Source organism: Kogia breviceps, chromosome 4 (genome assembly GCF_026419965.1).
Source record: "Kogia breviceps isolate mKogBre1 chromosome 4, mKogBre1 haplotype 1, whole genome shotgun sequence".
NCBI classification, from domain to species: Eukaryota; Metazoa; Chordata; class Mammalia; order Artiodactyla; family Physeteridae; genus Kogia; species Kogia breviceps.
In genome coordinates, this window is record NC_081313.1 from 167,952,117 (window position 1) to 168,096,295 (window position 144,179).

Genomic DNA, 144,179 nt, shown 5'->3' on the forward strand with positions numbered 1-144,179 from the left:
AGAGTGGAGCGTGCAGACCATTTCCTCACAACGTACTTTTTAAGGAGGCAGATTCCTGCTGATTCTGACTTTGGGGGGATGCAGCCCAGGAATGTCCGCTTTGGCAAGCTCCCTGACTGAATCTTCTGGTCACTGAAACTTGAGAACCAATGATTGGGAGGCATGGGTTGCCAGATGGTGAGGAGGCACACCTGGACCGGACAGACATGGACTAGAGAAGGAGTGGACATTAAACACTCTGGACTGGGAGAAGAGTGGCCCCTTGATGTGAGTTTTGGACCCCCATATTCACTATGACCCCTCAGAGAAGAGTGTTTGCAGGTGTGAGCGGGCACGTGCTTGGTGTGGCATTCCTGGAACAGGATAGCAGTGGTGGGTGTACCAGTTCCAAGTCAGAACTGAAGGAAGGTGGTGGACAAGAAACCCCAGAGACACAAAGTCAGGTTGATTCCTGACCGCGGTCCAGTTCCCATCCCATCCCACGAGGCTCAGGGGCCCCTGCATGCCTGCCCCGGGAAGCCCATGCCATGGTCATTACCAGATGTATTCTTGAGACTAAGCACTCCTGGTTTAGGAGATTTGGGACAAAACGCTCCCGGGGTGTGTGGGGTACGGGTGGTGGTGTTAAACCACATAATGACTTTCCTTTCTTATGGGAACAGAGCTTAATATATGAAGGAAGATTATTCCTAAGTAAGGTGCACCAGAAGATCATTGCTTTAAACTGTTTCTTCCCATGTGGGATGAATAGTCTTTAAATCTTCCCCTTTGAACTTCTTCTGTGCTGGGACTCTGCTGGTTCTATTCTTCTCTTCCTAGGAAGGTGGGGTGGTGGTGTCCTTTTGGATTCACCTGGGACCAAGGAGGCTCCACACCGGTGGTTGGTTTTGCCTTGGTGCTGCCTTTGGGAAAGTAATAAAACATCAGGCAATGTTCTCCATCTCCAGCGAGCAGGTGGCTTGGGCAGTCCCTGTGGCCCAAACGTGGCTGCACCCTCCTACTTCCCTGCCCATCAGGCAATGCCAGCGAGAGGTTCAAACTCCCTGGACATGTAAAGTTTTCCACCTTTAGGCGCAGAGCCGAGATGTGGGAGATACCCAGTGAATACAAGGAAGCTTTGTCTTGGTTTCTGGACATTGTAATTAAAAGAATCAAAGTACACTAGGGCCCAGAGAGAGGAGTCATCCCTATTTCTGAGCAATGCCCAAACCTAGCTCACACAGGCTTCTGTTTTTTGATCCCCCAATCCAGGCCAAGATGCCAGGTCACAAAGCTACTCACCCTTTCTTCAGCCAAATAAAATCCATAGACACATCTTCACAATGAAGCTTGAAACCAGTCAAGCACTTTTTTTTATTAAAAAAAAAAAAAGAAAAGAAAAAGTCTAATGGTAAAGTATATAGTCTATACATGCTACAGCTAATTCATTGTTCATCACCCCTCCCCCCTCACATTATATATCCTCATGTATTTTGTGTGTGTGTGTCAAAAGGAAACAAAGACACCATGGGAATGTGTCAGCTTGCCAAGGGTATGAGGAGTGCTGAGATGTCCAGAGATCTCCAGCATCAGCCTGTGAGCAGACACGATGTGGTCAGAACCCACTGCTCCTGGAGGGATGCAAGAAGTGGCCTAGTTAACTTGGTGGCTCCCTGAAGCAGGAAATGTGGGTTGTAGCCAAGGTGACCAGTTTGTTATCACCCCGTGAGTGAAAGGGGTGTTGCTATTAACAATTACATGGGTACAATGTGACAGACGGGCGTACACTGGGGTAAAATACGGACATCTTAGTTGTGTTAGGACTCCTTATTGCCATCATAAGCCTGGTGGGTGCACCTCCTCTTGTATGTTTATAGAAGACCTGAAAGTGAAGGCTACTGGCTGTGGCACTGGGTTTGGCCTCTTCAAGGACAACAGAAGTTGAGTCTCTTCTTCCTGATTGGAGCCAAGAAGGCCTATTTGGGAGTAGACGATAAAAACGAGAAAGGTGGAATGTTGAAACACAATGGGTGGCTTGAAAACTCCACAAGGTAGCACCAGAAAGCAGACGTTACCCCATGGGGCTGGATGGTCAAGTCTGTGAGAAGGGTCCTCAGCAGATGGTCCATCAGCAGACAAAGACTTTGGAGCCTCCTGGTTTTAACTCTGCAACTCCACAGCTCTGTCTGTGACCTCCACGGGCTAAGGTCCATCTAGACATTAGAAGCTTAGCCAAGTTAGGAGCAATTCCTCCAGACTAAGGGAGGGCTTGACGCACCCTCAGGCCTCAACGCAAGCCAGTTTCCTACTCATTCAGGCCTCACGGTTTGACAATAGGGAATCTTCGGTCTATGGTCTGGTACGGTTGTTTGCAAGACAAGACTGCCACGCGTGACTCAGGCCGTTATGTATACATTGTCACAAACCAAAGTGAAGGGCAAGACCTCACCCAACACTTAAAAACTCAGAAACAATGAAAGGATGGAAGCCAAGCCGAGCCACGAATGTTCTCGTTCTTGCTGTTGAGTTGCCAGCTACCTGAGGCCAGGAGCGATTTCTACTTCATTCCACTCAGTGCTGTGTACTCGGTACAGACTAAATAAATACTAGACTGTCCATCCCTCAGCCTAAGAGTAGGGTCTTCCAACCTTGGGGAGATTTGGCATCTGTCCTTTAATGTGGCAAGTTTGTTTTCCTACATTCTACCTGGTAAGGAAATCCCCTGTGGGCCCAGAAATGTTTTAAGGCCAAGAACTTTGTCTAAGAAATCAATCATGTTGAGGGGCTTTGTGGAGGATGTGTAACATGACTACTGGAAGCCTGGTGAGGCTCTAGCAATTTCCCGGCAGGGCAGGGCATTAAAAATGGTTTGAGCTGCAGCCCAGCTCCCCAAGTCTCATCCTGGGACAAGGACATATACCCATCAAATGGCAAAGAAATTCTGAGTAAAAAACTTGAGTAAAGGCCTATTTTATCAAGTGGCAGTCCTAAAATGCAGATTTTCCAAAGATTTGGCGCTATAACTACAAGCTGTAGTTTTGCCCTAGGGTGTAAGATAAAATAGCCATCCCAAGAAAGTATGCAGGGGTGAGGAAAGGAATAAAACCCATCCTTGCCTGCCTTTCTGGGCTGGCATTTGGCCTGTGACCTACTGACATGTATGATCATGGGGTCAGGAGAGGAAAAACCTAAACTAAAGGGAGGGTCACCTGCTTCCCTGGAAGCACCATGAACATTTCATTGTTGATGGCAGAGGAAATGTCACGGGCACTGGGGAGAAAAAACTGGATTCAAGTCTCAGCTTGGTCAATACTTGGATGACGCTGACTTCATCCTCTGAACCTCAGTGCTCTCATGACAGATTGGGGCTAACCCTAGGCACCTCACAGGGTTGAAGTGAGGATGAAATTAAAGGAGGGAGCGTGCATAGGCACCGGTAACCTGCCCGGAGCCTGGCACAAAAGTTATTCCTATGGCCCTGGACATTTGCCACAGTGGTGACTCCAGGGGGTTTTGCATCTGCTCTATCAAATGCGCACAGAATGGTGGCTAGTCCTGGATGGTATCAACCTAAGCCCCCAGGTGAGGACAGCTAGGGAGAGCCACTGGCCATCAAGACCGTCCTTTGCGGCTGCCTGGGGAAGTGCCCTCACCGTGGTAGGAGGAGCTGGAGAGAGGAGTCCTCAGGACACATCTGTGTCCTGAGGAAAGAACAGTGAACAGAGAGAAATGTGGCTTTAGTACCTTCAGTTCACGCCAGAATAATAATAATAAAAAGGCTAATTACTTTTTCATGTGCAGGGAAAATTTTCTATCCAGAAAAAGGCGGAATTAACCCATTTCCACTCAGCTGAACCCTGGGAGGAGGAAATGAAGCCAAAGACAAACGCCTTCGGTGGAATCTGCACACAAAAATCAAAGCTCTTCACAGCCAGGCACGGAGCCATCCACAGCCTGGTCTACACCCAGCGCCTACTACATAGTAGGCACTCACGAAATACTAGAAAAGGTCAATGAAAGCTGAGAGATAATCAGAAAAAAAAAATTTAGAGTTTTGTCTTTTGAAATGTAGTCAAATCCTGCATAACAGCTTCACAAATGGTGTTTAAACCAAAATGGGTCAAAAACTCAGGAAAACGTGCTGTGGGGCTTCCTCCTGAGTGAGGGGACCTTGGAGGGTGGATGGCCCTCTCCCATTCTCTCTTCTGCCCCTGGCTGCCATCTTCCCCCCAAGGTTCTGGGAACAGGGCTGGGGGCAAGTGGGCACGGCAGGGCACCGCAGGACCCTGTCCCAAGACTCTCGGGGTGTGGGATTTACGGGCCTACTGAAGGAAGGCATAAAGATGCGATTGTGGATCAGGGGAGAAGCATCCAGAGCCCCTATGGCAGTGAGGAGGGGTGGGGAGGGGAGGGTAGGGGAGCGGAGAGGGGAAGAGAGCTGTTTGCACATAAATTCTGGCACTACGGGTGGACGGTGAGCATCCCTGGGAAAGCTGCCCTTGTGGTCCCCAAACAATGGCAGCAGATGACTACTCTGCATCAGAGATCTCTGGGGGCAGGGCCAGAGGGCCACTTCCTCTTGCCCTGCAGAGTAGGGTGGGATGAGGAAGGGTGCTGTATTCGTACCCCCGCAAGGCAGCCTGGACCCCAGGCAAGAGCTCTGGGCTGGAAGCCAGAAAGCCTGGGTCCTGATTCTCGTTCTGCAGTGTAGCTGCGTCTGTACGTGACTCAGTGAACCACATCAGTCAAAACGGGTGCGAGGGCTGCCCTGGGTTCCTTCCAGTGAGACCACAGAGAGAGAGAGTGCATGGAAAAAAAAAAAAAAAAAAACTACTGTTTGAGTGCCAGAGAGGAGCAGGAAACAGCAGTAGAGAGAGACAGGAGGTTCTGCCTGGCCCTCGGGTCCCCATCTCCTTATGGGACTACTGCCTACTTTGCCCAGTTTGCTGGAGACTCAGCTGCTGGCCCTTGAGCCACCAGGGTCCCTCAAGGCTGGCATGTGAGACCACCTTGGCTCCCTTTGCTCCACAAGTTGTATCCCCTGGGGTGGGCACCATCACAGGAGCAGGAAACAGGGCTCTGTGGCAGCACCGGGACCCTGGGCAGCCGCCGTGTGGAGCAACCATATGGGGACCAGGGCAGCCTTCAGTAGATGCTACAATGGGTTGGAGGGGTGTTGGGTGTGGGAGCAGCCACCCGGCCCCCACATGCATACCCCAGGGCAGCCAGTTGGCATCTCCCTCTCCCCGCCTGGTTTGCCTCTTACAGGGGAAGGGCACAGGCATGGAAGTCAGGCCAGCCTGGATGCAAATCCCCTTTCCTCCTCTTCCCAGCTAGTGTGCCCTTGGGCCCATTGAACCCGAGTTTCCTCATCTATAAAACAGGTATAATAGTATCAGAGAGGGCTGCTGTGAGGGTTCAGCAGTGCCAAGTACAGCGTTTGGCACTGTACTTGGGGTTTGGCCACGCCCCTAGGTTTCCCAAGGGGCGTGGCTTGTGAATGGTCCCCTTATTCAAACAAACCTTGAGATTCTTGCTCTAGGTAGGCAGAAGTGAAAGGCCCCCCCCCAAAAGCGGGCTGGGGATTCTTGTTTAAAAGCCCTGGGTTGGACCACAGCCTGCAGCAGGAAAGTGGAGCATGCTTGGAGCTGGAAGCACTCCTTTAGAACTGATCAAGGTCCCAGCACAGAAGAGAGGCAGGGTGGCTGCATGGGCCCACTCCTGGGGCAGCTGCATCTGCTTGAACCTGAGAGGCCCATGGACCTGAGGCCTCGGGGAAGACACCACCTCCCTGGAACTGGCAACGGAGCTGACTTCTACAGGATGAAGTTCTTCCCGGGACCAGGCATTTTGGAAACTGAGTGAATCAAGTTGCTTGACATGAATGAACTGGGTGGGGTGCTGAGTCGGGGCGGGGGGCTCCCCATACTCTGCCTGATTCGAGCAACAAGAGACCCTTTCTGTAGTTTCTCCAGATGATGGATTCCCGTCCTAGAGGCCTCAGAGAGTCATGGTCCAGCTGTTGGGTGGGCAGGGAGGCTGGGTGGCAATGCCACTGGCCTTAAGGCGGGGATGCTGAGTAGAGAGAAAGGGGTGTGGCCTCTGAGCCTCCAGGGGATGCTGTGATGGGAGGGATCCCTCTCCACCCAGAGAAGGGAAGAAACCACAGTATTCCAGTCTTCCTTCCTTTGAAGTTGCATGGAGGATGATAAATTAAGAGGCATATTAAATATTTAGGTAAAGCCGGCAGCGTCGTGCAGGACTTCCAGGCAGGAAGGGAGCAGGCTAGGGCTTCTTTCTGAGATAGTTGGAAGGAATCCACCCTTCCCAGGAGGGGGCCCCACTTTGGACCTGGCAGAACCACCAGCCGCTGCTGTTCTTTTCCCGGACCTCGAACACCGTCCCCTCCTGGAAGCTGCTGGTACCTTCGTCTCCTTCAAAGTTGGCCACGGCCACATACAAGTCCTTGGGGCCGTCTGCACTGGGGAAGGGGGCTGCAGCCACTTTCTCCTTGTTTTCTCCCATCTTGCCCATCATCCGTGGCCCCAGCCCACCTTTGCCTCGCATGTCATCCTGCCCCGCTGAGGAGTTGGAGAGAAAAGGTTTGGCTTTTGGGGGGACAAGCAGGGCCCGGCCTGGGACAGGAGCTGCCTTGCCTTCGTTGGGCTCCCGCTGCGGCCCTCTGACCTCTGGAAGGGGCCTGGACGACGAGGAGGTTTTCTTGGGAGGTGGTGGTCTCCGAGGAGGAACCACAGGTCTCTGCTGGGAAGCCTCTTGGAGAGGGACTGGCACATTCTTAGGCACAGGATCTGCGGTCTTGGCCGGCCTTGGAGGGGCTCTGCAGGACGTCTCCTTTGGGCTGAGCCCATCCTGTTTGCTCGTCCTGTCCTGGGCGCGGCTAGGCCCCTCCCCTGGGAGGAAGCCACGGCTGATGGCCACGTCCTGGCCTCCCCCAGCCTGAGGGCTGCTCTCTCCGTCCAACGAGGGTTTCTCTTGGGACTTGGCAGGCCTGAGCTTGCTCCTGAGGTTACAGATGTCCACTTGGTCTTCGCCCTGAGATGGCTCTGTCCTGGGGGAAGGAGCTGGTTTTGGCCTAACCTGAGGTTTGGACTTTAAGAAGGGATTCTGGGGAACAGCTTCCGGCTTCTCCTCCGGTGGATCAGCTTTGGATTTGGAGACAGGTCGGAGGTTGGGCTTCTTCACTTCCTTAGCCAATACTTTGTGGCCACACTCCAGCCCCATCTCATTTTTCAGCTGGAACAACTTGCTTTTGTCAGGTTTGGGCTCTGGTCTCCTGCTGTCCCGGGCTGGAGGCGTGTGTTTGGTTGGGATCATTGGCAAGATCATGCCAGGAGGCTTGGGCGAAGAACCTCTGAGCTGCTCCATCCTCTGTCGCTCCTGCAGCTCCCCTTCGGACTTGATGATGGATTCTTTCCGCGGAGGGAGGCTGGGCTTCTCCTCCGGGTCGGGGTCCGAGATCTCCTCGTAGCCTGCGCACGAGGATGTGTCTGAAGATGCCTTCCTTGGGACCTCCTTACCACCCTTCCAGTCTTTGGACCATGGCATGGCGGAGTCCACAGCCCCATGTGGTGCATCGGGTAGGGGCCGGGACGGGCCAACGGCTTCACTGCCCGTGCAGTTCTCCATTGCTGCTGCATCTCCCAACCGGAGCTGCGTCACCTCACTGGGCAAGGGAGCCAGAAAGTTGGGTCTTGAGGCGTTGCTGGTTTTCTTATACTTATCGATGAAAGTCGCTGGGGCCCATCCTTCCTTATCTTCAATCTGAATGTACCACCAGCCGCTCAAGTTCTTCTCAATCACCTGGAAGGGAGGGCAGAGGAAAGCACTGAGTAGGTATGGTGTCAGGGCCAGTGGGCCAGGATGGTTTGGGAGAACCCACATGCAGCTGGGGTTCTGGAATCAGGGATTTTACATTTGTCAGATTCCCAGACAATATCTCTGGGGGACCATCTGTGAGACTGCTGTGTATCAGAAACATCTTACATGGGGGTAGGTGCTCATGTAATTTTGGATTTCCTCAAAATCAGTCCTTGAGACATGAACTTGGGTGTAGGTAGTTAATTTGAGAGATGATTCCAGGAAGCCCAAGTGAGGAACTGAGGAAAGGGAGAGCCAGTTAGGAGCAGGTTAATGCTCTTGGGCCAGTGGGGCTTAATTTAACAGGGATCCTCTGAGAGACTGTGCAAAATCAGACATTGGGGGTGGGGACACTTATCTCCTGACTCCTAGCCCCTCCCCCTCCCCAAGACATTAACTCTCCCCCTTTCTGGGTGATGCCCTTAGGCGGGCATAGGAGGTGGGAAGCAGTCGTGGGGTTGGGATACAGGGCAGGCCACCAGCGGTGTCTGTTAAACTTCTGAAGAAGTTCAAGGCAAACCCCCGATACAGCCCAAACTAGCCTTGATCGCTGCTGCTTTGGTTGAGCACCAGACAAAGCAGTTGGCTGGTGTTTATATGCCATACCGTATGCAAAATGTACCTCCTTAAATGTGGGGATCACACCTAGCTCATGTTGGGAACTGACGCTGATGGAGGTACAACACACTTTCATCTCATCTCCCTCTCCCTCTGGGATACACACCCATTGACTGGAACGGTGGGTGGAATCACTCATATTATTTAATGTCTTATGTTTCCTGTCTCCTTTTCGTTTAGTACCATGTGGCTGAATTCACATGGGTGAAAGGTGCACACACTGCATGTTATGGGCTGAATTGAGTCCCCCCCAGACTTACATGCTGAAGCCCTAACCTCCGTACCTTAGATTGTGACTGCGTTCGAAGACAGAGCCTTTTCAGAGGTAATTAGGTTAAAATGGGGTCATTAGGGTGGGCCCTAGTCCAATATGACTGTTGTCCTTATAAGGAGATGAGGACACACAGAACGTCCAGAATGAGGGACGACCACGTGTGAACACAGAGAGAAGGTGGCCAGCTGTGAGCCAAGGAGAAAGGCCTCAGGAAAAGCCAAACCTGCTGACACCTTGATCTTGGACATCCAGCCTACAGAACATGAGAAAATACATCTCTGTTGTTTAAACCACCCAGTCTTTTGGCAGCCTGAGCAAACTAAGAAACAGCGATACTGCAGCAGGCTCTGTGCACAGGAGAGCTGATTAAAGATGACAACCACCTGATGAGATGGGGACTGGCATCCCATTGCACAGATGTAGAACCAAGCCTCAGGAGAGCTAAGGAACTCGCAGAGGGTCACACAGAAAGTCAGTGGTGGAGGCGGGAGTCAAAGGCAGCCTGGTGGGCTCCAGAGCCTGAGCCTTTACTACCCAGCCCTGCCCTGGAAAGTAGACCCTGCCTGGGGGGGGGGGGGGGAGCCGTGCCTGAGGTGAGAAAGCGCTAGGGGCCGAGGGCTGTGGGTATGATTCTGCTGTTGCACTCTGCCACCCAGATCAGAGAGAAAGGCAGCCGTAGACCCAGTGCAGGAGCAGAGGCTGGCCTCTGGGGCTGCAGTGCGGGGTTCTGGTTCTGGCTACCTCAACAGCCTTGGGTAAGCCACAGGCCTGAGATGCCACATGACAAAACAGAGAGGATGGTAAGAACAGTAATGCCTACTTGTAGGGTTTCCATGATGACCACATAAGCTAATGTGTGCAAAGAAAATGTTACCTATTAGTATTAAATTACAGGGGAGAGCACTGAGAACGCAGCAGGCATGTGGCAGGCATATACTTAACACGTCCCACTGGAGTCTCTCCATGAAAGAGTACTGATAAATGGAAGCCCTTTTTGTGCTGGGGACCAGCATCTTATCAACACTTGGTAGCTCTGGTAATGACTGAAGGTGATTCTGGGCATACAAGTCATTGTCGGCACATCCGTGAATTCGACAACTCTAAGACTAAGTATGTATGTGAGCAAATGAAAATAGAACAATAATCAAAATGAAATCTATCAATGAGGATTTGCTAAGCTTACACTCTACTATGTACTATGGCAGAAGCTCTCAACATTTGTGTTCACTTTTTTTTTTTTTTTTTGCAGTACGTGGGCCTGTCACTGTTGTGGCCTTTCCGGTTGAGGAGCACAGGCTCCGGACGTGCAGGCTCAGTGGCCATGGCTCACGGGCCCAGCCGCTCCATGGCATGTGGGATCTTCCCAGACCGGGGCACGAACCTGCGTCCCCTGCATTGGCAGGCGGACTCTCAACCACTGCACCACCAGGGAAGCCCCTATTTGTGTTCTTAATTGTGATGTATGGGAGTTTTCATTTACTAGAGAGAAGCTAAGAGCTATTACGAATACAGTCAGTCATACCTCATTTAAATTTTTTTAAAAAATTAATTAATTAACTTCTGGCTGCATTGGGTCTTCGTTGCTGCACGAGGGCTTTCTCTAGCTGCAGCGAGCGGGGGCTACCCTTCGTCGTGATGCATGGGCTTCTTATTGAGGTGGCTTCTCTTGTTGTGGAGCACGGGCTCTAGGTATGTGGGCTTCAGTGGTTGTGGCACATGGGCTCAGTAGTTGTGGCGCACAGGCTCAGTTGCTCTGCGGCATGTGGGATCTTCCTGGACCAGGGCTCGAAACTGTGTCCCCTGCATTGGCAGGTGGATTCTCAACCACTGCACCACCAGGGAAGTCCCCAGTCAAACCTCATTTTATTGTGCTTCACTTTATTGCGCTTTGCAGATACTGCATTGTATTTTTTAAAAATTGCTCATTTTCACAATATTTCAAACTTTTTCATTGTTATTATATGTGTAATGGTGATCTGTTGTCAGTGATCTTTGATGCTACTATTGCAAAAAAATTACGACTTGCTGAAGGCTCAGATGATGGTTTGCATTTTTTAGCAATTAAGTATTTTTTAATTAAGGTCTGCACTTTAAAAAAAAATAAATTTATTTATTTTATGTGTTTATCTTTGGCTATGTTGGGTTTTTGTTGCTGTGCGCGGGCTTTCTCTAGTTGCGGCTTTCTCTAGTTTCTCTACTGTTCAGTGAGATGCTCAGGCTTCTCATTGTGGTGGCTTCTCCCGTGGCGGAGCACAGGCTCCAGGCACGCGAACTTCAGTAGTTGTGGCACACGGGCTGTGCCACAGCGAAGCCCGGTCTGCACATTTTTTTAGACATAACGCTATTGCACACTTAATAGATTATAGTATAATGTAAACACAACTTTTATATGCACTGGGAAACCAAAACATTCATGTAACTTGCTTTATAGTGATACTGGCTTTATAGTGGTGGTCTGGAACTGAACCTGCAATATCTCCAAGGTTTGGCCTGTAAACGCAAATGCAAAAATCACAAGAATGGAGAAAGAAAATAGCCTGGGCTTTAAAACCAGAGAGATTTGGGATCAAATCCCAGCTCCACCACTTACCAGCTATGTAACCTTGGACATTTACCTAACCTCTCTTTGTCTCAGATACATCTGTAAAATGGGCTGGGGACTTCCCTGGTGGTGCAGTGGTTGAGAATCCACCTGCTAATGCAGGGGACATGGGTTTGAGCCCTGGTCCGGGAAGATCCCACATGCCGCTGAGCCACAGATCCACTAAGCCCGTGTGCCACAACTACTGAGCCCGCGTGCCTAGAGCCCGTGCTCCACGACGAGAAGTCACCACAATGAGAAGCCTGCGCACCACAATGAAGAGGAGCCCCTGCTCGCCGCAACTAAAGAAAGCCCGCGCACAGCAACAAAGACCCAACGCAGCCAAAAATAAATAAATAAATAAATTTTAAAAAATAAAAATAAAATGGGCTGAATGTATCAACCTCTTGGGACTTCTGTGAAGATCAGTTATGAAGGATGTAAGGTACTTGGCACAGATAAGTGTCTGTATCAACATTAAAAAAAAAATAAAATGGGCTCAATGTATTGACCTCTTGGGACTTGTTTGAAGATTAGTTATGAAGGACGTGAGGTACTCGGCACAGATAAGTGTCTGTATCATCATTATCATCATATCATCATTAGTAAAGCATGTTTTGAAGATACACAGACCAAGCAAGGAACTAAGGTATTCCTTGTAGCTCCACTGCTAGAATACTGTGGTTCCATTAATGAATTCTGAACACTAAGATGATGTTGAATTGAACCAGGAAGCAAAACTGGAGAAGAAAACAAAGGATACAGCGTTTATCATAAGAACTCTTGGTTAAACCAAAAACTGTAGGGTCAACTATTTCTCACTCAAGTCCTTCAAGTCATCATTAGCAGAACCTATGCTTACATCACAGAACAATTATAAAGCAGAGAAGTTTCAAGGATGGGTTACATCTGTGCTTCCTGGAAAAGAATGCTGGGTATGTGAGCTATTTATTGGCTCAGCTTTAGCAAAAACAGACAGAATAAAAGCCAGAAAGGACACAGGGGAATGGTTCTGGTTGAAGTGCGGGGGCTGCCTTGGAGGGAGACTCCCCAGCGCCTCCAGAAGACCCCAGGGATCCATTTACTCCCTACTGCACACAGAGTCAGCCCTCAGCTTCAGTGCATTGTCCAGAACACCTTGAGCTGCCCTAGGTGGATTTCGGAATGCTCTGAGCCAGGGAGTGCTGGTGTGTATCGGCAAATGCCCTGTTTGCCAGCACGCTCAAACAATGGTGTGTGTTTGTACAAAATGCTGGAAACTCATTGTTTTAAAGGAGAAGGTTTAATCATGTTTTTCAGTGCTCTTGGGAAAAAACAAACAAAGAAAAAAACTTCTATAATACACAAGCCAGACTTCTGGTTTCAAGATGGGGGATGGAATGAACAGCGGTTTCCCCTTAATGCAATAAAGCCAGGAAACAAATGAATATCAATACAAAGCCAAGTGCAGAAAGAGTAAGGGGAACAGTTAGTGGACCAGGAATTGTGAGGAATCACTGATGGTCAGAAGCTGCAAAGGGAGGCTGTGGCCCAGGACTGATGCAGGGGGTTTTGTTACAAAAGGTAGTAGCAGTGTGAGGCCTGCCAGACTTTGAGGGGGTAGAATCTGAGACTAGGAAGGCCCAGGGGCAAGTGACAGGGGATTAACTGGGATACCACGGCAGAAGCAACAAGGCTGGTTGACCCCTCTATGCCTTTTATTCCATTCCTGTAGGGTAGGTGGTATGAAGGAGGTGATTGCTCACGAGTGGAACAGTGAAAGAATGAGCTTGGGTCAGAGACAAGACACTGCTCACTGGCTGGCTCAGAAGTCCCCGATCTGGCACTGAAGCCAGTGGAAGTCAACCAGCCCCTCGCGTACACTCCCCAACTGGGCTGTCTGACTGCTGCCTCTTCTTGTACTGCCCAAGACAAGTCCTTACACCATGAAAAGAACTGAAATAAATACCAACAGCACTGCAAAGGATTTACAACCGAGGAGAGAGATCATGAACAATAACATATTTAATATCCTTAGACAGATATAGAAGGGCATTGACATCATGAAAGAACAGGCTATTATGAAACAAGAACACATAACTATTAAAAAGAATCAATAAGTCCTCTTGGAAATAAAAATGATAGTTGTTGAAATAAAATAAGAAACAGACTGAATTGTTAAAGCGCAAATTAATGGACTAAAAGATGAAGCAGAATGCTCTAGGAATGCAGTACAAAGGGATGAAGGTGGAAAATATGAAAGAAACGTTAAGAGACATGGGAAATAAGGGCAGAAGCTCCCATACTGTTTCATAACCATTCCAAAAGGAAAGAATAAAAAGAGTGAAGACAGTCATTATTTAAAGAAGTAAAAGTGATGGACTTCCCTGGAGGTCCAGTGGTTAAGACTCCATGCTTCCACTGCACAGGGCAAGGGTTTGATCCCTGATTGGGGAACTAAGATCCTGCATGCCATGCGGCGGGGCTCCCCTACCCTCCCCTCAAAAAAAAAAAAAAAAAAGAAGTAAAAGTGGGAAAATTTCTAGGAAGATCTCCTGAGTCCTTAGATTGAAAAGACCCACCACATGCTGAGCAGGATATAAAAATAAAGAAACATACCTAGACATGCTTTAGTGAAACGTCGGCATTTTAAAGACAGTGAGGAGCTCCTGAGAAAATCAGAGAAATGACGGCGAATGAAAAAGAGAACAAGGACCAGGTGGATAGTAGCTGCTTCCTAGCAACACTAGACACAGGAAGAGAATGGGACAATCTATTCAAAGTGCCAAAGGAAGATGACTGGAATTCAAAACTCCATCACTGAAGAACGAGGGGAGAATAATAGTCATTTTTCATAACATCAAGAAAGCATTATGTACACAAATGAGGGCCTGCCCTTAGTTAAGGATTGAGATGTATGGTCCCATAGAAGCTAACGGAAGGGTAGGGAAGGGACACCAGTGTGAACCCAGGGAGGCTTCCCAGAGGAGGCAGGGATTTGAAGAATGAGGTGGATTTTGATACGCCAAGTTCAGTTCTAAGAATGGCCTTGAGAGCCTTCTATAAGAAAGCAGGTAGTGGACTAGGAGCTGGGTTAAAGGAAGGTTAAAGGCAGAGAGAGCAAGAGAGGTGGGGAAGGGCCAGCTGAACCAGTGGGGTTCAGAGGAAAGCAGTGAAAATAAGGCTGAACAGCCATGGGAGGAAGAACAGCCCTTGATGTGGAAAGATGTTAAGAGACAGGCGTATGCTTCAAGTTAGAATAACATACATGTTTTAAACAGCAAAATGGGGGAACTGGGCACAGAATTATCTTGAAGCACAAGCGAGATGCCTTGTGAGTTCTCTGTGGATTTGAAGTTAGTAAGAACAGATCGGGAGGAAAAAAATAAAGGAGCAGATAAAAAGCCTTTTAGAGCCTTGGAGGTATTTCCACCATCCCCTCAGTTTCTCTGTGAGGATTGGGATTTGCATTTTAAAAAATTAGTTTGACAGGATTCAACCCAGGTTCTTTAAACACCCCTGCAGACAGCCCTCCTGCTGTCTGCATGAATTAAAGGACACTTGGCTTGAGGAGAACTTTCTAGAGAGGCTTGGGCAGAATCAGTGGTGGTGAGACTGAGGATGCACCTTAGGGAAGTCACCTCCTCCTGGGCTCACTGGGCAGCTGCCCTGCGACTCGAGGGGGAGAGCAGGGGCAGGAGGTGTCAGAGCGGGAGGGAAAATGGCGGGGTTCTTTGGAGGCCTAGAGAAGTGACTAAAGACCCTTAGGACACGTGCCACACTTATGCATTGGCTCAGTAATCATTTGTTCACTCTTTATTTCCTTCGTTCATTCAAACATTCATTCATAAAGGAATGGCTCTCTGAGCACCTACTGTGGACCAGCCCCAAGGCCAGGGTTAGGGACGAGAATGAAGAAGAAAACACTCCCTGGTTGTCTGGGTGTTAGCAGGAGGCTAGTGGGGAGATGGATTTTCATTGATTCAACAACTTTTATTGCAAATCTATGACGTGCCAGGCACTGTGCTAGCTGTGGGGATACAGAAGTAAAAAACAGATATGGTATCCATCCTCCTGAGATCCCTCAATACTGGGCAGATAAACAGCAGGCTGTCAATAGCCCTAGTTCTAATCTGGAGACAGACATGGGTTCAAATCCTGACTCTGCCACCTTTTCGCTGTGTGACCTTGGACAGCACCTTTTATCTGAGCCACAGCTTCCTCCTCTGAAAAATGGGGATTGTAATAGTCCTGCCTCACAAGAGTAAATGATGATATGATTAGGCGAGATATGGCATGTCAGGTGCTTAGTGCAGTGGCCGGCACCTAACTGCTATCCCATTACTTACGGGCTTTCCTGGAAACATGGGAAACACCTTCAAGCTCTAACCCCATGAGAAAGAAAAGAGAAATGGGAGGGGAGAAAGGATTTATGATGGCCTTTACGCAGGGAATGGAGTAGACAAGCAAAGAAGTGGGAAGTAAAGGGGAGAGGAGAGGCAATCAAGGAAGGAGGAGGTGATAAAAAGAGGCAAATCTATAGACACAGGAAATAGATCAGTGGTTGCCTAGGGCTGGGGCAGGGGCACTGAGAGGGATTGGGGGGACGTGGGGAGGGATTGCTAATGTGTACAGGGTTTCTTATTTGGGTGATGAAATGTTCTAGCGTTGATGGTGGTGATGGTTGCACAACTCTGTAATTAAACTAAAAACAACTGAATTTTATACCTTAAATCACTGAATCGTATGGTATGTGAATTATCTCTCAATAAAGATGCTACTAAAAAAAAAAAGAATACAGAAATAGGAGATGGTGCCTAGAATCAAAAATCACAAGTAGTACAAGCTTTTGTACAGCAAAGGGAACCACAAACGAAAAGACAACCAATGGACTGAAAAAAAATTATTTGCAAATGATATGACCAACATGGGCTTAATTTCCAAAATATACAAACAGCTCATATAAGTCAACAACAAAAAACCAAACAACCCAATTGAAAAATGGGCAGAAGATGTAAACAGACATTTCTCCAAAGAAGACGTACAGATGGCCAACAGGCACATGAAAAGATGCTCAACATCGCTAATTATTAGAGAAATGCAAATCAAAATTACAATGGGGTATCACCTCACATGGTCAGAATGGTCGTCATTAAAAAATCTACAAATAGGGCTTCCCTGGTGGCGCAGTGGTTGGGAGTCTGCCTGCCGATGCAGGGGTCACGGGTTCGTGCCCCGGTCCGGGAGGATCCCACGTGCTGCGGAGCGGCTGGGCCCGTGAGCCATGGCCGCTGAGCCTGCGCGTCCGGAGCCTGTGCTCCGCAACGGGAATGGCCACAGCAGTGAGAGGCCCGCGTACAGCAAAAAAAAAAAAAAAAAAAAAAAAAAAAAATCTACAAATAAATGCTGGAGAGGGTGTGGAGAAAAGGGAACCCTCCTACACTGTTGGTAGGAATGTGAGTTGGTGCAGCCACTATGGAGCATGGTATGGAGGTTCCTCAAAAGACTAAAAATAGAGTTGCCATATGAGAATGGCATATATCCGGGCAGAACTCTAATTCAAAAAGATACATGCACCCCAATGTTCACTGCAGCACTATTTACAATAGCCAAGACATGGAAACAACCTAAGTGTCCACTGACAGATGAATGGATAAAAGTGTGGTGTGTACACACACACACTGGAATACTAGTCAGCCAGAAAAAAGAATGAAATAATGCCATTTGCAGCAACATGAATGGACCCAGAGATTATCATCCTAAATGAAGTAAGTCGGAAAGAGAAAGATAAACATCATATGATATCACTTATATGTGGAATCTAAAATATGACACAAATGAACTTATCTATGAAACAGAAACAGACTCATAGATAGACAGAATAGACTTGTGGTTGCCAAGGGGGAAGTAGGTGGGGAGGGACAGACTAGGAATTTGGGATTAGAAGATGCAAACTATTATATATAGGATGGATAAACAACAACGTCCTACTGTATAGTACAGGCAAAGATATTCAATATCCTGGGATAAACCATGATGGAAAAGAATATGAAAAAGAATGCATATATATGTATAACTGAATCACTTTGCTGTAGAGCGGAAATTAACACAACACTGTAAATCAACTATACTTCAAACAAATAAATTTAAAAAAAAAATAAAAAAAGAATCACAGGTAGGCAAAGGGAGACCACGTCCACTCACCTCGACCTTCAGGCCTGCCTGGAAGCTGATGCCATCAGGAATGGTGGTCTGGAATTCAGCAATGGTGTAATATTCTTCCTCCACTTGGGGTGGGATGGGAGGCTTGGGCAGACCTCGAGGCTGGTACAATGAAACACAGTGTTAAATCCACTATAAATCCATTCCCATGGCGCTGAATGGGAGGCGCTAAGGGATTGGGGCACACAATCACCCTCAAGGGGGCGCTGGCGGACCCTTTTGGATTCTAGGACAAAACAAAGGGGACCACTCAGATCGTCTTCCAGATAGGTCACTGGTCTTTCAGCTTTAGGGCAATTAGGAAAAACATGGGATATTTGCCTATAATCATGAAAATTTGGGGCAAGACAATATTCTCTGAACTTAAGAGGCAACAAGGGTTGTGAAATGAACACAGGTTTGCAAGTCAGACCCATTGGTGTGACTTTGGGCAAATCCCTTCCCCTCCTGGAGGCCTCAGTTTTATCTCCTGTAGAATGTGGGTAATAACAGGATCTACCTGGTGGGGTCACGGAGAGCATTCAATGAGTTCATGCAGTGAAACACTGGCATACTGCCTGGCACCCAAAAGGTGCTCAATACATGGCAGACATTAAAAAAAGAAAGCCCACTTTCAAAGTATCGCTTACAGAGTTAAAAATGGAGTATGAAAGTAAAATATCAGAACGGCACCACAAGCAAAACGTGTGCCATTTTGGTCTCAAGTTACGTTATTCAAGAAGACTTATCTAAGATAAAGCGGAGTGGGTTCAGGAAGCAGAAAGTACATCCTGAGACCTAACTGTCACAAAGCCATGGGCGAACTGTTTGATCTCCCTAGACCTCAGTCCTTCTACATGTCAGTGGGATTAGCTTCACAAGGCTGCTGTGTGGGCAGGAAAGAATGCATCCTTGAAGAAGGCGAGGTGAGTGTCGGGGGGCTAGTCTCAGGTCAGGGTCTGGCTCCCCAGTTGCAAGGGTCCACTTACTATGGTCATATCTCGGCGAGGAGGGGGTCTCTGTCTCATCTTGGGTGATCCTATAAAAAGACAACAGATAAAATTCCTGAGGTGGACACCACGAGAGATCTATTCTCTCCTGCAGGAGATTAGGCCTCACATTCAGCACAGGCATCAGTGAGCGACTGCGACGCTTCCTGTGGGAGAGCCCAACTAGAAAGCGGACACTCAGACTGGGTTCAGGACTCTCCATCAACCAGGGGATGGTGCCCAGTCCTGGAGCGATGGAAAGCTTTCCAGCAAAGGCAACAAGTGCAGGCTTCAGAGTAATGCAGAGGTGGGAGGCTACAAGTTATGTGACTTTGAGCCGCATGGTCCTCTTCTGGAGAGTGGGTGATAATGCCTCCTGGAAGCAGTGGTGGAGATGAAAGTTAACAATACAGGTGAGGCTTTTGGCATGTGGCAAGCACGCATTAATGGACTGCCCCTGGCTTTGTGCTCTGGAACAAACCCAAATTAAACAATGCATAAACAGAGCCAAACAAACTTGGACTGAGGACTTCAGGGGTTTTTACTCTGGAGTTGGGCTGCCCCTGCTCTGGGTCTCAGGGTCAAGAAGAGGATGACTCAGCAGTGGTCCAAGGCTCCTGGTTAAGGGCAGAACATTGAGGAAGGCACCCCACATGCTGTCAGAGCTGGTTTAGCATGGGTCTACACAGAGGTGTAGTTCAGTAGTTGGCGTGTAGAGAAGACTGCTAAACTCTTAAATACCCATTTTTCTTGTCTTCTATTAGAAAAAAATCACAACAGAGTTTTAGCCAGACACTTCACTGCCTACATAAAGACTACATTTCCCAGACTCCCTTGCAGCTAGGTACTGCCATGTGACTAAGTTCTGGCCGATGGGATGTGAGAGAGTAACAAGTCTGTAGCTTCTGAGTCCAGTCTTCCACTTCTCCCTGCCTCATTTTCCTTGGCTGGACTGGTGGTGAGCCCTCCTGGACCAGGAGGATGAGGGCAACACAAGACAGATACAGCATAACAAGACTCGTGACTGGATAGAGTTGCCATAGCAGCTCTGGACATATACCTGACTGCTCGATGAGAAAGAAATAAACATCTAAATTACTTGAGCCACTGTTATCGGGTGTATGTGTGTGATAGTAGTGCTCCGGGAGTCTCTGCTTGAGCATCTAAACGTATATATCCTAACAGAGACACAGGCTTTCAGATTTTCACCTGCTCCTCTAGTGTTAATGGGAATCCTCCTATGCTCTTGGCCATGATAGGTTCCTGCCATGGCATGTCAGTGTTTTCTCAGAGTGGCTGAGAACAATTGAGAGACTCAAGAAGTTCACTGACCATAAGAGTCACTTTAAACAGCTGGAGAAGACCAGCGAGGGGCAAGTGACTGTATCCTTGTGGCTAGTTTTTAGTCCTTTCCCAGCAGACAGATTCGTTCTGCCCTGTACAGGGTCACATGCTTGAGGCTGGCATCCTGGGTATGCAGCAGACAATAATGAACCTACTCTCAGGTGTGCTGGGAACATTAAATGGTAAAATAGATACAAGGAAGCTTTGAAAAGCAAGATGAGTAAAGAGCTATCTTTGGAATAAACCCAACACAGGGTCCACTTTTTCTTCCCCTGGCTCAGAAATGAGGCCCTGCAGAGAGACCACTGGCACTTGAGTCAGAGGGACTTGGGTTCAAGTCCTGGCTCCACTGTTCAGTAGCTGGGTGGCCTTGGACAAACCCCTTCATCTCTGTTTCCTAACCTGTAAAATAAAAGGAGTAGGTCCTTCAAAGGCTGTTACAAGGAGTCAGTGAGACTGATTATAAAATTCCTGGCACCTAGTAGGGGCTTGAGAAACAGGAGCTCTGGCGATATGAGACAGTGGAAAAAACATGGTTTGAGTAGGAAAGCCACATCTCTCCACTCAGGTTCTGCAACTTGCTGGCTGAATGATCTGGAACAAGTGACCTGGGGTTTGTGAGCCTGTTTTCTTATCTACAGGATGGTGGGCAGCAGGGCTGCCGTGAGGATGAGGGACACCATGTGAGGACCTCTGGGCACAGAGCCTGGCACGTAGTAGGTGCCCAGCTGCCAGGAGCTCAGGTGGGCGTCACTTACTCTGCTTGACGTCACTGTCGGGCGCCGGGCGGCCTTCAAACCGGCCATCCCTCTGGTTGTTGAGCAGCTCCTTCTCCCGGCCCACCGAGTTCTGCTGCCGGGAGACGCCGTCCAGCTCGAGGACGCCCGCATGGGCTGGTGAGCCAGGGCCCAACTTTGGGGGTAAAGGCTCCCCGCTGCTCTTCTTTAGGTAGGAGGCTGGGGCCCAGCCCTCTTTGCCCTGGTACCTAGGAGGAGGGGGAAGGATACCCGTCAGGCTGCTCTGCCAGGCCCATGGGAAGAAGTTGCACTCCTACTGTGAATACCACTTCGGGTCCCAGATGGCAGGAACGATGGACCACGACCTCCCCAGGGCCAGAGGCTGGCACTCCGCTTGCTGCCTCCTGATGAAGCCTAAGCCCTCAGCTGGGCCTCCACAATCTGGCCTCTCCTTACCTCCCCAGCCTCGGCTCTCTCCTGGCAACCCCCATGTCCCGTCCACACCACATAGCTTGAGCTCTACCAAAAGTTCCACCATGTCCTGCCCACACCACATAGCTTGAGCTCTACCAAAAGTTCCACCATCTCTCACCACCCTGCCCCTGCCCTTAGAGACCCTCTGCCTGGAAAGCCCATTCTCTTTTGTGCTCCTCTTTCCCAGCTCTGCTTAATACCACATGCCCCCTCTCAAGCCTTTCCCGAGCCTCCCTCCACGGTGCCCCCACTGTCTCCTGCACACCCCACAATCCCAGCACCTATAACACACAGTGACACTTGGCTGTTGATGGTCCTGTCTCCCCACTTAGAACTCGAGCTCCTGGGGGCGAAGATCATGGATGATTCATCTCTGTGTGTGAGGGCCCTCGCTCCCAGTGAGTTGAGTGAAGAAAAAAGGGGACAAGTGGACAGAATGCCAGTGGACCTGGCAAGGGTGAGCAGCCACAAAGCTCTGCTACAGTCATTGTCCCCGTAGAGTCAATCACTACTGGGACAATGATGATAACGATAAGTGACACTTAGTGACACTCCATGTCACTCCTGTTCCAAGCACTTTATAGCTATTGCTATAGTTCATCCATCCAACCTGGGGGGTTGGCAAAAATGGATTCAGACCTAGAAAGCTGGCACCAGAGTCTGTGCTGCTTTGCTGCTTCTTCCCAGAAGCCCCAGCTCCCAGCACAAAGCCTGGCATAGGCAGGGTGGGCCTCCAGTCATACTGCTTAACAAGTAGATTAAACATGCGTTCAGATGAGAACGAAGCAGGTCGGGGGTTGGTTCCAGGGTTACCACAGGTCACTGAGCTTTGGAGTGACTGAGACCCTGAGAGACCAGCTCACTGAATTCCAAAGGGAATTGAACGAATGTAACAATCATTTAATTCTCTGCACTATGGAACTCAGTTGAACAGCATGACCAGAGGGGTTGATTGGGACCAGAGGTATGCTGCAGTCAGCTCACACCACTTGTGAGAGCCAGCTGTTCATATCTCTTCCCAACTCAGCATTTAGCGCCATCACAGTGGGAGCTTAAAATCTGCCACGGTGGGAGTATTTACACCACGGAAATTGGCAAACACCACAACTCAGGAGCATTTTCCCCTGGAGAGCTGGCTGTTAAAACTGCCAGCACCCCACTGGTCTGAACCACAAAACAGGTGCCCACACCTTTGGGGATGACATCTAACAGACTGGAGATGATATATGGCAGGGTCACATCTCTTGTCAAGAATCACCTTAAGAACTAAATAGCACTGCATTTCAATAATTTAAAAAAAAAGTCCTTTATAACTAGAAGCAAACTTAAAAGGAGGCAGAAATCTGCAGTTTGGTTTCTGTCAATCTTAAGATATCCTCTGAGAAGGACTAAATCTTGTGCTAATTGGAAGACGTCAGACTACACACAATCCAGGCAACAACTATGAGATAGTTCATCACTCGGGGGCACAAAGCCATAAGCAGAGAGGCAACACATGCAATGCTGAGTGGGCTTTGGAGTAGAAAGGTATGGGTTCAAAACCTGGCTTGGTCACTTTCTAGCTTCAGTCAAACCTTCTGATGACTGTGGCAACAGCCACTGCAACCTCATGAGGGACCCTGAGCCCAGTCGAGCCACCTGAATTCCAGAGCCACTAAGTTTTGGGATAATTTGTTACACAGCAAGGTAACACATACACTCCAGATATATGAGTTATTGTTGTCATTACTCTGGCTTCAAACCTCAGTTCTGAGGAAGTCTTCCTGACTCTCGGGCTGAGGAGCCCTCTTCTGTGCTCCAAAGTCCCGTGCAGCCCTCCTACACCCCACTCGCCTCCCTGCCCTGTACTTGTGTCCGAGTCTGTCTTCTATGCCTGTGGGTGTGAACTACTGTCTCTTTCTCACTGTTGACTCACCAGCTTTCAGTAAAGAGCTTGGCCCAAAATAGATTTTGGTGTAGGTTTGCTGAATGAATGAAGGGTCACACACTCAGCCCCACGTGAGTGGTCCCAATGTCCTGCCTCATGTCCGGCCTCACATCAAGGCACAGACACCAGGTGGCAGGGACCTCAGGCTTCTTCTCTTGCCCTAATTTCCTGAGGTTGCACCCTGCCTGCCCAGGTAACCAAGGAGGGAGTTCCCAGGACTTTCATAACTAAAACTGGGAAAGTCCCAGGCAGAACAGGACCACCTTACCTACCTATCAGCTTTCAATTCCATCACATAGGTGAAAGAGCTGTGACAAAGTGTTTGGAAAGCCGGTCTCCACTGGACTCTGAGAGATGACAGCAAATGATCAGCTTTAGGACGGGCTACTGTCCATGTGGTGTTTAGCATCCTGTTGCTCTCAGAGCGGGGCTGGAGTGGGAAATCACTCACACAGGGCAGCTTCAGCCTCGCCTTACTCATTACGAGACACATCTGGAGGTGGAGACCAGTCTTGCTCAGTTGGGTTACTGCTATGCGTGGTTCAGTGTGTTTAGAGACGGTTTTGCTTATTATGGATTTTTAGAGAAGGATATGGGTAGGGCAGGAAGCCAAACAGCACAGAGGAGAAGCGTCCTTTTATAGCTCAGGCTGAAACCTCACCTCCTCTGCAACTGCTTACAGATATCTGTGCAGCTGGAACCTATAGGACCTGAAACCCACCCAGCTGCAGAGGGTACCTGATCTTCCACCAGCCTTCCAGGTTTTTCTGGATGACCTCCACCACAGCTCCTCTCTCCAGGTTCATTTCATCTTGGTCACGAGCTGTGTATGGGTAGATGACTATGTACTTCTCCTCTGTGGGGACAAACAGATGTTGGGGTAAGTCAAGGACACAATAAGCCCTGGGACGTTGATGGCCAAGGCTGTGATCTGAGAGATGCCCTCATAAGGAGGGATTTCCTCCAAAGACTTCTGTGCACCATCTCTGCCCCCCACCCCACCCCAGCCCCTGGCCCCCAATAAGCGACCCTCACTGAGCCCTGGATGACCCTGTGCAAGCAGCAACAGGACACAGGACAAACGGCAGGTCAGTTCCTCTGAAATCCTCCAGCATCATACATCTGCACTCACCTTCCTCAAATCTGTGCCTCAAGGTCACCTTCCTTGACCTTGCCTTATGTAATACCCAGACCCATGGCACCCTCATCCCCCTTACCCGGGTTTATTTTCCCCCCTTACCAGGAATTACCTTCTAACATACCAGATAATTTACTTATATTATGCTCCATGTCTGTTTCCCCTGCTAGAGTAAGAGCTCCAGGAAGGCAGGGGTTTGAGTCTGTCTTGTTCATTCCTCTATCTCTAGCACTGGGCACGGTACTGGGAATATTGAGGAACTATTTAGTAAAATAGTCAATGTTTAGTAAATGAACAAGTCCCAAAGGGCCTGGTGGGAGTCACCTTGCTCATGCTGCAGCAGGGGCAGGGTGGATATTAAACCCTCTGTGGCTCCTCTGCAGTTCTTAGTGGTCGAGGGTCAGGGACAAGCTGGATCTGACAGCATATGGTTTGGGGTGGAATCACTACCAGGGAGGAGACAGCTAGCAATGCTCATTACCTAGCTGGTAGCTGATCTCCATTTTTCATTGTTTTTAAGCCCCTGGATCCAACCACGCCTGAAGCTTCAATTTTATTTTTTAAAATTATTTTTTTTTAATTGAGATATAATCGACTTATTGGTGTACCACATAGTGATTTGAGATCTATATCATGAAATGATTGCCTGCTTCTGTTTTCATTAACACCACTGGGGTGCCTTCCATCCCACTCTCAGTGGTTCCCTGCTCCTACCCCCAAAGCCAAGAGAGCTGCCTCGGGCTGTGTCCCTCCCTCAGCAGGACCGTACCTCCCGACCCCCTGCAGGGCCCCGCTGGCAGGGTTGCTGACTGCCACACTCAGGCAGGGCCCTCCAGAGAGCAAGAGCATAGCTCCCATTCCCAACACTGCCAGCAGTGACTGCTGAGACAGATAACAGATGAGTGTCCCAGGGGAGCCCGTGAGGATAGGAGCGGGCTTTCCTGTTTGGGTTACATTGCAGCCCGCAGGGAGGGCCTGAGCCAGTTGTGGGCTGACGTTGATGGTTAGTGTGTCCAGGCTGCCTCTCTCTCTCTCACTCTCGCTGGGAAAACACCACAGGCTGTCTGTGGCCTTCCCAGCTGGTGCAGAGGGAGGCAGAAAACACACAGGGCGTTTATTTATTGATTGATCTAGCCCCCTGACCTGCTCTGTGGGGGCTGAGCTGACTCAAGCTGCACACATCCTGTATACAGTGCAGTCAGCTGTTCTCCTCACTCACAGATGCAGGCTGGGGTGTCGGTGCTGTAAAGGGTGCTGGGGGCAACTCAACCCCGTGGATGCACAGAAGTTTTGTCTGGCCAGGTGAGAAGCGGGCACTGCCTGGGTCCCGGACTAGGTACTGTCAGTACTACAGGCCCTGGACTCCTGGGGATTCTCTAGCAACCGGAGGCCCTCTCTGGGCTCCGTAGGATGCTCAGGGTTCCCTAACAAAGGGGAGTGGGAGACCTTGTAGACTACGTGGTGGGTAGCACTGCCTGCTTACCATCCATCTGGTAGCACTGCCAGCCTCCAGCCACATGTTTGGGTGAGGCTGACCTCGCCACCACCCAGAGGAATGGGGAGGGTGCATCACGCTGGCCTGGCCAAAGCGACTGGCCACCGTGATTAGTTCAGGGATGGCATATGACCCAATTGGGTCAGTTGGAACCAACTGATTGTGTTGAAGGAGAAGCATTTTCTTTGGTGGGTGCCCCTGAAGGGTGCCTGGAACTACTGTCACCATGAGACAATGGTTCCAGCAAGGTGGAGAATGGGAGCTGAAGGTGGCGAGAATAAGCCTCAGGGGCCAAGGACAGGTAGAAAGGGAATGTTGCCTGCCAAGCCAGCAAACAAAGAATGCTGCCTGCCATCAAGCCATGAGCCACTGCAGTCACCCCCAACAGTGCACCCTGAGGGGAATTTGGGATGGATAAAAACAGGAAGCATTCTATGCTCTGGATACTGGCCTTAGATAGTTAAGATGCATATCTAAGGAATAATTTCAATGAGACCAGATTCTTGCATCTTTCCATTCATAGAAAAGCACTAAAATCATTAACTTAAGATATCTGGGGCTTCCCTGGTGGCGCAGTGGCTAAGAATCCGCCTGCCAATGCAGGGGACACGGGTTCAAGCCCTGGTCCGGGAAGATTCCACAAGCCACGGAGCAACTAAGCCCGTGCACCACAACTACTGAGCCTGTGCTCTAGAGCCCACGAGCCACAAGTACTGAAGCCCGCATGCCTAGAGCCTGTGCTCTGCAACAAGAGAAGCCACTGCAACGAGAAGCCCATGCACTGCAACGAACAGTAGCCCCAGCTCGCTGCAACTAGAGAAAGCCCGTGCGCAGCAACGAAGGCCCAATGCAGCCAAAAATAAAAACAAATAAAATAAATAAATTTATATTAAAAAAAAAGATATCTGTTTTTTTGTGATTAGCAGTAATCTTTTGATGTTAGACTACATGTTTTGTTTTGTTTTGTTTTTCCAGCCAAAAACTCCTACGTATCCTGGTTCCTCCCTTACCTCTTTGGAGCAGTTCCTCAGAGCTATCTGAGAGGCTGTCTCCCAGGCTAGAGTCCTCAGTGAGGTGCCTGTATAAAAGTTAACTCACAACTTCTAGGATGGGCATTTTTCTTCAGTTGGCAGACATTTTCAAGCTCCTGGATCCAGCCATGCTCGAAGCTGACCCTACCCTAGGGTTTTCAGTGACACGAGTCAATACACTTCCCTTTTGCTTAAGCTCGTTTGACGTGGGTTTCTTTTCCCTGGCCACGCAAATGCACCTGATGAAGGGAACAGGTCACCGGCTCAGCATTACAGGGGCCCCCAGGCATCATTTTCTACCCTGGGAAACTTTAGGGGCCCAGGCTGACAAACACCCTAATCTCCCTCCTCCCAAACCTACATGCCAACACACACGGTACAGACCAGATCACCGTTTCTCACATGCAACAGGCACGGGCAGTCCAGAGCATGCAGATGCAGGGACCCAGTTCCAAATACCAAGCGGGGAGGAAAACTCTGAGGTAGGCACCTTGACGCCAGCTGATGGCATACAGGTCCCCCAGAGTCCGGCGGCGGCCCATGGGCTGGGGCAGAGACCAGTATCTCCATGAGACTGGATGGGCAGCATGTGGAGGCGAAGGGCACAAGGCAGAGGTAAGAAGAAAGCAGTTCCAGTGTCTTGAGGCAAAGGCGGCACCAAGCACGTGCTCCCACTTAGGAGCAATTATTTCTGTGTCTATGCCACGCCCCAGGTGTCTCAGAAGGACCAAATTCCTGAGTACTAACCTTGAACTTGAATGAAGAGCCACCCAATAGACACAATGCTGTTCCTAGCATGATTATAAAGAGGCATTAAGAGAAGCCCTCATGGCAGGGGGAAGAAATGTACAAACCCTTAGGAAAATGTGGTCTCTCTCCCATCTTCTAGCTGTGTGACCCCGGGCAAGTGTCTCTACTTTCTGAGCTTCTTTTCTCATCTGTAAAATGGGGACAATAATCAGTCCCTTACAGAGACATGCCCCGTGGTAGGCATCATTAACTGTCTAAGGGAGCGATAGTTTCCACGCAGCACATGACTACCCCTTAATCTGAGTTGATTTTTGCACTTTCTCCTCATTAGCGCCGCCCCTAGACCCTGGTGGGCCCCACAAACGCAGAGCAAAACATAAGGCATTTTACTCTGCGGGTGCTGGCTGCGATACAACTAAATGCAAACCACATATGCATTTTTTTTTTTTTTTTTTTTGCTAACCTTTGAGCATAGAAATATCCCTTCTCCTTACCCTCTTTTCTGTTAAATACATACTCAAGTGGTTTTGTGTTTTCTAAACAGTCAACTAAAAGCCCCAAATATTCAACCCTAGGTAAGGCATAGCTCTATGATAATAACTGTTCCTAGTTATTCATTGTTTTAGGTTCTTTGCCAAGTGTTTTGCATGTGGGATCTCATTTAATTAAAAAAAAAAAAATCCCATGACGTAGATACCATCATTTCCATTTTTAGAGGAGGTGGCTGAAGCATAGAAAGGTTAAGTTGCTGGCCCAAGACCACTCAGCCAGTAAGTGGTACAAATTCAAATTCGGTGGTGAGAGTCAAATTCAGGTCTGACTCCAAAACCCTCCTGTTTATTAGCTAAAGTGAACTCATACTCTAGATTTAGGAATGCTCCTGGGGGGAAAAGGGAGTTGGCTGGGCCTTAAGATTTCTGACACAGCGGGAACCACTCTTTAGGATACCTGTAGGGAAAGTTCTCTGGGAAACAGAAGTGTGTGTGGGTGATTGGAGAGGGTCAGCTCTGATCCTGACACCCAGTCAGGGCCATTAAACCAACACAGAAAGCAGACAAAGCAGAGGTCTTTTTGAATGGCTTCGGATGTCTTGTAAATGAGCTTGGAGCAGCCCCAGAACCTTGGCCATCAGAATAATTCAAGGGAGGAAGAGTGAGCTGTTGACAGTAATCTGGCTGGGCCCCACTGAGGTCCCATGGAGGTATCAGGGCCCCAGCTCCAGCCAGGCTCACCTGGGTTGGCTCCCCAAGGCCCGAGAAAGGGCGGGTTTGCTCTGCTCCAACCCCAGGGCCTGGCTTCATGTCCACAGGCTCTAGGGCTTGAGCTTGTGAGCCACTGAGGCTGGGAGGCAGAGGCTGAAGGGAAGGGATTGGGTGCCACTGGCCCTCACGGTCTCCCCAGTGAGCCCAAGGCTCCAGCTGCTTCCTACCTTCTTCAGGCTGTAGGGAAAACTCATCCTGCACACCATCCTGTCCTTCGAGGCAGGTTGCAGGGACCCAGCCTTGCTCTTCAGCGGTGCTGACGAACCACCAACCTGGGAAATGAAAGTGCAGACTGATATTAGCTGGGTCAGGTGTGAGGGCCGGGCATCAGAATGTAATATTAGATTCAGCTGCTACAGGAGCCAACGCTCAGCGTAAGGCTCAAAAGTCACCATTTTATTAGTAGAACACAACTACCCATGTTAGCTGACTGCTAACTGCTAGAGACAAGCTAACAGGAAACCTGCTCTTGAGCCTGGGACGGGGCTGTGGAGGGGAGTCGGGGATGGGGGTGGGGAGAAAGGTTGTCCTAAAGGATGAAAGTAAAGAACGTAGCTCCCTTCGCTAAGGTGTGCAAGGCACTAATCATTTTACTTGCATTATCTTATATCATCTTCACATTATCGTCCCTACTGCACAGACGAGGAAACTGAGGCTCCAAGAGGCAAGACTCGTGCAAGTTCACACGGCTTACGGCCGAGCTGCGATTTGCACCCAGGGCTCTCTGATACTGAAACTACTGCCCTAATAACTTATCTGAGACACTGATTTTGCATCTATTCATGTCAAGGTAAATCTGGATGCAGATATAACAGTTTGAGAGGCTGTTCACTGAGACTCAGGCCCTCCCATTTTATTTTATTTTATTTTTTTGTGGTGCACAGGCCTCTCACTGCTGTGGCCTCTCCCGTTGCAGAGCACAGGCTCCGGACACACAGGCTCAGGGGCCGTGGCTCACGGGCCCAGCCGCTCCGCGGCATGTGGGATCTTCCCGGACCGGGGCACGAACCCGTGTCCCCTGCATCGGCAGGCGGACTCTCAACCACTGCGCCACCAGGGAAGCCCGCCCTCCCATTTTAGAGAAAGGGCTCTCATGGAGCCTGTGGTAGGCAGAATAACAATGCACACGGCAAAGAGGTCGAATTAAGGTCGCAGATGGGATTAAGGTTGCTAATCAGCTGAACTCCCAAATAGGAGGTTATGCTGGCTTATCTGGGTGGGCCCAGTTTAATCACAAGGCAGGCAGAAGAAGGGTCAGGGGGAGATGTGGCTAAGGAAGAAAGGTACAGAGAGGGGCAACACTGCTGGCTCTGAAGGTGGAGAAAGGGGTCACGAGCCAAGGGATGTGGCTGGCCTCTAGAGAATGGAAAAGGCAAAGAAGCAGATGCTACCCAGGCCTGCAGAAGGGAGCACAGCCCCAGCAGTGCCTTTATTTTCATCCACTGGGGCCCATTTTGGGCTTCTAACCTCTAGAACCATATGATGATAAATTTGTGCTGGTGTAAGTCACTGAATTTGTGGTAATTCGTTATAGCAGCCACAGGAAGTTAATACAGGGCCCAGCTGGCTCTGCACAGCATAAATGGAAAAATAGGATCTGCTCCCCAAGATCACAAACCTCCAGGCTCCGGAGACCCCAAAGGAGAAGAGAAGGAAGGGTCAGACTCTGGATTAGCTTCCCGGTCTTACAGGGAGGCCTTTGCTTTTGAGCTCCCTGAGGTAGAAGCCACCTTCTGCTTTACTCGACTGGGTGCACCTTTTAAAATACACGTTTTGGTGGCTGGGAAGTGTGTGTGTGTGTGTGTGTGTGTGTGTGTGTGTGTGTGTGTGTGAATGAATGGGATTGATAAACCTGTGGAAAACCAGAAATCAGAAATATGCCATATATGCCTTCCTAAGGACTCCTGTTTGTAGGTATCCGTGCGGAGTTAAGTAACATGTCACAACAGCAATGACAGCAAAGATTGCCAGACTGTCTCAGTGCTTCACATCTACTACTGACTGGCTGAGTCCTCACAGCAGCCTGTGAGCTGCATTCTATTACTGCCCCATTTTACAGATGGAGAAGTCAAGCTCAGAGAGGGGCAGTGACTTGACCAAGGTCACAACGTATCTAACCTAAAGAAACACTCACCAATGTGGACACAGATATACTGTTCATACTAAAGGAAGATATAGCTTATAGTATGCCATATTTTCAAATAGCATGCAAATGTTAAAAGAACAAGAGCTAAATGTTGACTTAAGAAAAAGCATGTTGCAGGTCAAAATGTATAGAATGATACACCACTGGGCTTAAAAACACCTACAAAATTATATATAGACGCGTGAAATATGATGCGTATGTATGTGTGTACATACAGTTATATATATGTATGCATGTGCACATATATGTATACACACGTGTACAAATGTGTACAGTGTGTACATACATATATACCTGTATAGAGTTTTTTTATAAAAATAAATTTATTTCTTTATTTATTTATGGATGCGCTGGGTCTTCATTGCCGCGCACAGGCTTCCTCTAGTTGCGATGAGTGGGGTCTACTCTTTGTTGCGGTGTGCGGGCTTCTCATTGCGGTGGCTTCTCTTGTTGCAGAGCACGGGCTCTAGGTGTGTGGGCTTCAGTAGTTGCAGCATGCAGGCTCAGTAGTTGTGGCACAAGGGCTTAGTTGCTCCGCAGCATGTGGGATCTTCCCAGACCAGGGTTCGAACCCGTGTCCCCTGCATTGGCAGGCGGATTCTTAACCACTGTGCCACCAGGGAAGTCCTATCCCTGTACACATATTTATACACATGTGTGTATACAGTTATCAAGAAGCATAAACCCCAAACTGAAAGGGCAATCTGTGTTTGGAAAGGGGACTAGGCCTGAAGCTAGCAGAAAAAAATAGATTTTAACTTTATCATTAATGTTTCAAGAAGAACATATCCATATATTACTTGGTTAAGTAAAAGTTAATTGAAAACAAATGTTGAGTTTGTTGGCCACTTGAAGATCTGGACATATGCCTTTTCCCTGCTGTCCTCTGGACACACCAGGCTTGGCCCCCACCCCATCCTGCCTCCTCCCCTTCTCCCAGCAACGTGTTCTTCCTAACGATGCTCAAGTGTGCAAAGCAAAGCAGGGTGGGGGTGGGTGGGTGCTCCCTTCTTCCATCCCCACGAAGCATCCCAGTCATACCCACAGACTGCCTGTACTCATTTCTAGGAATTAGAACGTCACATGGCCTTGGGGCCAGCTGGAATTGGTTAGGAACTCCAGCTCGGCAACCTGTCACAAGATCTGGGGTGAGTGACTGAGTCACTTGGAGTCTTGGTGTCTTCAGCTGTGAAGCAGGGATAACAACTGCTGTACTGTGTAATCAGGAAGTTTTGGTTGGCCAATGCTCATCTCCTGACTAATGGGAACATGCTCCAGAGGCTGCTGGAAACAGTCTTTCCCTGTTTGTTGGACCTTAACTAGCCACTGGGATATCACAGAGATTGGCCCACTAATATTGTTAGTCAATGTCACATTTTAGTTACAACAAAGCCAGTGGGGGTTTAATGCCACTTTTTCCTGGAGAGGATCCACTCATCCCCTGCTCCTTGCTCTCTGTCTTCAATGGTACCAATGCCCTATTGTGGCTAAAGGCAAAAGGGAAGGAAACACATTTTTAAGTACCTATGTGCCAAACACAGGCTTAGGCACTCTCTGTGTACTGCCTCATTTAATCCTTGAAGCAGCCTCCTCAACGAAGTGACCTGGATGGCTGTGAAATGCGGAGTTCAGGTGGAAACCCAGGCTAAGTGTCTCAGTCACATCACATTCTGTCCCGGCCAGTGTACAGGCAGACCTCGTTTTACTGTGCTTTGCTTTACTGCACTTCATGGATAATGTGTTTTTTACAGATTGGAGGTTTGCAGCAACCCTGCATCAATCAAGTCTATTGGTGTCACTTTTCCTACAGCATTTGCTCACTTCGTGTCTCTGTGTCACATTTCGGTAATTCTCCCGTATTTCAAACTTTTTCATTCTTATTGTATTTGTTATGCTGATCTGTGATCAGTGATCTTTGATGTTACTATTGCAAAAAGATTACGACTCGCTGGTGGCTCAGATGACGGTCAGCATTTTTTAGCAATAAAGTATTTTTAAATTAAGGTATGTACATTGTTTTTTTGACATAAGACTACTGCACACTGAATAGGCTACAGTAGTATACGTGTAACTTTTTTTTGCACTGGGAAACCAAAAAGTTCATGTGACTCGCTTTATTGCAGTGGTCTAGAACCAAACCCACAATATCTCTGAGGTCTGCCTGTATGTGACCAGTGGTCCCTGTGACGGCAGGTGGGCTGAGGCAGTGTGTCCAACCCACCAGAGCCCACAGCTGACAGAACCTTCATGCGGACTCCCATGGTAGCCAAAGGCAAATCAACAGAGCAAATTTCCAGTGGAGTGCTGGATTCCGCATCTCCAAGTACTCTGCAACCAGAAGGAATGTTCAGAAAATGTGAACCTCAGGACAAGTCGATAACCTCTGACCCAACAGAATGCTGGTGAGCTGTGACCAAGTAGAGTACTCAAGCACTGTGATCAAACAAGGCCAGCTTTCTAGGTCATCAACCAGATCCGTGGAAACTGACCAGCCTGGATTGGCCATTGCAGCTTTTGCACTCCCAAGCGTTTCCTGTCCCAGAGACTTGGTGACAGTGTAGGGTGGAAGGGAGGTGGTCTAGGTCTCCTACCTGACTCGTTCTTCTCGATGATGTCTACCACTTGCCCCACGCTGAGGCTGATCTCCGAGCTCTCCTGCTTCTGGTAGTCTGCCACCACTACATACTGCTCCAGGACCATGGGATCCACCGAGGTCAGGTCGCCCCCTGGGGATACAAAATGCCATCACACAACCCATGTGTGAGGGAACAGGAGCCAGGGGGTAGGGTGGGTCAGGAGGACATTCCAAATAGAGAAAGAAGCTGTGACAGGACTTGTCTCAGGGTCACCTCATCCATTTATTCTTTCATTCATTTGCTCACTCAACCACCAAAATTTACCAAGTGCCTGTCCTTGTGCAGGCACTGTGCTATAGGCACTAAGGGTTCAGAGCTGATGTGGTACTTGCCCTGAAGAAGCTGACAGCGTAGTGGGAAAGTTCATTCATTCATATCTATCCATCCATTTATCCATCTGCCATTATTCACCCATCATGGCCCACCCAACTAAACATCCATTCATCATTCATCCAACCAAACATCCGTCTAGCTATCAATTGCCATCCATCCATCCAAAATCACTCATCTATCAATTCATGAAGTCACCAGTGATGTTCCAAACACTCTATTAGATGCTGGGCATACTAAAGTGAATGAAACAGACATGACTCCTAGCCTCAAGTAGCTCAGTCTAGTTGGGGAGAGAGACATGTACACAAGTATATACGATCGCTAAGTATACAGGATAATACTAGTTTTTGATTGATGCATTGCTGGAAACAACCAGGATGCCAGACAAAGAATGAGTGGGAAAAGGATGCTACATTAAATGGAGCGGTCAGCAAGACCCCTCTAGGGAGGTGACATAAAGCAAAGACCTCTGAGGCAAGGAGGCATGAGGAGAATGGGGACAGAGTGGTGCAGGCACACTGTGGGATGGGAAAGGGCCTGGAGCCTTCTAGGAACTGGCAGGAGAGGTGGCTGAAGTCCAGGAGTGAGCAGAGGGTGGTCCTGTATGAGATCACCCCGGCAGGCATGGGCCAGAGCAGGCAGGGCATGCTGGGCCAAGGCAAGAAGTTCGGATTTTTTGAAACCCTGAACTAGAAAGCCACTGAAGGGATTTAAGAAGGGAATGACAAGATTTACATCTTTAAAAAGACAGTTCTGGCTGCCACATGGAGACTGGATTACAGCCTGGCAAGAAAAAAAAGCAGGAGACCAGATGGAGGACATGGTGTTTGCAGACAAGAGATGATGGTAGCTTTGGACCAGGGCAGGGGCAGCTGGGGAGAGGAGCCCCTGGGGAGGCCATTTCCACAGGATGTAGTGCTGTGTGGCGGTGGTTAAATACTAAGACATATCTGATAAGTAAATGAAATGATATCACAGAATATGGATGATGTACAGGGACATCTGAGTTCAGACACTCCAGAGAGGGCAGCACTTTTAGAGCAGCAGCCTGAATGGGATGGGAAGGCAGTCTGGCTTTTGTGGGCTCTGGATTTCTGAAAGTCCTGATTCAAAGGATTCCCTTCTATTGTTTCCACAAACCACTGAAATATCCATTTAAACATTTCTGTGTCCAAATACACCCATAATGAGCCAATTTTGTGCATCTGTTCCCAACTCCGTTGGGTAGTATCTTATTGAAATTGGTCATGGTGGGAGTATTTACACCATGGAAAATGGCAAATGCCACAGAGCAGGGCTTCCCATCAGAGAGCTGGTTGTGAAGCATTTACCAGCACGCCATTGCACCCCAGCCTCTGGCATCTAGAAGCAGCACAAAAGCCCTCTGTTAGAACCATGCGTTCTCCATTTCTGATGCGGAAAATCAGAGCAGGGCGTTGCAGCCGGGTGAAGAAGGGTCACCGCTTCTTGGCCCTGTGACCATGTTCTGGCCATTCACCCTCCCAGGCTGAGGGTAACAGAGGGAAATGGGAGGGCCCTAGGGCAACCTTGCCACTTGTACCCTGGGTGGAGAAAGCATGAGAATAGAGAAAGAGAGGAGAAAAAAGAGACGGAAGATGTGGGATGAAGGTGCAGAAGTAGATTGGGAGGGAAGTAGCCCCACATGAATGCCTATCACAGGCTACACGCTGTACATAAACTACCTAGACACAACTGCCCTGGAAGGTGGGTATTACTACCCCCATTTTATAGACAAGAAAACAGAGGCTCCGACATATCAGGTGACTTGCTTTAGATCTCACCGCTACCTGGTGACAAAGCCAGATCTGAACCAGGTCCACCTGGTGGCAGTAGGTGAGGAAAGAAAAGATGATAGGAAGGAAGGGTAGTCTGAGATCTTGCTCTCCTACCCCACAGGTCCCCATGACCGCCCCCCAAGTCTTATGTCTTTGCAGCTCTCAGGGCTAGCTTCACTACTGCCAGGCTTCTCCTCCTCTGTCACCTCCCACCCAGGTCAGGCGGCAGAGCTGATCCAGCCTCAAGCATGACAGACCGCCCAAGACAGCCCTGCTACTTCAGCGGTTACATCTTTCAGTGGCCCCAGAGCAGGCTGGTCACTGCCCCCTTTCTGCTGTACCTCTAGACAGTGATCTCTTGACTGTCTCCTTAACCCCCCGGCACTGTGCTTCTAAGAGGTACTCTTATGTGAATGAGTGAAGGCAGACGCTGGCTTGCTGGAGGCTCCTGGCTACTTGTCCTGGTCATAGTGAGCTGGGGACACATTCTCCAGTGAATGCAATAGGTAGAGACTGGGGTCCACAGTTTTTATCCCAGAATATAATCTGCCTCAGGGCTCAGAACCCCAGGAATGCACCTGCCCTTCTGTTTTAACCTCACGTGGGCTGCGTCCAGGTAGCCATGCTTCCCTGTGCCTCAGCTGGAGACAAAGAACTGGAGAGAGGAGAAAAGCACCCACTTCACAGTCAGGCTGGAAGCTGAGCCTGCTGCCCGGGTTAGTGGACAGAGACAGCCCAGGTCTCCCAGGCAGGCGGGCAGTGGGCTGGAGGGGCCAGGAGGTGTCTGTGTTCACGCGTGGGGATTCTCTGCTGCCCCTGTGGCAGCCGTCAGGATTCCCTCCTGCAGAGCCATGGGTCTGATGTGGGAGGACCTTCTTGCTAGCACTCCATTCCCTCACTTCACCCACATCCTCACTACGCCACATCCTTTTCTCTGAGAAAGGCTTCTTGTGGCCAGGGGTGTGAAGGCGGGACACCCCGTGATGGGTCTCCATCCTGCCCCTCCAGTCCGTCCTTCATAACTGCAGCCAGAGAGCTTGTTCAGAAGTCACAAAAATGGTCCATTTTTGTGCAAGGGGAGCTAAGAATGTGTTTTTATACTTTTAAAGATTTGTAAAGAATAAGAAGGAGAATGAAAGGAAGAGGAAACAAAAAATTATTATTAGTGACAGAGTCTGCAAGGGGCTTGCAAAGCCTAAAATAGTTACTATCTGGACCTTTAGAGAAAAAAACATTTGTCAACCCCTGGACTAGAACATGAATGGCATCCACAAAGTCTCAATAAATATTTGAATGAAAGAATGAATATTTTAAAACAGCTTTAAATGACTTCCAACTTCAGGGAGACATTCAAATGCCTTCTCTCACAGCACTTACAGCATTTAATTTTGTTTACGTATCTGTCTTTTCTACCAGACTGTGAGGTTACTTCAAACATGGTGTTCTCATGGTGGGAACACCTTTTGCATTTCCCGGGGACCTAGAACACTGTCAGGCACACAGTAGGTGCTTAATAAACACTGAATGGATAACTGTGTCTGTCTTGTTCACTCAGCACAGAGGCTCAGTGAACATTTGTGGCGTGAATGAACAAAGGATGAATAGAGACATCTAGAAACCCTTCCTCTCCTACACGGCTCAGGCCTCCTCCTGCGAACACACAGTGCTGAGTTACTGGCAGGCACCTGTCTATCTTATGAGCAACCAAAGACTACTTCTTGCTTGTAAGAAGGGATAGAGACTTTGGATAAGTCAAGATCCAGTTAAGCCAGGTGACTCTGTCCAAAAAGTTCAATTGTTGCTACCCGGTTTTAACAACTGATGGTGGCCCAGTTGTACCACATACAATTTCCAGGACCCTGATCAATGGGCTGATCTATTCATTTCTGCACCAGCTCTCCTAACCAGGCTGCCAACTGATTTGGGTTAACTGTGAGCAGGGACAGGATCAGGGAATTGGGGGACTCACTGCGAACGAGACATGAAGCCAGGAAATGAGGAGGGCAGGGAACAGGGTTGAGGACTCTAGGCTGGCACTTCTTCCAAGACTTGCTCAGGGGCCAGGTCTGAGGCTTACATATCTTTCCTGTTCTTCTATGACAGTAGCTTTTATTTCTATTTATTTACTTTTTATAAGAATGCATTAGCACTGTTTTTTTTTAAAAAAATATTTATTTATTTATTTTGTTGAGCCAGGTCTTAGTTGTGGCAGGCGGCCTCCTTAGTTGTGGCTCACGGACTCCTTAGTTGCAGCTTGTTGGCTCCATAGCTGTGGCATGCGAACTCTTAGTTGCGGCATGCATGTGGGATCTAGTGCCCTGACCAGGGATCGAACCCAGGCCACCTGCATTGGGAGGGTGGAGTCTTAACCACTGAGCCACCAGGGAAGTCCGACAGTAGCTTTTAGACTAGTTTCCTGCCATTAAGTGGCTCAGAAAAGAGTGCATGGAGTTGCTTTTTCAGGACCAGTTCTTCCAGGGCAGGCTGCCTTCATTTTATCCAGAGCACTCAACTTATCAAAACACTGTTCATTTGATCTACTAGGAGTCTCAAACTAGGCTACATATACCATTTAGGTGTTAGGTGGAGACATCTACTGGTAGAGTGTGATACTGCAACCAGGCTCTATAATGCATAGTAATTGCAGTACCTAAAAGTTGATGCAGATAGAACTAAGTTCTAGGAGCTACAAGTGTGAAATCAAAGTATTCCTAGATGAGAAATGTCATTCTTGTGGTCCAGCAGGGAATAAGAGGGAAGGAAAAGGCCAGGAGAAAGGAGGGGCTTTAACAGTGGAAGGGTGATTTTATCATTAAGGAAGTGCTATGAAATATTCATGGGACTTCCCTGGTGGTCCAGTGGTTAAAACTCCGCACTTCCACTGCCGGGGTCTCAGGTTCGATCCCTGGTCGGGGAAATAAGATCCCACATGCCATGCAGCGTGGTCAAAAAACAAAAACAAAAACACCCCAAACAAACGTAAAATATTCGCCAAAGGTAAAGTGCCTCATCTACCACAGAATTTTATAAATGATGAGTAATGGTAAAATAGGCCTTTCTTCCTAGAAATTCACTATATTGCCAGTCTTGCTGCAAGAGCCGGTAAACAAGAGAATATTTCAATAAGGGTAGAAACATCAGAAAGAAAAGGTGCTCCTTAAATAATCACATGATCTGTGAAATTTTGGTGGGAAGACTTTTTTCCTGCAGAATGAGCACAATTTGAGACCAAATTAGCCAAAGTCTGCAGGAACCAGCCAGGCAGTCAGCCACAACAGGGAAATTCTGGAGAGAGATAAGCCTTCTTCGACTCAGAATTCTCACACAGAAATTTCAGGGCTTGGGCTGTCAACCTTAAATCCTTTTTGAATTTAATCAAGGAGGCTTGTTCTAACATAAAGGAAGTGTTCAAAGGTCAGATAAAAAAATAAGGCTAGTCCCAGCATGGGTTCTTAGTCTGAATGAAGAAAGATGCTATTTTCCACCCAGTTGAACTATAAATAAATCCATCCCCCATCATTGCAGGTGAATGATGTAACAGTGGTAACCACAAATTAGAGCTTCTTCTCTCTTTTCCAGACCAGTCCCCTCATCAAGCCTGTCCTGACTGAATACTTGTGTTTTCACAAACCAGAGCTGTCTGTTTCCTCTCTCCCTCCCACCTGTCCCCTCCGGGAAAGTCTCCGCACACTCAAAGCCAGAAACTCTGTGACCAGACCAAGACTGTCTGCTTCTCTTCTCCTCTCTGCTCTTTTCTAAGAAACATATCATTATCCTCAGGGCTCAAGGGCTATTTGTAGCTTTAGCAGGATGCCATGGCTCCAGCCAGTACCTATTAAGCTAGAAAGCAGAGCTGTAAACAGACTGGTTGGGAAAAGACCAGAGTTCACTCCAGATGCCATACCTTGAGGTGAAGAAATCCAATTCCTCTCCACTCTTCCTTGCAGGAATGGCCTTGGGGCCCATAAAGCTGACCACAGGCCTTGTACCCAGGGAGCAGTAAAGGGACCAGAGTTGTTGAATTTGGAATTGTTACTGATGCTGGACAAGAACACCTGTGTGTTCTGAATTAATAGCAGTCGCATAAAAACAGCACAAACATGTGTCTCTCACAACATGCCAGGCACTGTTCTAAGTGCTTTATACATATTATTATGAATCCTATAATACTCCTGCAAGGTAGATTACTATCCTTATGCCCATTTTACAGATGATGAAACTGAGGCCCACGAGAGAAGGCATCCTTTTCCACTTTTGGAATCTCTGCTTGGCCTCCTCTCCACCCATCCTTATCAACCCCCTCAAACTTCCTGGAGTTCTAGATAAAGAATTTAGAATTCCAGAAAGCTCTGAAGACCACATTGGCTCCCCATGTGGTATGAGCTAGGGCCTTTGCAGACGTGCAGGAGGTTCCTGGGTTGCAGGAGGACTAAAGCTGGGCAATTGTGAATCTCAGCTTATCAACCCCAGGCTTGTGAGAACTCAAATCTTTCCTCTGTGCATATTCAAATTCTCACCTTCTCTTTTTTGACATAAGGGTCCTGCTGTCCAGGGAACGGAAAGGGTGTTAGGAAGGAAGAGAATTGACTGTGGGGAGAGTGAAGTGAGTATGGGAGCTGCCTGCAAGAGCAGCTGTCACCGCCCAGATCAGTAGCTGATCAAAGGAAGCAAAGAGCCAGGCCTGGTGCCGAGGCTGGCAAATGGATCAGGCCCAAATCGACTGTATGCTTGCACCTCCCAGCCTGCACGTCGTGCCCTCAGCCCCGAATGTCCTTCAGCATCCATCCATCCATCCACATCACCGTATCCCCAATGTTAGTGCCCAGGGCCTGGACATCGCTCAGTAGGGGTATGCTAAACATCGAATGAGTAGGAGAAAATGGAAAATATTCTTACCAGATTTCTTTTTCCCAACATGTTCCCTGTACAGGAAAGAATAGGGGTGGGAAAGAGTAATGAGTCAATATCTTTTCTGTATTGCTATGAGTTATTCCGTTAGGAAACTGAGATTTTCCATCCCACATCTCCAGTGAATGAGTGTAAAATCCAAGCCAGTCCCAGGGACCCAGACTCTTTAAAATAAAAAAAAAGATTTCCTTTTAATTTGCCTGATAAGTGCTCTGGTGCCCTGGGGACCAGCATCGCCACTCTATTTGTAGAGTAGGGGGCTCTGGGCAGGATCTGATAGGCAGGGTGTAGAGGCGGGTATGCGGTCTGAAAACAGGAGTTAGGACCTCACACCGCACTGAGCCTGACGCCCACCTCATCATGCACGGTGGAGGCCTTGCCCCACTTATGAGCAGTGCCCTGAGCTGTACAATTGGAGCAGGAAGTGCTCGGTGGTGAGTGGAATACACTAAAACTGGGGAGACATCTGGCTAGCAGTGAACCCAGCACATCTCCCTCACGGTGACACAGAGGACACTATTATGGGCTAGAATCCATACAGAATGAGTAATTGCTCCCATACACTTGTCAACCACGTTAGAGTTTATACACACAACTGCATGATGAACAAAATGCTACAAATCAGGTTTTACAACATACTTTAAAGTAAATTATCCCATTAGTAAAAGGCTTTCTGACGTTATAAAAAGTAAAGGGAGGTGATAGGATGGTTGGGTTGAGATAGATATTGTGGCAGCGGTAACATTAGCTAATATTACAAAATTCCTAATAAATGTTATTATCCTGTGCTAGGACCCTGCTAGGCACTTTTAGTTCACTCATTTAATACTCATAATAACCACAGGAAATAAGTACTCTCTTGGTGCCCATTTTACAGATGAGGAAAATGAGGCACAGAGAAGTTAAGTAACTTGCCCGAGGTCACACAGCTTGCAAGAAGCACAGCCAGGGTCTGAACCCAGGCCTATATCCATTTTAAAAAATTGAAATATAATTCACATACCATAAATTTCATCCTTTTAAAGTGTAGAATTAACTGTTTTTTAGTATATTCACAAAGTTGTGCAACCACTGCCATCAGCAAATTCCAGAAAATTTTCATCACTCTCAAAAGAAACCCTGTACCCCTTAGCAGTTCCTCTCCATTTCCATTCCTTCCAGCCCTTGACAACTATTAATATGCTTGCTATCTCTAAGGATTTGTCTATTCTGGACATTTAATATGAATGGAACCATATAATAGGTGGCTTCTTGTGACTGGTTTCTTTCATGTAACATAATGTTTTCAAGGGTCATCCCCCCGTTGTAGCAAGTATCAGTGTTCATTCCATTTTATGGCTGAATAATATCCCACTGTGTGGATAATCCACGCTTTCTCTGTTCATCAGCCAATGGGCATTTGGGTTGTTTCCACTTTTTGCCTATTATGAATAATGCTTTTGTGAACTTTGTACACAAGTTTTTGTATGGACATATATTTTTATTTCTCTTGATTATAGATGTAGGAATGGAATTGTTAGGTAATATGGTAACTCTAGGCTTAACTATTTTTTTTAAGATTTTTTTTTTTTTTTTGCGGTATGCGGGCCTCTCACTGTTGTGGCCTCTCCCGTTGCAGAGCACAGGCTCCGGACGCGCAGGCCTAGCGGCCATGGCTCATGGGCTTAGTTGCTCCGCGGCATGTGGGATCTTCCCGGACCAGGGCACGAACCCGTGTCTCCTGCATCGGCAGGCAGATTCTCAACCACTGCGCCACCAGGGAAGCCCAAGATTTTTTTTTTGATGTGGACCATTTTAAAAGTCTTTATTGAATCTTACAATATTGCTTCTGCTTTAATGTTTTGGCTTTTTGGCCCCGAGGCATGTGGGATCTTAGCTCCCTGACCAGGGATCAACCTGCATCCCCTGCATTGGAAGGTCATGTCCTAACCACTGGACTGCCAGGCAAGTCCCTAGGCTTAACTTTCTGAGGAACTGCCAGGCTCTCTTCCACAGTGGCTGCACCATTGTAGACTCCCACCAGCAACATAGGCAGGTTCCAGTTCCTCCACATTCTCAACACTTGTTGCTATCTGTCTTTTTGATTCTACCCATGCTAGAGGGTATGAAGTGGTATCTCACTGGAATTGGAACTTCCAATTCCTGATGGCTAAGGACGCTATGCCAAGCATCTTTTCATATGCTTCTTGGCCATTTTTATATTTTCTTTGAAGAAATGTCTATTCAGTGTCTGATTTTAAAGTCTGGGTTTTTAACCACCATGTAATAATGCTTTTGGTGTAACCTCAAAAGTGGGGGAGCAGGGAGCTAAGCCAAGTCCTGGAGCTTGGGGCTGCCCTCCTGTGTGTCTGGAAGGAACAGCAGGGCCAGGCCCAGGGCTGGGCTGGGCCAGTCAGTAGTGATGTCCTCTGGCCAGCCATTACCCAGTGAAGCTCAGTGTCACTCCCCTGTGCAGGGGAGAGGGAGGGTGACAGTGGAATATCCCAGCTCACATTTCCTGCCACTCATTGTGGACAGGGTCCTGGTCAGAATGCTGTACCTGGACTGGCCCGCAGAATCCTCACATCAACCCTTGAGGGTCACTCCATTTCACACGTGGAGACACTGAGGGCCAGAGAGGTGAGGCATCTCTCCCAGGATTGGAACCCGGGAAGCCTGGCTGGAGCCCATTCTCCCGACCACACCCTGGACTGTCCTGTGGGGGAAGTTGCCTCTTAGCTGCTGGCTCCAGGACACACCAGCAAAGGTCTCTTAAGTCTGCTTCCATGTAAAGCCCTCTTCCCTCGTTGCCATCCAGGCTGCGGCCTGAGCCACGGTCTGGGATACCTGAAATCCCAGCTCTAACACTACCGTGTACCCCTGCTAGTTGTCTCGCTGTCCTTGCTGGAGCACGGGAGTGAGGGGCAGCAGGGGGCTCTCGGTTTCAAGCAGCAGCTTGTGCGGGCTCAAGCAGGCACGTTATTTTCTGTGCAACATGCTTAGGGTGACCTCAAGTTTACTCAGGAATGGTAGCGAAAACCTTCCTCGAAGAGCACCATTCATTTCTTTCCTTAGAAACTGCTGGGAAAGACTCCCAGTCTCCATCACAAGCCCTAACTTAGGTCTGAGCATCAGAATCCTGACCAAGGGACCAACCTCACTGAGCACCTGCCCTCACCATTCATTACTGCCTAAACAACCGAGGCCCAGCTGAAGCTGCCTGCTGTGGCCCCAAAGCCACCCTTGGGTTTCTCAGCACCCTCCTTCCCTCCCTCCCTCCCTCCCCCTTCCTTCCTTCCCTCCTCCCTCCCTCCCCCCTTCCTTCCTTCCCTCCCTCCCTTTTCCTTCAAAGTCTGGCTTAAGGACAGGAAGGCATCACTAGGTAAGCACCTGCCATGTGCCTGACACTATCACTACCCTTTATGAGCAGGATATTGCCTAACCAAGATGAGAGCAAGGTTAGCCATGCCCACTTTACTGATGAGGAAAGAGAAGCTCAGAGAAGTCAAGTCACTTGTCCAACGTCACACAGAGGGGAACAGACAAAGAGACTGAAAACTTCCCTTTCCTTCCAGGGAGCCCTTTGGAACTAAATACATCTATTTCTGCAGGATGCTGGCTAGCTTAACTCAGCTGTTACTTTGTGCTTTCTTGGGGTACAGTCTAGGCTGTGTTTTGTATTTTTAGTGGATGTTCTATTTGTGCGTGTGTTTGTGTGCGCACAGGCCACATGTATCCACACGTTCACATGGCCTTTCCCACCAGTATAGAAGCCCCTGAGGGCAGGTGCTGTTTTTCTCTTGTATTATTCCTGAAGGAAGAAAGGGAAATGATCATTAAACTCTATAGATTATAGTCTTTTTTGTTTTTAAATAAATGGAGCAATAAGATTTCTTCTAGCCGGTCAAAAGGTTCTAACCAGGGGAAAAAACTTTAGATTCTCACCATATGCCAAATGTTGAAATGAATTCTAATCAATTTAATGAGTAAATATTAAGGAAAACCCAAAGCATAAATTAACTAGAAAAAAATTCAGGGAACTATCTTATGTCTGAATGGTGTCTGTCCTTCTTAGACTGAAAGCAAATGAAAGAAGTCACAACTAAAAAACTGATCACTGGATTTGACTTCACAAAAATATAAAATTTATGTACATCATAAAATCCAGGAACAAGATATAAATGCACAATAAAAGGGACAAATATTTACCACAAATATGGAAAAGGCTAATTCCTTACTATATAAGCAGCCTGTACAAATCAATAATAAAAATAGCTCAAAAAATGTCCACTGGCCCCTAAGGCCCCAAAGGCAGGAACTAGGCTTGTTTTTCTGGACTTTCAGCGTGGGTGGGGAGCTAACACACTTGAATGGTTGACCCTGTCTTTTCTGGTTTTCGCCCAGAGATGTGGGGGAAGGGAGAGCCATCTGGAAGGCCTGAGACGAAAGATTCTGGTCCTCCCATATGAGAACAAGCATCTCCACATGGTACCCACTTCTTCCAATGATATACAACAATCAAACAGACCAATTAGCTTCTCTCTTACCATCTCATAAAAGATCGCAGAGCCCAAGCATCTTGGCCCTGGCAGCCAAGGAGATGTGAAAACTGTGTACCTACTATGTGCCAGGCACTGTGCTCAGCACTTCACACACATAGATTCAAGCCTCACAGTGACTGTGGGTCCCACATCCATGGATTCAACCAACTTCGGATTGAAAATGTTCAGGGAAAAAAATTCCAGAAAGTTCCAAAAAAACACAACTTAAATTTGCTGTGTGCCTGGCAACTATTTATAGAGCATTTATATTGTATCAGGTATTATAAGTAATGTAGAGATGATTTAAAGTATATGGGAGGATGTGCGTAGGTTATATGCAAACACTATGCCATTTTATGTAAGGGACTTGAGCATCCGTAGATTTAGGTATCCATGGGGGGTCCTGGAACCAATCCCCCTGCCAATAATGAGGGATGACTGTACTATTATTCCCATTGAAGAAGTGAGGAAATGGATTTACCTTAAAGTATAAGAACAAAACTCTAACTCCAGGAAACTGGGGAACAGGTCTATCTTTTGAATTATCAAGCATAATACCCAGGGGGGCTCACCACGATTTCAGCCCCCAAACTCCAGAAAACTAGTTGCTGAGCATGTCCTAATTTTCCCACCATTATTTCATTTCAGTCTCCCAATAACCCCATAACGTGGGTGGAGCAGGTGACGTGGTCTCATTTCACAGATGAAGTAAGCAAGGCAGAAGGGGAGGGGAGGGGATTGCTCTGCCTGGGTGGAACAGCTGGCTGCCTGGCCAGCAGACTGGAAGCTCCCTGTGGGCACAGACTACATCTGCCATGTCATCTCTTTGTCCCCCCGTGCCCAGCCCATGGGCCTGGCATTCAGCAGGTCCTTGATACCTATTTCCTGAATGGATAAACAATGCTGGTGCTCTGGACCGGGAACAGCGCTGGGTCTAGAACTCCCAGTCCTATGTTCCTTCTACAAGCCCAAGCCAGCCAGCAAGTGGGGAATGTCGGGCTGTGGCCACCAGAGAGCATGACAAAGGCCCCAAACAGCCTCCCCGACATGCTGGCTCCTCTAGAGGGCTGGCTCCCGCCCTATGTTCCCCAGTGTCCTTCCTTCCTGCACGAAGGTGCCTGGACTCTTCTCAAGCCTGGCTCTCTCTCCCATCTCTGTCGATAAGTTGGGCTGATGCCTGCTCGGAGCTGGGGACCCACTCACCACCCTCGCCAGGCAGGAGGCCAAAGACATCTGAGCGTTAACATTTAGAAGGGTTGACTGGGCGGCGGTTTTTTTTTTTTTTTTTTTTGTGGTACGCGGGCCTCTCCTGTTGAGGAGCACAGGATCTGGACGCACAGGCTCAGTGGCCATGGCTCACGGGCCCAGCCGCTCCGCGGCTTGTGGGATCTTCCCAGACCAGGGCATGAACCCGTGTCCCCTGCATTGGCAGGCAGATTCTCAACCACTGCGCCACCAGGGAAGCCCCGGCGGTTCCTAACCTCAAGTCTCTGAATGGGATTTGGCACAATTGAGGACCTCCTGAAACAGGGGGCATTCTTCTCGGGAGAAGGAAGAAAGCTTTTATTGGATTCTCCAAATGGTCCACGATCCTCCCCAAAGTTAAGATCTCTGGGAGGTTGAGATGAGGTAGAAGAAAATCTAGATGTCACTGACCCTGTGGCCCAAGGAACCCACACCCAGGTCAGATCTGCCCCTTGGGGGCCGGTGTTCCTCCTTCCCTGCCTGTGGGCACTGAGTCAGGTTGGTGGAGCGCTGGCCAAGTGTTTCTCTCCACATCTTGTCATTGAATTCCCAAGCAAAGCTGTGAGGGAGGTGCTGTCAGACCCCTCCCACCAGACAGGAGACAGGTGCAGGGGTAAGGAGCAGCCTGCCCAGAACCACTCGGCTTAAAAGTGGCCAAGCAACCTTCCTTGTGAAAGCCCATCAACTGGATGTCTTGAACAACTCTGGGAGTAAAAACAGCTACAGTTGGGTATCCAGAGAGCGAAAAATACCACGGGCCACCACTTTTGGAGCACTTGGTAGGTTCCTGGAATTTTTACTTGTGGCAGCTATTCCATCATCACTGTAATTGTAAGGCTCACTGCTATTCCCGTTTCACAAGGAGTGAAATCGAGGCCCAAGGCTACACAGCCCATGAGTGGTAGAGGCCAGATTTGAACCTGGATGTACCCACTGCAAACCCAGACTCACCCAGATTCTGTCTTTTAAGCCCAGTTGTCCCTTCTGTGGGAGGCGCACACACAGAGCTTACGTGAAGACTCAGGCAGACCTGGGGAAGATCCACCTCGCCTATTCCAACCTGTGTGACCCTGGGCAAGTCTCTTTCCTTATTCTGAACCTCAACTTCCTCATCTGTAAAATGGGAACGATAGCTCCTATCTGGCAGTTTTGTGATGGAATGAAGTAGAAACTGAATACGTTAAGCTCCACATTCTTTGATTCACTTCACCTAGAAATTAGAATCAAAGCCAGGGGCTACCAGCCTGAGTTAGCAGTTTAACCCTGACTGCCTGGGGGCACTGTAGACAAAGGTCCCTTGAGAATATTTCACCATGTCTTGTTATGTCCATAAAAGCTGGGGACTGTTTACCAGGCACAAATGCTAAAGACACCAAGAACAGAAATATTAGCCAGGATGGGCTGCAGGCCCATCAGCAGATTTACACTTATTCTGTACCTTTTCAAAAAAAAAATTCACGTGTTGGCAAGCCGTTCGTTCCCTTGTGATGTTTTGATTCAAAAGATTTACTGTGGTCCCTTATGGAATATCATTCCCATGCTTCTGTGTGCTGGCTCTGAGAAGCTGTATTCACTTACTCTGTGCTTGTCACAGGCAATGGTATTTATTGCAATATGTTGACTGTAGAAAGTTTCATCTGTGTGGTAGTTAAACCATTAGTCCTGAGCGATCAGCTCACCCTGTGATCTCCGAACTTGATTCTGCGTGTAGCTGCGTGTATATATATAAATGGCCTGATTTCATGTGTTAAAACTCTTTGCTGCTTTCTCCTTACAGGTCTATTTAAAAAGTAAGCTTTTTGAGTTCACCAGATTCACTTCTAGAAAGCAACATGAGTTTTTCTAGCTTGCCCTACATAAAGGACTTAGCATGTGAACGTTGAACCGATGTAAGCCTGGGTCATTACTGCTGTCCTGGGCAGTGAGTTACACTCAGAACTAAGAGGAGCAGTTCACACTTCTCCCATAACAGCGCGTGGCTGGCACTTCTCGGCCCTTCCCGACGGGGCCCCAATGGACCCCTAACCCTGCCAGCTCTTGCTCCTGTGACTCAGGACAGCCCAGCACCTGTGGTCTGTGTCCTCCTCCCCCACTGCGATTTCTCCATTAGACAGATCCCTTCTTTCTGCAGACGTATATGATGCCTTTCCCCAAAAAGGGCTTTTAAAAAAGCATCACGCATCAGTCAGTGTTTCATGCTGGCACGGCTGTTGGTGCCATCAACTCTTGGTGTGTAAAGGCCAGCAGGCAGGTGGTATTGAGATTCTGTGCGATGTGCACTGGGGGGCTGGGGAGGTGCACTGCCTGGCATCTGGAAGTGCAGCCTGTCCGCTGCAGGGAGAAGTGAGATCAAACCCTGGCCCCGTCATTCACTAGCGATGGAACCTTGAGCAGGTCTCAGTCAGTCACTCACTCACATCCCTGATACTCCTGGGCACATCTACCTTTGAGGACAAGGCACACAGTCTCTGCCTCGAGGGCTCACCGTCTCCCCTGTTCAGGTATGGTGGGTAAACGCAGGACATTAGGGAATTCAGCAGTACACCCAGCCAGCTTCCTTCACCTGTAAAACTCAGCTATGGCTACCTGCAGTCACTACAAAGGCTACACGAAGTGAGGCCTGGCAGCGGCTCCACTGATGTAATCTAGTTTAATTTTTACTTAGCTTTCCTCCCATTCCTCCTGGGGCTGGCCGGCCCAGCAGGAAGAAGGGCTGTGAGAGTATGCTCTAAGGAGATCCACAAACCAACTTACTCTTTGGGGGGATTCAGGTCCTCAGGTCTTGTTTCAAAGAACTGCAGCACCTCATCACATTGAGAGATGTAGGGGGGAAGCTGGATCAGGGCCTGGAGAAGAGACACACAGGTGAGCCCAAAGGAAGGGAAGGGGTGTCAGGAATGCTGTTAAGTCAGGAGTCCTCAGACTCGGGCAGGCATCAGGATCACCTGGGGGTCTAGGCCCTAATCCCAGAGTTTCAGATTCAGTAGGTCTGGCGTGGGTCCTGAGAATGTGCATTTCTAGCAAGTTCCCTGGTGATGTTGCCACCACTGGCCACCGTTGCCACACACACACACACACAGTATATATACACACATATATATTACAGGCATATTTGGACAAATAATATGTACATATTTAGACAAAGCAATAAATTGTGAACAAGGTCCTACTGTACAGCACAGGGAACTATATTCAATATCTTGTAATAAACCATAATGGTAAAGAATATGAAAAATAATATATATATGTATAACTGAATCACTTTGCTGTACGCCAGAAACTAATATAACATTGTAAATCAACTACACTTCAATAAAAATAAAAATAAAAATTGTGAACTTCATGCCATGTCATTATTCTTCTTCATCACCATCTCTACTGGATACTGGGTGTCTATTAGACAGATACCTCATGTTTTATTCAACTAGCTGCTTACTGGTGAACATTTAGGTTATTTCCCACATGTCTGCATGTCCCAACTCATGGATCTGAAGTGTTAAAGTGAAGGGACTATTTTATGATTTGGGTAGAAGTTAGAAGTTCCCAGATTAACAAAAGGTTGAAACACCCGGGACGTCTCAATGCCCAAGTCCATGTTAATCTGCCCCCTCGGCTCATCAGTTACAGGAGCCTCCTCTGTTCCTGCCAATGGGCTGGATCAGGAGGTGGTGAGGGGCACGAAGTGGGCCCAGGCATTTATTATGCTGGTTTCTCTACTAACAGGTATTCATTCAGTGATTCAATAGACATTTTCTTTATGCCCAGCACTGCACCGATTTCTGTGGAAACAGGACAGAATTATAGGGTACGTCCCATTATGAAAGGATTTGAAACAAAAACATGGCTCCAAAATGAATAAAGAGCTTAGTTTAACAAATGTTTACGTAAGCCCCCCTCTGGCACAGGTTCTGAGGATGCAAATCTGAATGCAGTAGGGATGTTTCGTGCACACACTCTATTATAAACTCCTGTGCAGGGAGATGGCCAGTGCAGAGGCATGAATTTAAACAACACAGGCGTGCTGTGGAGTGAGGCGGGACCCTGCTCTCTCCGCAGATAGGTCTCAGTTCCCTGGTGCCTCTCATATGTCTTCTTGCCATGCTGAGTGTTGAGTCTGGAGCGGAAAAGACATATCTTGTATCTTCTGTAGAAGAAGCCTCTAAAAGCTACCCCCTCACAAAGTGATTTCCAACCCTGCCATTGGGTTATGATTGACTAATGGAAAGATAGATGGGGGTCTCCAATGTGGTACCTTCTACAACGCTTTCAGAGGTATTTTGACCTGTATGATCTATTTTTCCAATTTTTGAAAAGTTTAAATTTTTAAATTACATTTTACCACAAATTTTATTGTGGTAAAATACACATACATCATTACCGTCTTCAACTTTTTAAAACAATATTTATTTATTTATTTTTGGCTGCGTTGGGTCTTCATTGCTGTGCACGGGCTTTCTCTAGTTGCGGTGAGCGGGGGCTACTCTTTGTTGCGGTGCACAGGCTTCTCATTGTGGTGGCTTCTCTTGTTGTGAAGCATGGGCTCTAGGCACACGGGCTTCAGTAGTTGTGGTTCATGGCCTCTAGAGTTCAGGCTCAGTAGTTGTGGTGCACGGGCTTAGTTGCTTCGTGGCATGTGGGATCTTCCCAGACCAGGGCTTGAACCGGTGTTCCCTGCATTGACAGGCGGATTCTTAACCACTGAGCCACCAGGGAAGCCCCTGGTCTTCACCATTTTTAAGTGTACAATTCAGTGGCATTAGTACATTCACACTGTTGTGGAACCATCACCACTACCCATCCATCCAAGAACTCTTTTCATCTTGTAAGACTGAAACCCTGTACCCATCAAACAACAACTTTCCACTCCCCCTCCCCAGCCCCTTGGCAACTACCATTCCACTTTCTGTGTGTATGAATTTGCTTACTCCAGGTACCTCATATAAGTGCAATCATACAGTATTTATCCTCTAAGTGACTGGCTGATTCACTTAGCATTATGTCCTCAAGGTTCATCCACATTGTAGCATGGGTTAGAATGTCTTTCCTTTTCAAGGCCGAATAGCATTCCATCCCATGTATACAACACATTTTGTTTATTCATTCACCCCTTGGTAGTCACTTGGGTTGCTGACCTGACATGACCTTTGAGTCAGGCTCTGACTTTAAGCCACTTCCCCTCTCCTGATGTATGACCTGGCCCAAAACTAAAGTGGGGAAATCTGTAAGGTAAGTGGACATGTTTTAGTAGGGTGCCTTCCCTGGTCACTGTCTATTTTCTATGCTGGATAAAGACAGCATGAAGGATGCTGACCTAAGGGCCTGGTATTTGTGGCTCATTGATTTTTTTTTTTTTATTAGCCTTGAAGTATCTCCTGCTCTGTAGCAAATCCCCAGGGACCAGCCTTTTCCAGGCCAGAGGCAGAGAGTGGATACTTCCCACTTCCCATATCTGACCCCCTTCTCTTTCTGGTTTGGAGCAGCGAGTATTCATTTTCCTGCTGTCTTGGGGCTCCCTGTGGGTCGCTCTTTCCTCTGAAATCCTGCAGCTCTTGCAGTTGGAACCACATAATGAAGGGACTGATTATACGCTGGACTGTGGTGTGTCCTGGCTGCTTTGAGGGCAGAAATCTTGCGGCTCCCCCCAGACTGCAAACACAACATTCCCTTATGTTGGCTCAGCACTTGATGGCTCCCAAAATGTGTTCGTCTGCATCATGTCATGTCACCCTGAAAGGGCTGGCCCACTTTAGAGATGGTGAAACAGAGGTTCTGGGGAAGTGACTAGGACTTGAGGCCCCCCAGCGACTCCAGCTCCTCTACCCCAGATCCAGAGGATTTCCTCCTGCACCTTCCCACATGCCTTGACAGTGCTGGGAGGACCCTGATGCCTGGTTGAAAGTATCTGCTGGATAAATGATGTGAGGAAGAGGCCTGGCCATGGCCACGTGGCTCTGGGTAAGCCCTGAGGTGCCCATGGTTTCTGCCTACAGGGGGCCTCTCTGCTGAAATGGGCAGACACCCCGAATGGACAGTGCGGAAGGGACAACAAGGCCCATGGAAACCTCCCGACAGTGCCAAGTTCTCTTTAGGTTTTGAGCAACTCCTAGGAGGTAAAAGCCAAACCAAACCCCCAAAGCATAATACAAAGCCAAGTTACTCATAAAAGGCAGCACCGAACACTTTGATATTTGCCCCTTTCATTTAGGAACAACAGGCTAACAGCAAAAACATGACCTGGGGCACAGCAATAGTTCTGCTTCTGAAATACCCCAGAATTGTCTCGTGTTTGGTCAGTATGACAAAGAACCGTAGTTCCAAGAAAACTCTCGTTCTGTTCCACATGGAATCCTGGCCCTTTTAACAGATGTGGCTGCTCGATGCAGGGGCAAGAGGAGAGGTGAGGAGGGCAAGTCCTGCTTGCCTGTGTAATAATGAAAGGTCAGACAGATCCAGCTCCTGTTTCTGGCTCTAGCCATGTCCTATCACCTCTGAGCCTCAGTCTTCTCATCTGTAAAATGGAAATAACTGACACCCATCCTAGAGGGTTGTGCTACAGAACAAGTGAGCAAGTGGCTGTAAGGTTTCCATCATATACTAGCTGCTTGATAAACATTCAGTTAACCCTCTGGCTCTCTGGACTGTACCAAGTACAAAAGTGTGCTGCGGGGCTTCCCTGGTGGCGCAGTGGTTAAGAATCTGCCTGCTGATGCAGGGGACACGGGTTCGAGCCCTGGTCTGGGAAGATCCCAAATGCCACGGAGCAACTAAGCCTGTGTGCCACAACTACTGAGCCTGCACCCTAGAGCCCGCAAGCCACAACTGCTGAGTCTGCGCACCCAGAGCCTGTGCTCTGCAACAAGAGAAGCCACTGCAGTGAGAAGCCGGTGCACTGCAACAAAGTAGCCCCTGCTCGCTGCAACTAGAGAAAGCCCACGCGCAACAACGAAGACCCAGCACAGCCATAAATAAATAAATAAATAAGTAAGTAGATAGATAAATAAATAATAAACAAATAAATATATATATTTTAAAAATAGTGTGCTGCTTCCAGGGACGATTTTAGAGTCAGCAAGGTGATTCAGTTCAATCACAACACCTCAGCTAGAGAGAGAGTTTGTGTCTTCAACAAAATATTAAGTGCATAGCACAGTACTGTTGGCTATTGTACAGCAGACCTCTAGAGCTGATTCCTTCTTGCTTGACTGAAACTTCATGCCTGTCGATTAGTAACTCCTCATTTCCCCACCCCACCCCCGCCAGCCCCTGGCAACCACCATTTCACTCTCTGATTCTATGAATTTGACTATTTTAGATAACTCATGTAAGTGGAATCATATAGTATTTGATCTTTCTGTGACTGGCTTATTTCACTTAGCATAATAAACCTTAAGGTTTATCCATGTTGTTGCATATTGCCGAATTTCTTCTTTTTAAAGGCTGAATGGTATGCTATTGTATGTACAGGCCACATTTAGGTTGATTCTACATCTTGGCTATTGTAAATAGTGCTGCAATGAACATGGGAGTGCTAATATCTCTTCCAAATCCTGATTTCAATTCCTTTGGACAAATATCCAGAAATAGGATTGCTTGACTATATGTAGTTCTATTTTTAATTTTTTTTTTTTTTTTGTGGTATGCGCGCCTCTCACTGTAGTGGCCTCTCCTGTTGCGGAGCACAGGCTCCGGACGTGCAGGCTCAGCGGCCATGGCTCACGGGCCCAGCCGCCCCGCAGCACGCAGGGTCCTCCCGGACCGGGGCACGAACCCGTGTCCCCCGCATAGGCAAGCAGATTCTCAACCACTGTGCCACCAGGGAAGCCCCTATTTTTAATTTTTTGAGGAACCTGCATACTGTTTTTCATAGTGGCTGCATTTTGCATTCCCACAAACAGTGTGCAAGACTTCCAGTTTCTCTATATCCTCACCAACACTTGTCTTGTTTTTTTTTTTACATCTTTATTGGAGTATAATTGCTTTACAACATTGTATTAGTTTCTGCTGTATAACAAAGTGAATCAGATATGGGGATACATATATCCCCATATCTCTTCCCTCTTGCGTCTCCCTCCCACCCTCCCTTTCCCACCCCTCTAGGTGGTCACAAAGCATCGAGCTGATCTCCCTGTGCTTTATAACAAAGTGAATCAGTTATACATATACATATATCCCCATATCTCCTCTCTCTTGCGTCTCCCTCCCACCCCTCTAGGTGGTCACAGAGCACCAAGCTGATCTCCCTGTGCTATGCGGCTGCTTCCCTCTAGCTATCTGTTTTACATTTGGGAATGTATATATGTCCATGCCATGCTCTCACTTCATCCCAGCTTACCCTTCCCCCTCTCCATGTCCTCAGGTCCAGTATCTACGTCTGTGTCTTTATTCCTGTCCTGCCCCTAGGTCCATCAGAACCACTTTTTTTTAGATTCCATATATATGTGTTAGCATACAGTATTTGTTTTTCTCTTTCTGACTTACTTTATGTTATTGTTTTTGATACTAGCCATCCTGACAGATGTGAGGTGATATCATATTGTGGTTTTGATTTGCATTTCCCTGATGATTAGTGACACTGAGCAACTTTTCATATACCTGTTGGTCATTTGTGTATCTTCTCTGGAGAAATGTCTATTCGAGCCTTTGGCCCATTTAAAAATTGGGTTATTAGCTCTTTTTGCTATTGAGATATATAAGTTCCCTACATGTTGATATTTTGGGGATTAACCCCTTATCAGATACATGATTTGCAAATATTTGCTCCCATTTTGTAGTTTGCGTTTTTACTCTATAGATTATCTATTTTGCTGTGCAGAAGCTTTTTAGTTTGATGTATTCCCACTTCTTTATTTTTGTTTTTGTTCCTATGATTTTTGTGTCATATCCATGAGATCATTGCCAAGAGCCCTGAAATAAGTCTATGCATATGGTTAACTGATCCTCAACAAAGGTGCCAAGAATACATGGCAGGGAGAGGACAGCTTCTTCAACAAATGGTGCTCAGAAAACTGGATATCCATATGCAAAAGAATGAAATTGGGCCCTTGTCTTATACCATACACAAAAATCAATTCAAAATGGATTAAAGCCTTAAACATAAGACCTGAAACTATAAAATTCCTAGAAGAAAGAACTTCCTCAACTTGCTTCCTGTGAGCGTGACCAGGCTCTGCAGAGCTTCCTGTGGTAGTAAGCAACAGAAGCTGGCTAGATTTAAAATCTGTTTTTGTTGCTGTTGCATCACTGTTTTTATTTTTACTTTTAGGGTATGTGATACCAGTTTTACATTATGGTTATGATATAAAATTTTCTCTAAAATATATATTTTTAAAGCAGGTAAAAAAGTGAATTAATATAGAGAAAAATATTAATAATAATATAGGTAGTAGAATATGGTAAAAATCTTCAGGGGAGGTCTCAAGGGACTGGAGTCTGGTAAACACTACTGTTATACTGCCTATAGAGTTTACTTTAAAACATTAGGGTTGGCCAAAATGTTTGTTTGGGTTTTTCATAAGATGTTATGGAAAAACCCAAATGAACTTTTTGGTCAACCCAATACTACAGCATAGTAGAGGGGGTGGGGGAGGGAAGTATTGGGAGTTTGGGATTAGCAGATGCAAGCTATTATATATAGTATGGATAAACAACAAGGTCCTACTGTATAGCACAGGGAACTATATGCAATATCCTATGATAAACCATAATGGAAAAGAATATGAAAAAATATATATATATAAAACTGAGTCACTTTGCTGTACAGCAGAAATTAATACAACATTGTAAATCAACTATACTTCAATAAAATAAAAAATAAAAATAAAAAAATAATACTACAGCACGGACATACACACTCACACGTTCATAGGTGTGTACGTGTGTGTACGTGTGTGTGTGTGTGTGTTAGATTTAACCTACACTCTAATAATGGTGAGTTAATATCTGAAGTACCCTCATCAGGAATGAACACTTCAGCAAGTAGGAGACTCTAATCACAAGTTCTCATTTCAGAAAAGGCTACTTTGGGGCTTCGGCTATCTTCACCTCTGACCAACACTATAGCCTCTATTTACTAGCATAACAGTCGTTAGAAATAATTTTCTTCACTGGTGAAATGAGGGGTGGCCCTTGCATGAACAGAACATGGCAAGCCCAGCATTATACATCCTTCTTCATGGTACCCTGGTTCTAGGATTCTGAATCCTCTGTGTTCTACCTCTTCTTGAAGATTTTACTGTCAGACCATGGTTAGGATTAGCTGATCCTAACACTAGGATACCACTGCATCTGTCTTAAGGAAACTGTCATGCAAAGCGTGTCAGACAAGACAGCTGGTATTTCACTGAGTTTACAGAACAACTTGAGAGTCTGTTTAGGGAGCTGCTTGATAACAAATGCTTGTATGTGTGGCAGGATTTGGCTGAGTCTTGTTTTCATTGTGTCTTTTGATGAACAGAAGTCCTTAAATTTACTGTAGTCAAATAAATCAATCTTTTTTTTTTTTTTTTTTTTTGTGGTACGCGGGCCTCTCGCTGTTGTGGTCTCTCCCGTTGCGGAGCACAGGCTCCGAACGCACAGGCTCAGTGGCCATGGCTCACGGGCCCAGCCGCTCTGTGGCCTGTGGGATCTTCCCGGACCGGGGCACGAACCCGTGTCCCCTGCATCGGCAGGCGGACTCTCAACCACTGCGCCACCAGGGAAGCCCAATCAATCTTTTTATGCTTGGTACTTTTTGTGTCTTTAGAAATCCCTCTATATCTAGAGATTATGAAGATATTTTCCTATTTTTATCTTCTAAAACCTTTTATAATTACCTCTTACATTTAGGTCTTCAATGTACTTGGAAATGATTCCATGTGTGTGCAAGGCAGGAGGTAGTTATCTTTTTTGTTTTTTCCAATATGGATACCCATTTACTGAGGAATCCTACTTTTCCTCAATGATCTACAAAGCTGCTTTTGTTAGTATCAAAGTGTCCAAATACACACAGGTCTGTTTCTGGGATCTCTATTTTTTTTTTTTTTGTGGTACGCGGGCCTCTCACTGTCGTGGCCTCTCCTGCTGCAGAGCACAGGCTCCGGACGCACAGGCTCAGCGGCCATGGCTCACGGGCCCAGCCGCTCCGCGGCATGTGGGATCTTCCCAGACCAGGGCACGAACCCGTATCCCCTGCATCGGCAGGCGGACTCTCAACCACTGCGCCACCAGGGAAGCCCTGGGATCTCTATTTTGTTCCAATAGTTGTCTATCCTTGTGCCAACACCATGATATGTTAAATACAGTAACTTTATGATAGGTCTGGTAGAGCAGAAAGTTTCTTCCTAGCTGGTAGCTAGGTTTGGGGACATCTACAGCCTTCCTCTATCTTTATTGGAAACTACCAATTTTAACCAAGATAAGGCTGACAGTGATAGATCAGTAAGTCAGCTCACAACAATGTCAATAACAGAGACCAAATGTTACATAAAGGTCTATGCAGTCTCTAAAAGACTTCACAGGCCTTGTAACAAAAGGGATGGTTTCATCTCTGTCCAGGAGGGCAGTTTCCTTGAAGCTAAGCCCAGGAAATCTGGCCACCCCAAATAACTGCTCTGCTTCTTATGATGCATTAATAGCAGGGGTGGTAACTTCCATGCAGCTCATGTAATATAAGGTAACATAAGCAGTTTCTTCTCTGTGGTTAATCCAGGTCAATTCATGATCTCTGGACCATTCCAAGCATAGCCAGATGTAGGCAGCTGCTGCTATCCCTTATTCCTCCAAGATTTTATATTTCCTTTGCCAAATCAAATGTCCAGGGGTTTGGGAAGCCCTAGGTGAGAGGAAGGTGTGACTGGAGAGAAGTTGGGTGGGCTGGGGAAGAAGCAGGAGAGCACATTTGGGCTGAGGTTTCTGGGAAGGTACCAGGTGGAACTTGCCAGCTGGCTAAGGTGGCCCCAAGGGTTCAAAGTTCTTGCCAGCAGGGCCTGGACAAAGGAATTTTAGGCTCTAGAGGTTTGGAAAAGGACAAAGAACTTTCTTCTGAGATCTGGGAGGCAGCAGTGGTGTCTTTGTGACTGAGTGACGAGCCCTGGCCCTCATCACCATCCCTTTTTTACAGGTATCCTTAGGAGAGAGAAGATTCTGAGTCTAACTGCTTCTATGAGACACATGCTTAACTATTCTGGCCTCTTGAATTTGTACTTTCTTAGAGAGGCCATAAGTGGTATGCGAGTGCCAAGTCCTCAAAGGGCTGGGTTCATCTCTCAAAGTCTCGAATACTGTTATTGTGAGCAACTTTGTAGGGCCCCCATTTCCTCATCAACATAAAGGGAAAAAGAACACGTCCTCCATGTTATTGGAGGGAGGAAACGTGGTCATGTCTGGTAAAGAGAAGATGCTCAGTCAGGGGCTTCCCTGGTGGCGCAGTGGTTGAGAGCCCGCCTGCCGATGCAGGGGACGCGGGTTCGTGCCCCGGTCCGGGATCCCACGTGCCGCGGAGCGCCTGGGCCCGTGAGCCATGGCCGCTGCGCCTGCGCATCCGGAGCCTGTGCTCCGCAATGGGAGGGGCCAAGACAGTGAGAGGCCCGCGTACCGCAAAAAAAAAAAAAAAAAAAAAAAGATGCTCAGTCAGGAGTGATCTTCTGCCCTACCATGACATCTCCTGCCAAGAGAGGGGTGTCTATCCCCACACTTTCCCCCTTCAAAATTTTTCTACAGACTTATTGAAGTATAATTCATGCACCATAAAATTCACCCATTTTAAGTACACAATTCAATGATTCAAATTCCAATTATAGAGTTGGGCAACCATCACCACATTCTAGTTTTAGAACTTTTCCATCGCCTCAAAAATGTCCCCAACCTCATTTGCAGTCAATCTCCATTTCCACTGCCCCAAGGCCCAGGAAACCACTGACCTGCTTTCTCTAAATCTGCCTTTTCTGCACATTTCATGTAAATGGAATCATACAATATATAGCCTTTTGTATCTGGCTTCTTTTGCGTAGCATCATGTTTTTGAGATTCATTCATCTTGCAGCATTAATCAGTATTTCACTGTCGAACAATATTCTATTGTATGCCTATTCCACATTTTCTTTATCTACTCTCCAGATGAAAGACATATGGATTGCTTCCAATTTGGGGCTATTACAAATTAATGCTGCTATAAACAACTGCATCCAATTCTTTGTGTGGACAGTTTTCACTTCCTGTGAGTATGTACCTGAGAGTAATCGTATGATAAATTTCACTTTTGAAGAAACTGCCAAACTGTTTTCCAAAGTGGTTTCCATCATATGTCTCCAGCAGAATGAAGAGCTCCACTTTCTCTCACATCCTCACCTCTTGTGTGTCTTGTTGATTACAGCCATTGTGGAGGCTGTGTAGGCATCTCATCACGGTTTTATTTTTCATTGCCCTGATGATTAATGATGTTGAACAACTTTTTATGTGCTTATTAAGCACTGTACGTCTTCATGGGCGAAGTTTCTATTCAATCTTTTGTCTATTTTTAAACTGGGTTGTCTTTTTATTTTTGAGTTGTAAGAGTTGTTTATATAGTCTCAACACAAGTCCTTTCTCAGATATATGACTTACAACTATTTTCTCCTAATCTGTGGTGTATCTTTTCATTTTCTTCATGATATCTTTTGAAGCACAGAAATGTGTAAGCTTAATGAAGTCGAACATATCAATTTTTCTCTTTTGCTGTTATAGCTAAGAACTCTTTGCCTAAACCAAGGTCATGAATATTCCCTTTTATGTTTTCTTCCAGAAGTTTTATAGTTTTAGCTTTTATATTTAGGTCTATGATCCATTTTTGAGTTGAGCTGATTTTTTATGCATGGTGTGAGGTCAGGGTCCAATTTTTAAAATTTATTTTTTATTTTTTTGCATATGGATATCCCACGATCCCATCATTTGTTAAAAAGACTACCCTTTCCCATTGAATTTCTTGGTATCTTTGCTGAAAATCAATTGAGTATAAATCTGAAGAGTTTACTTCTAGACTCTCAAGTTCTCTTCCAGTTGTCCATCTGCCTATTCTTACACCAGTACCACAGTCTTTTCTTTCTCCCCCCAATAAATAAATAAATTATTTACTTATTTATTTTTGGCTGTGTTGGGTCTTCATTGCTGTGCACGGGCTTTCTCTAGTTGCAGTGAGGGGGTCTACTCTTTGCTGCGGTGCACAGGCTTCTCATTGCGGTGGCTTCTCTTCCGCGGAGCATGGGCTCTAGGTGCGCAGGCTTCAGTAGTTGTGGCACGTGGGCTCAGTAGTTGTGGCTCACAGGCTCTAGAGTGCAGGCTCAGTAGTTGTGGTGCATGCGTTTAGTTGTTCCACGGCATGTGGGATCTTCCCGACCAGGGATCTAACCCATGTCCCCTGCATTGGCAGGTGGATTCTAAACCACTGCACCACCAGGGAAGTGCTACGCCAGTACTAGTCTTGATTACTGTAGCTTCATAAGAAGTTTGGAAAATGGGTAGTACAATTTTGTTCTTCTTTTTTCAAAATTGTTTTGGCTATTCTGAGCCCTTTGCACTTCCTCATACACTTTAGGATCAGCTCGTTCATTTCTACAAAAAAGCCTGCTAAGATTTTGGCAGAGATTGCATTGACTCTGTGTTAAGTGGGGGAGAATTGCCAATTTAACACTATTGAGTCTCCTAATCCATGAATATGGAATGTCTCTCCATTCATTTAGAGTTTCTTTAACGTCCCTCAACCATGTTCTGTAGTTTCAGTGTATAAACCTTGTACTTCTTTTATTAAATTTAATCCTAATTATTTTATTCTTTTTGATGCTATTGTGAGTGGAATTATTTTCTTAATTTCATTTTTGGGTTGTTCCCTACCAGTAGATAGAAATACAATTGATTTTTTAATATTTGTCTTGAATCCTGTAATCTCACTAAGCTCATTTATAAGTCCTAGCAGGTTTTTTTGTGGATTCCTTATGGTTTTCTACAGTAGAATCATGTCATCTGTGAATCAAGGCAGTCTTACTTCTTCCTTTCTAATCTGTATGCCTTTTATTCTTTTTTCTTGCCTGCTTACACCAGCTAGAATCTCCAGTAAAATGTAGATCAGAGATGGAGAGAGCAAATATACTTTGCTTTTGCTCCTGATTTTAGGGGGAGAAAGCATTCACTGCTCCATTTTTAAGGCATTTTTTCTATTCCTACCCTTCTCCAATCAAACTGCTAGTGATTTTAAGTTAGAGGAATAAATACTAAAGATGAGGGAAGCTAAACAAAAGAAAAATATGCTTCTTTCTTAACCTCAGCCTCAAATCAAACAAAACATAACCAAAAGGTAGGCAGGTCCCTTGTGGTTGAGAACATTTAAGGGATTGGAAGCCAGCTGCACTGTCCAACAGGGGTTGGCCGAATAACTTCTAGAACATTCATGACAATGGAATACTATGCAACCATTAAAAGCAGGTTCAAGATTTTTTTAATAGCATGGGGAAATTCTTCTAATATGAGAGAAAAGAGAAAGAGCAACAAAAATAACACAGATGGGATGATCTCAACACCATAAAGAAATGCACACAGAGAGAAAGGAAATATGTAAAAACCTTCATAATTGTTGCCTCTGAGTTGAAGGATCATGGGTGATTGGTTTTTCTAATTTCTCTACATTTTTTTCATCTGTACAGATCTTTCACAAATGGGCATCCTGTAGTCAGAAAAGGAAAAGAAAAACAAAACAAACAAACAAAAAAACCCCAAAATTACCTATGGGGAAGACACGAGACACAGGGAAGTGTTGGCATTTCTCAGGCTTACCTTACAGTATTCATCGATTGGTATCAGGCGTTTGACAGCCACGTCCCGAATATGGCTCCGTCGGAAGAGGATTTTGCCTGCAGAAGATGAGAGTGCATACAGCGTTGTAAGGGAGCACTGACAAGCTCTCAGCCACCTGGGAGGATGAGGATGTGGCTGCCTCTGGTAGGCCTGAGTGGTACCTAAATTCCTGGCTGCCATCCATACCTGCTGCTGGACATCCACAGGGCCTGGATGACCCCATGCTTGGTCCTCCAAAGCCCTGTTCACAGCTCTAGTGCAAAGGCTTGAGGGAGTGGGGCTCAGTGGATAAGTTTTGGTGAGATAAGGGAGGCTGGAATCAAACCAAGGAAGGAAGACCTGATGATCGGAGGTCCCCTGTCCAACTATAAGATTCTCAGATGTGGTGAGCAGTTCAGCGAACACTCAGATATGCCCTCACCCAACAGCTCAGTCTCCTTCCCCCCTCTTTCTTTGTATACCTTCTGCTCTAGTCTGATGTTTTCCCAATACTCCATGCTCTCTCATAATTCTGTGCCTCTCCCTCTGCCTGGAATACCTTCCCCATCCAACCTCACCCACCACCCCTGCTGGGAAACTCTTACACACTTCAAATGGGTTAAGAGTTCCTGTCTCTTTCAGAACAGACTTGCGGTTGCCAAAGGGGTCGGGGGAGGGAAATATTGGGAGTTTAGGATTAGCAGAGGCAAACTAGTATATATAGGATGGATAAACAATAGGGTCCTATTATATAGCACAGGGAACTACATTCGCTATCCTGTGATAAACCATAATGGAAAAGAATATGAAAAAGAATATATATAACTGAATCACTTTGCTGTACAGCAGAAATTAACACAACATTGTAAATCAACTATACTTCAATAAAATAAAATTTTTTTTTTTTTTTGGTGGTACGCGGGCCTCTCACTGTTGTGGCCTCTCCCGTTGCGGGGCACAGGCTCCGGACGCGCAGGCTCAGCGGCCATGGCTCACGGGCCCAGCCGCTCCGCGGCATGTGGGATCTTCCCGGACCGGGGCACGAACCCGTATCCCCTGCATCGGCAGGCGGATTCTCAACCACTGCGCCACCAGGGAAGCCCTAAAATAAAATTTTATAAAAAAGAGTTCCTGTCTCTGATTGCACACATCACATTGTCGATTTCCATGTCTTCTTCCTTCCTACTAGTCATGGGGCTCCGCCCAAATAGGGATTGACTCGGCTTTAGTCAAATTTTTGCCCCTGCCACATGGCACTCATGCTTGATCAATGCATGAAGGTGGATTCCACCTGCCAGGACGACAAATCCCTTCAATTCCTTCGCCAATAAGTGTTTGTAACAGAGGGCTCCAAGTCCTCCTACCACACCGAATACTAACAGTCCATTCACTACTTGCTGGGTGACATCTGAGCCCTGGGGTGTGGTACCAGAACCTCCAGGGTGACATACGGGCAGAGGACATGGGTCACAGGCAAAGACAAGTATGTAAATGACGCCACTGAGGGTCTCAGGAAATATCCAAGATGCTGAAACATTATGGGTGAGGTTTGTTTCAAGCAAATCAGCGGGTTCCCAAGAGTCTTAAAGGAGATCCTCTCATGGGGAGATGGTGGCAAAGCTCATGCACTGAGGATCCAGACAGCATGGACACAACATTCTGGATTTGTCACAGAGGCAAGGGCCAGAAAATCAGAAATAAGCCATCAAGGAGCGACAAAGAGGTGGGGGATGGAGACAAGTCCCCCTGCCACGCTTATGTGGGGCGACCAGGAGGTCTCTAGGGGTCAAAAAGGAAGGCACAGAGAGACCCGAGCCCTCCAGACTGCAGAGCATGGAGACCTACTAAGAACTTCAGCTACTTCTGGTCCAAGGAGGTAGGTCCTGGAGAATAATTTGGGTTACGAGGCTGGCAGGGTGAGGAGAGGTTAACCACTGATCTGAGATGGTGCTGGTGAGACTGCTGTCTCCATGGGTCAACTTTGGGTGAGCAGGGACAAGACGGTAGGTAGGAAAGGCCCATAAAGAGTTTTCATCATAGGACAGAATCAAAAGGGATGATGGGAAGCAACCTATCGACTTTTAAAGATTTGCTATGCAAGGTGGTCAGGGTGATTTGTACCCAAAAAGACCAAATGGTTAAGATCACATTTAAAATAATCTGACAACTTGCTCTTGGGCAAAAAGGTACAATCAGGAAATGAAGTAGTTATGGTCAACCTAATAGTAATCGTTTTTTTGTTCATTTCCATTTAATTAAAAAAGAACCCACAAAGAGATGAAATACATATTCCTTAATAACAAGGATCTCCTTTCTTTATTATGGTGATGGGTTTAATTCTGATGAGTGAGTCAAATTTCTGACACACCACACTTGGTAGAAGAGGAAAAAAAATCTAGAGGAAAATGCACCACAGGGTTCACAGTGAGTGCTTGTCTCCGAGGGTAGAAGACAAAGCCTTTTTGTGTTCTTCTTTATACTCTCCCCAAAGTGCCTACTATAAACATTGATTGCTTTGGGAATCAGAAAACTTTCATGTCATTTAAAACGAAATAAACAAATTATGCAGCAAAGTGGGAAGGAGCTTACAACCTGGCCTCCCTAGAGGCGATGATATTCCCTCATTCACTCCCTAGGTGCAGGCTCTGTGTGAGCCCTCTGTGCGCAGGCACTGGGGGCCTGCCTTCCTGGCACTAGTGCTTTCCAACAGGGAGGGCCTCTGCTGACATTCTGGGTGGGGCAGTCCTTCCCTGGGTGGGAGTAATAATTACCACCCTCATGGGTGGGACCACTTGAAGATCAGAATTCCTAGGAGAATCCTGAACCTTCAGGAAAAATAAGAAGTGTGCCTGTGAAGAGAAATCCTACACAGCAAACGCTTCTTGCCCTCTAATCTATTTCTTAAAATGGGAGAAGGGGTGCCTACCAAAAACATTTTGGTCCCAGTTTGGTATAATTTCCCCTTCTATAAAATCAGAGGAAGGGTGGAGAGAGGGGTGTACAGGTCTCTTACTGAGAACGCTGTGACCTGACTCGAAAAATTTACAATGGGCATGGTGCTAGCACTGGCCCAGCACAGGCCCACCTCAGAGCCACCACGGCCCAAGAGAATTCGCCCGACGCCCGGCCTGCAGGGGCTGGGAGAGGACCAAGAACTCAGGCGTGGGAATAAAGACACAGACCTACTAGAGAATGGACTTGAGGATATGGGGAGGGGGAAGGGTACGCTAGGACAAAGTGAGAGTGGCATGGACATATATACACTACCAAACGTAAAATAGATAGCTAGTGGGAAGCAGCTGCATAGCACAGGGAGATCAGCTCGGTGCTTTGTGACAACCTAGAGGGGTGGGAGGGAGACGCAAGAGGGAAGAGATATGGGGTTATGTATCAGAAACTAACACACCATTGTAAAGCAATTATACTCCAATAAAGATGTTAAAAAAAAAAAAAAAAAAGAACTCAGGAGCCTTCAACGTCTCCTGGGGGTGTGACACAATAATGTCACTCCTCTTCCTGTGTGGCCTCAGTGAGTCTCTGGGCACATGTCAGGTGCCCTGCCAGCAGTGGAGACAGGAAGTCCCCTCGGCAGGAGTAGCACGTGCTGGGGAGGTCACAGGCTCCACAGGGTCAGCGAGGCCCCAAGCCAATCCCAGGGGCGTCTATTCCTTCCTGTGCTGCCTTGGGAAATGCATTCACCTGTCAGAGCCTCAGTCTCCTCATCTGTAAAATGGGAGAGCAGCCCCTATCTCTTAGCAGTCATCTCTGTGATACACCAGCACAGGGCTTGGCCCTCCCTAGGTGCTTAAAAGAGGGTAATTACTTTGTTTAAAAAATAGGTTACATGATACTGCCTTATATTCTACAAGGAAGAGCACCTCTCCTGTCCTCAACCCCCAAGTTGGTTTCTTAAGACCTGCCTCTGACAGGCTAATTCATCATTTATCCACAGTGGAGTGGAGTTACCGCTCAGGCCCTGGGCTGTGGTGCAGAACAGAGTGACCAGCGTCCCCCTGGCCGGTGCCTCCAGGTGAAATGTGGATCTGCGCCTGCTGTGTGAAGCTTCTGTGTGGGTCAGGGAGAAGGAGGGCTAGTGAGCCCGCACCCAGCCCTCCCCTCAGGCCAGCCTTCCTGGAACGGGAAGGGTGCTCAGAGGAGAGAACAGCCTTTGGTGGGAACGAACAGGCTTTTGTTTTCCACAGTGGAGGAAGGCCAAACTGTAATTCTTATTTTTCAAGCCGCATCCTCTGCCAAGTTGGCTTCCCCAGCTCTTGCTGGGATGGAAAATTGCACAGGGCTGCTCTCCCCGAACCCCCCCCCTCCCCGCCTTTGTGCTAACATGAAACTCGCTTTTGTTCTGCTGACGTGGCAGTCTTGGCAGAAAACTGACCCCTAGGAGAGGGGACGTTTCTCCCACCCGTCCTTGCCCTTGGCCTCGGCCTCAAGGAAAAGCTAAGAGGTGGGCTGGGAAGGGATGCTCCAGGGGTCTTAGGGCCCAACAGGGCCTCTCCAAGCTACAAGTGGGTGTCCTGAGCAGGGACAAGGGAGCCAAGTCCCTGAGAACAGCATTTTCATGAATTCGTGGGTGGAAAAGGATTACGTAACCACGAAAGCTTTCAGGGGCTGGGGAGAGGGTCGGCTCAAGTTCTTCCCTGTCCTGGGAAGTTTTTCCAGAGCTGGTTTTGCCTTTCACCAGCAAAGAGTTATAACTCACTGCTTTCCTTTTTTTCCTTGAAGAAAAATATACATTTGGAGCCCATTTCAACTTAAATATCCAGATTGATCATTTAAGTAGGACTCCAAGATATGAAAGGCCCCCAAATTCCAAAGGAATGTCCCAGGACCCTGTTTCTGCCTTTACTGAGAACCTTCTACGTCCCATTTTACACATGAGAAACTGAGGCTCACAGGTGCGGGGGAGATGTCGTATGTTTGAGGTCACAGGACTGGGCCTGTTGAACTCCAAAGCACACGCTTTGGGTGCTGAGATGTGGCTACTGCAGCTGGCATACCGGCTTTCCTCCAATAAGGAAAAAAATTCCAGTGTTCTCTCCGCATGGAAGAACTAAAAACATTAGGTTTTTTAGGCAAATGATCTCCCAGTAAATGGGGGCCTGGCAAATACATCTACCCTGTCTCTAAACTCACTCAATGATGACAATATCCAGAAAAACACACTGATGTGCTGACTGCAGAATCCTGGAGTGGGGGAGGGGAGAATGGGCTCCTGGGTGATCCACCTCAGTGCCTGCCCCCTTGTCTGCATTACGACAAAGATTTAAAGCGCTGGCCAGCTCTAAATATTTGTGATTTAGGGTAATTGTCAATTTGCCGATTACCTGTACGTAAAGATACTAGTAAGTGCTTAATTGCTGCTAGTTACATACCAGGCACTTACCTAATCCTCCTAGCAACTCTATCATTTAGGTACCATTATGATCTCCAATGTGCAAATGTAGAAATGAAACTCCATGCGCTTAAGTAATTTACCCAAGGGAACAGAGTGGATGATTAGGGGCACTGGGATTTTGAACCTGGGCTGTCTGACTTTGGGCATGAATTCTGAGCCCGCCATACCTGTGACTGAATCCCAGCTCTGCCATTTATGCAAGTGATTATAATTTCTCTGAGCCTCAATTTCCTCATCTGTGAAATGGGCATAGTAATGGCTGTTCTAAGGATTAAACAAGCTAATGAATGTAAAGCACTTAGCCCAGCGACTGGCCCACAATAGAGATCTAATAAATGGTAGCTATTATTACTTGAAGCTATAACATTGGTTTAGGTAACCCAGTTTTTTGAGTTGAAGCCTTGATGTTATTCCTTTGGTAAGAATTTTCTTTGGGGGGAAAGGGAAACTGAATGTCTTGAGAGCAGGGGCCAGCCATGGTTGCATTAACTCCTCCGCAGTGCCGGACACTCAGAAGGTGCTTGGCCCACTCAGGCGGGTGTGCAGGCATGCAGAATTTCTTAAATGGCCCCCCAAAGATGTCCCACCTTAATCTCAGAGCCTGTGAATATAATGGAATCTCACTCCTGGGATCATGTTATATGATATGCCTCAGTTCATTTCAAGAGAGGGAGATTATCCTGGATTAGCCAAGTGGGTACAAGGTAATCACATGAGCCTTTAAAAGCAGACAGCTTTCTCCAGCTGGTGGCAGGAGGGGAAGTCAGAGATTCCAAGCACAGGAGAGAGATTCAGTGCCCTGTCGCCAGCTTGAAGATGGATGAGGAATACAGGTAGCTTCTGGAAGCTGAGGGGGTCCCCAAGAGACAGCCAGGAAGGAAACAGGTATTTCGGTTCTGGAGCTGCAAGGAACTGAATTCTGTCAACAGCCTGAATGAGGCTGGATGTAGACTCTTCCCCAGAACCTCCAAGTAAGTGCCCAGTCCAGCCAAGATCTTGACTTTGGTCTTTTAAGACCCTAAACAGAGAACCCAGCTGAGCCTGCCTGGACTTCTGACCAACAGAGCTGTGAGATAATAAATGGGTATCGTTTTAAGCTGCTAAATGGGTGGTAATTTGTTACACACAACAGAAAACAAATACGGGGGGGGGGGGGGCGGGATGAATTGGAAGATTGGGATTGACTAATATGTATAAAATAGATAACTAAGAACCTGCTGTATAGCACAGGGAATGCCACTTTGTTGTACTGTAGAAATTAACACAACATGGTAAAACGACTGTACCCAAATTTAAAAAAAAAGAAAGAAAGAAAACAAATGCAGTAGCCATTATAATAGATGCCACTCACTACACAAACTGTATGACCTTGAATTATTCTCACTTTAGAGATGGGAGAAACCGAGGATCCCAGAAGTGAAGTGTCTTGCCTAAGGTCAAGCAGCTGGTAAATAGCATAGCATCGAACTCCAAAGCCCATATTCTTAGGCACTGATTTCAACAAATGACTAAGGTCTGGTCACTGGGACAATATGCCTCAAGGAGGAGGAGGGGAGAGATCTGAGAGCTGTGTTGGGAGCCCAGAGGCCCCATCTGAGAGCACGTGTCTCACTTACCTGGAAGAAAGGGAATGATCCGCTGTTTGGGGTCCTTCTGTCCTCCTTCCATGGGAAATTTGTCCAACATCTGCATCTAAATGGGAGAATAACAAAAAAATATGATAAATGCATCTCTGACATTTTAAAGGAATTATGTGAACTGTGTGATTCGATATATAAAAGCTCACTTTGTTCAGCTTTCCAAACTAATGGGGAAGGCATTGTCAACTGGACCTAGGATATCCATGCAAACAATTCTCTAGGTCCACAGCTGCCAGACTAGTGAAGGCTCAGAGCTGGGAGAGACCATTCTCAGTTTCCCCAGGGTGCTCCAGCCACAGGACCTGAAGCGTGAACAACACCCCCAGAGCCCCCAGAATTCCACAGACGGCAGGTCCTGTTTCCTAAGAACTGCCAGGCTGTGTTCAGGAACAAACTATGGAGACTCAATTAATCTGTTTAGGTCTATACCTGTGAGATCATGACACACCCCTGCCCCACTAAGAATTCCCTGGGCTGGCTCAGCTCCATGCCTGGCTCTGTGTCAGGCACATGGGGTGCAGTGATGAAAAGATTCAGCGTCTAGAGAAAGACTGAAAAGTAAAATGGTCATTGCAGGGTGGTGTAAGAAGCATCTAGAGAGGTAGGTGCAGGCTTGCTGTGGGGCTAGAGGAAGCACAGGGATGGGGCACCAAAAACGAAAACCTTTCACATTTTCTGATAACATTAAATGCCTCTCTGACATTTTAAGGAATAAATGTGAAGTATCTGACTGGATATACAAAGTCACCAGGATCTGCTACTTGCGGTCAGGGGAAGTGACATACCTCGGGCCTCATTCTTAGTTGGCCATAATGATACCAACTGCCAACATGGCTTTACAGATTAAAGCTGGGCTGTGTGGTCATTAACGCTGTCACCAGATTTCTGGTTCTTCTCCTGAGCGCTTTGTAGATTTGTACATCCCCACCCCCTTGAAGTGGGATGTGGCCAATTAACTGTGAGCAGGAGAGACATGACTCACTTTGGGGTGGAAGAGTTAGGAGTGGTACTTGATTCACCACTCTTCATTTCCATCTGCCGCGTGATGGCCATGCTCCAGAGTGTGGCTTCTCTGCCAGCAAGGGTCCAGAGCCCCCATCAACCTCTGATGGACATGTAGCCCGAGTGAGAAATAAACCCTGTGTACAGTGAGGCTAGCTGTCATAGCAGCATGTTGTAACCCATCCTGATTAGTATATGGGCTCAGGATTCAAGCAGAAGAAAAGGGAGTCCTGAGCCTCTTGAAGTGATGGCTGAATGTGAGAGGCCTGCCCATCATTTTACCTCAAGGAGAAAGTCACTCTGGCACTCAAGATGTGTCCCTCTGGATGTGGAGAAAAGGGAACCCTTGTGCACTGTTGGTGGGAATGTAAATTGATGCAACCACCATGGAAAACAGTATGGAGGTTCCTCAAGAATCTAAAAAAGATACCTGCACCCCAACGTTCATAGCAGCACTGTTTACAATAGCGAAGACATGGAAGCAATCCAAATGTCCATCAATAGACAACTGGATTAAGAAGCAATAAAAATAAAAACAAATTCACAAGAGGAAAAAAAAAAGATGTGGGGTGTGTGTGTGTGTTTGTGTGTGTGTATACACATACACACATACAATGGAATATTACTCAGCCATAAAGAATGAAAATTCTGCCATCTGCAGCAACATGGATGCACCGAGAGAATATTATGCTTAGTGAAATAAGTCATAGAAAAACAAATACTATATGATATCACTTACATGTGGAATCTAAAAAAATAATACAAATGAATGTTTATGCAAAACAGAAACAGACTCACAGACATAGAAAACAAACTTGTAGTTACCAAAGGTGATTCAGGGAGGGGGAGGAGGGACAAATTAGGGGTATGGGATTAACAAATAGTAACCACTATGTATAAAATAGATAAGTAACTAGGATATACTGTACAGCACAGGGAATTATAGCCATTATCTTGTAATAACCTATAGTGGAGTATAATCTACAAAAATACTGAATCACTATGTTATACACCTAAAACTAACATAACATTGTAAATCAGCTATACTTCAATTAAAAAAAAAAGATGTATCCCTCTGAGAGCATAAAAGCAGCTTCCAATAGCTTGGAGAAGTAAGCACAGCTATGGTGTAGGGGGAGGGAGGAGAGACCTGAAGTGAGAGAGAAGAGAAACAAGTTTACATGCCAAGCACGGGTTAGATTCTTTAGACATATCCTCTCATGAAATCTGCAGAATACCCCATTCAAGGTGGATATTATTATCCAGGGAACCGAAGTCCAGAGGAGTGAAGAAATCTGCCATGGACCTGCAGCCAGCAAGGGGCAGGGCCAGAGAAAGAAACCCACGGCTTCTCTGCCATTGCATCACCCGCCTCTGAGATGCTACGAAGGCAATTAAAAAGGATTGCTCCCCAGCGCTCAGGAAACAGGGCCATTTATCCAGGCTGGAGCTCCCTGCCTCCTTAGCACTGTTTTATGTGACACCCCTGCGTAGGAGGGTCAGACTCAGCTTGGCTGGCAACCCTGAAGGGCTGCCCATGAGGCTGTGGTTTTATTTGTGATTTCCAACTGGCCCCTATTCTGTGCTGTGCGGTGACGGGGAAATGCTTGGTTCACCATCATTTAGCAGCTGGTGAGGCCACAGTGGGCCTTGCTGGAAAGGGAGGCTTCCCTTTTTGAATCCAGGAGCTTTTCAATGCTGGCACATAGTAGGCACTCAATAAAAACTGGCTATACCAGTGAATGCACCTGAGTGAAATTTGGGGGTTGGGGGCAGCTTCAGAGGTTTGCTGAGTACCTCCGATTAATAATATTCACATTACTAATATTAAATAGTAATTAGTAGCCACTACTAACTGGTTTGACTGTTTACAGTTAATCCTTTTCAGACATATGATTTTATCTGTCCTTCATAATAATCCTGTGAAAGCAATGAACAACCCCCATGTCACAGATGGAGAAACTGGGGAGCAGGACACAATGAACTGCTTGAGGTCACACAGCTAAGTGGTGGTCCAGCCAGTTCAAGTATCTTAATCTAAATCCCATTCTTCTCCCCTAAGATCACTCTCTTAGGCAGCTTCGGAGTGTCACATGAACATGAAAAATCAGCCTGAGACCAGGCAAGTTTCATATTCCATGCCCAGGCAAACAGCATGCTTCTTTTTTAAAAGCACGGTGATTAATCAATCTTAGCTGCAGCATCTTTTTAGAGATTTATAGGTTTGGCCTAACACTATCTTCTTTTTTCCTTCTCAATTTTATTTGTGAAGACAATGTTGGAACACCATTCAGGAGAACTATTTTTTTTTTTTAAAGGTACACCCCAGTAATCTGTCCACTGTACCCTGCTTATATGCGCTCTCTCGGGTTCCTGTTGAGCCCCTATCTGAATGTGCACACACTGGCTAAAGAAGCCCTGCCCAGCACTGTATTTCCCTGTGGTCTTCACAGCTCTGTCTTAGAGAGTTCCTCTCTCACCGTGTCCTCACTTGCTTCTATTCAAATAAGCGGAGCTCAAAGAGCTGAAGTGTCTTCCCAGTGTTATTAATTTGAGGCAGCAGACCTGGGTTTAATGTTGCAAACTCTAACCACAGACATTATCCCTGGGGACCAGACAGCCCTGGGGTTTAATCCTAATGATTCCTCACGCCAGCTGTGCGTCCTTGGCAAGAGACCTCGCCTGATGAGTCTGATTCACCACCTGCAGAATGACAGACACAGCCTGCCAGGCAGGGTGGTTGTGTAAATGAATGTTGTATGTGAACTGTATGCGGGGATGCACCGGGTGCTCAACAAGAAATGTCCCCTCCTTGCACTCTGCCCACAATGAATGTTATTCTGAGAATTACTGGGGAAAATTTTTCAGTATTTAATGAGACTGTGTGTGTGTTTTTGTGTTGAGTATACATAACATAAAATCGATCATTTCAACCATTTTAAGTGTACAATTTAGCGGCATTAAGTACATTGTTGTGCAACCACCACAATACTCCATCTCCAGAACCTCTACATCATCCCACGCCGAAACTATATCCATTAAACACTAACTCCCCATTCCTCTTCTCCAGCCCTTGGCAACCACCATCCTACTTTCTATGTCTATAAATCTGACTATTCTTGGCACTGCATATAAGTATTTGTCCTTTGTGAATGGCTTATTTCACTTAGAATAATGTCTTCAAGGTTCATCCGTTTCATAATATGTGCTGGAATTTCCTTCCTTTTTAAGGCTGAATAATATTCCACAATGAGGCTGTGTTTTAAGGTTGGTAAAATTCCTCCGACTACCCAGGTCTCCTCAGTGGCCAGAGCTGGGCTTTCCAATAGAACTTTCTACGATGATGGAGATGTTCTATATCTGTGCTGTCCCTTATGGCAGCCACCAGACCTTGGATGGCTATTGAGCACTTGAAATGTGGCTCCTGTGACTGAGGAGCCGAAGTTTTAATTTTTATTTAATTTTAATTAACTTAAATTTACATTTAAATAGCCTCACGTGACTAGTGGCACAGGGCTGGACTCATTCTCCTTTTAGCCATATCTAGCTTTATTTCATTTTATCATCCCATTAATGGTAACTGCAACCTGTACGACTGCTATTCGCAAGGACAGGTGATCAGAGGCCTGTGAGCTATTTTGTTTTTGGTCTTAGTGTGTCTGGGTTCACAGGCCACAAGCTGCTTCTATCCAGGGAACTGTCACACTTGGCATTCACAGGCTTTGAAACAGACATGGGTGGCATTCCAGACCCTCTGTAGGGACCCCCAGACCCGGGATGTCTGCGGCAGCAGGACCAGAGGCATGCCGGGCAAAGTCCAACTGCAGACGGTATCCTTGGAAACTGGAAAGTCCACACCCCTCCCCCCAGATAATAAAAGGAAGTTGGGCTGAGGGTGCAGAAGACTGAAAATTGAGGAGGAAAGTGAGTCAGTCTTGGGGGTAGGAAGGGAGGGGGAGCCACGTCAAGCTGCCACATCACAAGGGGAACGAGAGAACACTCCATCAGCAGTTTTTAAGACACAGCTTGTGGTGGAGGGAGAGGAGACAGGCTGTCCAAGGAAAATACCATGGAGGCTGGCGTGGAGGTCCACACGTGGTTTGTGTTAGCGGCAGACTGGACTTGGAGGGGTTTACTCGCTCACTATGACAAAGGCCCCGCGTCCCAGAAGAGCAAGAACAGGCAGTGAAGAAGGGCCGGGGTGGCCATCGTGGGCAGCTGCAGGCTGGCGGGGAGTCGCGTGGTTCTCGGAGCAGGACACGACAACATACCTGGGCCGGCTCTACAGCACATGGTTGGCTGTCTTTGGGGACTCTGTCCCCCTGATGAGCTGCTTTGTCTAAATGTCGGCATGCCCCTGGACATGCCCCTTGGAGCCTGCCGCCCCTCCCTGTCCGTCCACTTCTTTCCTCCTTGCTGTCCCTCCCAGTCAGGGCAGCATGTTCTCAGCCCGACCCCGTTACTGGGCTGCCCTGTGGCCTGCCCCGCCCCCCTCACTGGTACATGGTAGGCACTTGGGATCTATTTATGCAAAGAATGAATGAATCAATGGATGAACAAATGAATGAAAAAGTGGTCAACTGGTTTGGTCAGCCATTGTCTAGGAGAGGAGAAATTATGTTCCAGTTGGCGGCAACAGGACCTGCATTGGGCCTTAGATGCAACTGACCAACACACTTTGCCTCTTTCTGTTTTCCAAATAAAGAATTGCAGTTGGCCCCTCCATATCCTTGGGTTCCATATCTGCAGATTCAACCAATGGCAGATCAAAAATATTCAGGGGGGGGGGACGACTTCCAGAAAGTTCCAAAAAAGCAAAACTTGATTCTGCCATGGCTGGCAACTATTTACATAGCAGTTACCGTGTATTTACATAGCATTTACATCGTATTAGGTATTATAAGTAATCTAGAGATGAGTTAAAGTATACAGGAGGATGATATAAGCAAATACTATGCCATTTAACATGAGGGACCTGAGCATAGTCAGATTTTGGTATCTGTTGGGCGGGGGGCATGAAGGGGGTGGTGCTGGAACCAATTCCCCCAGGGATACCAAGGGATGACTGTGCTGTGTGAAAAAAAGGGAGCTACCATATTTTCTCAGCTTTATACCATCAATATGGCAACGGCTTTTCAGATGGAAGGGAACAAATATTCCATTAAGCGTATAAAACATGTGGGAGGCACACCCCAATTCCAGAAGACAATGTCTGGGGAAAAGAGTTTGTGTCTCAGGGTCTAGCAAAGGTAGTATTTGGGTATAGATGGTTGGTGGAATCCTAGACCAGGTGTTGACTAGGAGCTCGCTGGGATGTCTTCCCAGCTGGGCAAGGCCCGCCTAGGGAGTGAGAACTTCAGCCCTGCCCCTCCTACACCTGCTCCCAGAAAAGACGGGAGAAAACACTCCCTTTCCCATGGCTTCTGCGGTGGAGCCTGGGGGCTTCTGGGCAGACAGTCCCCAAAGCTCATTAAGTGCATCTGGGGCTACCAAACACTCAGAAGGGGGACAGGCCAGTTGTATCTCAACAGAAACTGGAAACAAACGATGTTTGCTGTGTGACCTGAGACAGCCTCTCCTGTCTCCGGATCTCGGTTCCCTTCTCTGGGGAAAAACCAAAGGCACAGATCAAGATGCCACCTCTGGCTTGCCTTCAGCTCTGTGATGTGCTGCATTTGGGAAACGGATCCCCTGGAAAGCCCCCGTGCCTGGAAGCAGTCCCCTAAGCATGGGGTGTTCCTGCTTACAGGACACATGTCATTGGTGCTTCTCTCGAGAACTCCCTGCCGGGCAGGGGGACCCAGCTGGCTCTGTGCATCCCCTCCCGCCACCCCGGCTGTCGGAATTCTGCAAGATGCCCAGCTCACAGTCCCGCTCTCTGAGACTTCTGTACCTTTGTACACATGGTTTCCTCTGTGTGGGATGTCCTCCCCCATCCTGTCAGTGGGGCAACTCCTTACTCATCATCAAGACCCTGCTCAGATGTCACCTCCTCCAGGAAGCAAGCCCTGCCTGACTTCCCTGGCTGGCACAGAGGACACTCTTTGAACACTTGCAAACATTTCACTGTGCCCTCTGTGAGGGAAGCCCTGGCTCCAGGGATGACCATGACCCTCGGCCTGGGGGATGCAATGAACTAGTGGGAAAACTCAGAGGGCAAAGGTCACATGGCACAAGGTAAAGCGGACCCGTCACACATCCGAGGCGTGTCTGTGCAGGGCTCGTGTTCTGCTCAGAGCAGTCCTCTGCAGGATAGACTATGCCTGCATCTCACAGGGAGGTGCCGAATGGGCCTTCAAAGGGCAGCTGGCTTCCGAGGACAGAACTCTTAAGAGTAGACAGATTCGAAGGCAGTCCTGGACCTCCGGGAGGCAGGAGCACAGGCTTCCGACTCAACCACACCTGGGCCTGAGTCCAGCCATGCTCCTTTTTAGGCACGTGACTCTGCCTCTCTGAGCTTCCCTTCCCCCATCTGTGACGTGGACACAACACTGACTTCATGCCTCTAAGTGAGGACTAAATGAGATGGCGTATAAATGGACATCTAGTGCATTTTAGTAAACAGTCGCCGATATTGTTATGACGTCACTCAACCAACCACATTTCCGCTAGGCGCTGCCCTCAGCTCTCCAGGTATTCCTGTCCCCACCCAGTGCCCTGCTTGGAGGCCAGCTCCCTCTGTTACACTCTGATGGACTCTCCAGAGTGTGCCCAGATGAGGGCAGAAAGGGAGGTTCAGAGAGGCTGAGGGCCCTGCCCAAGGCCACACAGCCAGACAGAGGGCTGGGACCTGACACCAGGTCTTCCCACTCCAAGCCCAGGGCTCTACCTCCTGCGCCCTCACGTGAGTGAGACACGTTGCCAGATGTTAACCAGTAGTGGTGGGCATGACTATCAGAGTCCCTAAGACAAGGGAGTTGGGAAATCATGTCAGAAGGTGATCTGTCAGAAAGGGGACCTTCTTGCTGGTGACTGTGAGTTTCTTTTCCCATGAAGAAGCCTGAATCATGCTCCTTCCTTCTACCCCAGCAGCCTCTCTGCAGACTGAGTGTCCTGCCCCCACCAGAGGGGACATTTATTTTTTTGTCATCTACAGGTTATTTTCCCTTCTTTGGCAGCACGTCTCTGATTTCCTCTGGGGAATCTTCTACTCCTCTATTAGTCAGCATGGATGTGATGCTCATTTTACTCCAGTTCCTGGGCTGGCCCTGACTGGCCTGGCCATTACCCAAGATGAACCAACGAGACTTGTGCTGAAACCGTTGGGGTGTTCTCTTTTTCCCTGAAGTCACTGAGCTGACCGCTGGATACAGCTGGGAGCTGTGGCTGCCACCATATCAGACAACACTCTGCCTGGACACAGAGGAGACCAAGAAGTGGAGAAAGGCAGGTCCTGGTTGACCCTGTGGCCCCTAGATACAGCCATACCTGAAGCCAAGCACCCTTAGTCTTCTCCGTTCCATTTAGCTAATCAATGTAATTTTTGAATAATCCATATGGACTGGGTTTCTGTCATCTGCAATTAAAACACTTCTGACTAAAACAAGGTCTCATGGCCGGAAGTGGCAGCATTTGGATAAATGCCCAGGGTCTTAACCACTCTATTAAACTGGCATCACCGCCTGCTCGAATCTTCATGCCAATTCCTAGCAGCAACCCACGCCTATCAATAATCCCAACAGCTGACATCAGCTCAGGGCTCGACAGCCCAGAAACTGCTCTCACACACATCATCACTTTTTACAAAAAGAAATTGAGATATACTTCACATACCATAAAATGCACCCTTTTAAAGTGTTCAATTCAGTGGGTTTTCGTATATTCCCAAGGTTGTGCAACCATGACCACTATCTAATTCCAGAACATTTTCATCACCCTAAAGAGACACCCAGTTCCCATTGACAGTCTCTCCTCCTTTCTCCCTCCCCCCAGCTCCTGGCAACCACTAATCTGCTTTCTGTCTCTATGGATTTGCCTCTTCCGGACACATATCATCACTTTTAACTCCAAAGGATCCTTGTGAGTAGCCACTTGTAAGAGCAGCACTGCACAGCAGAGAGACCAAGACTGTGGACCCTGGTGTTGCCTGCCCAGCTTCAAATCTGAGTTCTAATGCTCATCGGCTGTGTGACCTTGGGCATATGACTTAACCTTTCTGAGCCTGGGTTTCTTCATCTGTATCATTTGATGAGCTTGACATGAGGATTAAATGAGTCACTACATCTTGATGCTGAGCAGGCAGTACCTCAGGAATGCGAGCTGTTTCCTTATCATCACCCCCATGCTATGGATGAAGAAATCACAATCAGGCACAGAGGGGTTAAGGGGTGTGCCCATGGCCACACAGAACAGGTGGCTGGGCCCCAAGTCTCCTGACTGAGTCATCTGCTGTTTCCATTACGCCACACTGGCCGAGCTGTTCCTCCACGAAAGTTTGACCCTCCCCATACTCTGGGCCAAGTTACTTCTGCAAAAGCCAAGGCTACTCGCCAGACAAGGAGGGAGGGGAGGGGGGAATCATGAAATCATCCAACTTCAGGGTGTCGCAGCCCCACGAGGGCCGACCTCCTTGCCTGGTCCTTGGGATCAGCCCCTTCTTCCAGCTTCCCTCTCTCAGGTGTGGGGCTGGGGGGCGGGGCAGGACATTTCTAGGACAGCAGGACCCTCTGGAATTCCAGGACTCTCCCACTCCAGTTGCCCATCTGGGACTCTTTAAAGCTGGCTTAAGCCCTGTCTTTAGAAGACTTTGTTACAGGAGGGGAGTCTAAGGCAGCTATTTATGTTGCAGCAAACCTCCAATTCTTACTAATCATGCTGGGGTTGGAGGGAAGGAAACCTCACTTTTAAGTTCTGGTAGAAATAAGAAAGTTGAATTAGAACAGGAGAGTGGAGGGAATGCAGGCTTCAGACCAGGATGCCTTGTGATCCAACCCTGGCTCAAAAACGTTCCCAAACAATGTCACCTTGGGCAAATCCCATGTGAGTAGAGCGACAGCAGATGACAGCTAATGCTTACTGACCAAGGCACAACTGACTGAACTGTCACGACAGATGTGAGCAAAGTGCTTTCATTCTTAATACAATATGTGGATGCGGAATCTGAGGCTCAGAAACATACAGCGTTGACACTGAGCTGAGACCTGAAAAGGCAAAGCTGAGATGCGAATGAACCCAGGTTTGCCTAACCCCAGAAGTCAAGGTCTGAAGCCCTGGGCGAGGCTGGAATAGGGAAGTCGGTAACACAGTCAAGTTCCCAAGGGCAGCAGTGAACATTTCTGTCCACGCCACCAGGGCCTCCTCCCCACCCTCTTCTCATTGAACCTCCTCCTCTAGATGATGCTGTCCCACCCGCCCCACCCCTCTGGCCACAGCTAGCAGGCACGGGGGCGGGGGGTGGACTCTGACCCAGGATGCTGACACTCAGATGTTCTCTCCCAGGGACTGGAGCCAAACCCACCAATTCCAGTGCCTCGACACAGGGAAGGGCACTTCAACTTGGGCACTGAAGGTGCCGTTTGGGGGATGCGGGCCAATGGGCCAGTGGAAGAAGCTGGTCCAGAGGGGCTGGCAGGAAAGGGAGCAGGTTCGATGGGAGAGCTTGTGGCCACGTGACACACGGCCCGGGAGCTGCCAGGCTTCCGGTGGGTCATTCTGTTGCTGGTTCCGGGCCCCTGTGAGGCCGGCGGTACTCCTGGCTCTGGTTTCCATGGGGGCACACTGGCCTCCTCTCATCAGTCCACCCCCACTTCTCTCTGCCTAAGCTAGCTGAGTGGGTGTCTGCTCTGTGGATGCCAATAATCCCTAGGCTAGCAATCATCCATGTCACTCATCTCTGCCCCCTCTGTTCCTTCTTGGAAGCATCAGGCAGGCAAGAGGCCTCTGAAAGCAAAAGTATAGGTAGCACCGCCGCCCCTGTAACATAGACCCTCGGTGCATGAAAAACCAGTCTAGTAACTTGCAAAATATTTACCCAACACCCACGCTCTAAAGACCTGCCAAAATGGATCTACATAAATCACTCTTGCGTCTGAGCAAACGGGTATGGATCTCTGTCTTTCTCCCACAGGACCACGTTCGGAGGTGTTGGGCATTACTGCTATCATCTTTCCTGCCTTTCCTCCAGGGTCAGCCCTTCCCCCCGCCCATGCCCGTGTCTGCTCCTGCCAAGTCCCTTTTAGATGGTATCTTAACATTTTTAACAAAGAGCCTCTTTGGGTATTGACATTTGGTACATGTTTGCTGCAGACCAGAAGAAAAATATCATTTGTATATGATACTGTTTGGATTGTTGCATAGTGAGCACAAAACATCACTTATGAGTTCATTACATATTAAGTCATTAGGTAACTGGTGTCAATTGCTGTCCAGTATGCAATGACTCTTGGCAATTTATAATGTAGATTGTTTGGTGATACTGGGGAAACAGGTTAGGGGCACATTATTATCTCCCCTCCCCCTTTTAAAATATTGGAACACAGGCTCTGAAAATTCTCTATTTGACATTTTTAGGAACAGATTACGTCTGTTCAACCAAGGATGACGGTGGTTAATATCACCTCCAGAGAGAACATGGAAGGCAGAAAGACAGGCTGGTGTGTGGAGGACCCGGGCTGTCTCCTGATGTCCCCACAATGCCTTCTCTGCATCGGATCACAGCTGTCCTCTCCAGGTCTCAGTCCCCACCCCCCTGACTGAGAGGCAGAGCAGAGGAACCGGATAAGCCCACTGGCCATCATATTTCTTAACCACAATGACTGGCTTCGAGATGAGCCTACGAAACACAACACTGTGTCTGCTGGGACTTGTGCAAAGTGACCTTTCACTCTTTCCTGCTAAGTGTGAGCCCAGAGCATTTTGCAACCATGTGGGATCTGAGGACAAAGCCAACATCAGGGAACTGGGAATTCAGAACAAGAGGAAGAAGCTGGGTGAGAGGACACAGAGGAGAACCCTGTATCAAGCTTCACCTGAAGCCTGCCAGTTTCCTTCTCCCAGGACATTCTGTCACACCAGCCCTCTAAATCCCCCCATCCACTTAGGCCAGTTTGAGTTGGGTTTCTGTCCCTTGCAACCAAAGGATCCTAACTGGTACACAGAGGGAAAGAAGACAGTCATCTCGATGAGGCCTTACGTTGGCCTGTGAGGTATGTGAGCCCCTCACCAAGTGGCAGGGACACTCATGGGTTCAGGAAGCCGGGCAAGTTCCCATCTCCTCCTGAGGTCTGTGTTTTCTAAAGAACTTCGTTACGTCATAGCAGGAACTGTGACTTTTCATGACACACTTGCTTTGTGTTGCTGGCCTTTGGTGACGTCAGGGTAATGCTGCTGACGCATGGATTAGAGACCTTTTACCCTACTGGGGAGGGGCTTACACAGAGCTGTCCGCATAGGCTCCCTGTGAGACTGGTGGTGTTCAGGGGGGTTATAGTTCATTCCTCCGTTCGTTTGTTCGTTCGTTCCTTCCTTCATTCATTCATTCACCAAACATTGACTGGATACATATAGTATCCTTGAATAAAACATGAAGGAAAGAGAGGATAATGAAGATGTGGTTCCTGCCCATGAGAGTCCTAGTTTAGAGGGGGACAGGCAGACAACTTCAATACAGAGTCAGGACAGAGAGATGCAGAGCGGTGGGGTGCAGAAGAGGTGGCCTTCACTGGCCAGGGAATGAAGTCAGACCAGGCTTCCCAGAGGATGAGACAACGAGGGGGCTGGAGGGTGCAGGAGGTGTTCCAGGTGAGGAAGAGCTAACGCAAAGGCCTCAGAGGAGAGGAGAAGGCGAGCACGGTGCCCTCAGGGCACGGCAGGCATTTTAGGAGCTGAGCAAGGAGGCTGATGGGGAGAGGAGGCCAAGGTGAGGCAACAGACGTGGGTCTGTCTTGAGAGCAGGACAGGTCCACGAGGTCTGAACACACTCAACATCTGAACTCACCAGCAAACACGATTACACAAGTTCAAGATCTGCACTTCAAAGCCAACAGAAACGATCTCCAGATTAGCCTCCATTCTAGAGCAGTCAACAGGAGCCTTTCTTTTATTTGGAAAATATTGAATATCAAAGCATAAAGCAATACAGTCCATTACTTATGTCCCTAAAGTGATGGACCCTTTTTTTGAAAAATATAGAACGCTCCTCAAATTTGGTATCACCCCTGCACGGGGGCCAGGCTCATCTTCTCTACATCATTCCAATTTTAGTATATGTGCTGCTGAGGTGAGTACATAGACATCATTTTAAACAAGAACACTGAGGCTCTGAAGTCAAAGTGGAAAGTAAGTCCAAATAAACTCTTTCCCACCTTGCAGCTCACCGGAGACCCCAAATCCTTACCTGGAGATCAAAGAATTTGCTGTAGCGCCGATAAATGGCCTCCGTGGAGCCGCTGGACCACGTGACACGGATGATGTAGACCTGCAGAGAGGGATGGAGACGGGCGTTAACACCAGGGGGGTCTTTCCATCTCCAGGACTCAAGACCAAAGCAGTTCAGAGTCAGAAAGACCTGGGTTTGAATCTCAGCTCTGCCCCTGACTAGCGGTATGACTTGGATGGGTTACGTGCTCTCTGTGAGCCCCAGCTTCCTCTTCAATAAAATGGGTCTAATACCCCCACCTCTGAGAGTTGTGCAAAGGATTACACGAAATCAAGTATAGGAAAGCATAAGCACCCTGTTCATCTCAGGAGATGCTGTTACTTTCACGATTTCTTACTCCCCACTCAATTCAGAGAGGCACGGGGCTGGCTATTTTGTCAGCATCATTCTTAAAACTTTGACTTGTCAGAAGGCACAGCAACCTGCGGCTCTTAGCTCTCTTGTATTTCTCATAAGCTAAGCCATCACGCCATTTTCTCCAGTTAGGGTCTTGGCTGAGTCATCTTTTCCCTCTGCATGACAGTTTCTCCATCTGTAAACTGGGTTAACAGCATCTGTTTCCACTGCCTCCCAGGATAGTGTGAGGATTCGATGAAGATGGAGGATGGAGAGCCACTTTATAAACCACAGAGCCATGTTTTCAATCTCTGTCACAAGTCACAGCACACACAGAAAATAATACATTGACAACAAATTCAGGCAAACCAAGGTGGCAGCAGGAGGTCACAGCATATGGCTGGGGGCTCTGGTGGCCCTGGACACCACCTGGATACTCAAGGGATAAGGGGTCAGCACATCCATTCCTGGCTTGCACAAATTATCTGTGGTTAAAGGGTAATTTTGACACTTAAAACATACATATGTGAAAGCTGTCTGGAAACAGAGAAATACTGTATAAACATGAGGGGCTAGGTGTTGTTAAAGAGGCCATGGGGGTACACAGGCAGGACCCCTGCCTCTGTGAGTGGAGGGCGAGCTGTGGAGACAGCACGTGCATAAGTGAAGATAAGTAACATGTGTGCAGTGGGCGTCTGTTATTTTTTGCCCGGTACCGATTAACCTTTCTTTCAACCAGAGTGCCTTGACTTTTCTCCTGGGAGCCTCCTTCCCTACCTCAACACAGTCCCTTAGACACCAAGGTGGGTACCACTGTCCACAGTGATTGGTTGAAGAGTGAGCACATGACCCACGATGGGCCAATCAGAGCCTGTAAGAATCAGCCCTCTGGTCCCTGAGAAAGATAAGCTCTCTTTCTTTGAGGTTGCTAGGCTGTTAGGATGCAACGTGGAGATGCCAGGGGGCCATCTCATCATCGCTTGGGAGGAGCCTGCCTGAGAATGAGGCCAGTATCAGTAGATTCCTGATGACACAGTCTGACCCTTAGGTCCAGCTTTGCCTGTAGCTCAATCTACTCCTTGTCTGTCCAGTTTCCTAAGCCAGTAAATCCTGGGAGACACCCACACTCTGGGATTATTTCTGAAGCCAGTTTTTTTTTTTTTTTTTTTTTCGGTACTTGGGCCTCTCACTGTTGTGGCCTCTCCCATTGCGGAGCACAGGCTCCAGATGTGCAGGCTCAGCAGCCATGGCTCACGGTCCCAGCCGCTCCGCAGCATGTGGGATCGTCCCAGACCAGGGCACGAACCCGTGTCCCCTGCATCGGCAGGCGGATTCTCAACCACTGCGCCACCAGGGAAGCCTGAAGCCAGTTTAAGTTGGGTTTCTGATACATGTAATTTAGTCCTGATGGATGCAGGAAGGGGGGTGGGAGAGATCTCTGAAGCTTGAAGTCATCATGGTGTACCTTGAAGGATATGTAGATCTAGATAGCAGGAGAGGAAAGAAGAGACCGTCGGTGGTGAGGGATGATGGTGGAGCAAAGACGAGCTCAGGGAGTACGGAGACCATGCCTAGCAGTGGTTTCCAAAGTGGTTTTAGACAAAGTCTCTTCCCAAATGAGTTCTTGCTAGGATACCTTCATTCAAAACAGGAAAAGGAGGAGCTATGGGGGTCCAGAGCCAGAGCCCATTGTAAACACCAGGGACTTACGTGAGAAGATTTTCCAGGTGAGAAGAGATGAAAAATGTAAAGACAAATCAAGACAAGATGGGAGGTGCCCTTGAATGCCCAGCTAAGGGGTTCACCAGGAACAACCACTCTAAATCCAACATCTATTTCATTTCAGCGAAGCAAGGCAGGAAGGAAGGCATTTGGACTCTAGACTCACACCATTTCCTAACCCCCAGGGCCTCAGCTTCCATCTGTAAAATGGGGTCATTGAGCTCATCTTACATAGAATTTCGATGATTATCAGAGGTAAAGCTCTGAGCTCCTTGCCTGGCAGAGAGGAAAAGTTCAAGAAATCTTAGTACCCTTCACTCTGAGTTCCCAGTGCCTACCCAGCCCCGGTTCAGAAAGACAGACTATTTCAACACCAGGGATTCAGGTATCCCACCTCCCCCACATTGTTTGTGCCCACTAGTCCTGGGTACCGCACAGAGCCAAAAGACAGGGCAGGGCATCCTTTGGGAGGCAGAGTCACCCTGGAAAAGTGATTTTACGACAAAAAGAGCTGTCTCCAAAGCCACCTGAATAGTCATTAGTCTTATTAAAAAGAAAACAGGGGAATCCCTGGTGGTGCAGTGGTTAAAAATCCGCCTATCAATGCAGGGGACATGGGTTCGAGCCCTCGTCTAAGAAGATCCCACATGCCGTGGAGCGACTAAGCCCGTGTGCCACAACTACTGAGCCCGCGTGTGACAACTACTGAAGCCCACGCACCTAGAGCCCGTGCTCTGCAACAAGAGAAGCCACCGCAATGAGAAGCCACCGCGATGAGATCACAGGCTCAGTAGTTGTGGCGCATGGGCTTAGTTGCTCTGTGGCATGTGGGATCTTCCTGGACCAGGGCTCGACCCCATGTCCCCTGCATTGGCAGGCGGATTCTTAACCACTGTGCCACCAAGGAAGCCCTTGTTTACAATTTTTAAAGTTCTGTCCCTATGGTACAAGAACTCTGTAGCAGATCTAATTGGTTTACTGGAATCAACCTCTGAGTACAACGTTTGCATTTTTAGGCACAGATCTAACTTTTTGATGAGAATTGTCCCAATGTAGGGCTTTGGCCTTGCCCACGGTTTGGGGGCTGGTGAAAGAGCCCATGCACTGGGTTCTAAGGCCAGCCCTGCTGTTGGGTGAAACTCACAAGGTACCAATCTCTCTGGCCACAGTGTCCTTCTCTCTAAAATGAGGACAACAATCTCCCCTGAGGACTCACTGCAATAACTAAGGTACACAGGGCTTTGCCAATGCCCGGCACACATGAGCTGTGCAGTTCGTTTTTCCCTCATGGCAGGTATCCGGTATTCCTCCTTATCTGGTACCTCCTCTCTCCTTTTGGTGATAGCCCCTGATTTCCCTTGGAGGGTCACCTTTCTCCCTCCCCTAGTCTTTGTAATAGGGAGTATCATGTGTCCCAAGCCTGGCCAACCAGAATCTACCAGTCCCTGATCCCAACAATGGTTCAGGGATGGGCACGTCACCCAAGCCAGGCTGATGAGACTCAATTCTGGGACTTCTGATAGCATGATCAGGAAAGAGACCGTTTTCCCCACTGCAGTGGTGTGCTGGGAGAACTCTACACCTTGATTTAAGATGTAGAAAGCACAGAAGCAAGCAGGGCTCAGAGGGAGAGAAAAGTGGCATGTCCTGTGACACTGCTTGAACCCCTGGACCCGGCATCCTGGACATTCCACACACACAAGCCCAAACCTTTTTTCTTAAAGTCAGTATGAGTTAGTTTTTGTTACTTGCAACCAAAACATTCCTAACACATCTGACCTCGGCTTTTGGATTATATCCCAAACCCAGTTAATACTCAGTGGCCTGGTGTTAAGGAATTAAAAGCAGACGTTTTCGTAGCAGCATTAGTCACAATAGCCAAAAGGTAGAAACAACCCAAGCGTCCACTGATAGATGAATGGATAAGCAAAATGCGTAATATTATTCAGCCTTAAAAAAGGAAATTCTGACATATGTTACAACATGGATGAACCTTGAGGACATTATGCTAAATGAAAAAGACCAGTCACAAAAAGACACATACTGTGTGATTCCACTTATACTGGGTAGTTAGAGTAGTCAAATTCATAGAGACAGAAAGTAGAATGGTGGTTGCCAGAGGCTGGGGAAAGGGGAATGGGGAGTTAGTGCTTAATGGGTTTGGGAAGATGAAGAGTTGTGGAGATGGATGGTGGTGATGGCTGCACAACAATGTGAAGGTACTTAACGCTACTGAATCGTACACTTTAAAATGGTTGAAATGGTAAAATTTATGTTATGTATATTTTATCACAATTTAAATAAATAAGTAAATAAATAAGCAGATTTCCTTCAGAGATTTACATAGTACATGTCATGCTCCCTGGAAGTGAGACATAACTTCCCCCTGGTGTAGCCCTCAAAACACGTGCTGCATATCTGAAGAACTTATATCCAGAATATATTAAAAAAAAACACACAAAAAACCCCCACAACTCAACAGTAAGGAAACAACCAACCCAATTATATGATAGACAAAAGATCGGAATAGACACTTCATCAAAGGGGATATATGGGGACCTCTCCGGTGGCGCAGTGGTTAAGAATCCGCCTGCCAATGCAGGGGACACGGGTTCGTGCCCTGGTCCGGGAAGATCCCACATGCCGCGGAGCAACTAAGCCTGTGTGCCACAACTACTGAGCCTGCACTCTAGAGCTCGTAAGCCACAACTACTGAGCCCACATGCCACAATTACTGAAGCCTAGGATCCTAGAGCCCACACACTGCAACAAAGACTAGCCCCCGCTCACCACAACTAGAGAAACGCCGCGTGCAGCAACGAAGACCCAACACAGTCAAAGATAAATAAATAATTTTTTTTTTTAAAAAGAGGATATATGGATGGCAAATAAGTGCATGAGAAGATATTCAACATCATTAGCCATTAGAGAAAGGCAAATTAAAACCATGATGAAGGATCACCATGCATCCATTAGAATGGCTAAGATAAAAAAAATACTGACAAAAACAAGTGCTGACAGAAATGTGGGACCACTGGAACTCTCAGACATTGCTGGGGGGAAAACAAGATGGCACAGCCACTCTGGAAAGATCCTTGATGGATGCTGAACCATGGGGTGAAAGGTTGTTGGAGAAAAGGAGAGTCAAACAGGGTGAAGATATCACCCCAGGGATTAGTCTCGCAGCAAAGGGAAAAATGTCCCTTTTCAATGGAGAGATCTGGTGACCACAACTGTAATAGGTGATCAAACCTAGCGTGACCAATAAGAGGGATAATTAGACCCTGAGGTGATGCAATAGGAAGTATACAAAACCTTCTGTCAAGTATTGTCACCAAAATATTTAACCTGAATCTCAAGTCTCTTGACCTAAGTTCCACTTCATGGGAAGTACAGGAGGGAGAAGAGCAAGCTAAATGACACGTAAGGAAACAATCAGATAAATCCAGAATGTGGGATGGTCTACAAGTCTACTCCTAGGGCATAGCTCAAGTGCTACCTCCTCCAGAAGGCCCTCCCTGACTGCTCCCACCCCACCAATATTAGGTTGGGTCTCCCTCGTGCATGTCCCCTTGGCACCTACTGCCCCATCACAAAGTCGACTACACTTTATAGCAACTGCTGACAGCAGGAACCATGCTTGTCTCGTATATAAACTGAATGCTGTATGCCCAGCTCTGAGCACAATGGAAAATCTGTACTTTGTGGAAAAAAAAATGAGGAAGACAGGAAGATGCCAAGAGGTCAGGCCCTCTCTGGCCCCTGTCCTGCTTCACCACAACCCCTCCCTCTGGGAATGAGCAAGCACAGAGACCACACTGGTGTCCGAGGGCCAGGGAGGAGGCCTTAAACTGGAATCAGCCACCAGCAAAATCCCTTCTTACATAACCTCAGCATCAGGGCCTGCGTGATTTGCAAAGTCTAGACTACCCAGGTCCGGGTTTCTCACAGGGCCTCTGTGTCACCAGGGCCAGAAATCCTGGGTTTCTAAACTTCCTCTAAGTCAGCCACGCCAGGGTGCTTGGGGTCGAGGTGGGCAGATGACTGGGTCTTGGTCTCCCCCAAATCCTCACGAGCTTGCAGTCCAGGCTAATACCTCCCATGTTGTCCTAGAGAGGGATGGAGGCTCAGAAGTGCAGTGACTTGCCTGGGGTCACAGGCTACATAGTGCAGAGCAAGGACTCTGACCCAGGTTACCTCTAACCCTGAAGGTCTTGCTGCACTGGGGAAATCATGCCACCACCCAGTAGCTGGGCCACAGTTGGACCAAGGAGATGGCTGCTCATTTTTCTACCCCTTCCTCAGAGCCTGCTGGGAGGCTTTTGAGTTCAGGGCTTAAGAGGGCCTGGATTCACCCTCTGCCTCCATCTCAACTAGCTGCATGGTCTTGGGAAAGGAGCTTTACCTCTCTGTGACACAGCTTCCTGCTCCGTAAAAAACGGGGATCGTAACAGCGTGATGATTTAATGAGAAAATGCATGCAGAGTGCTGGGCTTGGGGCCTGGCACACGGTAAATGTTCCATAAAGAGAAGCTATCATCCTCCTCCTCACTGTGAGCTAAACACAGGGACATAAAGCTGAGGGGACCTCGCCCCTGCTCGTTGTCTCTACAGGTGAGCCTCCTGAAGCCCACCCTCCAGTCCCCATCTGTCCCCATCTCCTCCGGGCGCTGCCTCTTCCACTGTCTTCTCCAGGCCCCAGGGGGGTGCAGAGGGACTGCCCCTCCAGGGCCTGGGAACACAAGTCCAGCTCACCTGAGCCTGGGGCACAGGCTCCCCAGCTGCTGGGTGAGTCAGGGCCCTGATCCCTCCCCGTTGGTGTCTGGGGGGAAGACCTTGCCACATCCCACCCCAACCCTTGGGCCTTAGCCTGAGTGCAGGGGAGCAAATGTTGGGCCACCACACATGTGAGCTTGCTTGGTGCCGGGGCTTTAGCAGCCCTGGCCTTCCCTCCTCTACCTGGGAGTGAGGACCATCCCAGGGAGTCCCAGGTCAGTCTGACTTGCCAGGAGCTGCCAAAAAGAGGATGAGAAATCCCACCTGTTCATAGATGGAATTAGGTGTCTTGTAGCCTGGGCCACAGTGACTCCTGTCCTCTGAGGACCACCCTATCCCAGGGCCTCCAGAGGCCACTTTTCTTCAACTTAGACTGCTTTTGGAAGACAGAAAAGAAAAAAGCCCCCTGGCAGATGCCAAGAGTTCATCTGTGGACTCCCACCTCCATGAGAAGTACCACTTGTTCCATCTCACAGCTACAGCTGACTGGTCCAGGCACGGCCAGTTTCTCAGGAACCTGAAATCAGACCTGAATATATCAGCTCCATCCGGGAGGATGCTGCTGCAGCCTGAGCCACCTCCAGCTTGTGACAGACATTTGGTCTGCAGAGAGGGACGAACAAAGGAGAGGCAGAGAAAGGAGAGGCAGGGAGAGCCCTGCTTGGCTGCCGCCCGCGCCGCCTGCACTCCAGTTCCTGCTTCTAGGGCCCACCTGCCCACCCAGGACTGCTATGACGCAGGGGACTGACCTTTTAGTTAATTTCCCTCTTAGCATGAAGAAGGTTTGCGTGCAACTAAAAGAATTCTCTGATACAGGGGAAAGTTCAGGCATTATCTTAGGTAAAAGAACAGTCTAAAACAACATAATCTAATCTCAGAAAAATTATGCATACAGCATATGTGTGTGCTTGTGTATATTTCATTTGTGCATTACGGTGAATGCCGACTTAGCGAACACAGAACCAAAGCTCCCAGGGGAAATGAGGGCTGGGGTCCTGCGAGCCTCTGATCACAACATTTTCATCTACTGATCAATACACAGCCTTGCTGTATGTTTCTGTTTAATGACGCCTTATTTAATGTATATTGTTGATTCATTAAGCTTGAACTCATGGCCAGTGGCACTGTAACTCATGCCTGAACGAAGCTTACCTAACACCTCCAAAAGACACATCACAGCCTGAGCTTAGGAACACTAGACAGCCCTTTAGCACTACGTTTGCGGCCATGTTAAACAGCGAAATGACCAAAAAAAGCACGAGAATGTATACAATGTGGCAATAAAGAGACCATGAAAAAGACGCTTGTTCAGAGTATAAGAGCTGGAACAAGAAGGCAGAGGTTGCCTTGTTCAACCCCAGCTGGGAACATGCACCTCAGGCCACACAGTTTTTGCTGCCACGCACACGCCCACACCTGCAAGTGACCGGGAAAACACTACAAGTACTAGTGTTGGACTAGAAATAAATTTTAGCAAGTAGGCAAATTCCCAAATACAGAATCAGTAAATAATGTGGATTGACTATATTGTATATAAAGTGTATGTGTATGTATATAAACCACTGATATATACCTATATATATGTAAATATATAAACATGTATATATATGGTTTGCTCTGGGTTGGTAGGAATATGTTAAGACTTAAAAAATTCTCTTCTTGAAGCTTTCTTGTATTCTCCAGATTTTCTACTGTGTATTTTCTTTTATAATCAGAACAAAAAAGTCACTTTCTTAGGAGAACAGGAAGAAATGTGTCTGTGACACACTCTTGTCTGGAACACCAAGGTTGAACCCCATCTTCCCTCGCTATCTCGGCTCAGTCCTAGGGCCATTCCTCTGGAACATCCTTCCAGATCACGGAGCACCTCCTGGGTGCGGGTACAGCCAATGACAGAGGTGGGAGTGTGGGATGGGAGGAAACTGGGAGTAGGCAGAGGGTGTCATAGCCCTGACCTCACTCTAAGTTTGGGAAAGTCTTTTGCCCCTTTGAGCCTCTGTGTTCTCTGAAAAATGGGGAGGGCTTCCCTGGTGGCGCAGTGGTTGAGAGTCCACCTGCTGATGCAGGGAACACGGGTTCGTGCCCCGGTCTGGGAGGATCCTACATGCTGTGGAGCGGCTGGGCCCGTGAGCCATGGCCGCTGAGCCTGCGCCTCTGGAGCCTGCGCTCCGCAACGGGAGAGGCCACAGCAGTGAGAGGCCCGCGTACCAAAAAAAAAAAAAAAAAAAAAAATGGGGATAAGGACACTCATCCTTCCTACCTCACAGGCAAAGATCGAATGAGATATTTTTTTACAGCTCCAGAAATGGAATCTGTGTTGGTTAGAATCTCTGCTTATGACTGGGATTTGAGGGAGAATGTTCCATAAATGCTTCCTAACTCCTCCGCAGTCACCTCCTTTGGCAAGTCCAACCCAGCCCAATGGAGTGTGGGCTGCCAGTGCCTGGAGGGACCCCACTAGACACACAGAAATTTATGTTCCATTTCTAAGGTCAGGTCATCCATGAATAAAGATTTAAAACAGAACAAAGCTTAGAGGCCCTTGAACAACACCTGGAGCCAGGCCTGGGCATGGCTAAGTAACAGAAACAGGCAAGCTCCAGGCAGCTCTGCTTAACTGACATGCCTTATCTCTGCAGACCCACTGGCCCACACCTCTGCCCATGGCCGCAACTCTTGGAGAGGCCCCAGAACTCTATCGATATGCCATCCCCAGGGCAGGATGATATGAAACAGCTGTTGCCCCACCTCGAGAGCACTGTGATCTCAATATGCTTTCATCACGTGAACTAGAGAACATGAGAAGGTGTTTTTGCCCAGTGAATAAGATCCCTGAGGCACGGGGGAATGTCCTCCAATCTCACTTTGCTTTGCAAATCTCTATGGCAGGGTTTCTAGGGCTGGCAAAGAATCTGGCTGTAATTCCCCGCTGATATGAATTAGAAGGCATGTGGCTTCTGCACTAGTCACATGACAAAGTGATTACATTTTGATCTGGGTTGCAGTGGTCAGAGGTTTCAATCTGGGGGTCTGGTCCAAGCACTTTTCAAAGCGATCGTCTTTCCTTAGATCACTGTCTCAAGGTATGCAGGAGCTCAGGCACACCAGCTGGTTTTAGGTGATTCAGGGTTCGGCACTAAACTGTAGGGAATCCCACAGTGAGAAAGTTAGTCTCTGCCGTTCCCTTCCTGCCCCGACTGGCTCAGAAAGTTGGCAACAGTGGCTTTTCAACACCCTTTCCAACACTTGCTGGTCTCATTTCCTGAAGAAGGGACAGAAGACCTCACGGCAGGCAACACTTGCCAGGAAGAACTTTAACACACTGATTTTCTTTTTCCTTTCTATTTAGTTTCCTTCTATTTCTAGCGAGGGCTGCTGGTTTTCCATTTATGGTGGACAGCTAAAGTTTCCCTTTAAAAATAATTGAAGTAAAAAAGTGAGTCAATTTGAAGAATACTGAATTAAGAACATGTAGTACAGGGGGTTTGTGGCTATGCCAATCGTTGTGACGGTGCCGGTAGGATGATCAAAAATGAGGCAGTGCTGTTTTAGTGAACTCCTTGCCATTCTCACTCTGTCTGGAGCTCTGTTGTTTATACAGGCCAACAAGCCCACATTTCTCAAGTTGGAGGCCCTCTCCTGGCTCTACAGTGCTGGTGGGGAACCTGGAATGGGGAACCTGGGAGACCAAAGAAAACATCTAAAGAGAGGGCACCACTGGGACTGAGAGAGTTGGGGCTGTTTTCCTGCAAGGGCTGTGAGAAAGGAACATCAGCAAGACAGAGCTCCGTGCTCCATTAGCAATGTCTGCCCTGGGCACCTGGGACTGGGAGGATGTGTACGGCACACATCCCTGACTCTAGAGCAACCCCTCCATGTAACAGAGGGACCAAGGGGTGTAGCGACTTACTAAGGGTTCCACTCTTAGCTATGGACTCTTTCCACTTCCACAGCAGTATCCAAATTTCCTTGCAAGTTCCTCATGTCCCTCTGGGCCTCCTGCACAATGACTCCCCCAGAGGACTTTAAATCTGGAGAGTTCTTAGGTGATTAGGCCAGCAGTCAAATTGTCCTGCAAGAAGCCCCAGGCTCCTGGTGAGGTGGGTCGGTCTCTGGGTTCTCCATCCTGGTTTCCACTAGGCACTGCCACTTTTAGCTCTTCTATATATGGAAGAGGGTGTAACCTGGCAGCCTGCAGGCCCAACTGCCAGACCTTGTGGGTCTGCACTGCCACAAGGCAACCATCAGTGGAGACTTTAGACAGGGCCTGGGCTCTTCCATTGCCCACAGTCCTCCTTTGCCTGCTTCAAGCCGACAGCAGGGTGTTCCAAGACTTTAAAATATACAAAAACCCTGCTCTAGACTGTCCCTCATTTTATAGTTGGGGTTATGAGGTCAGAGAGGGGAAGGGACTTGCCAAGGCCACACAGCGTGCAAGGAGGAGAGTTGGAACCAGACCTAGGGCTCCTCTTGGGAGGTGCTGAGGATGTCAGAGTTCCACTCCAGAATGCTATTTCTCAGACCTGAGAAACAGCAGAGCCCTTTTTAGCCAGGGGAGGAAAAACTCTGCCTCTCACGCAGCATACTGAGGGGCTATGGCTTCCACTCACAGATCACACAGTATCTGCAGCAAGTCCTTAGCCCAGGATAACTAAAGCTGTCCTGCACTGCAGCCAGAGCAACCTTCATTAAATACAAAAACACGTGCAGCCCTGAAAATCAAGCAGCAGTGTTAGTTTCGAGATCTAGATGAACCCACTTCTTGCAGAGAGGGTTCCTGGGAATATGTCCGAGGGAGTCCAAGAGTCTATAAACCCTGGTTTAAGAAACCAACTTTAAAAGGTAAGTGTGACCTCCCCGGCCACCCCAATAAAGCTCCCACACTGGCTGGGTTTCTGGGTTGGTGGTTCCTGGGAGCAGCTTGGTAATGACTGGCTGGGCTCCAGATCCACCTCGTTGGCTATCTGCTGCCCAGGCTTAAGGTGGAGGATACAGTCTGGGGTGGGGGGCAGGGGGGGGGCGTAGGACGGAGGGAGGGAGAGAAAGAGAGAAGGGTGGAGGAGAGTGGGAGAGAGCAAGGAGAGGGGGGAGAGTGAGGAGAGGGCAGAGGCAGTTGGATGGGCTCCACCGGCTTAACTAATGGGAAACATGATTCTGCTGTTCCCCGTGGAGACCACACGTTCCCTTTGGTTCCGATCTGTCAGCTCTCTCCAGCTGTCTGCCCAGCATCTGGCCTATGTAGGTCAGCACTCCCAACCTCTTTTTGGAATTGCAACACCCGCAGTGTGTTTGATTTCCTAACATCCCAGAGCAGCATCGCCACCGGAAGTGCTGAGGAACGCATATTTATCTTTTTAAAGAAGGTACATTAAGTTTAATCCCGGAGAAATGCCACCTGAGTGTCACGATGCCTTTGAAACCTAGGACGTCAGAGTGAGGCAGGACCAAGGTGAGTGCGGGGTGGGGCCGAGATAAAATCAGCAACCACGCTGGGGAACCTGCTGCTGTGTGCTGGCCCTGTGCAAAGTGCTTTACCAACATCCTGTCAATCATCATGAAACACCTGGAAGGAAGGGTCCGCCCTCAGGTTGGGGAGGTGGAAACCCAGGATGCCACCACGCCTGAGGTCACGCAGTTGGGAAGTAAGCGACTTCAGTTCCAAGCCCAGCTCCTCCAGCCTCTGAAGTCCCTTCTCCTCCTTCCAGATCCCCAAGGCCAGGCCTCGGATCTCCTGGTCCCAGGCCAGAGCTTTCCTGTCCCGAGTCAGCATCAGGAATCATCAAGCTCAGGTGCCACAGCAAGTGACACTCCGGGGGTGGCCGGCTGCCATTTTTTCTCTTTTCAATTAAGTGATTGTTTGGAATGGGGCCCAAAGACAAGTGCTTGTGGTGTGAGTGGCAGAGAAGATACTCCTTGTCCCCAGCCCACTCAGGTGGGTGGTGGAGCTGAGGTCTCAGACTGTACCTGGGGGCAGAGGGGTGCCAGGCCAGGAGGTGGGAGACAGGGTCGGTCTCTCTAAAGCACAAATTGAATCGTGTCTCTCCTCTGCTTCAAACACCTCAGTTCGTTCGTTCACTCATTCATTCAGCAAATACAGACAAGAGCACCTACTGTGTACCAGGCTCCCTTCCGAGGGCTGGGGATATGGCCGTGAATGAGGAAGACAGAAGCCCCTGTCCACCTGGAGCTTGCAGCCTAGTTGAGGCAGACAACAAAGGCATGTTGGGGCTTTAGGGGGCCTCCTCCTGCTCCCACCTGGCCAGGTGCTCCCTTGCCTCTGGCCTGTGCACCTGCCACTGTCTCTGGAGGGAGGATCTTCTCTCCCTTCACCTTTGTAACAACTCTTCACTTCCTAGGTGTCAGCTTAGAGGCTGCCTCCTCTTGGAAGCCTTACTGGAGACCCCCAGTCTGGGTCTGGCCTCCTTTCTCTGGGTTCCCACAGCTACCAGGGCTGCCGTCGCTCAGCACACATTCCTCTGGGTGTGCTGTTCTGTTCACGTGACTGTCACCCCACTCCCCTGGGAGCCCTCAAGGGGCAGGGGCCAGGTCTGCCTCATTCACCACAATCTTTCCAGTGCCTGGTGACACTGGGCTCTCAGGAACTGCCTGGTGGGAGACCAACAGGCGGACAGACAGACCAAAAGCCAAGACAGGGCCACACAGTCATAAATCAAGGTGACCTCACTCAAGGCTCTCTGAATCTGGGGTAACAATGCTCTTGGAATGGCTGAGTGAACAGCTCAACTGCCAAGGGTGCTGGAAACAGAACCAGCTTTGTTACAGAGAAGAATGCAGGCACAGGGCCCAGCCCTGGGAGAGAAGTCCACGTTTCACCCCAAGACCTCTCTGGACAGGCGATGGAGAAAAATAGAACAGCACAGGAGCAATTCCAACTGCAGGTGGAGGCAGCATCCCATACCATTTGAGAGTCAGGGCAGCCCGAGGGAATTCTTAGGAGGTGATGGAATTATGCTGCATCCTGTCTCGGGTGGTGGTTACGAGAACCGACGCATGTGTAAAAGCTCATGGAATGCTATACCAAAAAAGGGAATTTTCCTGCACACATGTAAGTCAAAAATTAAAAATAACAATCACTCCTTAGTGTCATTTAAAAAAAAAAAAAAAGATAGGCAATGGCTTTAGGGTACCCAGGTATGATTCTCGGCTCTACAGCTTCAAGCTGCTGTGGGACTTTACAAGTCATTTCATGGCTCCGAGCCTCTATTTTCTCATCTGTAAAACGGAGAGAATAGCCGTGCCTACTTTATAGGGTTGGCTAAGGATTCAACAGGCTAATGCAGGATTCAACAGGCTAAGGATTCAACAGGAGCTTGGCACATGGCCTGACTTACAGGAAGCTTTGAGTGCAATCACTGATAACCCCATTACAAAGGTGAGGCACTGGTGGCTCAGGCCGGCCAACTCAAATCTTTTGAGGTGAACTAAGTTAAAGGGAAAAGTCACGAATGTCACTCTGCGAAGTCCAATCAACCGTCTCTCCCTGGAGCCCATCTTTCCATGACTGCCGGAGTCTCATCCAGATGGCAAGCAGCATGACCCACTTGCAGGGCCGGCCGGGTGCAGCACCTCCGTTCTTCTAGATGGAGACACTGAGCTGGTGGAAACACTTGCTGGACTGGGTGTGCAGCGCCAGCCCAGGCCTCTGGCTGCCAACTCACAGCCTTGCACACATCTGGCCCGAAGCGGCATGGGGAACGTTCCAATGGCAAGCAGAGGTGCTGGTAGCTGGAGCCAGGCTCGGCTGAAACCAACCTGAAGGCTAGCTTTCTAGGAAAGCCTCCAAGGCAGGCACTGAGGGCTCGTGGAGATCTCCCAGGCTGCCAGGCCTCAGAGGAGCCTGGGGCAGTGCGGGAAGTGGAGTCAAGAGAGGGCCTCTCCTGTGTTAGCAGGGTTGCCTAGGGGGAGAACTGGGCAGCCAACGAGAGCACCCACTATGTGCAAGGCACACAGGCAGCAGGGGTAAAGCTGTCTGAGTAATGAAAAAGAATCAAAATGGGCCACGTTTATTGGGCTGATTGGGCACGATGCTAAGTCCTTCGTTTATGTTTCGTCACGGGATGTGGTGACATTGGCTCACACGAGGTCACACAGCCAACATGTGACAGAGCTAAGATCTAAACCAGGGCCATGGGGGACTCCCCTGGTGGTCCAGTGGTTAAGACTCTGCGCTTCCACTGCAGCGGGGATGGTTTGATCCCTGGTCGGGGAACTAAGATACTGTATGCCACATGGCGTGGCCACAAAATAAAATAAAATAAACCAGGGCTGTGGGACATGGTGAAAAAAGCCTGACATATGTGGTCAGATGGGTCTTGGTTCACACCGAAAGGGCCCAGCACAGTGCCTGGCACACAGTAGGTACCCAACAGAAAAGACAGTAGTAGAGTCTTCTCATAGGCCACAGGCCCTCTAAGAAGCGCTTTACAGCTGCTGTTGGAGCACAGAGGGGATGAGGGCTAATTCTGTTGGTGGCACTTGGAGAGGCTTTCCAGATGAAAAAACAACCGCTCTGGATCTTGAGGGATGCATAGGAGTTCTCCAGCTGAGGACCAACACTAATGAGCACTTGTGAAATCCCCAGCACTCTGGTCACAGGAACCCTATGGAGTGAAGCTTATTATCCATGCCATTTCACACCACAGTAAACTGATGTTCAAAGGGGTCAGGGGGCTGGTCCAAAGCCACACAGCTGTTTATGGAGGATGTCAGAATTCGAACCCAGGTTTGTTTGACTCCAGAATGCCCCTTCCAGTCCCCCAACCAATGCCAAAGACACAGCAGAAGAAAACTGCAGAAGCTGACTGTCTAAACCACAACAAGAAATGTGGGGTCCCACAGGCAGTGTCTCGGGGAGTTTCAGGCTACAGCTGCCAGCTCCTGGGCGAGAAGGCCCAAGAGAATGCTGCGAACTCTCTAGCCACACCATGTGGAAGAGGCAGCCCAGTCTCAAGACAGCAGCAATGCAAACAGCACAGACTTTCAGTTGGATAGACCTGGGCTCCAATCCCGGCTACACCACTTCCTTGAGCAACCTACTTAGGAGCCTTAGTTTCCCCATTTGGTAAATGGGGATGCTAATACAGTCAGCCCTTGGCACCCAAGGATTCAACCAAGCTCAGATAAAAAAAAAAAAAAAATTCCAGAAAGTTCTAAAAAGCAAAACTTGAATTTGCTGTGACCCAGCAACTACTTACATAGCATTTACATTGTACTTACAGCTATCTACATAGCATTTACATTGTATTAGGTATTATAAGTAACCTAGAGATGATTTAAAGTATTGGAGAGGATGCACAAAGGTTATATGCAAATACTACGCCATTATATACTAGGGACTTGAGCATCTGTGGATTTTGGTATCCATAATGAATCCCCCATGGATACCAGGGGAATGACTGGAATAGTATTGCCTGTCTCTCAGGGCTGTTGTAAAGAGTAAATGGGATAATGTCTGTAAGATACCTGGTACAGTGGTGGCCCTTTACCCCCTTCCATGCAAAAGTAAGTTCCTTAGGCCCAAATCAAACCCAGATCATTAGGTTGAACTAAGTGAAATTGCCACTTGTTAAGTCAAAAATTGACAATTTCATATGGTTCAACCTAGTAGCATCCCAAGGGGTTATAATGTTATATCTGTGTCCACTGGACTAGACTGAGAATTAGTTACTTTTCTCTTGAGTGTTTACTATGTGTCAGGAACTGGGATGACTCCTCTATTTACAGATGAAGATACTGAGGTTCTGAGAGGTTAAGTGACGCACCCTAAATAGCACTGGTAGAAAGTGACAAAGCCAGGATTTACACCCAGGTCTGGCTGCCTCCAAAGCCTGTGCCTTAACTACTATGATACAATGCTCAGTCTGGTGTTAGCGGGGCGGGGGGGAGGGTCATCACAAGGAATCCAATTCTGAGTCAGCTGAAGGATATCATCAATGGCCATCATCCTAGAATCATGGGACCCAGGGGTTGAGAGAGCCCAAGAAGTTATGGGTTCATTCAAGGAACACACTTGGCACCTGTCCTTAGGTTATGAGGGATTCAGGGTCTGGTGGGAGAGAAGGAGAAGAGTCAACAGAGTCATATCCAATGTATGAGTACCACGATGGGCTTGGTCCACTAGGAACCTCAGCATCAAAGCTGAGTGCCCTGGTTGGGTGACAGGCAGAAAGGGGTCAACTACGATTTCTAGGATACTCCCTAAACAACTGCCCCCTCCATATAAATGCAGCTTCATCTTCCTGTTCCACTGGGCTTGAGGACATGAAGAAGGAGGAGAAAAGAACTAAATGAGAATGTAGAGGGACTGAGCTCTCAAACCCTGGGGACAGCCATCTATCAGGGGTATCAGAAGGGGAGTAGGGGGGCTTCCCTGGTGGCGCAGTGGTTGAGAATCTGCCTGCTAATGCAGGGGACACGGGTTTGAGCCCTGGTCAGGGAAGATCCCACATGCTGCAGAGCAACTGGGTCCGTGAGCCACAACTACTGAGCCTGCGTGTCTGGAGCCTGTGCTCCGCAACAAGAGAGGCCGCGACAGTGAGAGGCCCGCACACCACGATGAAGAGTGGTCCCTGCTTGCCACAACTAGAGAAAGCCCTCGCAGAAACGAAGACCCAACACAGCAAAAATAAATTAAAAAAAAAAAAGGAAAAAAGAAGAAGGGGAGTAGGGATTCCTCCACCAGATAAAGTAGGGGTGCTGCAGAAGTGGGTTCCAAACTTTGTACAGCCAAATAGCCCCTTTTCCCACATGAAATCGTTATGTGGTCCCGATGGTCAGGTTCTGTGGGTTCCTTGGCCACCCCTGTACCCATGCCCTGCTGGGCTCCTCATCTGGCAGAGACTATTCCTCCCGGCCTTGATGTGAACCCCTATGTGGACTTTTCTGCCAGCTTCCTGCACTTCACACACAAGTCTATGAGACAGGAAAAAAGGGAACAAGGGAAGCAGGGTCCCCTCTTTCTCCCTCCCTCCAGGAAGCTTTCCTGACTCTGCTGTCCTACACTGTCCTCTCCTCTCTAGAGAAACCTGGGATAATACATAAACATATAATACAATGTAAAACAATGTAACCTCTCACAACCACCAATGGTCTTGATGTGTTTCCTATGAAGCTACACTGTATTACTGTTTCTACCCAGCAGTGGTGGAAAGTAAGACCCAGCATGTGAAGTATCCTGTTCCATAGAGTTGGTAATAAAGTCTGTTGGCAGAGGCTGAGGTCTTAACAAGCATCCACATTTCTACCACCAGAGACGAAGCTTTGGTTATACTTCTTCCCAGACCCTTTTTCTATATGTTGAAGTAGTTTATGAAATTAAGATCACATTGTATATACATGACCTTTTTCACCTGTGTTATATGATGAGCATTTCCCCATTTCATTAAAAATTCTTTCAGCAAAAATTTTAAAGGATCCTTAGTAGTCCATTTATTTAATCATGCCTCCAATGATAAACATTTTCAGTATTATTTTAATTACCACACTGCTAAATATCCAAATATACAAATCTTTGGGGAAGACTGCTTTTATTTTTTTTTAATTTTTATTTATTTATTTTTATTATTATTATTATTTTTAAATTTGCTTTCTGTAATCTTATCTAGTTTTTTTTTTTTTTTTTAAATACATTTATTTATTTATTTTTGGCTGTGTTGGGTCTTTGTTTCCATGCGAGGGCTTTCTTTAGTTGCGGCGAGCGGTGGCCACTCCTCATCATGGTTTGCGGGCCTCTCACTATCGCGGCCTCTCTTGTTGTGGAGCACAGGCTCTGGACACGCAGGCTCAGTAGTCGTGGCTCACGGGCCCAGTCACTCTGCAGCATGTGGGATCCCCCCAGACCAGGGCTCGAACCCATGTCCCCTGCACTGGCAGGCAGACTCTCAACCACTGCGCCACCAGGGAAGCCCAGGAAGACTGCTTTTAAATCTTAGGGGGCTGCATCCTGGACTAGACCATTTAGAGTATGTTTCTCAAGGTGTGGTCATTCCAGATCACCTGTGTCACATCATTCGAGGCTGCTTATTTAAAAAGCGCATCGGGGCTTCCCTGGTGGCGCAGTAGTTGAGAGTCCGCCTGCCGATGCAGGGGACACGGGTTCGTGCCCTGGTCCGGGAGGATCCCACGTGCCGCGGAGCGGCTGGGCCCGTGAGCCATGGCCGCTGGGCCGGCGCGTCCGGAGCCTGTGCTCCGCAATGGGAGAGGCCACAGCAGTGAGAGGCCCGCATAGCGCAAAAAAAAAAAAAATAAAAAAAAAAAAATAAATAAAAATAAAATAAAAAGCGCATCACTAGTCGGGGAATGGTAAAGATGATGATGGTAAAGATAATATAACACTAACAGGTAACTATTTATTCAGTACTTTTATGTGCCAGGCACTGCTTTAAACCCTTTACATAAAATAACCCATAGTAGGTTAATATTCTTACCCTCAATTTACAGATGAAGAAACTGAGGCACAGAGAAGTTCAGTCACTTACTAAGGTCACACACTCTGCTGGTCACCAGCAGAGCCAGGTCAAATCCATGCCTAACTTCCAAGTCCAAACTCTTAAACTTCTACCCAGAAGTTTTTCACCTTATTTTTTGTGCCACAGAGCCCTTTGGCAATCTGATGAAATCTACGGTCCCCTTCTCAAAATGATTTAAAAATGACTAAATTAAACCACATAGCATTCCAAATGAAATACTGAATTATAATAAAAATGCTTCAAAAAATAAAATTATGAACATATGTACACCTTTGTTAATGCAATAAATAACAAAACCCAGCAGTGGGTTGAATAACACCACAGTTCTGAAGCAGTGATGAGGATAAATGCAACAACTGTAAAGTGACGTGAAAATATCTGTGAATTTCTACTGGTGACAAAATCACAGGTATTACTAATATCACTGAGGGTCACTGCCTTCATTCATAATGGAAGGCAATGCTAAATTGCTATTGGAAGTTAGTGAGAATAAAGATGTACTCTTCCTTTGCAAGTTCAAGGACCCTCCGAATTCTACCCATATTAAAAGCTCTGCCAGTTGGCTTTCCCTGTTCCAGAGCACCCACCTCCTCTTGACCCCAGCTCAGAGCACCACCTCTCTGGTCCAGCAGGGAATGGGGAATGGGCAGTCCAGGCCTCAGAACCCTGCCCTGTCCCCAGAGCCCTACTGCAGGCCCCACCATAGCCCTTATGCCATGGTGACGTGTTCCAAACAGATGGTGACCTCTATAAGGACAAAGGCTGCCTGGTCATCTCAGCCTCTCTTTGGCTTGGGGCCAGGCCTGGCCCAGGGCAGACAACAAACCCACATCTGTGCAATTGACTGGCAGCCAATGGTGGCCTGAAGCCACAGGCTGCTGATTCACACCTTGGCTGGGGAGGAGGAAATGGTGACGCCATTGAGCGGGTTTCTGGCTTTCTTTGCCAGGGCAGTAGACAGGGGGTCCATGCAATTCTGCATAATTAAGCAGAATAGAAAATATTATTCTTATGTGCTTTTAAGGCAATGTTTCCCTTCAAATCTAGGGGGTGAGTTGACTACATCCTTCTTTTTATATATTCAATGATAGGTAGCAGAGCCGAGTGTCATCCTGGGCAAAGTACTTCATCTTTCTAAGTCTCAGTTTCCACATTTGTGAAATGGGCTAATAACAGTACCTATGTAGCAGACATCTGTTGTTCCCACCTGTCCAGGCTCCATGCCCCCTTCTTCCAGCAACAGCGTTCTGAATCTCCTACAAGTATTGGCAATTTCAGTGGGACTGTGGATCACAGCATCCTGCCCTTGCCTGACCAAAGGATGGTCAGGTGATTTGGCTGGGCCAATCAGATTCTCTCCTCCTGGAACCGGACTCTTGAGTGGCCAAAGGGACTGAGGGATGGAGCAGGTGCCTGCTTCTGGTGATCCTCTGATGCCCACAAGCAGTTTCAGCTCCTTGTATGGCTCCAGCTGGCCAGGTCCTTTCTGTGACGGGGGGCTGAGCCAAGTTCTGCCAGAGCCATCTTTCCAATACATTTCCTATGGCTTAAGGTCGTCAGGTTCATATCTGTCGTCTGCAGCCCAAGAATCCTAATACTCCTTACCTCGCAGAACTGCTGCTCAGATTCAGTGACATAAGGCACGAAAAGCCTGGAGCATACAGAAAGCACTCAAATAAACGATAGCTATTCAATAATAACAACAACACTAAATGATTGTTAAGTCTTGAGAACAAAACAAATTTGGAGTTATTTAATCCCTCCCAAATTTCAGAATTCCTACTGGCTATCATAGATCTCTTTAACATTTCCCATCCCTCCCTCCCTCTGTAACTTTATCTTCACTGTCTGCACAGTCCTCCTGTGGACAGGTGCTCTCTCTCTCTCTCTCTCTCCCAGGTTTGTCTGTGTCTGCCCTCTCCACTCTCCTGGGACAGGTGTTCCCCCAGGCCATCAAGCCGGGGGAGTGCCCCTGAGTCCCAGCTCCTCACAACCACTTCCATCTTGGATACCTCTGATCCTGAGCCCTGGCCACCCACTCACATGTGTGTGCATGTGTGGGGGGAAGGCGCGGCCTTCTTGAGGGTAGAGTCTATGCTTTCTTATGTATGTATGTATGTATGTATTTATGCCATGCCACGTGGCTTGTGGGATTTTAGGTCCCCCACCAGGATCGAACCCAGGCCCTCGGCCGCGAGAGCACAGAGTCCTAACCACTGGACCGCCAGGGAATTCCTTATGCTTTCTATTCTTTTGTGGTTCTCGGTCCAGTCAGAAGCCCCCAGATCCTTGGGGCCCCTGGCCACCTGTCAAGCTCCATCTCTATTACTCAAATCTCTCCCGCTTTTCTCAAACACGCCACATGCCAGGGTTTCAGCTTCCTTTCCCTCCTGTTCTGTCTGCCTAAAATGCCTTTACCCTTCTCTACTTGACCGCATCCTTCCCAGGCTTTGTGATCAGCCTTGAGTCACCTGCACTGCATTGCCTTCTCAAAGTCCAACTTCCCCAAAACCCTCAGGCACAGGTCTCTGCTCATTACCAAGTTCCAGGCTAGCCCTGAAAGGCCGTCTACCTGTCTCTCAGGACACTGACCTCCTTGAGGTCTGAATCCCCGCTTTGCATATCTGTGTATCATCCCTGTGCTCAAAAGTGCCTGGGCCCTGAAGGGACTCACCCTTGTTCAGTGAATTCTCAAGAAACATTATCAGTATTGCAAAGTGTACGAGGCTTCTTGGTTGTTGTTTTATTGAAAGTGGTAGTCTCAGCAGCATTGCCAGATAAAGTACAGGATGCCCCAGGAAATTTGAATTTCAAATAAACGATGAAGAAATTTTTAGTATAAGTAGGTCCCAAATATTACATGTTTATCTGAAATTCAGACTTCACTGGGCATCCTGTATTTTCATTTGGTAAATCTAGCAGCCCTAAGTTTTGGCATGGCCAGGAGACGCCTGCAAAAGCAGGTGGGAGAGCTCTGCGTGCGGGCGCGCGCGCACACACACACGCGCACACGCATGCACGACAGATGCACCTCTGGTCCCTTCTCCCTTTCACTGTTTAAAGAAGGCCCCGGGCTTGGGCTCATCGCCCACCTGCAGGCCTGCACCTGGGCCAGCACGTATGAGGAGAGAATGCCCTGTAGTTTGGATAATGGGGCAGAAGAAGGATAGCTTGCGGCAAGGCTCGGGCTTGCAGGCTCCTGGCAGAGTCCCTGAGGAGTGAGCCACACCAGCCCCTGCCCACTGGCCCCCTGGCGGGAGACACCGGGCCTCCCAAGTCTATCACGTCAGCTAGTCCCCATGTCCCGGCAGGGGGCAGGGATGCCAGCTCTGCCTCCCAGGATCTGGATGACCCCACTGGCAAGGGCTCTGTGAAAGGGACCACAGGGCCCCAGTTTCTGGGCAGTACCCCGGGCCAGGAAGCTGCAAGGACGGCTGCCCCAGAGGCATCCTCTCAGGCATTCCGCACAAAAGCTCATTTCATTTCCCCACCAAAGCTGCCCAATTCCCAGAGGAGAAGGCTCAGGGCCAACAGCGAGTGGATGACAGTAGGTCCCAAATATTACATGTTTCTCTGAAATTCAAACTTCAGACCAGAGCCCAGTTGCTGGGCGCAGAAGCCACGCTCACAACCCTCCGACCACGCGGCCTACTGAAGAAGCCTCCTCTTCTCTCCTTGGGCCAAGGGTGTTCACGCCTCATCACTTGCGCCCACCAGGCCGACAGGATGCTCAACTAGCGGCTCCCTTTCCTGCAGCTGCAGTGACCTGCAGCTGGTCTTGGCCTCCCAGGGGAAGGAGAAAACTGAGTCACACCAAGCAAGACCATTCACCCTATCAGAGCTCTTTCTCCAAGGAAAAAAGCACACATGATTTGCAACAGGATATGAGTGTCCTAGATGAGAAGTAGTACCATGCATGGAGTGGTCCCCTAGGCCTTTTTTGGCAGTGTGGTAACTCTGGCGCTTGCTGACGCCCGTGCACCTCCGGGTGGGTGACAAGCGGTTGGATGATCTGCCCAGGGCAGTGGGGCACAACTCTGACCTCAGGGTGCAGACTGCTGAACTCCGGCCTGCAAGTCTTTCCAACCTATTCAGATATAAGCACTACAGGAGGGAGGGCCAGGCCACTGAGTGAGGAGCATTTCAACCAGCAAAGGATCTGCTCATGGCTTCCTCCCCTAGTGGTATTTTAAACTCATCTCTTGCCACTTCTTAGGCTGGAGGACTGGAAAGCCACATCCAGAGCCCTGGTTCCGTGGCAGGAGTTGGGGGAGAGTCTCGGAGGCCAGCATCTATCTGGGGAGGACAGGTTCTTGGAGGAGCTGGAGAATTCTGCTGCTTCAGGACAGGACGAGGTGGTGGGGATGTGGGAACCTGGCTGGAGCCGCCACGGCCTGGCACTGCTTCTCTTTTAAAATGAGCATTCACTGTTTTTTTAGTTTTACTAAAAACAGGAATATGTGTTCCCCACAGAACATTTGGAAAATAGAGAAACGCAATGCACAGATGAGCAAAAAAAAAAAGAAAAAAAGACATATATTTTATCAGCTATGTTTCTGTGCTTTCACAGACGCCTTCACTTGTAATCAGGTGCGAGTCTACCTGAGCACGTTGTTTTGCAACCAGCTTTTACTATTTCATATTCCCATGACGGAAGATGGAATACATTTTTGCCATCTTGATGGTATTCTAGCTCGTGGATATAGTATGTTTTATTTATCTTGTTCTCTACAGATGGGTGTTTAAGTGGCCTCCAACTTCTACTATCATAAATGATGCTGTGTTTGTACATTCCTAGTACAGCTCATAGTTCTCGAGCCCTTACTCTATGTCAGGCCCATTTAATCCTCACATCAGCCCTATGAGATTGGAACTATCATTATTGCCATTTTACAGGTGAGGTACAGAAAGGGTAAGTAATCTGTCTGAGGTTGCACTGTTGGTAGGTGGCAGGGCAGGGATTTGAACGCACGCTGTTTGGTGTACTTTCCCTGCTTACCAGAAGCAAGGAATGGCACAGATTCAAAGTCTGAACTAAAGGGACATTTAAGTAACACTTAAGATATGATAGCCCCACCCGCTTTGACCTTGAGACAACTGCAAGAGCCTAGAGTGTAAGAGCCCGGGCTGAGGATGACTGGGCAGGTGAGGTGAGAGGCCTGGCTCCTTGCAACCATGGACCAGAGGGAACAGGATGGCACAGCGCAGGTGACAAGGTCCATCATTTTTCAGTCAGAAGAAAGCAAGAGCCATTAAAAAAAGAACCTACCCGAGGGGCCCTAACGCCTACTGAGGGTACTACCTCTGTGTGACGCAGACAGGGTGTAGGACAAGAACCACCTGTAGAGGAGGTGGGTGGGCTCTGCCTTGCTCACAGGCCTGTCCCAGGGCAGCAGGGTGTCCCACCTGGGGCCCGGCACCCCAGAAATGCCTCATGAATGAAAAAGCATGAAAAACAAATAGCAGGCCCCTAGGGCAGGAGGCAGGAGAGAGGCAGAGATGTGGAGCATGGCTTTTACTATCGTTAATGCTAGTTTTCATGACTACCACTGATTGAGTGCCCTTTATACAGAAGGCATCAGGCTCAGCAGTGCGTGAGAAGTGCCCTATACCTGTAAGTAAGCACTATTACTGCCCCCATTTTACAGACCCTTGGGGAGCTTGTCTGCAAGGTCACCCAGCCCAGGAGCTCATGAAGAGAACTCAAATCCAGGTCCTTTCTTCATGAAGTAATGGTGCGTCCATAAGAAATGTGCTAGGAGCTGGCATTTATCCCTCAGCAGGAGGGATGGAGAATAGGTTGAATGCACACATTATCTAAACAAGCACACAATCATCTTAGAAGGGTGACACTGTCCTCATTTTCCAGATATAGAAACTAAGGCTGGGGGTTGAGTCAGTCACCCAAGACCATGCAGAACTTGAATGTTTGTCTCTGATACCCAAGTTCTTTCCACTCAAGTTTGTTGGCCTGCCATGCCTGTTTCTGCAAAACAGGGTGCCAGGATGGCTGGGATGCTGGGGGCAGCAGGGGTTGGGGCAGGCTGGAAAACAGAATGCAGCTAATTTGGGCAGCAGATTCACAGTTTGTTCCAGACCACTGAGCCTGCCAGCCAGAGGTCTCCCATAGACTGAAACAAGAATGTTGATAATAATGCCTAATAAGGGCATGACCCATCCTGCAAAAGTCAGCTGCTCAGAGGAGAGACCCGTTGCTCTTAGAGCCTGGCAGGTGGAGAGGGAGGTTTCAAGGCCAGCAGCAAAGGGCCTGCCAACCCATCACTCCAGAGGCACAATCAACCCAGAGCTTCCCTGGGGTGAGAATGACTAAGGGTTGGTGGCAGCTTGTGCTTCATCAGTCCAGGCTGAGTGAATGAACAGTGAGATGAGGGAAGGGCCAGGATGGAGAAACTGGGGCCTGGAGGCTTAAATGATCCACCCAACGTCACTTGGCTCAGGGGTGGGATCACAGGGCTGCCGCATACACGTACTCAATCCCCACGCTGCCGCTCTTTGCTGTGTGACCTCAGGCATGTGCCTGTACTTCTCTGAGCCTCCAGTCTCAAGGGGAAAACAAGAACACTAACGTAACTATCTGAAGTACCAGCATCCTGAGTGTATAAATAAATCCTATAAATGAATAGAAAACCAATAACTCAATATACCAAAAAAAGGGGGCAAAAGATAAAACGGGCAATTAATTCACAGAAGAGGAAACTCAAAAGGCTGACAAAGGTGTGAAAAGATACGTAACTTTACTAGCAAGCAGGGAAATGCAAACAAGCACTGCCATGAGATACTATTCTGTACCGACTAAAAAGTCTGACAATTCGGAGTGCTAGCAAGGACCCAGAGCAAAGAGACCCAGGGACGTTAAATGCACAGGTGAAAATGCACAAACCCCAAGAGCCAGCAATCCTGCCTCAGCTGTATGTGCAAGGAAGCAGCTACAAGAAAGTATCCTAAAAATCTCCTACAGGAGCTTGAATAAAGAGGGGTATATTCATAAATGGAATATGAAACAGCAGTTAAAATGAACTGAAGCTACATGTACCAACATAGATCTCAAAAGTGTAATGTTTGGGGCTTCCCTGGTGGCGCAGTGGTTGAGAATCCGCCTGCTGATGCAGGGGACACGGGTTCGTGCCCCGGTCCGGGAAGATCCCACATGCCACGTAGCGGCTGAGCCTGTGCGTCCGGAGCCTGTGCGTCCGGAGCCTGTGCTCCGCAGCGGGAGAGGCTACAACAGTGAGAGGCCCGCGTACCACAAAAACCAAAAAAAAAAAAAAAAAGTGTAATGTTTTGTAGTTTTAAAACTTTCAATACAAGATCTTGGGGGCTGTTGAAAAGGTAAAAACATTAAAAGGTACATGAGGTCTAGCTGGGAAGGGGACTGATTGCCACAGGGCACAAGGGATCTTTTTGGGGGTGATGGAAATGTTATAAAACTGGATTGTGATGATGGCTGCACAGCTCCATACATTTATTTAAAGAAATCAGCCAATTGTATACTTACAATGGGTGAATTTATGGTATGTAAATCATACCTCAGTAAAGCTACTGAATAAAAAAATCATATCTATTGGTCTATTTTTAAAATGTGCATGGGAATGACAAGCACCAAATGTAGGATACTGTTTTTATTTTTGGGGGGCTGATTGTTGGAATGGGTGCACATGGGGCTTTGCATGTGCAATATTTCTTAAAAAATAAAAATGATTTGAAATGAATAGGGCAAAAGGTAAAGATCTGACAGCTGGATGGTAGATTGACAGATATTTAACTTATTCTATGTAACTATATATCTGAAATCGTGTATTAGTATAACAGAAGAGTACCTATTTTAAAGGGCTGTTGTGATGACTAAATACACATAGAGAGCTTAATCCAGTGCCTAGCCCACAACAATGGATTAGATTGCAGCTGTTAAGATTACTGCTTCTATAACTACTTCTAGCATCTTGCTCTTCTTAACATCTAAAGATCTCAAGACAGAGCAAGCCAGTATTTCCTGGCTCCTGCTAAGGGAGACTTTTTTCTAACCCCAAGGCTTCTGTACCTCCCTCTCCAGTGCTAGAAATGGGGCGATCCAAAAAAACCCTGCAAAACCTACAGGGAGCACTTCCTCCTCCTCTCAAGCTGGAAGATAACCTAGCTGGGGAGGGTCTCCCAGGGTGTCACATGAAAGCCCCCTTTCCATTCATTTAGAAAGCCCTAGGCTCCACGCCAGGAAAGATGCAGGCAGAGAAAGGCCAACAGACAGAGTGCAGTAGCTCCAGGGAAGCTCTCTCCAGATGATAATACTGTCAACAATAATCCCTACCCACCCATGGGGATCTCAGAGGCCCTGGGAGCTTCTGCCCCTGCATTCTCCAGATGTGGCCTACGGCTCTGCCCTTGGGCCCACTGATGACGTCTCTGCCCACAGGTGAAGGAGGCTGGGGCCAGGCGTGATGAAGATGCCACCCTGATCATGGAGAAGATGCCATTTAAGGTGGAACAAGTGGCCCAGCCTTGATGGGCAGCCCTGAGTTCCTGGTGAAGCTCTCCAACGACATCTACAGCACCTGTGACCTGTTTGCTCCCAGGCAACTGAGTGATGAGACAGGTGGAGGCTGAAGTAGCTGTAAATAGGGAGCAGGTGGTGGGAAGCCTCCATAACTAACTTGTATGTTCTCATGTAGTGGTTGGGGCAGGGCGGTTAGAAGTCAGGGTGTGTGTGATTTTGCCCTCCTGGGGGACATGTGTGGAGACATTTTTGGTTGTCACAATTAGGGAGGGGGATGCTACTGGCACCTAGGGGGTAGAAACCAGAGATGCTGTGAACATTCTACCATGCACAGGACGGCCCCCCACAACGAAGAACGATCTGGCCCAAAATATCAACAGTGTTGAGGCTGAGAAGTTCTGCCCTAGAGGGACGCAGCACCATTTACAATTTGCAGATTATAGAAGCAGTTTAGAGAGGTAAATTGACCAGCTCAAGGTCACACAGCAGGAAGTGGCCGAGCCCAGGGCTGTCCAATCCTCTGCTCCTGCCATCTCTCCAGAGTGGCTCGGCCAACTTCAGAGAGGAGGATATACCAAATGGGAAAAAAGTCCAGGCCCATGCCAATAGCTACCTCCATGTCCATTCTTTCTAGAGTGGCAGGGGCAGGTATGGTTTGAGAACAGGAGCAGGGGTCACTGGCAGTTGCTGGTCGGTTTCCTGCCATCACAGCACTTAACTTTCTCTGTTCCTGTGGATGACTCAGGCTTCAGTTCAACCCATTGCCCCTATTCATCTGATGAACCCAAAAGGCTGGCTAGAAGGGAGGGGGCTCCCTTGAATCACAGGAGTGCCTCAACTCACATGCAGAAAAATAAATTCTTGGTGAAATCCCTCCTCATGTGACTTTGGCATGTTCCCAGTCAGAGTAACATGGATACCACAGGGCAGGGAGGCAGGCAACTAACGGTTATGGAATGTCAGCCCTGTCAGTCACAAGATCCCTTCTCCTAGGAAGTGGGCACCATTACCCCCATTTTACAGATGAGGAAACTGAGGGTCAGAGAGGCCACACAGCAAGCTGGACGCCAAGGTTTAAACCCGAATCCATGTTAATATTTAGAGACTTGTCTGAAGGGGCCCCTAAAAAGTGGTTGAAGGCTTACAGAGATGCCCCTCAAAACTTCCGCACCTCCAAAAAACTGGCAGGGAGGGGTCTAAACAGAATGAAAAGCGTCAGAGTGATCACAAATGATGGCAAAATTCCCAGTTTTTAAGAGGACTTTGTGTAGGGAAACCACGGGGTATGAAATCTGCAAAGTGGTGTGACCTGGTGGAATAACACTTTTTGGGGTTGAACATACTTGGATTTACATTCCTGTTCTGGTCCTGACTGTGACCTCAGGCATAGGACCTCATCTTTCTGAGCCTTAGTTTCCTCATCTGTCAAATGGGCCTGATAGTCGTGTGACGAGAGAGGACAGGAGAGAGTGGATGATGATGCCCATTTCTTGGAGGCTGTATGTATTCTGGTGTTCCCAGCTCACAGATCTTTTGGGAGGCAGCATGGGGTATTTCAGACTTCCTCCTGTCTGCCATGTTGGTAAAAACTGTCTTCATAGCAAAGAGGCAACTAAGTTATACAGTCAACAGGCTCAAACAAGAAACCAAGATTTGGCAGCATTTGAAACAGTTAAAAAGAAAGGGGGTGCGGGGGAGACAATTTAGCCCAGCTCTGGAATCAAGGGAAACTTCACTCTATTTAAAGATGCCACAGGTCCAGGAAATAGCTTCCCACCGCCTGGCTAAGGCTTGAATAACTGGCTGCCCAGCCAATAACAATACAGGCTCACACAGAACACCCTTTCTCGTAGGGAGTGCAGAGTGGATTCCCCGCTATCTCCTTTCACAATTGTACAGACTATTCGTGTAAGGCATGTAGATCTGCGTTATAAGAACGAGCCTCTTAAGAAAAGAGATCCAAAGACGACTTGCAGGGAGGTCAAGGAGCTGAATTTAGCCAGCCAACGCCCCTTGCTCTTTATTGTTCTATACTTCTTTGTTAGGATTTTTTTTCCCTCCCTCTTGCTCTTTTTTCCTTCCTGGTTAACTTCTCTGCAGCTAGGCGCTGCCACTGCTCCCTTCTCACCACCAGAGACACCATAGCCCCCTTCCCTCCTGCAGAGAGGCCTCCCCAAGGCCTCACCTGGGCCCAACACCCCACAGCCCCATTATCCTTCTACCCAGAACCTCTGAGGTGGTCCAAGGGCCCCTTGAACCCACAGATTCAGCTCCTAGGCTGGTGTGGAACCCACTTCCCATCTGGCGGGTCACCATCTACCCCAGGTACACCTTCCAGAGGCAGTGAAAACCGCATGCAGCTCCTCCTTGTTCCAGAACCTGAAGCCTCCCTGCGCCTCAGCCCATCTGAGGGTCCCATCTGCAAAATGAGGCTACTGGCCCATTTTTTCAAGTCCCCGCCAGATCTAAACAAGGTTCCCATTTTGTCAGGGAGATACCAGGAGAAAACTTTCATACATTTTTAAACAGAAGTTATTGGAGAGAAGGGGCAGGGATTTTTTTCTTTTTAAAAAAAACTTCTTAATGGTGCAGGCACTCAAAGGATCCATTCTCAGAGATCTCTATCGCTCCGGCTGGTTCCTCCAAAGGACGGAGCCAACTTGGCGATCCCTGCTGGGGCTACCTGTGGCTGGGCACTGCGGGTCTGAACGCCTCCAGACAAGGAGGGACAGGACGGGCGGCCTGAGAACAGGCACCTCTCTCTGTCCCCTACACCGGCCAGACTTTTCCACGGATGGGCAGGACGGGAGTGGGGGTGGGGGCAAGGAGCAGACGGAGAGGGGGGAAAGGGGCCGCAAAGAGACGAGTGGGGGGACGAGGCGGGAGGACACGGTGGAGGAGCGGAACAGGGCAAAAGAGAGGAGGGGGAGGGGGAGAGAGGGAGGAGCCGGGAGAGACCCGGGCCGCGCAGCAGCAGTGTAGAGAGGGGAGAGGAGGGGAGGTGGGGGAGAAAGAGCAGGAGGCAGAAGTTTTCAGAACCGGGGGGGCTCTAGGTCGCCCCCGACGGGGCACGGGCTCAAGGGGGCGTGGGGGTCGCGCGGCACTCACATAATGCTTGTTGGGCACCCGCCGCTTCTGCACGTCCAGCACCTTCACCTCCACGATGCTGCGCCGCGGCGGCATGGCCTCTCCTCTGAGGGGCCGAGTGCGGGTACGGGGAACGCGGGGTGCTGGGGCGCGCCGCAGCTGGCCGGGAACAGCCGGCTGAGCGGGATCCTGGGGCCGAGCAGGATCCAGAGCCCGGTCCAAGCACGAGCCGCCGCCGCCGCCGCCCTTCGCTCCGCGCGCCCTCCGGCGCCACCGCCGCCCGCCCCTGGCCCGCCCCCTGGCCCGCCCCCCGGCCCGCCCTCCGGCCCGCCCTCCGCGCCGTCGGCCCGCCCCGCCTTAAAGGGCCCGGCCCCCACGCCCGCCCCCGGAGCGCGGACCCGGCTGGCCCACGTCCGGCCTCGTCAGGGCCTTTGTCCCGGCGGCGAGCCCCAGCGGCTGGGGGAGGGGACGGGCGCGCATCCGCCGTGCGATCACTGATTGACTGGTGGATTCATTCCCTCACTCACTCCTGATACCCGCGGTCTGGCGCCGGATGTGAGGGCCAGACTCCAGGGTTCAAACTCCGGCTCTGCTGCTAATCGACTCTGTGACCTTGAGCAAGTGGCTTAACCTCTCTGGGCTCAGTTTCTTCATCTGTAAAATGGCCCTAGTGCTACAGCCTACCAACCGGGGCTGTCCTCAGGATTAAGTGCACGTGACGTCGGTTGCACTATAAATGTTGGCAGTTGTAAACTCAGCCCCAAGCCATGGGGATTCAGGGAGGAGCAAGAAAAGCCGCCTCCCCTCCACCCCCCAACAAATGCAAGTATGATATAATGACAACAGTAGCAGCAAAACAGGGTGAGAGGGTGGTGAATGAGTGAGAGGCAGTGGATGCTTGTTAACAAGGCCACTGATTCCCAAATGTGGAACACTCACTCTATGCCAGCTGCAGCGCCTCCTGCTTTTCTTTGAAAATTTCTCTTTGAATTCTCAGGACAACTGCGGCGGTGGGGGGTCGGGGGAAGGTGGTTGACCCATATTACAGAGGAGGTGACTGAGAGCAGCCTCTGGAGTCACAGAGTTGGTGGAGGGACCCCATCACTGGCTGGCTTGAGGCATATTTCACAAGATAAAGCTAAGGGTGGCCAGAGCTGCTCCACATTTCTTTTTCCAGTGTCTCCTATAGCCCTGGCTGGGCACTGAGTCATTTTCAGGTGGTACTGGCTGAGCAAACATCTGAATGAGTGTACACATAATGCACTGATAGGAGGTTTAGGCCCCTGGCCAGTGTTCTCACACTAGTAAGCAGTAAGCAGGGCTCTTTCCAACAAACCACACAGCTCCCCTCCAGGCCTGAAAGAGCCCAGGGCCCCTTACCACCCTGGGTCCTAGGTCAGCCTTTGAAAGAGGGTGGGGGTCATCCAGAGACGGCACTTTTCATCAGCCCTGGCCAGGCCACTGGAGAGTTTGGTGCTGATCCACTTTGGATCTGCCCCACCACTTGCCCCTCTTTCTTGCCAGGTTTTACCTTGCTCTGGTTCTGGAGGCTGGCCAGTATGGATTTCACTGATGGGTTTCCTGTCCTCTGGCTTCCTGCTGGGCTTGGTTAGTGGGGGGTCCTTGGCAGGAGACTGAGGGCAGGAGGAGAGAGAGGTCTGGGTATTCACATCCCAAGCTTCCTTCCTGCTGGGTTGTCCCTGCCAAAGGCAACTTCCCCATACCGGCTCTCTCAGGGCTCCCTCTAAGGGTGGTAACAGTCCTGCCAGTACTGCGCCCTCCTTCTTTGGTTCCGCAAGCCCTGCCCACACCTTTATAAATGGACTCCAGTTTGTGGGTGGCATTTCTTTCATGCTGGGACCCTCACTGATATAACTCCTGTAAGGCACCTTCTTCTGAATCATAATTGCAAGTCAAAGAGTATCGAAATGTCCAGTATGTTGAAGGCCTGGCTTTTCTGTGCCTAGTGCCTCAATCTTCTGCATGAGCCAAGCCCTCCTAATAAGGCAGAACCACAGAGGGCAGACGCTAGAGGAAGTCTATGAATCAGCCAGCTTCCTTGGTTTTCCCAGAAAGGCAATGAGACCTGTCCCCAGTCGCGCCCTGAGCAGCAGAGCCAGTCCCCAGCCCTCCCAAGTGTGTTCACCTCTTGCGCTGTGGCAGACCTGGCCAGGGGAGACAAACCTTTCCCCCACCTGCCCGTAGCAGAGATACAATACCTGCATCTTTCCACACCCTTCCTTTTTCTTTCTCTTTTTTCTTTTTTTCTACTGTAGTGAAATATACATGGACATGAAATTTACCACTTTAACCATTTGTAAGTGTACAGTTCTGCGGCATTAAGTGCATTCACACTGTTGTGCAACCATTACCACCATCCATCTCCAGGACTTTTTTGATCTTGCCAGACTAAAATTCTGTACCCCTTAAACACTAACTCTCCATTCGCCCTCCCTAAGCCCCTGGCAACCACCACTTACCAAGTGTGAGACCTTGGACACGTCGACCTGCCTGTACCTCCATCTCCCCATCTGTAAGATGGGATAAGAATAGCCACTGACCACATAGGCTTGTTCTGAGCTCTCAATGAGATAACACAGGTAAAGCACGTGTATTTTTACTTTGCTACCAGCCAATCTGTTACCCCTAAACATCTCCTTTTAACCTGCATCCAAATCCCAAAGCTAATTTTAATTCTGACTCTGCCTTGACCCACATTCACTCTTCCCAGTCCTGACCCTCTTTTTAGCCCCTGATTGCGTGTCCCACCTCATCTGCCACCAGTTGTCTCCATTTTCCCCATGTCCCAACAATAGAAATGACTTGTCATCTCCAGAAGAAAACATATTCTGTTTTTTCCTACCAACATGCCTTGGCATAAGCTATTTATTTCCCCACCTTCTCTGCTGGTGACCTCTTATTCAGCCTTCAAAGCCCGGCCTGAATGTCACTTCTTACAGGAACCTCTGCCTCCCAGATACCATTTCCTTCCCTCACTAATACTGTGTCTTGTTGCAGCCATCACACTGGGCTGTAACTGATGACTTTGCCAGACTCTGAGCTCCCAGGGAGCTGGAATGGGTCTTATTTGTCTCAAATCCCCCCAGCATTGGCACAGACTAGCATAGAGAGGCCCTGAGGAAATGCTCGTAGGATGAATGAACCCATCTCCATCTCCTTAACTCGAAACTCAGTCCTCACCCGCCTGGTTAATCAGAACTCCAGGCTGGGCTTGTTTTGTCCCTACCCATGCCCCAGAGATGTCTTCACGCCAAGCTCCATTCTATCCACACTGCTTCTGGGAACACTGGCATTCTCCCTGATTGTGGTGTGGAGCAGACAGGGTAGAGAAGATGGTAAATCCGTTGCTTTAGCTGACTTTATCCTTCTAAATTCCTGTTCCAGAAGTGCACTTTGCAAGTCTGAGAGCTACAGACCATAGAAAATCAATGCTAGAGCCAGTGGACCGCAGAATTCCATATGGCAGGTTTATTTGGGCGGAGGGCTACACATTCGAGGAGCATTGAGTCCATCAGCGTGAATTACGTTCTGGTCTATTTCTGATTTTTAGTGTCTGCCGGGATGGCAGACTGCACCTTTCCCAAATCTCAAGTTTCCAGGATGGACGGCCAGGCCCAGGAAGCTGAGGCCTGCTCCTTTTCTGCTTCTCTCCGTCAACCGCCTCTGAGAAGGCACCAGGATTCTTCCCAGGACACAGCAGGAGCCTTCGAAAGAGACTCCTCCCCACCCCACCCCCAACTGCTGTCTGATTGGCTGGCACGGCAAGAGGCTCGTAATTAACTCGGCTAAGCCTGCGAATACGAGTGGCCAGGCACTTGCGGTCCTGTGTAATAGGTCGTAGGTTGTAAGGAAGCAGGCCTTAAAGCAAAATTCCAGGTGCCCAGGCGGCAGGGCAGAACCTCCAGGAGTGGGGAAGGGGTTGAGTGAAGTTACCTCAGGGGCCAGAAGGCAATCATGACTTCCTTCCTCCCGTCTCCCATCTTCTTCCTCTTTCTTGGAAGCCAAAATGATCTTGCTCTGAAAAGGAAGCTCTGTTCATGATGCTCCCCTGCTCAGAACCCCCCCCCCCAACAGGCTCCCACTGCTCCCACAGGTGTTCATGTGCTTTAGGTCGGCATTCAAGGCCCGCATGACCTGGTCCTTTCAGTACTGCTTTCATCTCACCCTATTTTGTGTTTATAAATTGTGCATATAGCTGTCTTTTCCCTACTTTTTAAAGAGTTGTGTGTGTGATAATGTAACTTTTATCCAGCATGTACCGAGTGCTATATATAGCACCAAACATTCCATATCCATTTCCCTAATCTGCCCCAAAAATCTGCAGTGTGAGAATTATTTTTCCCATTTTCATGTGAGAAAACCAAGCTTAGAGAAGGTGCCAAGAGTCATAGCACGGAAAGGTGGTGAAGCTGGGATGTGAACTCAGAATTACTGGGCTGCTTGACCTGTGTTCTTTCCATTGAAGCCAGAGCCCCCTTGAGGAAGCACTGGTGTCTTCTAAATGTTTGTATCCACTCCCCTCCGTTAATAGGTGTCTCTCTGCTATATACTGAATGTTTGTGTCCTCCCAAAATTCATGTTGAAATCAAATCCCTAATTTGATGGTATTTGGAGGTGGGAGGTCTCTTGGAGGTGATTAGGTCATGAGAGTAGAGACCTCATGAATGGGATTAATGCCCTTTAAAAGAGACCCTGGAATTAACATACACACACCTAGATATAAAACAGATAAACAACAAAGACCTACTGTATAGCACAGGGAACTATACTCAATATCTTGTAATAACCTATAATGGAAAAGGATCTGAAAAAGAATATATATATGTATAACTGAATCACTTTGTTGTACACTTGAAGCTAACACATTATAAATTAACTACACTTCAATTAAAAAAACAAAATTGTGTAAAATCAAAGTCATGAGATAGATGTAAAAGGAAGCTTATGAACGAACATTTTTAGAAATTTAAATGTAAAGAAAACATCAGTTTGCATTTATTCATGAGCTCAATATTTACAGTAAATATACAATAGCAAAAACTTCAGAGACTGAAAATATGGAGGCCCAGTGAAAACAAAAATTTCGAGGCTGCAAAAATTAACAGTGAAACATTATGTTACTACATTGTATCTAGATGTATAGGAGCTATAAAGGGCTCCTAATTCTTTTGTTATTAAATGTAATATTTCATAAATAAATAAGACTCCAGAGAGATCCCTTTCCCTTCTGCTATGTGAGGACACAGTGAAAAGACAGGCATTTATGAACAGGAAGTAGGCCCTGACCAGACTCTAAATTAGCACCTTGATCTTGGAATTCCCAGCCTCCAGAACTGTGAGAAGTAAATTTCTGGTTTTTTTTTTAAAATAAGCCAGCCAGTCTATAACATTCTGCTATAGCAGCCCAAAAGGACAAAGACACCCTGTAAAGCCATCCTCTATCCCTGGCTAGATGGGTCTTTAGAAAAGGCCAGTTAGATAATATCTATAAAAGCCAAGTCCTCACCCCAGACCTCAAAGACCAGCAGGATCTGGCCTCTGCTGACCTCTTGCCCTCATCTCATGCCCCTCCCTTGGCACACTCCCTCCACCCACTCTGGCCTTCTCTCCATTCCTAGAATACTTACCACTTTGCACATGCTGTTCCCTCCTCCTGGAATGCTTTTCCTTCAACTGGCCCATTCCTGTCTTTCAGGCTTTAGTTTAAATGTCATCTCTTTGGTGGCTCTTCCTTAAGTAGCCCCCCTCATATCTCTCCCAAGTGTATTTCCTTCACAGCACTTGTCACCATTGTCATCTGTATTAAGAAAAACTGCAGTTCTTCCCTCCTACAGCTATTTCTCTCCTGTGTGTCTCCTTTACTACTCACACAGAACACTTCACTTCTGGTCATCAAATATCTGGAGGTTTCCCCCCACATCAAGCAATTCTCTGTGACACCAGCTGGGTGTCCTATAATTTAACTCAATTCTGACACTATCGACCTGGAGATAGTATCAGATCCCACAGGTTAAGGGCTCAGTCCCACAAGGTTGCTCCCATCCCACTTCAGACACCAATTGTAAGTAATAGGTCCCCAGGCCACCCATGACCCGCTCCTCAGGTTCAATTAATTTGCTAGAGTGGCTCACAGAACTCACCAAAATGCTTATTTATGTCTACCAGTTTATTAAAGGATATGATAAAGAATGCAAAGGAAGGGAGAGGAGAGAAATAGGTGAGGGAGGTTAAGAAGCACAAACTTCCAGGTGCAAAATAAATGAGTCATGGGGGTGAAATGTGGGTGGAATATAGTTAATAATTATATAATACCCTTGTATGGTGACAGATCATAAGTAGATTTATCATGATGATCACTTTGAAATGTACAGAAATATCCAATCACTATGTTGTGTAACAGGAACCAACATAGTGTTGTAATTTTTGTACTTCAAAAACAAACTCATAGAAAAAGAGATCAGATTTGTGGTTATCAGGGTCGGGGGTGGGTAAAGAGAATTGGATGAAGGAAGACAAGGTTGTAACCTTCCAGTTATGAGATAAGTAAGTACTAAGGATGTAATGTACAACATGATAAATATAATGAACAATGCTGTATGTTATGTATGAAAGTTAAGAGAGTAAATCCTGAGTTCTCATCACAAGGAAAAATATTTTTTTCTATTTCTTCTATTTCTTCTGTATCTATATGAAATGATGGAGGCTCACCAAACTTATTGTTGCAGTCATTTCATGATGTATGTAAGTCAAATCATCATGCTGTACACCTTAAACTTAGACAGTGCTGTATGTTAATTTTATCTCAATAAAACCAGGAAAAAGAAAAAAGAAAACAGATGAACAGCCAGATGAAGAGATGCATAGGGCAAAGTCTGGGAGGGTCCTGCGCAGAGGAGCTTCTGTCCCCATGGAGCTGGGCTGGATTGCCCTCCTGGTGTGGATGTGTTCACCAACTTGGAAGCTCCAAGAACCCCCTACAATTGTAATCTTATGGAGGCTTCCTCATATAGGCATGATAAGTTATTAACTCCATTTCCAGCCCCTCTCTCCTCTCTGGAAGATTGGAGGGGGGGCTGAAAATTCTAAGCTTCTAATCATGATGGCTTGGTCTTTCTGGTGACCAGCCCCCAACCAGGAGCCATTCAGGAGACCATCCAGAGTAGCCTCATTAGAACAAAAGATGCTCGTAGTGTTCTTATCACTTAGGAATTTCCAAGGGTTTTAGGAGCTCTGTGCCAGAAACTGCAGGCAGAGACCAATATATATATTTTTTATGATCTCAAATCATCCTTTTATCATCATCTAGAAGGTTGGCTCTATGAGGGCAGTTCAGTCTGTCTCATTAGTTATTATCCACCAACGCCAACACGGTGCCAGCAGGCTGAGTAAATAGTTGCTGACTAATGAATGGCTGTCTTCTCCACAGGAGGGGCAGGACATCTTCTTTCCCGCAGTGTCTGACCCCTCCTAACTGTTCAGCAAATCTTTGTTGAATGAGTGAATGAATGATGAATGGGTGGATGAATGGATGGATGAATGCATGAGTGTGTGAAAGATCATGCTGATCACAAAAAAGGTTTGGGCTTACATTTCAGATCAGTGAGCACATACTCAAGAGGCCTCTGAGGGGACCAGGCCTGGTGACTCTCATCTTGTTCACAGAGCCTGGAGAAATTTGCAAAGACTAAGTGTGTTAAAAAAGTAGAGGTAGGGCTTCCCTGGTGGCGCAGTGGTTGAGAGTCCGCCTGCCGATGCGGGGGTCACGGGTTCGTGCCCTGGTCCGGGAGGATCCCACATGCCGCGGAGCAACTAAGCCCGTGAGCCATGGCCGCTGAGCGTGCGCGTCCGGAGCCTGTGCTCCGCGACGGGAGAGGCCACAGCAGTGAGAGGCCCGCATACAGCAAAAAAAAAAAAAAAAAAAAAAAAAAAAAAAAAAAAAGTAGAGGTCACCTGCAATTGAGCTGCTTCCCCAAGTCAGATTGGGTGTATTTCCTCATCTAGCCACAAGGTGGCAGCCTGTCATGGCCGCCAAGGCACCACTGCAGTCACCGCCCCCCCCAACCCCGCCCCCCCAGCAAGCCCCCACCAACCCATAGGAGCAACAATGACTGTTTAATCGTCCCCAGTGCTTCCCATACCCAACATTCCAAGGTGAATCTACGTGCTTACCCTATATGTTTGTTCCAATGGATATGAAGGTTATGATTCAGCCTTGACTACTCAGATAAAGTATATCAGAGCATGACCCCAAAGGGCAGGTAGCTCAGGGAGCCCAGTTATGTATTCACTAGTATTTATCTATCAGTTGTATGCAACTATTTATCACTTACACAAACAGGTGTTTATTTAGAGTCCCTAATATGTGCTAGGCACGGTATGAGGTGCTTGGAATACATCAGTCAACTGAATAGGGGAAGATCCTTTTTCCTGTGGCGCTCATGGTCTAGTAAAGAAGGCAAACAAAAAGCAATAAACGGGGCTTCCCTGGTGGCGCAGTGGTTAAGAATCCACCTGCCAATGCAGGGGACACAGGTTCGAGCCCTGGTCCGGGAAGATCCCACATGCCGTGGAGCAACCAAGCCCGTGCGCCACAACTACTGAGCCTGAGCTCTAGAGCCCGTGAGCCACAACTACTGAGCCTGTGAGCCACAACTTCTGAAGCCCGCGTGCCTAGAGCCCGTTCTCCTCAACAAGAGAAGCCACCTCAATGAGAAGCCTGCGCACCGTAGCGAAGAGTAGCCCCCGCTGGCCACAGCTAGAGAAAGCCTGCGTGCACCAACCAAGACCCAATGCAACCAAAAATAAATAAATATTTAAAAATTTTAAAAAGCAATAAGCATAGGAAATAAGGCAACTGTACAGCACGTCAGAAGGTAAAGTGTGTTATGAACAATCGATCTAAGCGACAGGGCTCAGGAGGCAATGGCCTCCACTTCCAGAACCCGGCAGGACACACACTGGGAAGTGAACCGGGCTAGAGCTACCTGAAAGCCCCCTGCCCCAGGACAAGGGACCTCTTAGGGCTCTGTGCCTGGTTACTCCCACCAGAAAGAGACTGAGGGGTGGACCCTCAGAGTAGGGGTTCTGAAGGAGAGTCACAAAGAGACCAATGCCAGGGACTGGGCAGAAAAGGGTCTCAGTAGTAGTGGGAGCCTCAAAAGACCCTACAAAGCTTACCCTGAGAGACAGAGCTATAGGTCTTCCCGAGATACAGCCAGGAGGATAGGGAGGGAGGCCGCAGTGGTTTTGAAGACAGCTGGGGGGATACAATCAGGTCGCTTCCTGCTTGTCTCCTAGGGTCCCTGAATCCCCGTCTCCAGCAAAGTGCTTGCCTTGGCCTCGGGCTCTGTTTTCCCAGGATCCCAGACTGGGAGAGAGGGGTCTGTTTGGAAGCTGCGAAGTGGCACCTCTTGCCACAGGGACTGAATTGTGGATCATGTGAAATGGCAGAGAGAAAAGAATCAGACAGACCTGTGGAGAGAAGCAGAAATGGGAGGTGAACACAGAGTCCTGGCGTCCTTTCAGGCCAGGGTCAGACCCTTCCAGAAGCCCCACTGCATCTCTGTCCTGCAGTTACTTAATACACACCAGTGTCCCTTTAATCCCTCTTTTTACTTGTAGTAGGTGTGAAACTCAGGTCACAGATGTAGGTGTCCAAGAACGACATTATTTCTTAATTTTCATAAATCAGCTTAATTTTTGACCCTGCCTCCAAACTGCTCAGTCACTCTTGGGATAACCCCTCCCAAGGTTCTAACAGGATTTCACACTAAGTGAAGCCCCAATAGCTTTCTTTCCATTCATCATGTCCAGCCATTCATGCTGAGTCACCCTTGGCTCTGGCCCATATGGTCCCTTCATGTCCCCTGCACGGCAGGTCCACACCCTGCTACGGGCACAGGATCCCTGGGGAAGCTTGGGGTCCAGCGTCCCTGGTAATTCCAGGGTCCTCCTCAAGGTGCAGTCTGGGAGCCGGCACAGCTCCCTTCTGCTGTCAGATCTACAGACCCTCCTGCTCCTCCCAAGCCTGGGGAGGGCTCCTTTTGTCCTGGGGGAAATTCCTTGTTGAGGCCCACCAGCCAAGCACCCCAGAACACACCTGTAGGAAGACACACCTGTAGGTGTGTTACTTGCCTCTTTAAGAGGGACACACACCATGGGGAACTTGGGCATCTGTGCGAGAGAGCGTGAGGGGCTTGTTAGGGGGCTGGGGTCTGTGTTGGAGGGTGTAAGGGAGGGCTCGAAGAACCAGGGTGTGTTCTAGGTTGGGTGCTGTCAGGAAGCAGGGGTAATTGGATGATCAGGCAGTACTTTTCACCTAGGAGGCAGGAGAAATGAAGCAGCAGTCACTTGGGTCAGGCAGGAGGGGGATCTTTGCTCATTTGGGGGTGGCTTGAGGGTGGCTGTTTTCACCTCAAGAAATTTTGGGGGGATGATGAAGGAGTGTTCACTTTTTTGGGGGTGATGAAGGAGTGTTCACTTTTTGTTCTGCTCCATCACCGTCACAAGGCGTCCTCATCTGACACTGACGTTCTGGGAAATTGTGTATGTTCAGGACGGACTGGCACAGTCTGGCCGGAAGCAAGAGGCCAGCTGTGAGCTGTCATCCAGCAGGGCTGCTTCTTCCTTTCTCACCCTCTTCTTCAACCCCTGTTCTCCTCAGGGGGCTCACGTTTGGAAGGGAAAAGCCCTGCTTTAAATCTCCCAGGAGGCAAGGAAGCCCGGAGCCTGCTACCTGCTTACGTCAGGGAAGAAGGGATGTCCACAGGGAGGAAACAGGAAGTCATTTGTAGACACGTGTTTCTGGCCTTATGGGCTTGAGGGGGGCTCTCTGCTGAGTCTAACCAGGGTCCCCATGGCAGGTATGGGGGTCCCCACTTTATAGAACCAAAGCTCAGAGAAGGGAAATGTATGCTGTAAGGTCACATAGCTGGCAACCAGTAAACTTGGATTCCAGAACTCTTATTTAGTTGTAGAGAGTCAGTTTATGTTGAGAAAGAGGTACAATTTGAATTAATGATATGAATCATCAGCCTGGATGTGCTGGAAAACATTGAAGCAAAAAATAGATAAAGCAGAATAGAAAGGAAAAAAAAAGAAAGAAACTCAAGAGGAGATGGGCAGGTTTAAACACCCGTCTCATTCTTTGGTAGGTCAAATAGACAGAGAATTGGTTCTGGACTTTTTGGAGAATCTAATGAGCTCGATGAACTCCTGCTCCAGAAAAATGCACATCTGGAGGTAGGTTAGTATTTTACATGTATCTGAGGGGCTCATTCCACCAGCCAGGAGCTCCCTGAATCCCTGATACTGAAGACTTTAATCATAATTGAACCCAAATGTAGGAATCAGACTTAAATTTGAACCCCAGCTCCACGTCTCTGGTGATGTGACTTTACACAAGGTATCGAACCTCTCTAAGCCTTAGTTTCCTCATCGGTGAAATGAGGCTCACAGAGACATTTCTTAGACAAATATTATATGATATCACTTATATGTGGAATCTAAAAGATAGTACAAATGAACTTATTCAAAACACAGAAACAGACATAGGAAACAAACTTATGGTCACCAAAGGGGAAGGGGGAGAGGGATAAATTGGGAGTTTGGGATTAACAGATACAGATTACTATGTATAAAATAGATTTTTAAAAAAAAAGACCTACTGTATAGCACAGGGAATTACATTCAATATCTTGTAATAAACTATAATGGAAAAGAATTTTTAAAAAGAATATATATATATATGTATAACCGAATCACTTTGCTGTATACCTGAAACTAACACAACATTGTAAATCGACTATACTTCAATAAAAAAATTAAAAAGCAAAATAAATTATTTTTTAAAAAAAACACAAAAAGACCCCCAAACAAACAAAATAACAACAACAACAAAAAAAGAGACATTTCTTGCAGGATCCTGGGGGGATTAAATGAAAAAATTCTTGGAAAAGGTTCAGCACAGAGCCTGGCACAAAGCAAGCTCTGAGTGGATGGTGGCTCATACTACTGTTACCATTAGAATGATAGTGGAGTTCATGGACACACCAAATCTTGTCCTTTGCAAAAAAATATACATTTTTTACTGTGCCCATGGACCAAGCACAAAAATGGATCCTATCTGAAGCCAGTAAGAACAGTTATTTTAAACACAAAAGGCAGAAAGTGTATTGTCCATACCCTTTGCTCACAAAGCAATAAAATGAAATGTGAATAACACATTTAAACTAAAGGAAAAAACCCAAACTACTTAGAAATGGAAAAAAACAAAACAAAAAACCGTTCTCCTGAATAGATCTTGGACCCAGGGGGAAATCAATAAATGTGCTTTTATTGTGATGAAGAATCAGTTGGCATTTCTGCCTGTGTCCCAAGGATTAGGGGTGCCCCGGTTTCCCTGTGTCTGACCGCCTCCAGGGCTATTTTCTTTTCTCAGCAGAGTTAAGGACAGACAGTGGAGTTTTCTGTAGGCACGGAGAGGTGCAGGAGGACCTGGGGACAGAGGCCAGGGTAGAAGAGGCTCCTGGGAGTGGAGCCAGGACCACAGTGGCTTTGACTGTGGCCCATACTGTGAACTTAATTAGTAAAAGGGAAATGGATTCCGGAAGATAGAGGCTTTCCAAATGGATGCATTCAGTGGCACTGGGGACAATCAGGAAGTACTAAACAGAAATGGAGATCAATATTGATTGCTTTCAATTTGAACAGGTTGGGAAACCAGAGAATAGAGTTGGGCCTAGAACATCATGATTCTGAACGGAACGCAAGTAGAGATAAAGTGGGGGAAAAGAATGACTATGTATGGAGTAAGAAAGGCAAAAGGTACAATTCAATTAGAGAAGGATCAATAATTGAGTTGTATTTAAAAGCCAGCTAGCGCAGGAAGGGGCTGGAGTAAACAGAAGGAAGAGTTGAAAGATGGATGGCTGTGAGTTGAAAGATCATAAGTAATGAGAGAGGCAGGGCTTCCCCGGGCACTCCTTGGGTTTTGCTCTGACAGAAGACAGACAATGGAAGGACATTTTTGTAAATGTCCTTCACGAATTAGTATCTTGAATGCAAATGGGAAGCAAGGTCATGAAGGCAATGATGACAGACAATTGAGATGCATTAGTGACTCAGGTCCGGGGAGGGGTCCTGGAGCCGTGGAGAGCTTGCTGCAGGAAAACTAAGAGATGATCATGGACAAAGATGAATGGAGTTTTTCAAGAATGCTGAGATGGTTGGAGGGAAGACCTTTTTACCCTTTAGAAAAGAACTGTAAGATCACATTTGAAACAAACCTTTGCAGGGCGAGAGAAGCGCTGAACACATTACATATTCCAGAGAACTGTGGAAAACCCCCATTTGATATGAAGATTGTAAGAGGTGCTGAATTAAATATTGAGCATGCGGTAGTTATTGTATTCATTTATTAGCCAACATTAACCGTGTGTTCCCATGTGCCTGGCACTATGGTCACATGACAGTTAATATTTACCTAACACTTGCTGAGCTCTGGCATAAATTCCGTGCATATATTAGCTTATTTAATCCTCACAGCAACACTGAGAGGGAAGTGCTATTGTTATTCCCATTTTCCAGATGAAGAAACTAAGGCACAAAGGAATTAAATGTTTTCACAAGGCAGAGCTGGGACTAGGGTGAGCTGAGTGAGGCACTTGCCTCAGATGCATAGTTTAAAGGGGTGGGGGGCAAAAGACCCTCAGTAATCAAGATAAGTAATAAGTACTATGTAAATGCAATATTTAAAGAAATCAAATTTAATGCAGAAAAAAATCTACGATGAATAAAATACCAGATTTTTAAATAAAAACGGAATCAGCTAGGTCACACAGCTTGGAAGTGGCTGAGGCAGATCCAAACTCAGGCAGCTGGCTGCAGAATCCATGCTATTAACCACTACCTCATACTGCTTTCGAAACTGACCAACAGGCTGCACCTGCCCTCTTTTCGTCTCTCTGCCCAGTGCCCATTCCAGGGCCTGGCACATAGTAGGTCCACAGTTCATGTTTGTTGAAAGAATATTGAGCAAAGACATGGGTCTTGTTCTCAGGAGCTCTCATACCACCTAATATGTGCCTACAATTGTGCTATTGGCTTGCTGTGTGTCACAGATTGCACGTGTTTTATAGTTATCAGGATAAAGTCAAGCTAAGCCACAGGCAGTGAGAGCTCAGGGGTAGGAAGGACGCCTTCAGTCTTGCCATGCTGTGGCAGGCTTTTAGAGGGGGTGGCATTTGAGCTGGGCCTTCAAGGGCTGATGAATTTCTTTGGGTAGGAAAGGGGGAACACTCCCTAGTAACATGGCTGAATCCCCATGCATTGCTGAGTCAAGAAAACTTGTCTGCAGAGTGATGTTTATAATGGGGTACCATCTACATAAAGAAACCTTCTCCAAGTATGCATATGGCTGTACACATGTGTGGGGAAAGATCTGGGAGGATGAACACCATACTCTGGGGAGGGCTGCACGGGGCTGTGGGGACTGGAGGGGTCTTGAGAGAGCCTTCAGCTTTACATACAAGGTCCAGCTTTTAAAAAAACAGAAGACAGCCATTATTGCTTGTGTAATTAAACATTACTTTTTCAAATAGATTGAGGAGGATCTCTAGGAACTGATATGGAGTAGTTTCCAAGATGCATTTTTTTAATTGAGATATAATTGACATATAACATTATACTGGTTTCAGGTGTACAACATAATGATTAGATATTTGTATATATTGCAAAATGATCACCACAATAAGTCTAGTTAATATCCATCATCACACAGTTACAATTTTTTTCTGGTGGTAAGAACTTTTAAGATCTACTCTCTTAGCAACTTTCAAGTATACAATACAGTATTATTAACTATAGTCACCATGCTCTGAATTACATCCCCATGATTTATTTATCTTATAACTGGAAATCATAAGATAATATTGACACCCTTCACCCATTTTTGCTCCCCTGCCAGAACCCTGCCTCTGGAAACCACCCATCTCTTCTCTGTATTTATGTTTTGTTCTTTGTTGTTTTTTGATTCCACATGTAAGTGAGATCATACAGCATTTGTCTTTCTCTGACTTATTTCACATAGCATAATGCCCTCAAGGTCCATTCATGTTATCGCAAACAGCAAGATTTCTTTGTTTTCATGGCTGAATAATATTCCAGTGTATATCTATATACATGCATACACATATGTATACTACATTTTCTTCATCCATTTAACCATCAATGGACCCTTATGTTATTTCATGTCTTGGCTATTGTAAATAATGATGCAATGACATGCGGGTGCATTTATCTTTTTTAGTTAGTGTTTTCATTTCCTTCCAATAAATACCCAGAAGTAGAATTGCTGGATCATATGGTAGTTCTATTTTTAATTTTTCTTTTAACTTTTTGGCTGGACCACATGGCATGCAGAATCCTAGTTTCCCTGACCAGGGATTGAACTCTCACCCCCTGCAGTGGAAGCACAGAGTCCCAACTGCTGGTTTGGTAGGGAAGTCCCTATTTTTAATTTTTTGAGGAAACTTCATTTTGTTTTCCATGGGAGCTGCATCAAATTACATTCCTACCGACAGTGCACAGGGTTCCCCTCTTTCCACATCTTCACCAGCACTTGGTATTTCTTGTCTTTTTGATAACAGCCATTCTGACAGGTGTGAGGTGAGATCTCGCTGTGGTTTTGATTTGCATTGCCCTGATGATTAGTGATGTTGAGCACCTTTTCATGTACCTGTTAGCCACCTGTATGTCTTCTTTGGAAAGATGTCTATTCAGAACTTCTGCTCATTTTTTAACTGGGTTGTTTTTTTGATGTTGAGTTGTATGAGCTATTTATAAATGTTGGATATTAATCCCTTGTGGTATACTGTTTTTATTACCATAGCTTTGTAATATAGTTGAAATCCAGAAATGTGATGCCTCCAGCTTTGATCATTTTTATCAAGATTGCTTTGGCTATTTGGGCAAGATTTAGTTTTATGTGCAAAAAAGCAAAGGGCAAAAAAGTATTTATAGCATGTGATCTTTTTTGTGAGAAAGAGAAATAAGACTATGTATATATGTATATGTATCTATCTTTTTGTTTTGTAAAAATAGAACATGGGAAGAATAATAAAATCATGAGAATGATTACCGATGGGAGTAGGTATGAATGGAGCAGAAAAGACAGGAATGGAAGAAAGTCACTATCCTTTTATAGTTTTTGACTTTTGAGCCACGTAAATAGTTTACCTAATCAAAAAATAAGATGAAATAGAAATGATGAGAAAAGCAACCCTAAATTTGAATACAAATAGAAACAAATGAAGCTGTCTGTCAAATTGATACCAACCACCCAGATAATGGAAGTAGTTCCATGACTGTGACTATGTACTCTTCATCAGATATATATATATTTAAATTAATTTATTTTATTTACTTATTTTTGGCTGCGTTGGGTCTTCATTGCTGTGCGCAGGCTTTCTCTAGTTGCAGCGAGCGGGGGCTTCTCTTTGTTGTGGTGTGCAGGCTTCTCATTGCGGTGGCCTCTCTTGTTGCAGAGCACAGGCTCTAGGTGCACAGGCTTCAGTAGTTGTGCCACGCGGGCTCAGTAGTTGTGGCTTGTGGGCTCTAGAGCACAACTCAGTAGTTGTGGTGCACGGGCTTAGTTGCTCCGAGGCATGTGGGATCTTCCTGGAGCAGGGCTTGAACCCATGTCCCCTGCATTGGCAGGCAGATTCTTAACCACTGCGTCACCAGGGAAGCCCCATTGGATACATTTTAAGGATGAAAAGAACTTCAAATAAATCATGAACTTTACTTAGTAGAGTTTTTGTTGTTGCTAGTGATATTGGTGTAGTAGTTTGTGTGTACTGTGAAACATAGTTATATATTGATGTTATTGTGAGCCAGAGTTTGCACTCTAGAAGAAGGAAGATGCAAATAAGAATGGGGGAAAGTGCCAAAGAAACCTGTGGTGTTGGACTTGAATAGGGACAATCATCATAAACTAACTAAAACTAAAGTAAAGCAGCAGTGAGCACATCTATCCCCTAAGTGTTGGTTTCTAAATACCTTTCTCACCAAAAGGATCTCTTTGACCAAATGGCAGATTTCTGGGTTGGGGCAAGGAGAGTACAAGGTAAGTCTGGAGCATGAAGACCAATGAGGGTAAGATGAAAGGACAAAAGGGACACAGGAGTCTGCTTGAAGGGGCTCCCACTGGTCAATTCGGGCATGATTTAAATATCAAAAAGAAAAGCAATGGGAATAGATGAGAGTATACTGAATTTTAAAAATCCATGAATTTATAATGACATTGAAGAAGAGGAAAGAGAGTTCTCTTTTAGAGTATCAACTAATACATTTAGAAGGGATGAAAGAAGTATAAAATCACTATTTTTCAACCAATAATTGATTTCAGGCAAAGATCATGACTGAAGGTTAAAACCCATGTGTGAAATGTTGTTGAACAGAGCTGTCACATGATCTTGCAGAGCTGTCCTACACTTATCAATTACAAGAGGACCAGGGTACAATGAAGCAATCTGGTGGATATTATCTTCACCAAGGGTGATGGCCATCGAGTTTTCCCTGCTCAGATGGATGCAGTGAGTGCTCATCCGAGAGGCTGCACAGTAGAGCTGTTATATACAAAGGCTGTGCCTCCAGACTGCCTGGGTTCAGAGCCCAGCTCTGTGCAACCCTGGGTACGTATCCTCTCCGGGGCCTCATTTATAAACTGGAAATACGAATAGAACTTACTTCCCAGGGTTACTGTGAAGGTGAAATGACCTGGCTTGGGGAATGCCCCTAGAACAGAACACAGTGGACACATAGTAGGCACTTAGTTTAAGTGTTGGTGGCTCTTATCACCAGGGAGCCACACTGCCTGGGACACAGATGATGCTAAATAAATGTTATTTTCATCCTTTTCCTCTCTCCTCCCCATCTGGCAAATAGCACCTGGGCTTTGGGGCTCTTGGGCCTGGGTTTGACCCTCGTTCTCCTATTGAGTAACTGAGTGACCCTGGCTGGAGCAGCAAACCTCTTTTAAAGCCTCAGTGTTTTGAATGGGCCCTTGAAGGATTATGGTGAGGATTAAACAAGAAGGCTCATGAAAAGAGCCTGGCACATAGTAGGTGCTCATTAAAAGGTAGCTTTTACTGGCTGTCATGTCAGCTGGGGGCTGTTGGGGTTTTTGGCTCTTTAATCAAGAGTCCTGTCTTCCTGACTCCTGCCACATGGGGGCAGCCACTGCTTTCTTATTCCCCATGTGCTCTGGGAGGACTTCTTCCAGCAGGTGGCTCGCTCGCCACCAGAGGGCTTTGTCACCTCTCTTAAAAGCATCCTTCAGTGGACAGACAAGGGTCCTGGGTGACAGACAAACCCATCAGATACTACTTTCTCAGTCGATTGCTTCTTCATCTGAAATGGGTGGTCAGACAGCCCATCACTCCAAGCTCTCTCTGGCTGGGACTGGATGCCCATTCCAGGCACCCTGCTGGGGACCCAATCTTCTAGAGAGACGGTGCCCAGGTACACAGGTGAGCCCCTGCCTTATCCTCCATGTGAAAGGGGAGTCGTCTGGTGGCAGTGCCGTGCTTGGAGATGCTAGAGTTGCGTAGTCAAAGATGCATACTCAGCCCATTCATCTGCATTCTGCTCTGTGAGCCCTCATGTATACGGAAGTGCAGGGCATGATTCAACTCCAGGCTTAGTAAGTCGGTTTTCACTCATTCACAGTTTATGATGGTTTCACCCAGGGGGCTGGATTAATGCTTAATGTTACTGGGCAAGGCTTGCTTGGGGATGGAGAGGAAACACTTCTCCAATGAGTCCTACCTGCCCAACAATGTGCTAAGGGCCCTGCCAGGGTCAGAGGGAGACAGTGACTTGCCCAAGGTTACACAGCTAGGAGGGGGCAAGCTGGATCTGAACCCCAACTGTTGGACATTAAGGAACCACGATGTGTCCCCCCATTCTCCATCCAGTAGCAAACTGGCAGCCTTTGTGGAGGGTCAGCGCTGTGCCCAGGCCTGTCTGGGGGTCTCTGGGAGACTCAGGAGAAGGGTCAGCTTTGTTGGCAAGATAGGACCCACTTATTGCTATTATTATTTACTACCCTCTGAAACCCTGGAGGTAGAGAAGAGAACCAAGCTCGAGGAAAAGGAGCAGGGTTTCTCCCCCTCCACCAGACTGATGATTGAAAGGAAATGTTTTTCTTCTACTTATATTTCATCTCGGGCTTCTTAAAACTGTTCTTTTTCAGTTGTTTGACTAAACATATATTTCTGTGAACATTTGCACAGATTTTTTTATTGTCTTGTCATTTTTTTCCTAGTGACTGGTGTTGTAGACAGAGTCTGGGTTCTGGAGTCACGTTGACCTGGTTTTGAGTACCAGCTCTGTTGCCAAATGAGCTGTGTGACTTTGGACAAGTAACTGAACTTCGCTGTGTTTCATCTTCATCTGTGAAATGGACATTAGAATATCTTTCTCATGAGGTTCTTTAGAGAGCTTTAAAACATACTTTCTGTTAGGAAACATTTCAAACACAAATAAAAACCATGGAAAATACAGTTTAAAGTCCCATGTGCTCACGTGCTCACCTTGTAGCTACAACAGTATTCAAGTTCTAGACAGTCTTGTTTCATTAGTTCTTTCACCCATGTCATCCCCTTCCCACTGGATTATTTTGAAGCAAATCCCTATCATTATGGCATTTTATTTGTAAATATTGCAATATGTATCTCTAAAAGATAAGCACTCTCTTTTAAAACATAACTTTGGAGAGGCTTCATGGAGCTTATTCTCTGCGGCCAAGATTTTTAATAAAATTTACTGGATCTGATGAGAGCTCCCGTTAGAGCTTTTCAAGAATAGTTATAATAAACATTCCAAATGCTCTTATTGATTGTTGGAACATTTGAATGCAAACACAAGCAGTAGTTGACCATAAGACTACTGTGTTGTAATCTGGTTACAGTTTTATTCCTGATGATCACTTGTTGGGGGACTGCTACCTACTGAACTATGTTTTTACAACCCTTTGAGGTGAGAATGACTATCTTCATCTGTAGGCAAGGAAAAAGAGACATGGAGAGGTTAAGGCTTTTCCCGGGTCAACAGCAGTAAGTGGTGGAGGTGGAATTTGAAACTAAGGCCTATTAGACTCCAGAGCCCATGCCCTTTCCTCTGTCTTGTGCTGTAATCTTTAGAATTTCGATTGGCTTCTCTGTTGAGATTATAAATTCTTCAAGGTAAGAGCTCTACCTTAGATGACTATTTCCACAGTTCCTAGAAGTTTGATGATTGGCTAACAGAAAGTCCAGAGTAATCTCTGCAAATTGGTACTTAAAGGCAAAGCTTGTCATCATCATCACCATCAGTTTGAACGAACAAGTGCTTGTTAAATATCTCTAAGTGGGACTGTACTCAGACCCCGTGGGGAGTAAAAGACAGTCTCCATCCTCAAGCTACTTATAGAATCTGCCAGAAATTGATTCAGACATAACAGCAACAAGATGGGAAAATGGGTTGGGTATCTTACTGCCTATGAGGGTGATTTCTTATCTGCCTCAATGGCCTCATGTTCCACATGAAGGCAAAGGTGTGAGTATGAGCTGAAAAATACTTATCCGGGCCCACTTTGTGCTGCAAACAGTACTGGGATCTACCAGTACTAGGGAGAGATAGTAGGAAACAGGATAATGGGGCAGGCAGACAATAATATAGACAGACAATATACAGCAAATGAAAAAACACACAAGATATTTCGAAGTAGGGATAAGTGCTAGAGGGAGACAAGCGGGGTGATGTAACAGGGAACGAGAAGACCTACTTTGGATGGAGTGGTCGGCAGGACACCTCTGAGAAGGTGACATCTGAGCCACGACCTGAAGGTTTAGCCACAGGCAGCCAAGTGAGAAGCCACAGAAGACTCATTCCAGGCAGGGAACTGCACATGCAAAGGCCCTGAGGTGGGAACAGGGTTGGCATGTTTGTGGGACAGTAGAGGGCCAGCGTAACTAGAGCATGCTGGGCAAGGAGGAGAGTGTGGTAAGGTGAGATCAGAGACATTGGTTGGCCAGGGCCAGAGTCCATGGGGCCTGTGAGGCCAGGGGAGGAATTTGGAGTTTACTCTCCATGTGATGAGAAAGCACAGGACGATTTTAGAGCAGGGAGTGCTGTGTGATGTGATCTGACCTTGTCACTTTCTAGATCTAAGTCCCTCCTCTGAACTCTGGGTGGTGAGGGCTCCTGCATCCAGCCAGCGGCCTTGGTGCAGCCCTGGTGCTCACCTCTCTGCAGGGAGCCATGCTTCTGGTCTGGACAGGTCCAAACACGAGGTGGAGCCAGCTCATCTGCTTTCCTCCTGCCTCACCACCTCCAGAGGGGTCCTTCTGAAAAGCGAAACCACATCCCTCCCTGTGGTTCCCATCACCCTCTGGATAGAGTTCAGCCACTTTAGCTTAACTGGAAGGTGAGCCCATGACCCCATGACCTCGGGGCATTTGTCACGCTCTTCCCACTGTCTAGAATGCTTTCTCCCACTGGTTAATCTGGTGACTTCCTAATCATTCATCGAGGCACTTCCTCTCAGAAGCCTGCCTGAGTTCCCAATGTTAGTCAAGGTGCCTGTTTCTACTGGTGTACTTTTTCGGTGGAACAAAACAGAATACTCAATGAAAAGATGCTGAAGCAATGAGAAACATCATTTCATTTAACAAGTAGTCTAGAGATAAGACAGTTCCAGAGTTGGCTAATCTAGGCACAACTAGGTTTTCCCTCTCTACCATCTCATTGATGGTGATGACTCTCCTCAGGGTTGCAAAATGGCTGCCACATCTCCAGACAAATCTGCATATGACATTTGGAGAAGATGTGATAATTTCTTTCTTGTAGCATGGGGCAAAAGCTTTCCCAAGAGTCCCTCAGGTTCCCTTGGCTTGGATTGGATCAATCGCATGTTCTGAACCACTTCCAGATGAGGAATATGGGATTACCTGATTAACTCAAATCAATCAGATTCTCTCTTTGGAGCTAAGGAAGGCTCATCTGATTGAAACTGGGGTTTTATTAGCAAGGGAGGAAGAAAAGTTATTACCTAGTGTGGCAGTCAGCCTCCAAGGTGGCCCCAATGATCTCACCTGCTGGCATTCATATCTTGTGTAGTCTCCTCTTCCATTGTGCTGGTTGGTCCGTGTGACCTATAGAACAGGGCAGAAGAGGTGGCATGACACTTCTGAGATTAGGTTATAGAAAACTGTGGTTTCTCTCTTGGCTGCTCTGTGGATCACTCGTGCACACTCTCCTTCTCTTGGATCACTTGCGCTGGAAGAATCTGTCATGAGCAGCCTTGAGGAGAGGCTCACACGACCAAGAGCTGAAGCCTCCAGCCAACAGCCACTTGCGTGTGCTTGGAGCAGACACTCCAGTCCCTCCAGAGACTGTGGTCCTGCTAACAGCTTGACTGCAACCCCATGAGAGACCTACAGCCAGGACCACCAAGCTCAGCTGCTCCTGGGTTCCTGACCCTTAGAAACTGTGGGAGATAATCAGTGTTTGTTGTTTTAGGCTGCTTAGTTTGGAGGTAATTTATTATGTGGCAGTAGATAACTAATACAGCTGGGACACAACAGCAGCTACCATGGTGCCCCCCCACCCAAGGGGTTGTCCTCCTATGGCCTGTGAATCACAATCAGAGCATCACTTAATAATCTGTGTATGTCTCTTCCCCTGCCCTCCACAAGCTTGTGAACACCTTGATTTTTCATTTGCTTGTGCTCAAGGTTCTAGTGTGTATGTGCATGCCTCTGTGTGTGTGTGTGTGTGTGTGTGTGTGTGTGTGTGTGTGTGTGTATACAGTCAAGTCACCAATCTTCTCCTTCAAGGCTCCTTCCTAATGGGCTCTCTCTGGACTCAGGAATGTCTTATTTCCTCTGTGTGCCCCAGGTCTGGCACAGGCCTTGGCACAGAGTAGCCTCAGAGAATACAGAGAGAATCAGTGAAGTTAACAGGATGCTGGGACAGGTGAGAACTCACTTGGCTGCCATGGCAACCACAACATGGAGAACTCTGAGCAGCCTGGGCCCTGCTAAGGAGCTGGGAGGTTTGGCAGTAATTCTTCTGTGAAATGGCTCAGGAAGGTGGCAGTTAGTCTCTATTCTCACCACCTTGGAAAGAGGGCACCCAGAAGCATGGGGGTGGGGTGGGGGAGGCAGCCAAGTGCCTCTGCCCGCTCGGTACACTTCCAGGTACAAAGCCCTCTCGCTTCCATGTCCTTAGTGGTGCCTCATCATAACTCCTTCAGGCTTGCCTTTTGTTTACTGAAGGCCTACTATGTGCCAGTCTCTTGGCTGAACACTTTATGCCCAGCTCTGGTCTATAAGCCTCACAAGGATCAGCCATGGGAAGAGTTAGGTAAAACGAGGATAAGCAGAAGGGTGGGTAGGATGGAAAGAATATTCCAGACACAGGAAATAGCATGTGCAAAGGTCCTGGGGTGAGAAAGAGCATACAGTTGGAACTCATGTCTCCTTGGCTCCATAAATGACTTTTCCATTATACACCCTGAGGTAAGTCCCCTTATCACCAGCACCCTCAATATGAAAAGTTCTTCCCATCCCCTCCAAAGGGGTGGGATCATACAGAGTTGTAGTGTCATGGTTTGGAAAACAGGCTGCCTGGGCCTGGCTCTGCCACTGAGTAGCTGTGCTTACCTGGGGTACTGACCTCAGTCTCCTCATGTGCCAGATGGGGATAATAGCAGAACCTACCTCATAGGGTCTTTGCATCACTAAATGAGCTTATGGATGAAAAGCACTTACAACACACAGGTGTTATCTTGTGGGGAACAGAGCTGTGCAGAGGCAGACCCCAACTGGGTTCCTCAGGAGGGCAGCAGGACAAGGGGAGGGTTGCCCATCGCCCTGCTGAAGTGGGACATGCCGTTAAGTCCATTCTAGCCTCCCGCTTCTGCCTGAGCCCCCCACTCCTCTGCACTGATCAGAAAGGACTCTTGGTGTAAAGGGTTAGTCCTTTGCCTGAAGCCTCCAGCTTCTGAGAGTTGGAGACAGTGTACGGGGGCCCACTGTCTCCATTTCCAGACAGTTCCAGACAAAACCAAGCGTGACTGCTTCGGAGGAGCATGGGGGTGAGACAAACCTATTATTTTAAGGCAGCTACAGGAGCTCCGTGTGCATCCTCTTGTCACAGGCTTGTCAGAGGAGCTGGAGCAAACCTGAGAGGTCGGTCAGGGGGGCCGGTGCAAGCCAGGGGCTGGGCGAGAGGAGGGCTGACTCACATACAGACCCCGGGAAAGCCATGGTTGAAGAGGAAACCAGGTGCCACAGGGGGACCCCCCAGTGAGGGCATCCACAGGGGGCAGAGAAAATGTTTCAAATCACAAATGCCTACAGAGATCACATAGGCTGATGCCTCCATTCTATAGATGAGGACACTGAAGTTCAGAGTTAGGTGTGGTGGTGGGAGAGGCATAGTTTTCTTTACTTTATAAATTGACACACATTTTTTGTTTTGTTTTAAATAATCACTGTGTTAAATAGTTAAATAATGTATGCCACCTCAACACCTAGGTTCTTTGTGGTATTTAAAAAGAACAAAAAAGATGTGTGTGAACTGACTTAGATCTCTAAGACTTGTTAAGAAAAAAAATAGCTGCAGAAGAATATGTACAGCATGTTACTAATTATTAAAAAACAAAGCCAAGCCAGGATGACACATTTCAATAGGTCCGTGTATATATATATGAAGGTCTCAAGAAAGTTCTGGAAGGGTGTTCATCAAGTCATGTAGGATGGTCACTTTCCAAAGGGGACTGGATGGGGAGTGTAGAGCAGAGGGAACCTCAACTTTATCAGGACGGTTTTAATTTTTAAGAGAATCTTCTCATATATTACTTGTGTCATTCAAACGTGGAATACAAAATATTTTTAAAATTATTGTCAAGGGCTTCCCTGGTGGCGCAGTGGTTGAGAGTCCACCTGCCAATGCAGGGGACACGGGTTCGTGCCCCAGTCTGGAAAGATCCCACATGCCGCGGAGCAGATGGGCCCTTGAGCCATGGCCGCTGAGCCTGCGCGTCCGGAGCCTGTGCTCTGCAACGGGAGAGGCCACAGAAGTGAGAGGCCCGCGTAAAGCAAAAAAAAAAAAAAAAAAAATTTATTGTCAAAAGTTTGTTTGACCCTGGGGTTAGATTTGTCCAAAAAACATTTCTCTTCTGGGTATCAGACCTAGTAAAACCCTGACCTCTCCTCTCTGAAGCCTCACCCCTGCCACCCCCATCATGTGTTGGATTTTGTAAAATGCAGAAAAATGATGAAAATGCTAATTAAAAGACACTCACCCAACTCCATTTGCCCAAAGGCCGTGAGAAGATGTGTTTTCTCAGGATGTCTCAGGCTTCCGGGAAATTCCCGAGCCCTGGGGGCCAGGCTGATGGCCGCCCCCCCTCCATCCCAGGCGTGATTAGAGGTGGGGAGAGGTGGGGCCTCTGGGCTTCCTCCTTCAGTTGAGTCTGTCTCCTCCCCCTTGTGTGTTTCTTCTACTCTTTGCCTTGAGACAAGTGGTCAGCACCCTGAATGCTTTTCCCAGAAAACAGCAGTTATCATGAGTTAACTATGTTCCCAGATTTCTTTTTTTCTAAATTAATTTTTAGGACCACAAATCAAACAAGAATACATTCTCCTCCGGGAATGAACATTGTAGAGGAGGCTCAAGATCTTTTGGACAACCCTTATCTCCAGCAACCACTGTTAGCAGTTTGATGCGGATCCTTACAGAGCTTCTCCCCTGCATTGCTATCTAGTTATTTGTACTCATAAAACTGTCTATTTCATTGTTGTGTACTGTGTGTACACATGTGTGTGTATATGTGTGTGTGCATACTTGTGTGTGTACTGTGTGTATATATATGTGTATGTGTATTGTGTGTACATTTGTGTATGTGTGTACTTGTGTGTACATGTGTGTGTAGGGTTATTAAGCATGCCTTGAGCCGGCTGTGCACATTGGATAACTGTTGTTTGATGTCACTAGACTTTGCCCCATGAGGCAGCCCTGTCTTTGTCCTGTTCCTTGTTTTCCCGTTGCCTGGTGCACAGTAGGTGTTTGCAAGGGCCCCTGCACTTCAATCTCAGGGACTGCCGCCGCCTGGGCACTTGGGCACCACATCAGATATCCTAAACTCTGCCTCTGTTCTTAATGGTGCCTCAGAAGGGAGGCTAGTCAGTTTCTGGCGGGGAGTGGCCTGTCAGAGCCGCTCTGGTGGGAGGGATGGCCCAGGAGATCTGAGCTTGTCCAGCGACCTCCCGGACAGAAGAGGCCAGTCTGGAGGCAGCTTCCAGGAGGGAAAAAGAGAGCACTGAGATATGAAGTAAGCCTCTTGACCACAGGAAATAGGACTACCCTCTTACCCTACTTCTGTGGAATTAATAATCAGATCAACTAGGACCAAAGGCTCTCGCTGCCCGGCTCTGCATTTGGAGACAAGTCTCCTCTCGGGCCATCACTTTCTTACCTGACTGACCATGCTCTGTCCCCGGCATAGAGTGGGTTCTCAATCAGCCTCAGGTTATATTTTCTTAAACCAAGGGCCCTACTGTGTATCAGATCATGGTGCTGAACTCTGAAACAAACTTCAATTTGATAAACGTTTATTGGTCCTCTGCTGTGTGTCAGTATCCATTAGGATGCTTTTGGTTGCATGTGACAGAAAAAAAAAGCTCATGTAATTGAACAGCCAAGGGTAGTTCAATCCAGGACTTTTGGGTTTCTCCATATCTACTTCGTGGGTTGGCTGCTTCCATAAGGCACCTGCGTCAAGCAGACCTTCCATCTGTGGTCTAAAGATGGCTGCCAGCAGCGCCCAGAGTTAAATCTTTCTTCATTCACATCATGCAGAGAAGGACAAGCAGCTAGTCTAGCGTTTCCAGCAAAACCTTGAGATTCATTCCTGACAGGTCATCTTGGGTCCCAGGCCCTCCCCTGAGCCAGTCAGGCCAGCTGATCCATGGGCAGTGAAGTGGCCAGGCCACTCATAGGTCAACCCTGGCGTGGGGTCAGCCAACCTCCCTGACTGCCACATAGACCAAGGGTTAGGGAGGATGCTGGGCAGCAAACCCCCTGTGCCCTGAAGGCTAAAGCAACACTCTCGCCCCTCACTCACACCTGCAAGGTTGGAAGACAGAGTGAGTTCCAGTAGAACAGAGGTGAGGACTAAGGTGCCTGTGTCCATACATGGGAGCTGGGCTATGTGTCCTGGAAGAAGAGGTGTAACTACCGCAGTGCTTTAAAAATCACCTATGAGCATCCTGGCTTCTAGAACCTGGATTTCCCAACAAGGAACAAGATCCATTATTTCATGAACGAGGAAACAAGAAAATCATGACTTGTCTGGATCGCACAGAAGCTCTGTGGCCCAGCTGATGGTAGAATTTAAGATTTTTAATTCCCAGGGGAGTGCTCAGCTTCGTGCTGTAATTGTTGCACCAAAGGTCAACATGCGGGGTGGGGGGCGGGATGGTGAGTAAATGCTCCTAAGTGGAGATGAGTGGGGTGTGTGCCATGGGGGATCACCCCTGGGATGTCTTTTCATTACGCTGGTGGGCCTGGCCCTTTCTAGTCCGATGTGGCTCCACACTCTTGTCTGATAGGCTTGTGGTTACTCCCTGGTGGGCAAATCCCAGAAGCTAACCGTGAGTTCTTGGTGTTGTCTCTCTGGAGTCATAGAAAGAAAGTGGATGCAGAGGCAGAGAGACCTACCATTTCCTGGCTCTGTGACCCTAGGCAAGTTCACCTCTCTGTTGCCTCCTCAGCTGTATAATGAGACCAACCACCCCTACCTCTCCAGAGGTTCAAGAGGAAGAAACAAGATATGTGAAGTGTCCAGCGTGATGCCTGCCCATGGCCAGTGCCCAAGAAGTGTGCATGGTTCCCAGTGGGGCCACAGATGGTCCATTCCCTGGGCACATGCTTGCCCTCAGAGTAGCTACAGGCTTCCTCCTGGGAAGGAATGGGGATTCTGACTGGTGTCTGACGGTTGGGCTAGAATTGGCCAGCCTGGGAGCACCACTCCTGGGCCTGATCTGCCCACTGGCTACCCACACTCTTCGGAGGCTCTTTTCCCCAGCCCTGACTCTGGGCCTCCAAGGTGAGGCTTCTGGGCCACCCGCCCAGATAAGCTGCAGGATTAATACAGGGTGACTCATGTGCAGAGAGGGAGGCCAAGACAGGGGATCAAAACAAGACAGAGAAAGACTTCTTTTTTCCCCAGGGATTACGAGAGGCTCTGAGAGGGACCTACACATCATCTAGTATTCATGGGGCCTGAAGGAGCCCGTGCAAAAAGCCCAGCTGGAGAGGAGGGTGGGGTGACGGGGTAAGAAGCGGGAGGTGCCTCACCCAGTGGCAGCCCCTCCAGGCCGGTTCCCTCCCCAGTCAGGGGGAGCTAAGCTAAAGCCTTCTGAAGTGACCCGTGTCACCTATTCCTAGAGGATCTGCATTGGGAGGGGCATGCAGTAGCAGGTCTCCTCAGCACCAGGCCTTTCTGCAACCTTACTGTTGTGGCCGTCCAGCTGTGCCATGTATAATGGCTAGTTAATCCCATTGTGTGGATGAGAAAACTGAGGGGCAGAAAGAAGTGACTTGCCTAAGGTCACACTGCCATGAAGTGGCCAAACTGGGAGTGAACGAAAGGGAATCACTTGTATGAAAGGGGATCAGTATTTGTTCAGCATCTACCATGTGCCAGGCACTGCTCTGGGTTCTGGGGATACAGCAGTGAACAAAGCAAAGTCTCTGCCCCCGAGGGGCTTATATTTTATTTGTGAGGTGAGATGCAATAAGCAAGCAAGAAAGAAATGTATGAAATAATTTTAAGTAAGGATAAGTGCTAGAAAGAAAAACAAATGGGGTGAGGGAATAGAGACAAGGAAGGGCAGGATGGCAGCAGGGGCAGGCTGCCATTATAGATGGAGTGACCAGGGCAGGCCTTTCTAAGGAGGTGACATTTGAGCTGAGGCCTATATAAAGCAAGGGACTGAACCCTGTAAAGATTCAGAAAAGCATTGCAGGTGGGGAGAGAAGCAAGTGCAAAGGCCCTGAGGCTGGAGGGTTCTTGAGTGTTCAAAGCACTACAGGAAGGCTGGGGTGGTGCAGGGTGGGCAGAGTGGTAAGACTTGGGCTCAGAGTGGGAGGAGGGGCCGGAATGTGGGGGACCTTGTAGGCCGTGGTAAGGACAGATGCCTGTGTAGAAACACAAGGTGCTGTGACTCCTGAGTGGGAAGATTTATAGTATGTACCTCATGATCTCCTCTCTGGGTCAGTCCAGGTTTCCTGGTCTCCTTCCCTTCTGAAGGAACCAGGGACACTCAGCCTGCAGAAGAAAAGAAATGGGAGTTCACAAGTCTGTCTTCACACATCAGCAGAGCTCCGCCTCATCCCTACCATTTCTTTAGCTTGGCTGCCCCGTGCCAGGCCTGGGAGATGTGCACATCATTTTGATTAATGTATGCTTCATGGCAACCCTGGGAGGAGGCATCCCTACATTACAGATGAGAAAACAGAGGCTCATGAGGATGGACTTACTCAAACTCACACAGCTGACTGTGGAGTTGATTTGAGCCCAGACATCAGAGACGATGCTCTTAGCCCAGGGCAGGTTTTGAAGACCCTGACATGTCTGCTGCTGGGACCCCCTCCAGACCCACAACCCCTCCCTGTTGAGGCAGAGGTGCACTTACTCATTGGATGCTCACATCTCCAACCTCCCTCCCTTGGGCTTCCTGTAGGGACCTTGGATACCCCATGGGTCATGAGCATTATCAGCCTCTGATAGGGAACCACAAGCCCAGCTGACTAGGGAGTTACTGGTGGGAAATTCCACCCCAGCGCTTTTTTGACTTATTATGAGATGACCAGCTGTGAGAATGGAAAATGGAGATTCTGTTGGAATCTTTTAGATTCTTTTAGGATCTCTTCTAGAGTGAGAATGAGGGTGGAGACATTTGGAAGGAGATGTCAAAGTCTTAAAGGGTTCCCTTATCCTTTGGGCCACCCAGAAATGCTGCTTCTTAGAACGTATCCAGGGGAAATCACAGCAAAGGTAAATGTACACACAGTGGGGATACACAGTGCCACCAAACCAGCCATTTGTGACTACTGTGCACTCCAACTCGTTGGTGCCCAAGCCCAGACCATCCCAGCTGTTACATATTTTGAAAGTCACTCCCACATATAAGGATGTTCATTGCCTCCCTAATGTTAATAGGAAGAAACTCCAAACAACCTAGGTGTCCAAGAAGATGGGACTGGTTAAATAAATGGTGGTACATTCATAGACTACTGCAGAATGTTGAAAATTGGGCTCCTGAAGAATATATAAGGTTATGGGAAAATCATGATAATCTGTTGCTAGATGAAAGAGGGTTACAAAACAGCACACTCCCAGTCTAGGGGACATGATAAAAATTTTTCTGATTCTGGCAACATGGCAAACTGAGCTGACACTTCTCCATCCGCACCACAATGAACAGAAACATCTAGAAGTGCTGGATAATATAAAACAAAGGTATTAAAAACACTTAGCTGAGCTTAAAATAAATAAAGGGAAATCCCCACTGGGACAGGAGACATGGGCTTGACGTGAATGTGGTGGCAGGTAGAACTGAGATGCCTTAATGGAGCAGGAAACTCAGCAAGGCATTTCCTTTATAGTGGTTGCTTATATTGTTCATCAAATATTTCCAGAGCATTTAAATGCCTGTGCAAGGGTGGGAGAGAGGGTG

At 47.8% G+C, this 144,179-nt stretch overlaps 1 protein-coding gene and 1 non-coding gene across 4 annotated transcripts; both read right to left on the bottom strand.

Moving 5' to 3' along the window:
* Nucleotides 1-1,324: 1,324 nt before the first annotated feature.
* On the bottom strand, nt 1,325-113,620 carry SH3PXD2B (SH3 and PX domains 2B). Of its 3 annotated transcripts, XM_067032319.1 has the most exons (14): nt 113,386-113,620; nt 82,405-82,485; nt 69,045-69,120; nt 62,019-62,095; nt 48,996-49,087; nt 40,465-40,490; nt 33,395-33,529; nt 28,825-28,929; nt 27,136-27,219; nt 23,720-23,837; nt 20,602-20,828; nt 18,500-18,549; nt 17,514-17,633; nt 1,325-7,800 (listed from the first exon to the last, which is right to left on the bottom strand). In XM_067032319.1, the coding sequence occupies exons 1-14, from the start codon at nt 113,458-113,460 to the stop codon at nt 6,265-6,267; spliced, it is 2,802 nt and encodes a 933-aa protein (XP_066888420.1). In that variant the 5' UTR covers nt 113,461-113,620; the 3' UTR covers nt 1,325-6,264. The 3 variants fall into 3 exon arrangements, with proteins under 3 accessions (XP_066888420.1, XP_058919465.1, XP_066888419.1); XM_059063482.2 differs by lacking the exon at nt 27,136-27,219 and having other exon boundaries at nt 113,386-113,615; XM_067032318.1 differs by lacking the exons at nt 27,136-27,219; nt 62,019-62,095; nt 69,045-69,120; nt 82,405-82,485; nt 113,386-113,620 and adding an exon at nt 61,808-61,908.
* Nucleotides 82,190-82,295, bottom strand: LOC131756473 (U6 spliceosomal RNA). The gene has a single exon (XR_009335652.1). It is a non-coding gene; the product is annotated as a U6 spliceosomal RNA (small nuclear RNA).
* Nucleotides 113,621-144,179: the final 30,559 nt, after the last annotated feature.

Coding starts and splice junctions, on each gene's coding strand:
- SH3PXD2B (XM_067032319.1), bottom strand. CDS start 113,460: ATGCCGCCGCGGCGCAGCATCGTGGAGGTGAAGGTGCTGGACGTGCAG. Junction 18,550..20,601: donor CGACAGTGACGTCAAGCAGA/GTAAGTGACGCC, acceptor GTCTTTTTATAG/GATCACCCAAGATGAGACAG. Junction 7,801..17,513: donor AGGCAGGCCTGAAGGTCGAG/GTGAGTGGACGT, acceptor CCTCCCTTCCAG/GTGATTGAGAAGAACTTGAG.